General features: G+C 43.8%; 2 protein-coding genes across 4 annotated transcripts; both read left to right on the forward strand.

Moving 5' to 3' along the window:
• Window positions 1-6,119: 6,119 nt before the first annotated feature.
• Window positions 6,120-30,223, forward strand: dedd (death effector domain containing). Of its 3 annotated transcripts, XM_083920179.1 has the most exons (6): window positions 6,120-6,379; window positions 7,746-7,865; window positions 13,710-14,349; window positions 18,805-18,909; window positions 19,229-19,366; window positions 28,111-30,223. In XM_083920179.1, the coding sequence occupies exons 3-6, from the start codon at window positions 13,785-13,787 to the stop codon at window positions 28,515-28,517; spliced, it is 1,215 nt and encodes a 404-aa protein (XP_083776305.1). In that variant the 5' UTR covers window positions 6,120-6,379; window positions 7,746-7,865; window positions 13,710-13,784; the 3' UTR covers window positions 28,518-30,223. The 3 variants fall into 3 exon arrangements, with proteins under 3 accessions (XP_083776305.1, XP_083776304.1, XP_083776306.1); XM_083920178.1 differs by lacking the exon at window positions 7,746-7,865; XM_083920180.1 differs by lacking the exon at window positions 7,746-7,865 and having other exon boundaries at window positions 18,805-18,879.
• Window positions 30,224-43,122: 12,899 nt separating this feature from the next.
• On the forward strand, window positions 43,123-73,739 carry LOC310951879 (phospholipase A and acyltransferase 4-like). Its single transcript, XM_083920342.1, has 4 exons — window positions 43,123-43,211; window positions 44,044-44,164; window positions 66,573-66,871; window positions 67,360-73,739. The coding sequence occupies exons 1-4, from the start codon at window positions 43,194-43,196 to the stop codon at window positions 67,486-67,488; spliced, it is 567 nt and encodes a 188-aa protein (XP_083776468.1). The 5' UTR covers window positions 43,123-43,193; the 3' UTR covers window positions 67,489-73,739.
• The last annotated feature ends 46,037 nt before the right edge of the window (window positions 73,740-119,776 follow it).

The following is a 119,776-nucleotide window of genomic DNA, read 5'->3' on the forward strand; positions in this document are numbered from 1 at the left end:
GCATGACACCCCACCCCCCTTTTTTGTTATTAGGTGAACTTTGGCGACTGTTGGATGACGCCATAAACAGCAGCGGGAGCAGCTCAAGTGTGGTGGCAGATGCCGTGATTGAAGTGGATCGTTACTTGGCAGAGATGAATATTTCAAGGGATGAGGATCCACTCGTATATTGGCATGGACATAAAGCCATGTATCCACACCTTTACAAACTGGTAGTAACCTGGTTATGTTCGCCAGCGTCTTCAGTGCCATGTGAGAGGGTTTTTTCGAAGGCTGGAGAAGTGTTGTTTTTGTTTATCCAAAAACATTGGAAAAACTAGTGTTTTTGAATAAAAATACAAACTCTTGAAATGTTGTCATTGGTATTTTAATTAAGAACAGAGCTCCATGTCTGTGTTGTTGTCCACATACTTACACATGATCATACTATAGAAATATCCATTGTTTATTGTTCCTGCACACATAAGTAAATCATACATGTCAGCTCAAGTCGTGGTACAATGGCATTGACTGTAATTTAATTTGTCCAGCAGATGGCAGTATTCACTGTTTCATTGAGGCCTCGATGAGTGAACCTTTTGGTGGAGCAATGGGCTGGAAAGCCTCAGTGATTCACAGGGCTTCATTTGCCCATCACTACACACACACACACACACACACACACACACGCATACACACACGCTCACCTGCTGTTGCTGTAGAGGTCTGTCTCGGGTTCACGGCCGAACCGAGGCAGTGCCGGATCCTGAGTTAAATAGCGCTGGTTGGCGCGCTTCCATGGGTCAGCTGACCACGGACGTTATTAATATTATGATTTAAGATGAATGTATGGGGAATTGAGATGTTTTGTGTGAACAATGGCACAACTGTATGGAGGGTTGTTAGTGCCACACACTGACATGAAAGTTAATGGGTTTTTTTTTTTTTTTGTGGTTGGGTATTATATTTCCCTGTTTGTGTGGAAACCCCTGTGCTGGGATAATTGGTTTGCCCGGGGGAGGGGCCAAAGGGTATATATAAAGGAAGCTTTGCTCCCTTGAGGGAGAGCATTTTGGCTGAGAGGCATGTGGGTCCTAATTGCTTTTGTAAATCCTGTTGTAAATATTTATCCTCTCCTTCCTGTTGTAAATAATCCTGCTACTTTTTGCTTTGCTACCTCTGGATATTTTTGGGTTTTGGTGTCAATAAAAAAAGTCCCCACACTGAAGTTTGTCGACTGGGCCATCATCTATCAATCTCAAAGTCCGAACCCCAACATTTGGTGTCAGAAGTGGGATGGCCAGTGGACAGGGAGCACGCATCCGGTACAATGGAAGACGTACTGGACTGCGCTCACAGAAGCAGGAACCAGCTCGTGAGGAAGATTTCGAGGAGGGAGCCTGGTCCACAGACGAGCAAGGCGGAGGAGCTGCTGCAGCTCCAGTCCTGAAGGCCGGCCCCGGAGCTCCAAGTGCAGGAGAGGAGCTGGTGGCGGTCATGAGGACCTTCCTTGAGGGACAGCAGAAAAGAGAGGAGGGGTTTCTGGCAGAGTTAAGGGGACTCCGGGCTGCGTGGCCAGCCCCGCAACTGGTTCAGGCAGTGGCAGAGCGAAGGCCAGACGCACCTATCCAAGCACCACCCAGTGCCCCATCACTACCTGAGTCGCTTATGAGCCTGAGAATGGACTTGCCTACTCCTGCTGAGCCTCACCACAGTCCCCCCTTAAGGCCACCAAGGTTTGGGGTGAGCAGTGGGGCAGAACCTCCTAGGCCGGAGAGCAGACCCTTTGGCGACCCCAAGATCCCACAGTACCTAGCTGGAGAGGACATCGGAAATGACCTGCTCCGCTTCGAGCGTATTGCGAGAACGTGGGGTTGGCCAAATGGGGAGTGGGCGTGTCGCCTGGTGCCTCTGCTCACGGGGAAGGCGCTCGAGGCGTACACAGAAATGGACGAGGACAGGGCTCACTGGTACCCTGACCTGAAGGCAGCGCTCCTGACAAAGTTTGACGTCTCTCCGGAGACTTATCGCCAGCAGTTCTGGTCCCTGGCAGTTCCAGCGGGAGAGAACCCAACAGAGACTTACCACCGCTTAAAGGGTCTCTACCGTCGATGGATTCGGCCACAGCAACACACAAAGGAGCAGATCGGTGAGCAGGTCATTTTGGAGCAGCTGCTGCGTGTCTTCCCGCCAGACATCCGCACCTGGGTGAAGGAGAACGAGCCGACAGATGGGCTAGCTGCAGGCAAGCTAGCGCTGCAGTACCTCAACGCCCGGAGGGGAGGCCCAATTGCCTACCAGGGTGGTCCCAGTCGTCACGTTCCATCGCAGCGCCTCTGACGGCGAAGGACCAGAGAAACCCGATCATCTGGAACGACGACTGAGGCAGCATTCCGAGCTCTCAAGGCATGTTTGTGCTCTTCGCCAGTCCTGAGGAGCCCCGACTCCAGCCAGCGGTTCCTGGTCCAGACCGATGCCTCAGCTGTGGGACTGGGGGCAGTCCTGGCCCAAGGTGAGCCTGGTGACGAGCGACCGGTGCTGTACCTGAGCCGCAAGCTGCTGCCAAGTGAGACCAGGTACTCCACTGTGGAGAAGGAGGGCCTGGCCATCAAATGGGCCCTGGAGAGCTTGAGGTACTACCTGCTGGGGAGGGAGTTCGACTTAGAGACTGATCATCGGGCTCTGACATGGATTAACTCCATGAAAGAGCACAACAGTCGTCTCACCCGCTGGTACCTCTCTCCAGCCGTACCAGTTCCAGATCCGACATCGAGCTGGCAAGAACAATGTGGTAGCTGATTATCTCTCCAGGTTGCTGCACATCGTCAACCTCGGGGAGGAGAGGGATAATGTGACGGAGCGCCTTTGAACGCCCGTCACTCCCTGACCGGCGCGCTCTTTCTCTCAGAGAGTGCTGGTGCTGGGAGCGCACGCTGCGCTCTTATTGTTCCGGTGGAGCCATGCTCCATCCAAACTGTATGCTCACAGACAGCATCTCGCGGTCCAACAGTGACACAAACTTTCGCCCATTTCCATGAACTCTGTTTGCCCACCGTAGGTTGTCGAGGGTGCACACTGGGCGCCTACGCAACACACATACACACGCATACACACACGCTCACCTGCTGTTGCTGTAGAGGTCTGTCTCGGGTACACGGCCGAACCGAGGCAGTTCCGGATCCTGAGTTAAATAGCGCTGGTTGGCGCGCTTCCATGGGTCAGCTGACCACGGACGTTATTAATATTATGATTTAAGATGAATGTATGGGGAATTGAGATGTTTTGTGTGAACAATGGCACAACTGTATGGAGGGTTGTTAGTGCCACACACTGACATGAAAGTTAATGTTTTTTGTTTTTTTTGTGGTTGGGTATTATATTTCCCTGTTTGTGTGGAAACCCCTGTGCTGGGCTAATTGGTTTGCCCGGGGGAGGGGCCAAAGGGTATATATAAAGGAAGCTTTGCTCACTTGAGGGAGAGCATTTTGGCTGAGAGGCATGTGGGTCCTAATTGCTTTTGTAAGTCCTGTTGTAAATATTTATCCTCTCCTTCCTGTTGAAAATAATCCTGCTACTTTTTGCTTTGCTACCTCTGGATGTTTTGGTGTCAATAAAAAAAGTCCCCACACTGAAGTTTGTTGACTGGGCCATCATCTATCAATCTCAAAGTCCGAACCCCTACACATGCGTTTACAGATAATGTTGAGAAGAAACCATACAAGTCAAGTATATACAAACTAAGTAGACTAAATATTTACTGCAACCTGTAATTTTTCAGCAAAATATTAAGCATCAATGATATTTTCTTCAGAAATGATCTGCTAAACAGGTGAACAGCCGACACACAAGAAAACAGACTTACAATAAGATATTTTTTTTTATAGAAAACTGAAACTGAAAAGTGTCGGTGCAGTTTTTTAATGATGATAAAATGTTGCTTTATATATGCATATTGTTCTTCTTTAGTGGTGAGTAATCACAGAGTTTTACGTCCATTACTGCCACCTACCCATTGATGTATTCTCTTCCACCAAATTCATAACTACAATGCATTGTGGGTGATATCCACCTCTTGACTGACCATCGTCATTCCCTCGATCACTCACCTCCGAGGGTCCATCTCACCAAGTTCACTTCAGTTTATCAGACTATTGGAACGACAGATGATGGAGCTGGGAATTCCCCCTAGGGCAGTGCTGAGGGGAAGTGAACAAGGGCATGTTCAACCACTATTGAAACACAGCACTAGCCTCCTTCCATAGCCTTGGAAAAGACAAACCACTTTCAGCAGCGTCACTAACATGACACCGTATGAACATCTAGAGAGTGAATGTCTCCACAGACATTCACATTGGAATACTCTGCAAAACGACAACAAGTGCTTTCATTAGTCAGTCATATGATCAATCACCAACAGGGAAACCTACTGGCAGATTTTGGTTTTAAAAAGAAATCAAAAACGAATGACTGAAAAGCAGCAAGAGGCGAGTTCTTTGGCAGATGCTAGCCTGAGGACAACCAACACCACCGCTACACTTGTGGGGACTGCTGCCGGTGAAAGCCTGCCAACAGCCGACAGCTCAGAGGCCGCTGACAACGGTGACGCCACCTGCCTCTCTCTACCGGCTAACTGGACCAGCCAGCAGTGGAGAGAATAGAAGTCACGCAATACCTGTTTCTTAAGGATGGAAACTTGGGTGGGCAATTTGCAGAAACACAAAGACTCTTCTGCTTTCTGAAAAGGTAATTGGCATGCACTTATCAGAAGAGTGGATTAATGGAGATGTAAGCGGCAACGCACCAAAAGGATTGCGTAAGAACTCTTTTAACTCTGTATTGTCTTTAAAATGACATTCGCCTTTTTGACTGTGCAATAAAAAAAAAGAAAAACATCTATGGTAGTGTCCACTTCGACTGTGCGCTCTCCCGCGAGGGGCACGGACTTCTCCGCGAGCAAGACTAGTAGAAAGAGGCTGACTCACCAAAACAAATGCCTGAGCTTTGGGGTATGACACATGCGCAGTCTGCAATTGCCGTGAGGTGGTGCACTGCCACAGAAAGAGAAAAAGAAACTGGAAAGAAACTTCCTCATAGACATATAAACATAGACGCAGCTTCGACTGCTGTAGTCCACTAGAGCTAGGGCCACTCTCTCCTACAGTGCAAGCAGAGTTACTGAGTGATGTGATTTCTGATAGGGGCATCTTATTAAAAGTATTTTATTGTATAAAACAAATGTGTTTTGTTTGTATCTTTCTTTGACAATAGCTGATGGTATATTTAGACCTGTAGTTTCACTTTTACGGCGCTGTGTCAGACTGTGTCAGAATGAACGTCTATAATGAACTACAACAAATGTGCATTCATTCACAGAAAATTGTGTGTGCGTAATTATATTGTATTACTATTCTTATCATTATCATTGTGTGATTATATTATAATTCTATTATTTTTATTATTGCCCGTATTATTATTGTTGCTATTGCTATTATTATTATTATATTGATATTATGTTATCATTGTTATTATTATAATTATTATTATAAATACCTATCTTTTTTTTGTAGCCATAAGATCTGTTGTCTCTATGCCTTCTGTCAGAAGCTCCTCTGCAAATAACATTAAGTAGAATTTGTATTTGGGTAGTTAAACCAGCATTTTTAAAATATCCAAGCACCCTATATCATAGCTACATCTGTGTCGGTTTTAACAAATCAATACGTTTGTAATTGGGCCATAATTCAGTGAATAACCCTACTTAGAGATTGAGAAGTATCCCTTTCCTTCGTATGTTGATGCACCGCTGCCTCGCTAGACCTGTTCCATGATGGCTGCGCTTTAGGCACGTCCTTCCACAGTCGATGCGGCGTCTATGTTTATATGTCTATGAACTGCCCGAGCGCACCCAAAGATCACCTGAGCGGGAAACATCACTTTATTCGTAGCACCATCTGCTGTAGCCCTCAGCGCTTCTCCAGTTCCACTACGCGTGTATTGTATCCTAAAGCGCAGACATTTGTTTGGTGTCCCAGCCTCGTTCCACAGCCTTGTCGGTGAGGCGGCAGACAGAACTCTGTAACACCGGAACTGAATTCAACTGTGAACTGGAAGTTCTTTCATTTTAGCTGAAGAACGAAAATTGTCTGCCCCCCCCCATAATGTCTGTTTGACGACCAAAACCTCTGAACGAACTCTCATGTGTGGCCTTAAATAAGCCGTTCCCCACACCAAATAACTGGAAACATATCTCTTGAGCATTTATCGATAACGTTAGTCGATAAAAAATAATTAAACGGAACCGTTTTCGACCCTGGGAGAAGCTTTTTCTGTGTGAAGCTAACTTCGCGTTAGCTGCCTACCGAGCTGTGAGTGTCGGGACTCATCAAGAAAAAGACAGGAGGTAATGTAAAGTTATCATTGGGTAGTTATTTGTTATTATGTTTTGCTTTACTTGGCTTTATATAAGTTAGCTAGGTTGGGTATCGTTGACATGAAACGTGGACGCTAGCCGTCACAATAAACCAAGATGCAAATCAGGGAGATATGTGTGTTATGCGCAGATTCCCGGTAACGTTACTGTAGCAAATCCTTAGCTATTTAGTCACTAATAGATAGATCGATGTGTTCTATTCTATTCGATAGAATAGAACACTGACCAGAGACCAGTGTCCCGTCTGGTTGTGTAGCGACCACCCATAAACATTCTGGTTCTGTTTCTTATTTCCACATAACTAATGTTAGCTTGCTATCTAACTGCCATCGGGCCAGGGGCGTAGGAATGAGTCTACCGGGGGGGGGGGGGCACACATATAGGAAACATGTCAGATCCGTTAATGGTTACAGAAAAATGTAATAAATTAATTAAATAAATTTCTAATACAAAAGCAGTAAAGATGAATAAGGTATAGAAAAATACAAGGTTCGTATAGATGTTGGAAATGCTTGAATTTTAATGTTGTTTTATCAAGTACTAGAAAAGTGTTTACAGTTTTGAGAAAGTACTTGAAAATGCTTGAAACTGTATCCGTTATCCTGTTTATAAGCAGACGCACTGAGCAAAAACATAGCCGACGATGTCAAGCCCACGGACACCACAGAGCTCGTTTGTAAACAATGCTTTAAATAGATGCAGACCATGGGAGCAAACACGTCCAAGTTTTTGAAGTGTACAGCATAATACCATATATTTTAACGTGATTAAAAAAGTGAAATAATTTTCAATATGTATGTATTTGTAGAAATATGTAATTTACCACAGCTGTAAGCTGCTGGTAAAGCTTGAAAAAAGACCTGGAAAGTGCTTGAAAAGTGCTTGAATTTGATCTTGGTAAAGCTGTACAGACCCTGAAAATAATTCTGGGAAAGCTAGTGCAATATTAAAATCATGTTTATTATATTATTGTTTCACTACTTATTATGCTCAACAAACTAAAATCACCTCACCCTTAATATAGCACCTACCTGCAATAACTCTGCAGGGCTAGCTCTCCGTGCACCACCCTCACCACCGTTAGTTTCCAGCTCAGCCTCATCTCATCTCTAATATGAAAGCAGTGGAGATGAATAAGGTTTAGAAAAATACTTATGGGAATGTCAAGAACAAGTGAAAAACACACAGACACAATAACTCCTTCGCAACCTTCACAACCAAATCACATCATAAGCTTAACATCAACAAGTCTAACATTAGAAAAAAGAATGATCCTCTTGGATAAAATGATCACCAACTCACACTTTCTTTCTCTCTTTTCTTCCCTATGAGAAAGAAATCACTGAAACTGAGCTGCTGCTGTCTTTTCGTCTTAACCTCTGACCAGTCCGTGAGGGGGCGGGCCGGTTACAGGATGCTGTGTTGCGCTTTCAAGATAAAAGGATGATTTCAAAATGTAAGATTTTTCCCATCCACGGTATAATTTTTGGGGTGGGACAAATGCAACTGTCTTCAATATTGGAGGGGACACGTCCTATTGACAGAAACTCTGCTTCAATTGCTTCAGTTAGCTAAATTTTGCTTTAACTGACGTTATGGAAATTGTAGTCCAAACGGCCTTTTGATGATACTTATAATTAATATGGAGCTAGAACCATGACACCAAGATTTGGCATCAAACGGCATTGAAAAAGTAAACATTGGTATGAAAAAGTTTAACTGAAACATAAAATGTTTGCTTTTTTCATTCTTATGTCGTTTTTAAATGACATATTCTGATTTACTATCATGCCCCGGTTTTTAAATTTCTGTCTCTTCTATGGCATGGAGGAGAGGGGCAATGGGACAGCGATTTACATATTATTTGCATGCGGAGTAGAGATGGGACACCTAATGCTTATTCTCAATCAAAACAGTCACCGTTTACAAATTTATTTTTCACAACCACAACTTCGAAACATTGTTCCCATAGAAAAATGTAAGTCCCGCTGTAGAGAACAGGCACTCCGCTGGCACAGAGGTAGTAAGTATCAGCAGGTGCTGCTTTGCCAGAGCTCTCTGTCAGTGTGTGTCTATGCACGTCAGTAACCCGAAAACAGTCTTTCCCAGGAATAATCGGATTATTGAAGTTCCCCACGTATACATGAAAGGGGGTTGAATGGGAAAATGACGGAGTAACTCAATCTCCTGTACAGTAGGTGGCGCTCCACAAACATACAGCTGGTCCGAATACGACAGAATTACGACAGAAATGGGTCTTCTTGGTAGTGATTTACTTTCCATGGTAAAGTACTCAGTTTAAAAGTAAAGCTCTATTGTTGTTTTTTTCGTGGTGTTTTCAGCGTCGTTGCTTCCTGGTTTATTCTATTTCCAGATCAAAAGCCACTGCCATGGAGTGGGCAGGGGGAGTTTTAACCCAAGGAACATGCGCAGACGCAAAACCTGATAGTAACCCAGGAAGGCTGTTTACGTGCATTACAACGTGAAGGGTCAGAACATGTTGACGATCTGCCAAAGCAGAGTAGTATCGTCTATAGTGCACATTCTATCTACTGCTGATCTATGCTCTTGCACAGACGCATCAGGATTTTTTCTTCCATAGCCAAATCACACTTTTGGCTAGTCTCATGCACCGCCCTAAAGACGCGCCAATCAACCAATCCTAGTAAACTGCAGGCACTGACAAGGATTTCTCATCCCCCATCCTGTTTGAGTATGAGAGTAGCAGGAAGTCAGGACTAAAAATGTAAACATCGTGTACTAACAGCACATAGTGTAGTGAAATGAGGAGGTCTTGTTTAGATAATAATTAAAATCAATAAATAAATAATAATGTCAACTCCACTGCTGTTTTCTGTCCATCGCGACACTTTCAATGCACGCGACAGGAATAAAATAGAAACCAGGTAGTATGCTGAGAGTGCAACAGTGAGGAGACCAGCCACACCACAGCTAGCAGAGGCAACAGGTAGCTTTAGGCAGCGTTTGTTAAATGGCCATTGTATTCTGTTTGCAAAGTTGCACAAACTGATTCAAATCTGTTCAGAAAGGTTCTTTGGCCTAAATGTTATAAATAGGGCTATATTTTTACATAGGGAAATACTTTGGTTGCACTGTTCAGTAACTTGCAAAATAATTAAAAATGAATGTAGTGATAAAATCTTGATCCTGATTTCTATAATAATATCTATAGTAATGTGAATATGACTAATATGTTATGGCAGTTAATACAGCAGAATAGTAGAAACAAGTACAGCTAAGGTATAGATTATAATAGTAGCAGGAAGCGTCATGCAGGACCACGGCAGCAGGCACCACCATGATCAGCAGAGACATGCGCGACGACAAAGCACAAACAACTCTGGGGAATAAGTTGACTTAGTAACATGCATTGATGAGACATGAATGATACAGACAGAGAGGAGAGAAGCTCAGAGTATCTGGAAAAGTCTGTAAGTACAACATTGCTAAGGGCTCGTAAGTCCTAGCTGTAAGCTTTATCAAAAAGCAAAGTTTTAAGTTTACTCTCAAATATGGGGACAGTGGCCCTCATTTATCAATCTTGCGTGAAAACAGGCGCAGATCTGAGCGCAGAATTGGTCGTACAACGGGACACACGTTTGATTTATGAAACATTCGTATCTGACCGATCTCAGCGTACGAATGAGCGGGCCTTGATAAATGCGGCAGCTGAATTCGATCGTCATTAACATGTTACGCCCTTAAATATTCCTGGTTCGGAGGCCTTGCCCACTGTGGTCAAACATGCAGAGGAGAAACTTTTCCGACACACAGATCGGCATCCTGACATCCGAGATGGAGCAAAACAAAGATGTGCTTTTTGGCAGTATTAAGAGTGGAATAAAAGGGGCCCATAAAAACGCTTTATGGAAAAGAATAATGGAGGCAGTCAACCCAAAGCAGCGCTCCACTGTGACCCGTGTGCATGTGTGCGCACTGTTGAACCTGTGCTTCTGCTCTGTAGCGGGGTTTGCCAGCGAGGTTATTAGGTATTCCGTTAGAGGATAACCTTTGTCACATAGAAGAACCATACCAAAATGTTAATCATCTGATGCCTTGTTTGATTTAATGCAATTTATCGAGGGTAGCCACTTACCGAGGAGATGATTTTGGCTCTTCATTGTGCTTTACTGCAGCCGCGCGCCAACACATTCATTCATTCATTCATCTTCAACCGCTTGTCCCTGTCGGGGTCGCGGGGGTTGGAGCCGAGCTGTTTTGAAATATAAAAGAATCTGGCCACCTGGCCATAGTAGTAGAGCTCATAGTAACAAATGCATGGACTAGTTTTTCTGCATCTTTCCTTGGAGACATAATGCCAAGGAAACTTAGTGCAGCAGATGAAAACTACATCAAGCTTATTTCCCTTCAAAATTGGAAGATGTCCAGCAATGCCATCAGCTTAGAACTGGCAGAAACCAGGGGGACCCAGGAACATCTATCTACTTACCTGAGGGGTCTGGACAGAAGTTTTAGTCGCAGCCAAAAAGCAAAACTTCCGATGTGGAAACAAGACAGAGAGAGTCAACTATGCATGAAAAAATAGGAACTGGGTTACAGAAAAATGGCAGCAGGGTTTCTGGACTGATGAGTCAAAATTTGAAATATTTGGCTGTAGCAGAAGGCAGTTTGTTCGCCAAAAGGCTGAAGAGCTGTACAATCTTGAGTGTCTGCAGGCAACAGTGACGCATGATGGAGGTTCCTTGCAAGACAGAAGCGAATGGGCGTCTTAATAAACTGAACTGAATATTGGCCACATTTTATAAGCCAATCTAGGTTTTGGGTTAGCAGTAATTTTTTTTATAGGCCTGCATTGCAAGCCTCCTCTCTTGAGGAGTTATTCTTCAGATGGACCATCAGAAAATAATTGTTGTTTGTAGTTTATCTTTGCTAGGATATGGCTGGGAATCACCCCAAACATGGCACAACTGTTTTTCAGTTTTACAAGGATATTTAGCTGTGTGTAGTTTTATGTTATGTTCACATTTCATCTTAATTGAGTCTCCAGATTGCAACTCTGTCTTTAGTGGACATATTTTTATGCTATTTGTTCCCACTTTGTAGCCCATTGTTATTCCAGTCTGTGTTTCCTTCACCCGACTCAATATCATTCATCTATTTTATTTCCCTGGGGGCAAAGAACCCTTTCACTGGTCATTCCCTGTCTGTCCACCTCTTCGGCTGCCGTACTTGATTTGATTAAGTTCTTATCTTTGTTTACCTCTTATTTGTTTATTTTTCTCTAAGGATTTGCTAACTTTTGCAAGTACTGCACATTTTTTGGAGTTTTAGGACCTTCATAGTTCACTGTATCATGAAACGGTTGGACCCCATCTCTGAGGTTTTGAATTGGTCAAAAGCGCTGGTAGTATGTAAAATCATTCATGAAACATTGGTATTAGCAGAACTAAGAAGCAATGGAAGCAGTTTCTGAAAAAGAAACTGGCCTTCTGTGGGTTCCTCACCGCAAATTCCTTTCCGTCTCTTTCTTCCAACCAGCACATTGAGCTGGTGCCTTATGCAAACAGAGCAGGGGAGATCCTTGTGAGCTCAATAATTCCGTGCCAAAACGGCTTACAAAACAATTATAGCAATTCACAGATATATTTTTACACCTAGTCACTTACTTAGATGCAAATGCAATGTAATTATCCATCGTTTAATTACTAATTTAGTACAATTCCTAACTGTTTTTTGTTTTCCAATGATGAATAAAGAAGTAACTTGAGAACTCAGTCATACTTACAAGAATATACTGTATAGTTTAATAACACTTCAGATCAGGGAAACCTCTGGCACATGCACATGTGTGCAACTGAAGAAAAATAGCATTACAACTGTTTCTCTTCCAGACCAAATATTTAATATATACAATATTAACATAATGTGCATGTTTTTATGCTTAATATATTCAGCTGTTGATACACAGACCAATTCACACATTGCGCACAGAAGCACACTTTGGCCAATCTGGTCAGAATTACGCATCGTTTTTGTGAAACGAAAGACTTTAAAAGAAGTTTTGTCCCCTCAGCGATCACAGCGCTGAACATAAATATGTAGATCATTGCTATGTGCTGCCTATATGTTGTTCTGGGGATATGTGGGAAGAGGGTCTGTTTGTTATTTGTGAGGACAGGGTGTGTTATCTCTGTATATGATGTCTTTTTGTTGTGCCTTTTTTTCGCATGTATGCTGCCATGGAAAAAAGAACTGACTTGTGTGAAAACGATTATCCCCTTGGGGACAATAAAGAACCTAACCTAATACTCGTTGCGGCTTGGCCAAATCAGTTTCAGAACAGTGCTTGTGTTTTCCACTGTTGTGATCTGCTGCCAGTGTCAGGATGCACCAAAATGATCAGACTAGCATGCTGACGGTAGTGGGTGGGTCTTTAGTGATTTTCTGAGTGTCTATTGGTTAGTTTCACAGAAAATGGTGACGGACACCACGGTCCACCAACCACAAACTGAGAGGCAAATGATGCCAGACACAAGTGCTTCCTGTCTTCTAATTGGCCGTGTGAGTGACCTATGAGCTTGCAGTAAAAAGAATGCGGAAAAGGAGAGTCGGCCGTCTCCAGCAATATATACAGTAGATCACGTTTGTGCACTGTGTAATCGTTAAGATATTGATATAGACAGTGAAAAAACAGCAGTAGGATGTTTTAAAAAAGCTCACTAAAGATTACGAACATCACCTTGCTTGATTCCAACAGTTATTACAGAATATACTATTGTTATTTCAGCTATTTTAAATACATATATGACATATGCCAACTATGTATATGGACAACATTTAATCAATTTACTAACTACAGAGCCATACGATACTCATAAGCATACCGCTTTGTTCGAGACAGACTCGTGCTTGGTGCAAATGCAAAGATTTCTACATCCAGTAAGTCCTCCTGCGTTCACGAGAACCAAAAATGGCTGCATCCTTAAGGGCTTTCCATAGGAATGAACGGGTGCCATATTTTCATCCGCTTCTTTAATTTTTCATTCTTTTTTCTATGTCCACGGTTATTATTTGACAAATGTCACAACTGTTTTATGATGTCTCCCAACCCTAGTCTACACTTGCCGCCTCCTTTTTATGTTTAATTTCATACATGTATGGTGATGTGAGCAGAGGTAGCCCACCTCCACTGTGATACGCTGTGGGAAACCCTGCATGTGTTTGCACTTGTATCATGTTGTTGCCATTGATAAATGATGATGGCCACTGATGCTAAGATTGATCTAAAATGATGTTATCCCTCACTGTCCTTTCATAGGTCGTTAGTTTGCACAGAGGAAGACGGCAGGAATTGCTGGGATTCAAGCATCCCTTCTCATCATCGGCTCCTGAGATGACATCACAGCAGCCACAGCTTCCCAGTGCTGTTATTCCTCCCCAACTTGGCCAGAACTCCTCTGCTCAGCAGGCCAGGCCTCACATCCAGGCCAATCAGCTGGACTCAAGTCATAGTAGTGCATCCTCTGGAACTCTGGATCACAGAGCCCTGACAGGCAGACCGGGCTGCTCTGGTCTGGCAGCAGTCAATGGGGAGGGGACCAACAGGAACGTTTCTCCCTCGTGCACCAACTCTAGCTTGTCCAGAAGAGATGGGGGCATTGAGCCATGGCCTGAGGAAGCGGTGGACAACTCCCATGGGCTGTACTCTCTTCATCGCATGTTTGACATAGTTGGAGCCCAGCTAACTCATCGGGATGTCAGGGTACTGTCATTCCTGTTTGTTGATGTGATTGATGAGTACGAGCGTGGCGGCATCAGGAGTGGAAGGGATTTCCTGCTGGCCCTAGAGCGCCAGGGTCGATGTGATGAGACTAACTTCCGACACGTTCTCCAGCTTCTGAGGATTATCACCCGCCATGACCTATTGCCTTATGTCACACTCAGGAAACGTCATGCTGGTGAGTAATGCAGTTTCATCACTGTGTTTATGACAACATCCATTTTTTCGTGTCTATAAGGTTAAATTAAATTTAAAAATGTTAAAAGTTGAAGAAAAAAAACCTTACAAATGACTTGAGGCACTATTCTAAAGTTTTTGGGTTTAATCAATTTTGACAGAATATTTGGATGACGATAGCACAAATGTCAAAGCGGTGTTACTTTCAAAACATTGTCAAAATTTTGTTGTTAAAAAAATGTAACTTGTATTCTTAATAATACATGCTATAAACTACTATGACATAACCCTTAATTAGAAGTTATTATAAGCATAAAAAATATAATTATAATTAAAGCTGCAAGCAGCGATGAACGGGCCCTCGCACTCTGCGTGCGTCGGGGCATGGCCGTGCTTTTACACAACCTCAGGGTGCTGCATGGTATCACCATGCCACAACGACATGGAACAAAATCTAAAAAAAATTTCAGAGTATCTTTTGGTAACACATGTCTTTAGATGATGCTATCTGATTTTGAGGTTGATTGTGTTAAATCCCTAGGAGGAGTTTGTTAAAGTTAGACACAGGTAATGTGCGAAAAAGACCATACAATTTAAAATGGCCGGTATGGTTTGATGAGTTATGCCTACCGGTTTTCATAATTTTATGTCAGTCCTGGGGGAGGGGCTGTAAATTAGTGTTTGCCAATAGGGGGCGCTATTATTGTGGGTCAATATTGAGATGCAGGTGTGTTCAGGCCGGGACTCTTGCATGTATGCATCAGAATGTATCAGAAATTTGGTGAAAAATGGACAATGTATGGTCAGATTAAAACTTCTTCTTGTTTGGCAATATGGCTGACTTTTGCGCCACACCACTCCCACGCAGAGCATTGAAAACGCTGTGTATCGTTTGTTCACATGTCTTAAGATGGTACCAACCAATTTTGAAGTAAATCGTGTTAAATCTCTAGGAGGAGTTCGTCAAAGTATAAAGACGTAAATACATGTGATTTCCTGTCGCCAGCAGGGGGCGTTATGACTGTGAGACAATGTTGAGATGGGTTGTTTCAGGGCGAGGCTGTTATGAATCATGAGAGAGATTGGACAATTTATGGTGACTTCCTGTTTTCATGGCGAGAGGTGTAACTTTGGGGCCATGCCACAGCGTCAGGGAGCAAAAAAAAAGACGTGCAGAGTATCGTTTGATCAGACATGTCTTTAGATAATACTGGTCTATTTTGAAGTTGATTGTGTTAAAACCCTAGGAGGAGTTTAATGCAACGAAGATGCAAAGATCGACAAATATAATTGTGTATCATCAGCGTAACAATGAAAAGTGCTTCCTTATAATATTTCCTAAGGGAAGCATATATAAGGTGAATAGAATAGGTCCAAGAACAGAACCCTGTGGGACTCTGAGACTGACTTTGGTGTGCATGGAGGATTTGTCATTAACATTTACAAACTGAGATCTATCTGATAAATAAGACTTAAACCAGCTTAATGCGGTCCCTTTAATGCCAATTAGATGCGATGGTCAGTAGTGTCGAAGGCCGCACTAAGATCTAGTAAAACAAGTACAGAGACAAGTACTTTGTCTAAAGCTATTAGAAGGTCGTTAGTAATTACCAATTAGTTACCAGTGCTGTCTCAATGCTATGATTCATTCTAAATCGTGACTGGAAGTCCTCAAATAACTCATTATCATGTAAAAAGTCACACAGCTGATTGGCGACTAATTTCTTAAGGATCTTAGAGAGAAAAGGAAGGTTAGATATATGTCTATAGTTGGCTAGTACCTCAGGATCAAGACTGGGCTTCTTAAGAAGAGGTCTAATTACAGCTACTTTAAAAGACTGCGGTACATAACCTGCTGATAAAGACATATGAATCATATATAATACAGGAGTGCTAACTAAATGTAACACTTCTTTAAGTTATTTAGTTGGAATAGAGTCTAGGAGAAAATTAGAAGGCTTTGATGCTGAAATAGTAGTGGTCAATTTGTTAAGGTCAACTGTAGAAAAGCAGTCCAAGAATAATCAGGTCATACAGTTGTTTCTAAGGTTCCTTGGTTTGAAGAAAAATTGGTGCAAAGCGAGTTGATTTTGTCTGTAATAGTTCTAATTTTATCATTAAAGAAGGTCATGAAGTCATTACTACTGAGGGTTATAGGAATACATGGCTCAATAGAGCTGTGGCTCTCTGTCAGCCTGGCTACGGTGCTGAAAAGAATCTAGGATTGTTTTTATTCTCCTCTATTAAATATGAGTAATAGGCTGCTCTGGCATTACGGAGGGCCTTCCTATATGTTTTTAGACGTTTTTGCCAAACTAAGCGAGATTCCTCCAATTTAGTGGAACGCCATTTCATTTCCAATTTTCGCTTTATTTGTTTTAATTCACGGGTTTGTGAGTTATACCACGGAGCTAACTTCCTCTGTTTTATTATCTTCTTTTTTAAAGGAGCAACAGAGTTGAGTGTTGTTCGTAGTGAGCCTGCAACACTTTCAACGTTAGTTTCAGAGAAACTAACGTTAGTACAGGAATCTTGAATATTAGGATAAGGCATTAAATTAAATGCAGATGGAATCTATTCCTTACATTTAGTTAAAGCACTATCAGATAAATATCTAGTGTAGAAACCTTTGCCCAGGGGTGAGTAGTCCTGTCATACAAATTCAAAAGTTATTTAATAATGGTCTGATAAAATAGGATTCTGTGAAAAGACTATTAAGTAATTGATTTCCACACCATAAGCCGAAACAAGGTGATTAAAACAGTGAGGTCTATGTACACTCTGACTAAAACCAATTGAATCTTTTAGAGAGATAAACGCAATACTAAGGCTGTTATTATTATCAACGTCCATGTGAATATTAAAATCTCCTACAATGATAACTGTATCAGATTTAAGGACTAAATTTGATAGAAACTCTGAGAATTCAAATAGAAATTCAGAGTACGGACCATGAGCCCGGTACACTATAACAAGTATAATTGGCTACACGGTTTTCCAGGTTGAATGTGAAAGACAAAGAACAAGACTTTCAAATGAACTATAGTTTAGTTTAGATTTAGGGTTGATTAATAGGCCTGAGTCATAAATAGCTGCAATGCCTCCTCCTCGGCCACTGCCTTGAGGAATATGAGTATTAATATGACTGGGAGGAGTGGATTCATTTAGTTTAACATATTCTTCAGGACACAGCCAGGTTTCAGTCAGACAGAATAAATCAATATGATTATCTGATATCAGATCATTTACTAATACACATCTCTGATTTCTGATTTTGTTTCATTATCGCAGATTTAGTGTTGATTTGTATCAAGTTTTTCTGTATAGCTCCTCTTCTGTTAATTTTTGATTTAATTAATTTGGATGATCGTGAGGCACACAGCACTTGTATAGGATAATGAGCTGGAAAGTGATCCACAGGGAGCTTGGAGAGGTGTGTAATACTGCAACTATGCTTGCTGTGCGTCTGTGGTAGGGGCAGCGCAGAGAGGTGATTTAAACTGTGACTCTTCTTCCTGATCCCAACACTAGGTTGTTGTCAGGAGGTGGTGGTGGTGCAGGACCAGACAGTCAGGTCAATGTTGGCAGATAAAAGTCTTGACCCCTCCTGGTTAGGGTGCAGGCTGTCGTGTTTAAAAAGCTTGGGTCTGTTTAAGAAAGCCATAAAGTTTTCCACAAATGGAATACTTTTCCCCAGGCAGTATTCTTTAAGCCACAGCTGGCAAAGGCGGCTGTACATGACGTCACCCAAATGTGGCGGGGGAAGCGGGCCAGAAATAATGAGTGGAGTTGAGCTCACCAGAACCAGAGCCACCGCTCCGTCCTCCCTGATGAAGCACTGCCACTCCGCGGGGCGAAGGCAGGAGGTGGAAGGTGCCGATGACTTGGGCTTGGCTCCCTGGTGGTGCCAGCTGGAGTCGGTGAGTGCTGGTGCCGGAGATATGGTGGTGATGGAACCAGTCCACGGCAGGGTGGTGTTGTCGGGGCACACTCGCACACAGCCATCATATCGCAGCCTGTGTTTTGGATCAGTCATCCCGGGACACAGAACCACCTCAGGGAGGTGAGTTTAATTCCGGCCCTGGAGCCGAATGTCCAGGGAGACCTTCTTCATCCTGAAGATAACTTCAAAATCAAACTTAAAGCAGACTGACTTGCCGCTGCTTCGGTTTAACTCACTCTCTTCTTGTTCAACAAACAAAACGCCACTGACGCATTTACTCAAAACTATAAAGAATGATCAGGTAGGTAACGTAATGTTTAACATTATAATGAAAAAACTAAACATAGAGGCATTCACAAGGACAGCAAGACATTCTCACAAAAACAACCAACATGGTGGGAAATCTAGTAGTCAGGCTTTAGTAGTGCAAACTGACTGTTGCAACATCTGTCTACATTCTGTGGGATGGAATCCAATTTCAAAATAACATCAGAAACCAACTATTGTTTTCAGTGTGCCCAGACCCTGTTGACCAGTACCTGGAAGAGACATCCGTGCGCTACCTTTCACCAAGAGGAGCAGTGCTGAGTAAGGACACTGCGCTTCACAGAAGAACAGGTGTGTGTGTGTGTGTGTGTGTGTGTGTGTGTGTGTGTGTGTGTGTGTGTGTGTGTGTGTGTGTGTGTGTGTGTGTGTGTGTGTGTGTGTGTGTGTGTGTGTGTGTGTGTGTGTGTGTGTGTGTGTGTGTGTGTGTGTGTGTGTGTGTGTGTGTGTGTGTGTGTGTGTGTGTGTGTGCGTGTGTGCGTGCGCTCATTTCTTCAATGAGCAGGATAAGAGTAAGATTAGTAATAAATGCAGCCTATGGAACATCCTTATAAGTAAGTATGTGCTGTTATACAGAAGCTTGATTAATGTTGAAATTAATGTCACTTTTTAGGTCCTCAGCCAGTCATTTGCTGTTCTCCATCAGGACCCCATGTTGGCCCTCCCCGAACAAAGCCAGCTCCTCCTGCTGTACCAAACCGCAAACGGAGAAGTCACTCTTCAGCTGACTGCAGAGAGAAGCAAACATGTGGTAAAAAGAAATACGACATAACCATGGATTATCTGTTTCGTTTGCTCTCAAAAATCTCAGACATTGGTTGAGACCAACACAGGAACATGTTTACAGGCCTTAAGTTACCGGGTTACAGTGGTTGTTGTTGTGTTTGTTGTTGTTGTTTTCCAAAAAAACTTTCAAATTAAAAAGGAGTCTAATAATACCCAATATTTATTAAAGATTTATGACTATAACAACGTCACACCGTGCTGAGTTGCATCTCAAATTAATCTTCAGATTCTCAGCTTTCAGGTGATGTGTACCACTTCTATATGGTCTAAGGGTGGCTGTGGGTCAGAGGTAGTATGGGTCGACCTCCATTTAAAAGATCGGCGAAGTGCCCTTGGGCAAGACACTTAATTGTGTTTTGAGTTATTAGATAACATGAGGCCGGTAGCCTCTGCCGTGTGAATGAGTGAATATGACAAGTAGTGTAAAAGTGCCTTGAGTTGTCAGAAGACAAGAAAGGCGCTATATAAAAACAAGTCCAGTTAAAGCTGCGAGCAGCGATGAACGGGCCCTCGCACAGCCAGTCGACCCCGGCAGGCTTGGCCGTGCCTTTACGGGACTGCGGGATCCTGCACGGAGGGTGCGGCGCAGCAGGCTATCTATCGTGACTCTTGCAGCACTTCCCGCGTCCCCTCTGTGGCGCTATATAGCACGTTCTAAACACACGTTGTGTTCCTCTGTATCAAGTGAAGAAAGTACATTGACAATTTGATGTAAATTGGTCAATTAATGCCATATAAGGCTGTCTTCCTCTTGCCAGCAGGTGGCTCTGTGGAGGTCCTCAGGTGTGGACTCTTAGCATGGCTGGGATGTTTGGTGCAGTTTGGACAATGTATGTTGAAGTTAGAGCGACTTTCTGTTTCATGGTGAGAAGCACAAAATGGCCAGCATGCAATCATGTTATCGGCGCTAAAAAGATGCCTTATGTTTCCCTACATGCAATGCAGAACCCACAATGAAAATTACATATAAATTGAATGATGTTTGACATTTTTTTTTCCTGCCACTTTGAGTCAATATTGAGATGTCGGTGTGGTCAGGCCTTGAAAGGCTCGCCGTCTAAAAAGCGGCCCGCCCCGCGGCTGTCAACATACATGCACTGCTCCACAGAGAGTAAGATAAGAAGCGTTGGGACGACCGTCACCTGCTCATCTTACAGAACAGATACGTTTCCGTTTTATTAAGTAGATCAACTCACACCCGCGTTTTCTCATGCTGTATATGTTTTTTTAGACATATGAACAGTATCTAAGTAGTGTAAGAAGATGGTGCCGTCAGCACCATAACACGTCAGCTCCCACAGCTGACAGCACTATCTTCTTACACTGCTTACATATTATTTCTGTCTTATCTGTCACTCTGTTGCTGTTTAGCCTCTTACATGATTGATATGGAGAGACATCTGGGGGTGTATATTAGGGGTGTCAAACTCTATGTAAAAGCGGATTTGCAACAAAATCTTTGAAACTTACTATCCGATAATAAGTGTGAGCTTAACCTCCACCGTGAACGTGGAATTGTATCCCGTGGAAAACTAATGTCAACTGTGGTAGGAGCATGGTCAGAGGTGACTGTTGGGTCATATTCACATGCATTCACATCAAGGTGATTGTTATCGATTAGGAAAAAAATGGATTCGGGAGAATGTGTGGTGTACATGGGGGGAAAAAAAGGAGAAATCTTTACCATGGGGATTTCTAAACCTCCGAAATTCCCAACTGTGATGCATATGTTTTTACTAGTGGTGTGACACGATTAAAAAAATGAATCTAATTATTTAGAGGCTTTGTTATTAATGAATGAACATGTTCAGCGTTGGGGTGGAGCGGAGGCTGAAGAGCTCCGGTGGGAGGTGAATTTTTACATAGTCGTGCCCTTGTCCATGTTTCCACTTGGTCCTTTCTTAAGCCCAGTTCAGACCAAAGATTCGCAACGCAACTGTTTTCAAACGTTGCAGGTGAAAGTGGTGTGAACTGACCTGTCTTGTTGCAAATCTAACCAGCTGATGTCGCCGCCAGCGATTCACTTGTGAAATCGCCAGTGGCTGGATTAAGAATGTAACACACATCACCTGTTTCAACAGCCAATCAAGTCTGAGCAAAGTCCACCGGTCAAGTCACTGACAAACTCAGCTGGTTGAAAAGGCAGAGGCTCAACGTGTGTGTGTGTGTGTGTGTGTGTGTGTGTGCGTGCGTGCAAGACTGTACATTACTTACTGTATATCCGGCTATGAAAAAAGCCTGAAAAGTCAGAGGTCAGAACAGAAGTATAGAGAGCTATTGCTTTGGAGATAATACACCGTCTCGTCGTATTGGTCTGAAGGGGAAGGTTTCAGAACGTTGCAGACCTGCATGTTGCAAGTACTTGCGAGTTTCAACTTGTTGCGTTGTGAATCTTTGGTCTGAACTGAACTTAAGAACTTAAATGTCAGCCCACTGAACCCAGAAACAGCTCACATCGCTTCTCATCGGTTTAATTTCTCTCGTGTTGCATCCTGTGCATCAGTATTACAGGCGGGAACTCGTGCAATAAAAAATGAATTGCGATTAATTGGGGGTTTTTTGTCGCGTTATTTTTCTGTAATTAATTAATCCTAATTAAGGTGTTTAAGTCCCAGCCCTAGTTTTTACTGTGTGTGCTGATTTGGACAGTGTAATCTGTGTGCGAGAAGATCTATCGAGAGTCACATCCTTCACCCGATTGAAGTCCGGACCCATGATAATGCAGTAACCGTCAGCGTTTGGGATTTTGGCGAATAGCCTTGTAAAAAACTGTTAATTTTCCCAGGTGGGTCGCATAAACCGAAACTAAGACCACTGGTGTGTTCTGAAGTGTGCCCGGAGCTACGACATAATGGCCATCAGTATCTAGGATTACAAACAGGACCCTTTTATGAATGATGCTAGCTGCCCCTCTAACTCTAGCTTTACATTTTGAATAGAATAAGTGGCTCATCCACGCCCTCTTAATACGTGAGGTGTCAGCTGATTTGAGATGTGTTTCCTGCAGGAACATTACATCCCCCTTAAGGTGCTGTAACTTTCAAGACCTTAACTATTTTGATCGTGTTGTTCATTCCCTTAATATTCCAGGAAATAAGACGTACTCCAGTACCTGTCTTAACACTGCATGACCTTAAAGTATTCTCTAGTAGTGTAGGAAGAGATTTGGGAGGAAGGGTAAAACAGAACAAACGAAAAAAAAACAACCAGAGTAAAAAAAAGCAGGGGGCCGAAACACATTAAACAAAACAAAAGAACATATTAGCGAACTAAAACAATAAAATTTGTGACCAATCTGAGGGCTACTCCCATAGAGTAAAAACATCATCGGAGCTCTCCAGCTCGCAACTAACAGCTAAACTGAGCTTCCGGGCTCTCCTCCCTTAACTAACAGTGTTTGACCCTTTTAAGTCACCATAGGAAGAGAGAAAAGATAAATAAAAAGATAAATAAAAACCCAAACAGACAGCAAGCACAATGTCAAGTAAATAAGCCAATAGAGGGCACCAGGATGCTTTAGGGCAGGCAAACCATGAAGGTATTTTTCTACATCAGATAAGATAAAAAAAGAATGCCTGCCTATATGAAACCCTACCGTCCACCCTGGGTTAGAATGCATATGCTGTATCGATGCAAGTCACCTCTGTTGTGTTTTTTTTTAAATTTGATATTCCATATATATATTTATACAATATAGTTGTATATATTTGTATTCTTTTTTTCTTATATATGCTGTCTATATAATATTTTTGTTTGTATATCTGGAGTTCTGTCACGAAAATAATTTCCCCCTGGGATTATAAAAGTATTTCTGATTCTGATCTGATACATCATTCTGGTAAGTGTCAGGCTTCAGTAAAACCCTTTGGCCAAACAGGAAACAAGAATACTTCAGATAACCCTGTGGTGGTGGGTTATAAAATTTTTAAATAAAATAAAGATTTACAGGAAATGTATAGTAACTGAAATCCACATGTAGAAGAGCTTCCAGTACTTGGCACGAAGGTCAACTAAAGACAATCTGAATTCACATAACTGTGCAAACAGGCACAAAAAAAGAGTGAAAAAACGTGAATTCAAAAAACAAGGGATCTCTGTCCCATGTCCGCAGTGTGTTAAAATTTAGCGATCTTTTCAATACTCTTAACAGTCAGAATATCAGCAACCCATCAGGACTGTAACTACTAATGCTGCTCAAATCTTTCATTTTCCAGAAAGATGGATTTGCTGTTTTGCCGACCGGATATGGTAAACGTTTATGTTACCAGTTAGCCCTGCTAGTCGCTAAACGAATGGGGCTTAGTGAAAACTAGATACATCACCATATTCATTCCTCTGATTGGTAGAAATTGATCATGGTGCTATCAATCTGCATGCATTCATCCAATCGCTATTTTGAACTACATGCGTTGGTGTCACCACTTGAGTTGGGAAGCTCTATTGATCTTTCCAGGCTATGTACCCCCAGTTTTCTCCAAGTTAAATTTAAAACTTTTTAAAAGCTTTTTAATACCACTAAGGATGAAATCCATGCTAGCTTCACAGCCATATTTGCAAGGATATAATAGAAAAAAATTCTTTACCAAGTACTTGAATTTAATTGGAAATCATTATACCGTAGTATTCAGAGTCATACCTAATCATAGTTTTGTGAGGTGTGTGTACTGTAGATGTGTAGATGTGTATTTGTCGCATTAAGAGCTCTTGTGCTATGAAAGCTATGAAAATACATATAGTTTCAAAGTTAGTTTCACCTTGGCTATATGCCAATGAAAATGCCTTCAGTAATTATTTTATCCCGCTCTGCTTTTGCATCTTTAGGCTGCCTGAAAGCAGAGTTGGTTTGCTTTTTCCCCGATCAGCTCATATGGGCGATGCTGTTGAACGTTCATTAGCATGTGGGATGTGTTTCCATTCACATCTACTACAATGGCGGCAAAAAGCCGACACTCCATCCTCTTTTGTTCGTTGCTGTCCAGAACCTGCACATGGGTTTTCCAGCTAAATCGATTAATTTGAACTGGCCATGTTGGGACTGATTCGCACGCATAACCATTAGTACCACTGACCTCAGCCTTGTCCACCAGCTCATGTGCATCTCTGACCAGACCTTCAGACACTTGCCTAACGACAAGCCTGGCTTTAGCTTGTTAGTAGCAAGGTACAGGATGGTTCATTTTCTTTCCTGACCACTAACTCGCACCAGAGCACACAAATTCAAGAAGCTTTATTTATCCCGAGGGAAATTATTGTGCAAAAGTTTCAATGTTTCAAGGATCAGAGTAAAAATAAGCCAACTTAAAATAAATCAAACAATTATCTAGATGTGACAGAGTGCAACAGACATTGTGGTTAAACGTAGGTATATACAATATACAACAATACGCACTGTGCAGTTTAGCAGCATATCGAAATAAAATAAGTACAAACTAAATAAGTGATAGGGAAAGTGTAGCAGCATTTCTTACTGAACTAAGTTACAGTACAACTAAATAGTAAAACTAAATAAAGTCTCCACTGTTCCTCACCTGACCAGGGGTTGATGAATTATAGAGTTTGATGGCCACCGGAAGAAAAGACTTCCTCCGGCGTTCTGTGTTACACCGAGGAAGAATGAGTCTTGACTGAAGGTGCTTCTGCTCGAGGTCGGCAGCTGTTGGAGAGGGTGAGTGTTGGTGTCCAGGATACTGTGAAGTTTAGACAGCATCCTCTTCTCAGACAACACCTCCAAAGAGTCCAGTTGGACCCCCAGGACGGAGCCAGCCTTCCTGATGATCCTACTGATCTTCTTGGCGTCTGCTGCCCTCAGTCTGCTGCCTCAGCACACAACAGCAAAGAAGATGGAGCTGGCTACCACCGACTGCTAGAACATCCTCAGCATGGTGTTGCATACATTTAATGACCGGAGCCTCCTCAGGAAATAGAGACGACGCTGGCCCTTCTTGTAAACAGCCTCAGTGTTCTTGGACCAGTCCAGTTTATTATCCAGGTATATTCCAAGGTATTTGTAATCCTGGACAACATGAACAGTCACACCGTTGATGGAGATGGTTGCGGGGGCAGATTTCCTCCTTTGGAAATTCACCACTAGCTCCTTAGTCTTGGTGGGGTTGAGAATCAGGTGGTTAGCTGCGGAATCAGGTGATTAGCTGCACACCCCTGTACTACTCCTCCTTCCCCTCACTGACACAGCCAACAATTGTAGAGTCATCAGCAAACTTCTGCAGGTTGCAGGACTCAGAGAGGAGCTGAAAGTCTGAGGTGTACAGGGTGAACAGAAAGGGGCAGTCTGACATACTGTGGTCGACCCGTCAAGTAGTCCGTAATCCAGGAAACCAGGGGAGGGTCCACCTGCATTGCCGTCAGCTTACTCCCCAGCAGAGCAGGCCGGATGGTATTGAACGCACTGGAGAAGTCCATGAACAAGATTCCCACAGTGGTTCCCGGTCTGTCCAGGTGGGCGCAGACACGGTGGAGCAGGAAGATGATTGCGTCCTCCACACCTAGTCTCGGCTGGTAAGCAAACTGTAGCGGGTCCAGAGATAAACTGACCAGGGGCCGAAGAAGTGACAGGACCAGCCTCTCCAGGGACTTCATCAAGTGTGATGTCAGCGCCACCGGTCAGTAGTCTTCGGAGGTGCTGGGACGCACCTTCTTCGGTACTGGTACCAGGCAGGATGTCTTCCGAAACAGGGACCTTCTCTAGACCCTCGGGCTGACACCGTCGGAACCCGCTGCTTGCAGCTCATTCCAGTGAAGGTCTGTCTGCTGTGTGCGTTGATGGGGGTGGAGAGAGGTGATGGCGGGGGGAGGGGACAGGTAGGGCAAAGTCAGGAAGAAATTGGGGGGGGGGGGGTCCAGAGCCCTTTCATCAAATCTGTTGAAGAACAGATTCAGCTCGTTGGCTCATTCAGTACCACCTCCTACTGTCTGGCTACCAGATGGTTTGTAGCCAGTGATGCTCCTCATACCGCTCCACACGTCCTTTACATTGTTCTGCTGGAGTTTGTGCTCCGGCTTCCTCCTGTAGCTGAAAGCACTTATTTATGACGTTACAGTATCAAGCCTATGCTATCCCATGAAAGGACCATAAATGAACCTTTGTTAAGGCCTTTTTAAATTAGCTATACTGCTCTCAAGGCCTTATTTAAAAAAAAAAGAAATATATAAACTTCAATGTTTTTTTTAACTATTAAGACCCCTCATGCACCCTGGACATAACCTGCCGCCAGCAGGACGCTAATGTCTGTCACATTGGACGAACTTTTTTCTCCATGGTTTTAAAAAGTTTTCGGCCCACATGGCCTCGACTTAAGAAATATCTGCGTCCACAGGAAACCAGTGAAACCGACTCAAAACGCTGTAGTCCACATGCCATGCCTGGATGTGGCGCTGTAACTGCCACAGAAATACACCATCAATGGAGAAGAAGAGACGGGGAGACACTGTGTAGAATACAAACACTGGAGAGTTTCTCTCCAATTCTGGAGACTTCCCTAATCCTCCTCCATCCTAGAGAGAAATGTGTCACTGTTTCTTGTGTTAGTGGAGACTTTTGTGGTGTTTTGGACTCTGATGCACCAATCACTCTGCAGTTAGTATCCTCAACGAGCAGAGGGGGCTGCTTTGAGCCCCTTCCCCCGTCTTAGCAACTTTTTTTAGAACAAGAGACTAGACACCAATTTAGCTCCTTATTCAGAGCATCAGGGAAAAGGGAGAAATCTGTGGTCGGTCTTATTCTTTCCCATGCATGTGGCTTAGAGTCCAGTTCAGTAAACAGTCTATGGGTCCGTCTCTCTCCTCTTACGCAGCAGCACTGTTGATGTTATGTGGCGCCGCGGTCGGAGGGGGGAGATGACTGCATCGTTTAACAAAGTATGTGGTTTCGCTGTCCAGACAACAACGCCACTCTGGGACCCGGTTTCAAATTATACCCATTTCAGGCTCCGATAACGCCGGCTGCATGGTCGGCCAAGCGATACTTAAGTTGTGCAGTTACAGGAAAAGTAGTGTCTCTGTCTGTCTTTGTGTCTGTCCATGTCTCTCTCTGTCCATCTGTCTGTCTTTTCTCTCTTTCTCTCTCCTTTTCTTCCTCCCTAACTGGTGCAGACAGATGTCCGTCCTCCACAGAGCTGGGTCTGTCCAACGTTCCTGCCTGTTATAGGGAAGGTTTTCGTTGCCACCGTACTCTACAGGGGAATTGTTGGGTCTATGTAAATCATAAATAAGTCATAGAGTGTGGTCTTTACCTACTCTGTAAAGTGTCCTGAGATAACTTTTGTTAGGATTTGGCACTATAAATAAAATTGAGTTGAATTGAATTGACTATTGCACGTAATGTTTCTTTAAGTTATTAATAGTGACGGCAGGTCTTAATAAAGGCGCAACAGACCCACAACTAACAGAATCTGTAAAGATTGGCCTACGAAAGGCTTTGAGGAGATGCCTTCAAGTGTGACTGTTCTAAACAGCTGCAAACACTTTTGCCTTGAGACATAGTCAGACGACCGGCAGTCAGACGACCGGCAGTACAGACTAGTTAATTTCAAGCATACCCTGCCCTTGAGACTTGTACATAAATCAGGCATTCGTCTGGTCAGGCTGCTTGTTCAGCTTTGATTTGAGTCATTTCAGACATAGAAGTCTGGTATTCAGATTAGAGCTCTCCGTTGATTCTTTTGACTATTACCTTGTGCTCTCCTCTTTCAGATATTCGCCTCCGGGTTCGTGCTGAATACTGCCAGCATGAGTCTGCGCTTCAAGGAAACGTCTTCTCCAACAAGCAAGAAGCAGTGGAGCGACAATTTGAGCGCTTCAACCAGGCAAACACTATCCTCAAATCCCGAGACTTGGGCTCCATCATCTGTGACATCAAGTTCTCTGAGCTCACCTACTTAGATGCCTTCTGGAGGGACTACATCAATGGATCGTTACTAGAGGCCCTTAAAGGAGTCTTTATCACAGATTCCTTAAAACAGGCCGTTGGCCACGAAGCTATAAAACTGTTGGTCAATGTTGACGAAGAGGACTACCAGGCTGGTCGACGCAAATTGCTGCGCAATTTGGTCACAAGTGGCGGGAGTCCACCAGGAGCTAACAAAGACTCTGTATCTTAGCATACAGGAGGAATGCTGCTGAGTCTCCCCCACAGGGAATAGAGGGAGATGTGGTTGTGTCGTTTGAGGTGCCTGAAAGGAACTTAAGGCCTTCGAGCCACCACATTGATTCTCTGAGAGCTAAATCATAGGATATGGACTTGGCACCCCCAAGTGTAGCATGCGAGGTCATTGGGAACTATGTTAGCAAAAAGAAGTAGGTGCATACAGGTTGACATTATTTTGAATGTTAGGCTGTTCATTTTCTTTGAGGAGAATGCCGATTCATGCGTGCATTGAATTGAACTAATATCTTGTTTTTGATATGTTAGCTCATTGAAACACATTCGCTAACTCTAATGATAGAAGATCTTCACAACCTGTTAAAAATCAAGTTATTTTTCAATACAGGCTGACAAGAATAACTTCAGTTCTAAGCTGTACCTTAATCGTCAAACTGGTTCATCTTTTTTTCCCAGGTTTCTTAGGTACATTACAGATTGATTAGATTAACTCAGTGACAGAGTATTCTGTATGTCATAGGAAAGCACAGACCATAGGATTTACTATTTGTTTTTCTATTTCTTTCAGCTTATTATGCCACTTTCCCAGAGTTACCTTGTCTGTAAAGAGGAACCCCTGCAGAGCCGTAGTTCATTGGTTCATATATGCTCACTGTGGACGTCATTGTGTCTTTGTTTTAACAAGTTTTTAGTTTTACGACATGGCTTGTTACCAGCAGCTGGGATTCTGGCCTAATGTGAAATTTCAACTCCCCAGTCACTGCCTTTGTGGATAATTCTAATGTGTTGAATGTTTCCAATGAAACACTGAGTCATTCACTGGTGTTATTTGCTTAGATTTGCAAATCAGTGCCAGTTTCAATGTCAGCCTGTAATCTTCTTACTTATTGACTCACTGATGTTCACTCATGTTATAACACTTAACTTCTCAAATTTAGAATGACAACAAATCAGGTGAAAATCACAGCCAGTGTGTGCAGAGTCATCTCAGATGAACAAATTACAAATCATACACAGTGCTTGTTTTGGGAAATTAAAGATATTTTACCCAGCTCTACCTGAACTTACATGTCAAATCTTTAGAAGTCTTCTCTGTCAATTGTTGATATGTCATGGCTCCAGGAGTCCTCACTTCCTTCTCCATCAGGCTGTGGGGATTCTATTCTAAAGGTTTGGGAACAGAAAAAAATAGCACTGTGCTTACCAACAAAATAGAAAGGTATTTAGCATGTTAATCCTCATAACTGAGTGTATGGATGGAACAACGATATACTTCAAGTTTCAGAATAGCAGTTGTGGGATGGCCACCTGAAGAGGATTAGAGATTCTGCTTCTTTTTGACACGATAATTTCATGCAGTTGTTTGAGATTTTGTGGAAAATTCATGCTACAAAACTCCCACCCCGCCTTAGGTTCCCTAAGCTCTTCTCTCAGCTCAAGTGGATTTTCTTCTCCGCGCTGCAGGATTTCAACAAGAACCTCAACTGATGTTTAGCTGTGATCAAGTTTTCAGGAGATCAGTAGTGTATATTGACAGCTCACATTCGCCCCATACTAGAGATCGACTTTTTAAGTAACTTCCATATTTGGGTACATTATTATAGAGTATTCATAGAAAAAAGATTTAATCAAAGAATCTTGTCCAAAATGAGGTTTTGTTGATGTGGGATCATGAGCATGAAAATCTTTTCCTTTAGGAATATTGTTAAGTGACTAGCTACTGTATTAAAGGTTTACTTGCGTTATGTCATTTCATTCTAATGAAATAAAATAACTTTAGCTTGCAAACATCCATTGTCCAAACAATCACACTAAAAGTACCTTCATGAGTGCATTGTATAAGTTATTGAAGTTACAAAGCAAAAACAAACAAAGCAAGTACTCAGTGCTTAGAACGGATACTGATGTCCAAAGTGAGGACTCACACACATCCTTATCAACAAGCTGTATGAGACCCTTTCAGTTTATTAGCGGTGCCGTGTCATCAAGCTGCACATACAGAGGAATTGAAGTTACGACCCATGGTGCAATAGTTAAAAAATATATACAATAAAAAATAAAATAAATTCTAAATAGTTCAAGAGAAATGGGGAAAAAAAACTGAATATTGAGTAGATGCAATGGACATACTGTACAATATACAAACTATATGAATATAAATAAGATTTAAACCATAATGGCCCTTAACAACTAATATTGTATCATCAGATATTGATAACACATGGTGTTGGTGAGAGCGCTGCCCACCTGGCAGTTCAGTTTAGTCAATCACTGATGTCACCCATTTAGTTTTTGCCTGTGCCCTTTGTTTTCTTACAGAGGAAAAACACAGCGGGCTGACTATGACAGTGCAAAGCATAACTTCCAGTTGCAATTTATTCATCAAATTTATGTCCCTAGCACATGACAAAACCTGCTTAGTTGGATTGATATTGGTGTGAAAATGGCAGGCTTGTTTTCTATGTTCATCTTTCTGTGACACTTTGTGGATTAGGATTACAGACTGCTACTGCTGGGCTATTTCTTCTCATGCAGTTGCAGCGATTCCATGCATGTTGGCAGCCAACTGGCTGTAGACAGTAGTCTGCTCTGTTCACAAAAAACTTGGGTCAGCCAACCTTATCACCAGACAGGAGTGTCCGGCAAAATTCTGGATTATGTTGTACTTCATATCTTGGTTAAGTAACTAAGTATGCTATGGTTTTGAGCGATTGTGGTTACATTTGAAATGGGCAAATTTCAATCCAGTCTCCTGTACCAAGTCAGACACACACCTGTCCATCCCTCACACTCCACACTCATAATTATGAGTAGCTGCATAAAGCACACAACTACTTCCTGCATTGGCACTGAATGTTGACATTCAACGTAAGTGGTGAGGTGCACAATTACCAATATGGACACAATTCCGAGGGATACTGGACTGAAGTCGACACCGATGTCAAGGGCAATGTTTCCCATACATAGACCAAGACATGGTCTGCGCCACACAATAAACACTGAGCACCACAATTTGATTCCGGGTTTTTTCACAAGATTTTGAAATATAGATATTGTTCCGTTAATTCATCTCCGCATAGCACTCTTTCTCCTTGTCATTCTCGTTCACAAACATACACATACACACACGCTCAGTTTTGCTCTAACTTCTGGTTGGGGCTGAAATCTGAGCTAGGGATGAAATTTTATCGACTGTCTCAAGATGCGTCAACTAAAATGTGTGTGTGTATGTTCAAATAGGTTGAGATGAAAAATAAATCAAAATCTTTGTTTGTTGACGTTCTCCATCAGTCTCTCAAGATGGCGCAGCCGCAGCAAGACACGCTGGTCTGTTTTATCGGAGGTTCTAACTCAGTTTTGTCTTTTGGAAGTGAAAGAAGTTGTTTATCTTCATCCACTGATTTCCTGTCCTGTCAGTTACACAGACTGGCAGCGGTGCGGAGCAAGTTATTACGTAAATCATTTCAGGAATGCCTTAGTGCGCTACGGAGGCGTGTGTGTGTGTGTGTGTGTGTGTGTGTGTGTGTGTGTGTGTGTGTGTGTGTGTGTGTGTGTGTGTGTGTGTGTGTGTGTGTGTGTGTGTGTGTGTGTGTGTGTGTGTGTGTGTGTGTGTGTGTGCGCCGATGAAGAGATACAGAGGATGAACTCAGAGCAGACAGATGTAGCTGCTGATGGTCGGAGCAGATAAGAAATAAGCAGTTAAGTTGTTAAGTTTTAGTAAATTTTTCATATTTCTGCTAACAGAATGGTATTCATTATGTGTATGGAGAATATGAATAACCTTAGTTCTCTGTGTTCATGTAAACACCATATCCTGAATATGATCATAAGCCTCATAAACTGGAAATTCATTTCCATGTAAACACACTCATTTGTGAATGTGCAGAGATCTCAGCTTCTGAAAATAGATATGCTGATATTCTTTAAAACAACATGTCAATTCCTAACTACTGCAGGAACACAGGCAAAGCCTGAGTTTCTTTGTTTTTAATTCAATTATTGCTTTTGTTATTTAAAAAAATATAAATGTTCAGTTTAACTTTTACAAAGAGAAGGAATTGTGCACTGTTTTGCAGTTTATACCTCAGAAATTCATTCTTAAAATTGAAAAAAAAAAACAGAAGAGAATAGCCTATAGATTTGGTAGATTTTATAACTTTTCGTTAAAAACATTGAATTATGAACTCAGTATCGTGAATCGAATCTAAACGGGATTTCAGTCAGTGTATCCTTGCATTCCTACTGATCAGTCATGTTAAACTTTGTTTAATAACAGGCTTCTGGTCCAGCTGCAGTATTGTTATCGTCGTTTCTGTAACTGTTGTAAGGCACCTGGCCTGGTTAAAGATATTCCAAACAAACACAATAATAAAACGAAAAAAAGAAGGTCTGTCATTTCCGTCATGGTGCCAAAAATATATTTCAGTCAAATAAAAAGGTATTTCTGCAGATCAAAGGGACTGGGTGGCCCTAATGTGTCCCACATAAATATATACAAGTATAGCCTAATAGATGTCTTAATGACATAAATGTCAGCCCCATCACGCTCTAAACTTCAAATGGGATCCTGATTATTCAGTTCCAAGAAACATGGAAGTTTAAAAAAGACATATCTTTGTTATACCCACATACATATACATAGTTATGTATATTTGCATATTATGATTCAGTTAAAGCAGTTCATTTATCTGTTGTCAGAGCCTCTACATGGGAGAGGTCAGAGCCCCTGTCCCACAAAAGGTCTCGGTACGGCCCTGCACTACACATTGCTACCTGCTCTGTGGGAAACACTGAAGGGGGGGTGCCATAATCACATTTTCAAATTCTCCAAATTGTGGCCGGTTTAAAAAGGAAAATATTTGACATGTCGGAATATCGTTACTGTTGTACCAGGACTGTTTATGACTGATTGCAAACTCAAATTATAATTGTTCCATATCAGTGATCATATATCAAAAACAGAGCATAATACTGTTTTAGTAGGATTTTATATATATATATATATATATATATATATATATATATATATTGCAAGTTTCTTTGTAAGAATTGTCATTTAAAGTGCCAGTCTTGATTGCCAACTTTTTTTCTTTTACTTTTCTGTTATTCAGTGCACGTAGCCAAATAGTTGACCTAAAAATGTGTACCTTTTTAAAAGTTCAGTATATGTTGTTACCAAATATATTCTTCCTGCGAAAAATGCCCTATTTTATCTCTGCTACCACACCCTCCATGGGTACATATCAAAACACGCAAGTCATGATTGGAAGGCCACTATTACTGTGAATTATAAAGTAGGCCTACCTTTTAAAGGTTGCAAGTTAGTATCTATTATATAGGTTGGTATGTTAATTGTATGTTATGTTAATTGTCAAATGCAGTTTCTTACGCAAAATTGCATGTAATCGGTTCTCTCCAGCAATGTCGTAGAAACTCACAGTGCTAACATTTTGTAAATAACTTTATTGGATGTCAGTTTTCTTACTTCAATTTTGCATTACTTTCAGAATACAGAAAAGAACTGTTAATAAATGAACTTGATGGGTTTTGTTGAGTTCCAGTCCAATCAGTGATCGTTTTTTAATGTCACGTGGCATATAAAAATAACTATTTTGGTGGAACAAAGTGTACAATTTCCAGATAAGAAAATATAGAGGACATATTTATACCAAATGCTTCCTGGTTTTTTGATGGGCTACACCAACATTTTAGAAATTTGGCCCAAACCTTTTCCTGTTTGACACACAAACCCTTTGTATGATGTGGAATGTTTGAATAGATGTTCAAACTGTTTATGATGATTCACATTATTGGTCCTGGGTTTAACGCATTTCTCAAAGTTGTGTCCTTGTTCCCTTCACTCACCTCTTGGAAACAGATTTTGTCTGACAAACTAGGCAAACTGAGTGACAGTGTGAAGCATGCACTCTACTTATATGATACTTTCAACACATACACTAGATGAAATGATAAAGTATTTGGTAGGTAGTTGACTTGTTCACCAATAAAATTAATCTTTGCTGTTTCAATATGCCATGGATACTCTACAATCAGTTCATTTAAATTCAATGTATTGCTTATCAAACTGAGCTTTGATTAACCACTGCTGAAGCAGGTCTGCTGTCAGTCCGTATGATCCAACTTTGCACAAAGTAGATTAAATGATTTCATGAAAATGTTCTGGCTAGTCCTGTGTGCTATGGTGTTTCCGTGTTTTTTTTATAGACTTTGCTGTCCATTAATTTACTCAAACTATTTTATACATTTTACTTCCAAGTTGACAGTGGAGAGATGACAGGAAGTGAGGGGAGAGAAGCATTGCGGTTCCAAGTTGCCGCCTTAACCCCTAGGTCACCAGAGGGTTGTACTTAAACCAGTTAAACATAGCCAGACTTTGTGTAAGATGGTTCAACAAAAACCTAAACCCTCATCACAGACAATGGGTACTACTACTTTCTTTGTTAACCCATCAGCCTCTGTGTGCGTTCCCATAAAAGGGGGCATTTGGTGTCATGTGACTCTTGAGGAGCTGGTCACTATCATGGATCGTTGAGAAGGGTATTCCAGAAGAAGAAGTGCTGTTCCTGCAAATAAGGCAAGAGAGGAATACTAGGAGGAAAATTGATAAATTGTGTAATTCGTTAGTTAATATTTTTCTTTTACTGCTCAATGTGGCAGTTTTCAAGCCTTTTATTTTACAGAACAGACAGGAAATGGAGTGAGAGAGAGGGGGAGACTTGCAGCAAAGGGGCGACTGTTCTAACCACTGTTCCACCGGCCGCCCCATTCTGTTTATTTTTAACGTTATGTCATCACGTTGTTGTCCTCCATTTGGAGAAATCGAAGGTTCGATCTCAGCTCCTCCAGTCTGCATGTCCAAGTGTCCTTGGACAAGACCCTGTGCTGTGCGTGGGTGTGTGAAGGTGATTTGAATGATTAAATTAGATGATTGGCAGGTAGCCATCAGTGTGAATGTCGGTGTAAATGGGTGAATGTGATAAGTATTGTAAAGCGTCAGAAGATTAGAAAGGTGCTATATACAAGTCCATTTACCACATTCTACAGCTCTTAAAGCAGAAGGTTAAACTCAAGAATTGCTTTGCGGTCTGTCTCTGTCCCATTATTAGGCCATGTGCCGAAATCACTAGTTTTTGTCCCTGTCGAAGTTAAACATTTTTTTATTGATTGAATATTGTTTTTGATAAATACCAATAGGCCAGGGATTCCCCAACTTTTGTTTGATAGATTTGGTGTCTACCCAGGACCCAAATTTACAAAATACACCATGACTTGGCATCTACATGTATAAACCATGAATTTAAAATGTATATGATGTGTATTTTTTCTGTATAGAAGTACATCACAGCAATAATTCAGTGCGCTTACTGTCATGTTAGTTTGTCATAACAAAATTAATTTGCACTAAAAAAACAAGGTCATAGAAGCAGTGAGGCAACATAGTCACTATGTCAGCTGGAGGGAGGAGTGTGGCAGGCAGAGTGAACCAGCGTACCAAAAAAGAATGATCTACTACTTTAATTTGGAAAATGAATTCACATATCATAGCATTGTTATGCATTTTACACCAAAACAGGACAGTGACCCATTTTGGGGACCGACCCTAACTTTGGGAAAGACTGTATATTGCTGCATTTTACTTGATTTTAAACCAAACTTTCAATGTAGTTTAAAAATTGGCTATACAAACAGAAAATTAATCCCAGACAATAATCATGCTGTCATGAGCTCCCCTCTCTGCCTGGCAACTCACTAATTGTACTCATCAGCTTCACCTGTCTCTGCTCTGCTCCCGTTTACCTGCCAGCTGCAGTGCATTTCCCACTCACCACCTCCAGCATAAAGAGTCCTGCTTTTCAGCTCGGCCTTGTCAGACCGTCTGCGAAGTTGCTTCTGTATCGTGCTTCACTGGCTTTACTCCCTGACTCCTGTACAACCCGGACCTGCCTGTAAACCTGCCTGATCTTCTGCCCCGGAAAACCCGACCTGCCTTCGCCCCTGAACCTGCTTGATCTTCTGCCCTGGTAAACCCGACCTGTCTTCGCCCCTGAACCTGCCTGATCGTCTGCCCTGGAAAACCCGACCTGCCTTCTCCTCTGGACCTGTATGATCTTCTGCCCTGGTAAACCCGACCTGTCTTCGCCCCTGAACCTGCCTGATCGTCTGCCCTGGAAAACCCGACCTGCCTTCTCCTCTGGACCTGTATGATCTTCTGCCCCGGAATCCCAGCTCCTCTGCAGGCCAGCTTGGACGCTCCACCACCACCTGCACGAGACGTCTCTGGGGAACACACACACACACACACGCAGGCTCACGACATCGCACTCCCTTTCCCTCTCTGGAACCCTCAATAAAACTCTTAAAACGTGACGCACTCGTCACGTCACCCTCATCTGTCTGGTCCGTGACAGTACGGTCTGACCAGCATGAACCCAGCGCACGACACACCCAGCATGGAACCCACCGACTCTGAACCACCGACTGCCATGCAGCGCCTCGAACATGCAGAGGGAGCGATGCAACGGATGGCTGGAGACATCTCATCGTTGATTCAGCTCGGTCACCAACAACAACAGCGTGTCCAACAGCAGCAACAACAGCTAGCCCAGGTCCTGCAAATACTCACAAACCTGACCTCTCCGTCTGCTCATGACCCCTCCCCAGCTACACCTGCAACTCTGGCAAGGCGCAGCTCATGGAACGGGGCCGCACTAGTGGATGCCTTCCTTCACAGCCTGGCGGATTATGTGAAGGATGAACTCGTCTCGCATGACCAACCCTCAACACTCGATGAGGCCATCGCCCTTGCCGTTCGTATCGACCGTCGGATCCAGACACGTCGACGGGAGAAGGGACGCTCCACCCAGCCGTCTGTCCGCACTCTGAGTAACTCGGCTGCTCGGCCACCCTCTTCAGTCACTCCCCAGAGCAAGCTTGACCCGCCAGAACCCATGGAGATTGGCCGTGCCTCTCTCACTCCTGCAGAGCGCCAGCGTTGCCTCTCGTCCAACCTCTGCCTGTACTGTGGGGCCAATGGTCATCGTGTCGCCACCTGTCCAGTAAAAGCCGGAGCTCATCGGATGTAGGAGGGATCCGGTTGAGCTCGATGATCACCCAACCCTCCACCAGCCGTAAGCCCCTGTTTCAAGTTCGACTTGTCCTCTCCGAAACCACCCATACTTTAGCAGCCCTGGTGGACTCCGGTGCCGAGGCTAACATCATGGACATCGAGCTGGCCCATCAGTTGGGGCTGGAGAGTCAACATCTGCCCTGTCCTGTCCCAGCCCGAGCTCTGGATGGCCATCTCCTTGGCACAGTCACCAGCGTCACTGCCCCCATCTCAATGTTGCTCTCAGGTAACCACCATGAAACTATCCGTTTTCACCTGCTCCGCTCCCCAGGCCAACCCCTCATCCTGGGTTACCCATGGCTTCGCCAGCATAACCCCCACCTTGACTGGACGACTGGGACAATCACTGAGTGGGGAAACGACTGCCACCGGACCTGTTTGCGCTCTGCCATGCTACCCTCCTATTCGGTACCCACCGATTCTGTCCCTGACCTCTCTAACGTCCCCACATGCTATCACGGACTCCGGGAGGTATTCAACAAGGCCAAGGCCACTTCTCTGCCCCCACATTGGCCCTACGACTTTGCCATAGTCCTCCGTCCAGGAACCGCTCCACCCAAAGGTGGCCTCTACTCTCTTTCTGGCCCCGAAAGAAGAGCCATGGAGGACTACATCAACAACTCCCTGGCAGCCGGAATCATCCGTCCGTCTTCTTCCCCTGCTGGTGCTGGCTACTTCTTTGTGGGGAAGAAAGATGGGTCCCTCCGTCCCTGCATCGACTACCGGGGCTTAAACGACATCACCATCAAGAATCGGTATCCTCTTCCCCTGCTCACCTCTGCCTTCGAGTTGCTCCAGGGAGCCACGGTCTTCACCAAGCTTGACCTGAGGAATGCTTACCACCTCGTGCGGATAAGGGAGGGAGATGAGTGGAAGACGGCATTTAACACCCCCACTGGCCATTACGAGTACCTGGTGATGCCATTCGGTCTCTCCAATGCCCCAGCAGTGTTCCAGACTCTGGTCAATGATGTCTTACGGGACATGCTGAACAAGTTCGTCTTTGTGTACCTGGACGACATCTTGATCTTCTCCCGTACCCTGTCCGAACACACCCGCCATGTCCAGCTAGTCCTCAATCGCCTCCTGGAGAACTCCCTATATGTCAAGGCAGAGAAGTGTGAATTCCATGCTCGGTCTGTGGCCTTCCTGGGATACATTGTGGCAGAGGGGAGCATCCAAATGGATCCAGCCAAGGTCTCTGCTGTGACTTCATGGCCTTTACCAGAAAACAGGAAGAAGCTTCAGCAGTTCCACGGGTTTGCCAATTTATACCGCAAGTTCATCCGAAACTACAGCACCGTTGCCTCCCCTCTCACCGCCCTGACTAGTCCCAAAGCGTCATTCTTCTGGACCGCGGCAGCCAACGACGCCTTCAGTATCCTAAAGTCACGCTTCACTTCTGCCCCCATCCTTCAGATGCCTGACCCAGATCGGCAGTTCATTGTAGAGGTGGATGCCTCTGATGTCGGCGTTGGCGCTGTGCTCTCTCAACGAGCGGCAGAGGATGGCAAACTCCACCCTTGTGCATTCTTCTCTCGTCGACTTTCGCCATCTGAACAAAATTACGACATCGGCAACCGGGAGCTGCTGGCGGTCAAGCTCGCTCGGGAGGAGTGCCGCCACTGGCTGGAGGGCTCAATAGTTCCATTCCTGGTCTGGACCGACCATAAGAATCTTGAGTACATCCGCTCCGCCAAACGGCTGAACCCCAGACAATCCCGCTGGGCTCTGTTCTTCACCCGCTGCGACTTTACACTGTCTTACCGTCCGGGGTCACGCAATACCAAGCCTGACGCCCTGTCCCGTCAGTTTCAGAGAGACGATATGCACACCAAGGAACCCGTGCCCATCCTGCCTGGTCCCTGTGTTGTTGCTGCCCTAACCTGGGATGTTGAACAGCAAGAACAGGAGGCTCTCCGCAACCACCCTGGACCCAGTTCATGTCCTGCAGACCGTCTCTTTGTCCCCGAAGAGTTGAGATCCCAGGTCCTACAGTGGGGACACAACTCCCGTCTTGCTTGCCACCCTGGATCCACTCGGACCTGCCATCTACTCACCCAGCGGTTCTGGTGGCCGTCTCTAAAGAAGGACGTTCGAGAGTTTGTTCGTGCCTGTCCCACCTGTAAACAGAACAAGTCTTCCAACCAGCCCCCAGCTGGCCTACTCCAGCCACTACCTGTGCCCTCACGACCTTGGTCGCATGTCTCTCTGGACTTTGTTACTGGCCTACCCCCATCTGACGGCATGACTGTCATCCTCACCATAGTGGATCGTTTTAGCAAGATGGCACACTTCGTCCCCCTTCGGAAGCTGCCATCTGCCAAGGAGACCGCCCAGGTGGTCCTAGACCACGCCTTCCGGATACACGGGTTGCCAGGGGATGTCGTCTCGGACCGGGGCCCACAGTTCGCTTCCACCTTCTGGAAGGAGTTCTGCCATCTGCTGGGGGCCACAGTCAGTTTATCCTCTGGATTTCACCCCCAGTCCAATGGCCAGTCGGAGCGAGTAAACCAGGAGCTAGAGAAGGCACTCCGTTGCGTGGCATCTTCCAACCCCTGGGCCTGGGCAAAACAACTGACATGGGTGGAGTATGCACACAACTCTCTCACCTGCTCTGCAACTGGCATGTCACCCTTCCAGTGTGTGTATGGCTACCAACCTCCTCTCTTCGCCAGCATGGAGGGGGAGGTCACCTGTCCATCAGCCCTGGCCTATGCTCGACAATGTCGCCGTACCTGGTCTCAGGCCCGCGCCACACGGAGGACTCCGGCACCGACCTACCAGGTGGGCCAGAAGGTGTGGTTGTCGGCCAAGGACCTGCCACTCAGAGTTGAGTCACGAAAGCCTGCTCCATGGTTCCTTGGTCCATTCCCCATCCAGAGGATCATCAGTGCAACTGCAGTCCGGCTCCAACTACCCAGGTCCATGAGAGTGCACCCCACATTTCATGTCTCCAAGATAAAGCCAGTTCACGAGAGCCCGCTGGTTCCGGCTGCACCCCCTCCTCCTCCTCCGCGTCTCGTAGACGGAGGTCTGGTCTACTCCGTCCGGCGACTGCTTCGGTCCAGGCGACGGGGCAGAGGAATTCAGTAGCTGGTGGACTGGGCAGGTTACGGCCCAGAGGAGAGGACCTGGGTGCCTGCCAGACGGATTGTGGATCGGACTCTCATCTCCGAGTTCCATCGTCAGCATCCTGACCAACCCTCTGTCCGGCGTGGCCGCCCAAGGGGCCCCCAACATGTTACCTGCCCGACACCTGACGCTGGGCCGGACCCGGCACCTGACCTGGATTCTGACCAATCAGAGGAATTCTGACCCTCCTCCGGCTCCCCCTTCCGCCCGCCCGGCTTGGTGGTGCTTCTTGGGGACTTCTGGGGCCGTCCCTTAGGGGGGGGGGGTTCTGTCATGAGCTCTCTCTCTCTGCCTGGCAACTCACTAATTGTACTCATCAGCTTCACCTGTCTCTGCTCTGCTCCCGTTTACCTGCCAGCTGCAGTGCATTTCCCACTCACCACCTCCAGCATAAAGAGTCCTGCTTTTCAGCTCGGCCTTGTCAGACCGTCTGCGAAGTTGCTTCTGTATCGTGCTTCACTGGCTTTACTCCCTGACTCCTGTACAACCCGGACCTGCCTGTAAACCTGCCTGATCTTCTGCCCCGGAAAACCCGACCTGCCTTCGCCCCTGAACCTGCCTGATCTTCTGCCCTGGTAAACCCGACCTGTCTTCGCCCCTGAACCTGCCTGATCGTCTGCCCTGGAAAACCCGACCTGCCTTCTCCTCTGGACCTGTATGATCTTCTGCCCTGGTAAACCCGACCTGTCTTCGCCCCTGAACCTGCCTGATTGTCTGCCCTGGAAAACCCGACCTGCCTTCTCCTCTGGACCTGTATGATCTTCTGCCCCGGAATCCCAGCTCCTCTGCAGGCCAGCTTGGACGCTCCACCACCACCTGCACGAGACGTCTCTGGGGAACACACACACGCAGGCTCACGACATCGCACTCCCTTTCCCTCTCTGGAACCCTCAATAAAACTCTTAAAACGTGACGCACTTGTGGTCCTCATCGGTCTGGTCCGTGACACATGCAACATAATCGTAAAGAAAAAATGCCACTAAGCCATCATTTGGTGATTTGGAGGTCAAAATACATCAAAACCTGTATACATTTGGCTAAAGTGAGAGTTTATCAGACGTCTAGATTACACAACTGTTGTTTCCGCAACATTCTAATGAGGATATTTCATCAATACAATAACCCCGATTCTTTGCCAGGGTTATTAATAACTATGCTAATTGTTACGCCCCTGGTCTAGGGGAACCAGAGACAGAACATGATGTTGCTTCTCCCCATTCTTCCCACTCCCAAGAAGGCCAGTGTCACCAGGAATTTATATTTAATGTAGCCATTTATTTATCTTCAGAGGGAGATGAAGCAAAACAACAAACAAAAGAATCTGTCTCCCTACCTTCCCTATGCAAATAAAAATATTAACAAAAGGACAAAACCTTACCTAACTCCTACATGGGGTAAAACAGGAGAAAAACGGGTTAAAGAAAATGCCTCTCCCTCCTACTGGGCTACCAAAACCAATTTTCCATACTCACAAATTTTCAACAGCATACACGAACACAGACACAAACACAAACACAAAAACTTGATCAAGCTAGACACTAGTCCCAGTTGGTCGGGGGTGAATGGTTGGAGAGAGGAAGACTGCAGCCAGCCGAAGGTTCAAAAAGGCTCCTCTCCTGCCTCTGGCCAATCCTGGAGCAGTAATCAGGCAGCTCCAGCCAATGAGCAGGTCCAACCTGCTATCAATCATTCTCACACACACACACACACTCAGAGCAAACTGCTCACAGACTAGGAGGAGGAGGAGGGACAGAGCAGCATCAAACAATACACAAACTAATGACCCAGGGTCATAACACTAATATGTTAAATATGATGTGAAACTGCACCTTCCGTTCCCCCCTCTGGGGATGTTTTATGCCTCCTTCACTGGAGAGTCTTACTGGATTTGACTTGGTTGTAAAGAACTTGTAGTTTAGAAATGGGCTATACAAACAGAAATAAATCGTCAACAACAATCAAAACTCGTACATACTCATTTTCAGCTCTGTCTCCTGTCTATGAAAGGAATGTCTCTCTAAAAATCATTTTGAGAAAAACTATTATAAACTGTATAACTATGGTTATTTTCCCAGAACAGCTGAGCAAAAGTTATGCAGTTAGAAAAGAGCAAACCAGTTAGGTGCAAATCAAAAGATTGATAAGTTTACAATTATTCATAAACCTTCCTATAGTGTAGCTTGTTGTTTAATTATTTTTTGTGGCACTGTTTTTATATAACTGTTGAGGTAATATTTTACTATATCAGCCAATCAGCTGTCTTTCTTTCCTTTTAAATAACTTTGAAGCAACAAACAGTCCAAACCAGATTCTCACACAACACACCCTGTGACAGTTAACTGCCGTACAACAGCTTTCACAATCCTCACACTAATTTACCAGGAGTCAGCCATGGATTATCTTGAGCAGGTAAGAACCAACAACACAAAGACCAATGGAACAGTAACAACTGAAATAAACATTGTTCAGTATGATCAGCCATCTTAGAATGTTATAGCATGAGCACCCGCATTCTTAAATCCGACTTTGTTACTCTCTCAGTCAGTGATACTCAGCTCAGCCTGTGGGACAATGTAGCATTTGACAAAAGGGTGCTAATAATGAAAATGAATTATTTCACACTGGGTATTTCTTTTTTTTTTTACTTTGCATGTGCTCTAAATAGAGCTTGTTTGTAAATTAAAAAAAAGCCCCTGGCCTCTTGTCATTTTGTAAAGTATCTCCGAGCTCCATGAAAAGTAATGTGAAGTTAGTCAGTGTAATGTAATAGAATGTGCTAGCAAGGCAATATGACTTTAATACAATTTTATATATAGTGCCAAATCAAAAGTTATCCCAAGACACTTTACATATAAAGTAGGTCTAGACCACACTCTTTAGTCAGTGCAACTGTGAAAGAAATGAATATATAAAGAACCCTGTTAAACACATCCTGCACATTCTATTTCATTGCATTCATGAAGGAAAATACTTTTTTCCAGACGAAGAATACGAGCAAAGTCCTAAGGAACAAGAGCTGTCATCCAAATTGTTCTTACTAGCAAACCAGGGTTATCAGTTTTACTTATGATGACAACATATTTTCCATTGCTTAAGAACTTGTGACAGCAACTCTCCCTGAACTCAATGTAATGTAGCTAAACCTGCTTTCAGGCTGGATAGGGAGTGGAGCAGGGTGGGGACGTGTCAGGAATGTATTCTTTTATGATTACTATTTACTGTCATGAGTTTTGTAACGCAGGTTGAAGAAATTGCATCCACTGCCAAATTTGGGGACTTGATAGAATTTTCCTACCCCATCGGATATTCACACTGGGGAGTGTATGATGAAGATGGCCATGTAATCCATTTTGCTGTTGCAGGTGAGGATGACATACATTACATAGATTAGATAACATAGATTTTGTTTGTTTTTGTTGTTGAAAAAGAAGACTATGCAAAACAATACAAAACCACCTTCTTAAAGACCCCCTTCAATAAAAATCTAGTATATATGGTCCCAAGCAAAAAAAGGTATACTAAAATATACTAAATATTAGTATGCTAAAGAATACTAGCAGCCAGACTAATAATTAGTATATTTAAAGTGTTAAAATTAAACATCTAATTTTGTACTAAGGTATGTTTTAGTTGTACAGAAAATGTATGAAAGCTCAACTTGAGTGAGTGTGCTTAGTGTACTTGACCATACTGACATGGGACTACTTTAAGTATAAGTATACTATAAACATACTGCTGCAATGCATTTTCAGACATGCTTTAATGTAATTACAGTGACATTAAAATACACTTCATGAGTACAATAGCATTACGATTGCACCTTGAGTATATTCTAAATGTGCTAGAAATAGACATATTAATAGGTTTTATATTTGAGTAATAGTATACTAGTATACTAAGTTTTAACAAAATACACTTTAAATATTTTAAAAATACACTTTAAAATGTAATTTATGCTATTTTACTATTACTGGTTTATAATTACTATGACTGTACTTTATGTACATAAAAGTACTCAAAACTGAACTCTTGAAAATATGGAAAGAATATCTATAGGCTTTCTTTCAGCATTTACCAATTCTGTTAGGGCAAATTATTTTACCCGGGTTGGGTCAATTTATCTACTATAGTTGGGTCCAACTTAATTGTATAGGGTTTGTCCAACATTAGGAAAGTGACTTGGACAAACAGAAATTCTAATTCAGAATCAGAAATACTTTAATAATCCCAGGGGGAAATTATTTTTGTTACAAAACTCCAGATATACAAACAACAAATATTATACAGACAACATATATTAGAAAAACTAAAATTTAAATTTACAGAAATGAATATTTACAGTAGTGAAATGTATACAAGATCAAAAATACCAGACTAATGTGCAAAAGAACAGATTGTCTGTGGTTGAGTCTGAATTACAGAGAGGAGGTGACAGGCTCTCCAAGGGTTGCATTGTATAATTTAATGACCACAGGCAGGAAAGATTTCCTGTGGCAGTCTGTGGTGCATCAGGTTGCAGGGAGTCTTCTGCTGAAGGTGCTCCTCTGCTGGGCCAGTGTGTCGTAGAGAGGGTGGGAGACATTGTCCAGGGTAGACCGGGGCCTGGAGAGCATCCTCCTCTCTGCCACGGTCGTCAGGGTGTCCAGCTCCTCCCCCACGACATCACCGGCCCTCCTGATCAGTTTGTTCAGTCTGTTGGTATCTGCAACCTTCAGCCCACTTCCCCAGCATATGACAGCGAAGAAGATCGCACTGGTCACAACAGACTCATAAAACATCCACAGCATCGTCCCCCAGATGTTAAAGGACCTCAGCCTTCTCAGGAAGAGGAGTTTACTTTGGCCCTTTTTGTAGACATCTTCTGTGTTTGTAGTCCAGTTCAACTTACTATTGAAGTACACCCTCTACAGTGTCTACAGGGACCTCCTGGATTGAGACAGGTGTTTTTATCCTCCTCAGATCCACTACAAGCTCCTTTGTTTTAGTCACGTTGAGCTGCAGATGATTCAGCTCACTCGAAGTGACCAAGTTGCCCACAACAGTTCTGTATTAACTTTCATCCCCCTTTCCAATGCAGCCAACTATTGCTGAGTCATCAGAATACTTCTGAAGGTTCAATAGTTGAAGGCTGAGGTAAAGAGGGTGAAGAGAACGGCAGGGAGGACAGTCCCAGTGTTGCTTACCACCCTGTCAGACACACAGTTCTGTAGGCGTAAAAACTGTGGTCTGCCCATCAGGTAATCCACAATCGAGGACACGATGGGGGCCTAGTAGGTTGGTAGCAGACTTTAGTGGATCAGTGAAGGGCCTGACCATAGGCCTTAGCTGCTCCAGGACGAGTCTCTCCATGATGTTTGACATCAGGGTCACCGGTCTGTAGTCCTAAGGGCAGCTGGGACACGGCGTCTTTGGCACAGGCACGAGGCAGGACGTCTTCCACAGCCCAGGGACTCTTTGGAGATGCAGGCTCAGGCTGAAGACTTGACTCAGTACTCCGCACAGCTGGGCGGCACATGCTTTAAGCACCCTGGGAAATACGCCATCGGGCCTGCAGCTTTGCCAGAGTGGAGTCTCGTCAAATGTCTTCTCACCAGGTCAGGCGTGATGGACACTGTAGAGGTGTCCGTTGGGGGAGGGCTGAGATCGATCCGGTTGTGGAGGACATGATGTATAGCAGGGGGAGGAGTAGGTAGGTGTGAAGTGAGGTGGTGAAGGCCAGACAAGGGCTCTGTAAGGAGGAGGAGTGGGGGGAGCCAAAGGGGCATTAGTTGAGGGGCCAGAGCAGCAGAGTCATGTGGGGGATGGGCCGCAGTATCAAACCTATTGAAAAATAGATTCAGTTCATTGGCTTGGTCCACACGATCCTCCAACCCTGTGCTAACAGTCTTCTGGAACCTGGTGATGGTTCTCATGCCACTCCACACATCCCTCATGTTGTTACGCTGGAGTTTATTCTCCAGCTTTCTCCTATAATTGTCTTTAGCCTCCCGGATTTTCAGTATCCCCTGCACTCTCCTCACCTCATCACGGTTGCCATCTCTGAATGCTCTCTTCTTTTCATTCAGGATGACCTTAATGTCCTTGGTGATCCAAGGTTTATTTTTGGCGTAGCAGGTTACAGTCCGAGCTGGGACATTGCAGTCCACACAAAAATTGATGTAGTCTGTGACGCACTCAGTGAGCCCATCGATTTCCTCCCCATGCGGCTCACAAAGTGCAGGCCAGTAAGACACTTCAAAGCAGCCCTGCAGTGTCTCATAAGCCTCCTCAGACCACCTCCTCACAGTCCTAGTGGTCATAGGCTTACTCTTCACCAGAGGAACATAGCAGGGTTTGAGATGAACCAGGTTATGATCTGACCTGCCCATAGGGGGGAGAGAAGAGGAGATGTATGCATCCTTAATGTTAGCATACATCAGATCCAGAGTCCTCTTCTCTCTGGTAGGACAGCTCACGTAGAGTTGGAAGGTCTGCAGAACTCTATCCAAAGTAACGTGGCTAAAGTCTCCCGACATGATGATGAGGGCACTAGGGTATTGAGTCTGGAGTCTGGAGATAGTGGTGTGTATGTTGCTGCAGGCAGAGGGAGACATGCAGGATCTCTCTAAGCAGATGGTATGGACGGAGTCCAATGGCCAGCAGTTCAACATCCGGGCTACAGAGCTGTTCTTTAATGGTGATATGACCAGGATAACACCATCTGCTGTTTACTAGAACGGCAACCTCCCCTCCTTTACGCTTACTGCTCTCGGTGCAATCCCGGTCAGCCCAAATGGTGTGGAAGCCATCCACAGAGATGTTCTGGTCTGTGATGTCCCTGTGCAGCCATGTCTCCGTGAAACACATCAGACTGCACTCATGCTGCTCCGGATGGCTCCGCGTTAGCACCGTAAGTTGATCTGTTTTGTTGTACAGAGACCGTACATTTCCCATAACAACAGAGGGGAGACACGGGTTAAATCTTCTCCTCTCCATAAGCCCATCCCGTCTCGACCCTCCTCTATTGCCCCGACGTTGCTTACCACCTCTGCATCTCCGTGTTTTTCTCCAGAGTTCGGATGAAATATCAGCTGATCTGGCCAGTATGCCGGCATTTGTGCGATCAGTTGTTCTCCGGAGTAAACAAAGGCAGCATGTCCCGGTGGAAGCAACATTGATAAAAACAGCATGAAAAGATACTAGCAAAATTAACCTCATTCTAGAGGGCAGAACTTTACAGAAATAGAACGAACCAAAGGAGAATAGAAGTTAAGAAAGTTTTAAAAAAGCGAACTCAAAGACCGGAGCAGTAAACGTTTGCGCATGCGCACTTGACAAGAAGAAATGCTGAAAGAAAGAAATTTAATTCAGTTATGTTAAATAATAACTTTGTATAACCTACATAAAACATTATAAAACATATATAAAAAACACTTTTACATGTACTTCCACATCTGGCATTACCAACAGATGCCTGCTTGGGATTCAGACAAATACTTCAGGACATCTATACAACTTCAACCAGTCTTTAACAAGCTCACTCAAGTGAGCAGATTTGCTGGACAAGGAACATCCTTGAAGATGGATGTTCTTGCCTTACCCTTTTTCCTGCGTCGAGTTTGGAGATTCTCTGCTCTCCGCAGTCTTCCCAGGCTCTGCTCTGCTTGCAGGGGGTCAATACCTTTTCTCTCTTCCAGTGACGATATCTTTCATTGTTTCCTTAAGTTCCTCCTCTTTGATAAGGTGCATGATTTCCTGTTGCCTACAGGACATGGGAAGGGTTGGTGTTTTCTTCCTTTGTTCTTTTGTTTTGAACCTCTCTACCCCATAGAAGTAGATCAGGTCACTAATTCGCTCCAATTTCTTCTCCACTGTTGCTCGGATTCCCTCCAGGATCAATCTGGACTTTGGCCACTTGACTTGGGGTCTGTGGCCTTGGATTTTCTTCTCTATAGCAGGCTGCGACTAGTTTCATCCCAGATTTCATCCCAGATGGGCAAAGACACCTTTTGGGCAAAGACACCTACAGGAGGAAGCTGGAGCACAAACTCTTTGGCGGCTGTGGCTTGGTGGAAGAGTGGGTCGTCCTCTGTTCGAGAGATTGGTGGTTCGATCCCCATCTCCCCCGGTCCACATGTCGAAGTGTCCTTGAGCAAGACACTGAACCCCAAATTGCTCCCCGTGCTGCGCATGGGTGTGTGAATGTGGTGTGAATGGTTAGATCAGATTAGATGGTATGTAGATGTCCACTGCCATCAGCGTGGATGTTTGTGTGAATGGGTGAATGTGACAAACACTGTGAAGCGCCTTGAGTAGTCAGATGACTAGAAAGGCGCTATATAAGTACAAGTCCATTTACTCCAGCAGAACAATTTAAAGGACGTGTGGAGTGGCATGAGGAGCATCACTGGCTACAAACCATCTGGTAGCCAGACATTAGGAGGTGGTACTGAACGTGCCAATGAGCTGAATCTGTTCTTCAACAGATTTGATGAAAGGGTTCTGGACCATCCCCCGACGGCTCCTCGACAACCTCCACCTCAAAACCTCCAGCCCTGTTGACACCCCCCCCCCTCAATTCCTTCCTGACTTTGCCCTACCTGTCCCCTCCCCCCCGCCACCACCTTTCTCCACCCCCACCAACGCACACAGCAGACAGTCCTTCACTGCAGAGCAGGTGAGGAAGGAGCTGTGCAGACTCCGCCCAGGCAAGGCAGCAGGTCCCGACGGTGTCAGTCCGAGGGTCCTCAAAGCATGTGCGACCCAGCTGAGTGGAGTCCTGCAGCACATCTATAACCTCAGCCTGAGTCTTGAGAAGGTCCCTGTACTGTGGAAGACATCGTGCCTGGTACCAGTACCGAAGAAGGTGCGTCCCACCGCCTCCGAACACTACAGACCGGTGGCGCTGACGTCGCACCTGATGAAGTCCCTGGAGAGGCTGATCCTGTCACTTCTTCGGCCCCTGGTCAGCTCATCACTGGACCCGCTACAGTTTGCCTACCAGCTGAGACTAGGTGTGGAGGACGCTATCATCTTCCTGCTCCACCGTGCCTGCGCCCACCTGGACAGACCGGGAACCACAGTGAGAATCTTGTTCATGGACTTCTCCAGTGCGTTCAATACCATCCGGCCTGCTCTGCTGGGACGTAAGCTGACGGCGATGCTGACCGGCCAAGTATCGCACACTATCTGACTTTGAACAGAGACTCAGTGAACAGTTGTGAGGGGCTGAAAACGTACAGTATCGGAGCAGTTCAAGGGAGATGACGACTTCTCTCTCTCAACTGTTCTCAGTCCAAAACCAAACGAAAGGTCACATACAGTCATGTTACTTCTTAGCTATCTGCATATTGAGAGAAAATGTCCAATTGCAGTTTTGTGCATGAGAGCAGGGAACAGTGTACACGCCTTATTTTACTTCTGCTTTCAGCTTATCCTGTTGGTGTGGATTTTTTTTCTCCAAATGTATTATTTGTTTTGTGTCATGTTTAGCTATCCAGCTACCCTGGTTTCCTGGATTACGGATTACTTTACGGGTCGACCACAGTATGTCAGACTGCAGGATGGAGTGTCTGACACTGTGGTCAGCAGTACTGGGGCTCCACAGGGAACTGTTCTTTCCCCCTTTCTGTTCACCCTGTACACCTCAGACTTTCAGCTCCTCTCTGAGTCCTGCCACCTACAGAAGTTTGCTGACGATTCTGCAATTGTTGCCTGTGTTAGTGAGGGGAAGGAGGAGGAGTACAGGGGCATTGTGGACTCCTTCGTCGACTGGTGTGCAGCTAATGACCCGATTCTAAACGCCACCAAGACTAAGGAGCTAGTGGTGGATTTCCGCAGGAGTAAATCTGCCCCCACACCCATCTCCATCAACGGCGTGGCTGTGGATGTTGTCAAGGATTACAAATACCTTGGAGTATAGCTGGATAACAAACTGGACTGGTCCAAGAACACTGAGGCTGTCTACAAGAAGGGCCAGAGTCGTCTCTATTTCCTGAGGAGGCTCCGGTCATTCAATGTATTAACACCATGCTGAGGATGTTCTACCAGTCGATGGTAGCCAGTGCCATCTTCTTTGCTTTTGTGTGCTGGGGCAGCAGACTGAGGGCAGCAGACGCAAAGAGAATCAGTAAGATCATCAGGAAGGCTGGCTCCGTCCTGGGGGTCAAACTGGACTGTTTGGTGGCGGTGTCTGAGAGGAGCATGCTGTCTCAACTGCCCAGCATCCTTGACAACAACTCTCACCCTCTCCACCAGCTGCTGACCTCCAGCAGAAGCACCTTCAGCCACAGACTAATTCTCCCCCGGTGTAACACTGAACGCCGGAGGAAGTCCTTTCTTCCAGTGGCCATCAAACTGTATAATTCATCTCCCCCGGTCAGGTAAGGAACAGTGGAGACACTGTATCCTGAGAAAATGTCACTTTGTCACTTTACAACACCACTGCATCACTTTATTTAGTTGTATTGTAACTTACTTCAGTCAGAATGCTGCTACACTTCACTGCACTTTACTGTAACTAACTTACTTCAGTAAGAAATGCTGCTACACTTCACTGTACTTTACTGTAACTAACTTACTTCAGTAAGAAAGGCTGCTACACTTCACTGTACTTTACTGTAACTAACTTACTTCAGTAAGAAAGGCTGCTACACTTCACTGTACTTTACTGTAACTTAGTTCTGTAGGAAATGCTGCTACATTTTTTAAGGAAATGCTGCTACATTTTTAACACTGTTTCAATTATCGCTCCTTATCACTTATTTAGTTTGTACTTATTTTATTTCAATATGCTGCTAAACTGCACACTGCGTATTGTTGTATATTGTATATACCTACGCTTAACCACAATGTCTGTTGTACTCTGTCACACTTAGTTATTGTCTGATTTATTTGATGTTAGCTTTATTTTATTTGATTATGTTAGCTTATTGTCACTCTGATCCTTTCCCACCTTTGTATTGAAACTGTTGCACAATAATTTCCCTCAGGATAAATAAAGCTTCTTGAATCTTGAATCTTGAATCGTGATTCTCAGCCGTGGGGTACTGATGCTCATTGGACTGTGAGTTGAATCCAGCCGCTGAGCTTCACTAGCCTGATTTGACCTTTCTCTTAATGAACGAGGTCCCGACCGTGCCTCCTTCAAACACTTTATTCACCCATGCTGTATTCTAAGGCCTCCGGTAGATGTTACTTTTGACCAGCCGCAGCTGCATGTTTGGAGTTCTTGTCCTAGTTATGTTAGTGCCGTGCTGACTTAGAGCGTACTCACACTGTCCTTCCGCACCGCGACCAGGGCTTTAGGGTACTTGTCCCCCCTCCCTCTCCCCCCGCGCCCCAGGCCCGTTTGTACTCACACTGCCAGGGCCGGCCAATGCTTCTTGCTGTCCATATGCCATCACGCCGTAACACGTCACACGCATTGATCGCGTGTGTGTGGCTTTGTTTACAAATCTTTCCACAGACCTCAGAGTTTTTGTGTGTCTTGTCGACTGTTTTTGAATATTTTCATCTGACCAAATCTGCAGTAAACACTCCACCTCCGCATCACATCAACGTGAACCTTTCATCGCCATTGTTGTTGTTGTTAAATGTCCGCGCATGGTCCTTCCTTCTATTTACATGTCCGAGCAGGCGGACATAACGCTACTGCCGTAGGGCTCGTGCTCATGCTCGTACACGTGCGCACGCTCGTGCTCGTACATGTGCAAACGGCTCCGCTAAAGCCCACCTCTTTCAAGCGGGCCGTGCGCGGAACGGGTGCACTCACACTGCTTAAAGGTACTAGGCTTTAGCTGAAAAAACGGTTTTGGCGCCGGCCAGAAGGACAGTGTGAGTACGCCCTTATTTGCTTTGTTGTCATCATGTTCTTTCCAGGGTCTGTTACTGTGTATTCAGGTGATGAGCCCCAGCTCTCGCTAAGTCAGGGGGTATTTTTAAGACAGCTGTCAAAAAGATGTGTCCATGATTAAAAGATTCGTCCGTGATTCTAACTATTCATATTCGTAAATAAAATGGTTGTACACAAAATTGTGCTGTAATACACAAGTCAGAGAAATTTTTCGGGTTAGGATTGTTTTTATGAGTATGAATTTAAAAGCTGTGAGTACAACTCTAAACTAAAAAGTCTCCCCTGTAAACACGAATTCAGTTTGTGGGTGAGAGTAGAAAAAGTGTTGAAATGACGTCACATAGGTCACAGGCAGGTCACAGGGGAAAGTAATCGAACCCCGGATGATGCGCTGAAGCTGAGGATGGCTGACAACAGAGCACCCACTGACACCGCCGGTAACTCAGGGGGAAGCATCATCACAGCTGAAGTCAATAACACATACAACATTTTTTATTTTTTATTAGTTATTTATTTCATGAAATTGTACTGTTTTAAATAATATACAGTTAATATACAATATACTGCTTTTTACTCTGAAGCAGTTTAATCAAGGTAAAAAAAAGAACCATAAGGAAAATATCCTGCATAGTTCCTCCGTAGCCTCTTTGATTAGAGCTGCGTCCCAAGCAGCGGTCCAACAAACAGAAACAACAGACCAACATGGATAACACTCAATAAAGCCCTATAAGAGTAATTATTATTTGCCTGCAGTCATTTTCTTGAGATCAGGTGCTCAAGTGTGGTTTGCATGGGTCCAGACTGTAGTAACAGTAATAGTAATAATAATTAATAATCATATAATAATTGATATTTGTTGTATTAACTTGCATGCTAATGATTGGCATATATAGCTCTGGAAAGCTATATAAGAGACCACTCCCAAAATGATCAATTTCTCTGGTTTTACTATTTATAGGTATGTGTTTGAGTCACTACCAATTTTCTCCCAAAATTGAAAAAAACAAAAAACATTGGCATTTGCTTATGACTAAACTAGTCTAAATAACAAAAATATTAAGTCTTTTCAGACCTTGAATAATAATATCCCCAAAGCAGTTTCAGTCAAAAGCAACTGGACTTGGTTATCTCAGGTGCTTGTGTTCTTCCCCTTGGGCCTGTGAGCTCGTGGGTACGTTATCAGCTCTGTGTTGCAGGATTCTGATTACTATTATTTAAAACACTACAATTTCATGGTTGCTACTGTCTTTTCCAAATTGGATGGGGGTTAAGGAGGGGGATGGATGGAAGACCACCTTTAATACTCCACTCGGCCACTTCGAGTACCTGGTAATGCCCTATGGGTTAACTAATGACCCAGATGTCTTCCAGGCACTAATTAAGGACGTTCTCCGTGATATGCTGAATAGATCAGGGTTCGTCTACCTGGATGACATTTTGATTTTTTCAAGAGACTTGTCAGAACATGTTATACACGTCCACCAGGTTCTCCAGCGCCTACAGGGGAATCGATTGTTCGTCAAAGCTGAAAAATGTGAATTCCACGTCTCATCAGTGACTTTTTTGGGGTACATTGTTGAGAGCGGACAGGTGAGTGCGGATCGTGCAAAGGTTAAAGCGGTGACAGAGTGGCCAACGCCTTCTTCCAGAAAGCAAATACAGCGTTTTCTGGGTTTTGCCAATTTCTACCGTCGCTTTATCCCTAACTACAGCCAGGTTGTGATGCCGATGACCAGATTGACGTCCCCCACAACTCCCTTTGTTTGGTCTTAAGCCGCTGATGACGCGTTTCTGGCTCTTAAGAAACGCTTCTCGTCCGCTCCTGTGTTGGTTCAGCCCAATCCTGCTTGTCAGTTCATTGTGGAGGTGGATGCCTCGGATCTGGGAGTGGGTGCGGTTCTGTCACAGTGATCAGCTACTGATAACACGGTTCATCCGTGCGCGCTTTTCTCCAAGAAGCTGTCCCCCATTGAGAGAAACTACGACGTAGAGAACCGTGAGTTACTAGCAGTCAAACTAGCTTTGGAAGAGTGGCGACACTGGTTGGAGGGGGCAGAGATTCCGTTTGTGGTTTGGACTGATCACAAGAACCTGTCATACATCCAGACGGCTAAGAGACTGAATTCCCGGCAAGGGGAATTTCTCGCTGACTTACGTTCCAGCAGCAAGAATATTAAACCGGACGCCCTCTCTCGTCTGCTGAGGAGGAGGAGACCGGTCGAGTCACATCATTCCCGCATCTTGCGACATCTCGCAGTCGCATCCCAGCTCCCAAGTACCCCAAGGACCGGGTCAGAAGGTATGGCTGAACTCCCACAAGGTTGGCTCCCGTTTCTCATTCGTATTGCATTCTCGCTTTGTGTTGTTTGTTTATAAATGATTGTTTCTTTGTTCTTTCCCTCCGTAGTTTCCCGAGATCCCGTTCCCTTGTCCAGATCCCCGACTGTCCATTTGTTACCCGTTCCTGTTACCCTCGACCGTCTCGTCCGTGTTGTACTTTTCCCCTGTAATTGGTACCCTTTTGTTTTTGTAAATATTTGTTTAGTTCCTTATCTTGTGTCCTTGTCTGCATTTGGGTCCGGTTCCATTGTGTTATTTCCCCACACCGTTCATGACAGCACTTCTGTATGCTAAAGTTGTTGTTGTGCGTCGAAAGCTATATCGTTGTACTTAAGCTTTTTTTGGTTCATACTATATAGCTCCACAATGAACAGGGACTTATGTGAGATTGACCACAAAATAAGATCCAGCCTGAGTTTGGTGTTCAAGACCTCAGGTGGAAACTTAAGTTCCTGATTAAGATCAACCAGCATTTTTCAGTCACTTGTGACATCTAAGAGGGTGCTATCCAGTCTTGCTGCTGGTTCCACTAGGCCCTATGTCCTGTGGATGGGTGTCTGGATGTTGGGTGAGGGAGGGCATTGATGGAAGTACGCCTTTCTTCCAGAATGATTGCTAGTTGGCGTAGGACTTAGTAATGCCTCCAGGTGTAACGGCCTTGGGACAGGCTGGTTTTGCAGCTGATAAGGATGTGCCTGAGAGTTGCTGGGGTTTGGCAGAGAGGGCATGCTGGATCTTCTCACAACCACTGGTTAAGATTCTTGGGTGTAGGAAGAACATCGTAGGTGGCCCTAATAATGAATTTGATTTGGCTCCCCTCCATTTCGCACAGGTCTCCCCAAGTGAGCGTATGGTGCTCCAGGTTTTCCCAGGCAGTCCACTGACCCTGCTTGGCTTGTGACACAGCCTTTAGACATCTCTTTGATTCCTGTTCCTGTCCTGCAGGACTCACACAGCACATAAGCGCTCAGACACTACGGCGTGGCGGAGCTGCAAGCCTTCTGCAATCGCTTTGGCAGAGGAAAGAGAAAGACTAAACGACCGGGGGGGTATATAAACCGTCCCGCATTAGCGGGTGAGGACACAGCTGCACTACAGGTGCCGGTAAGGGGAGTGCTGAATATGGCAGAACAATGTATTATAAAAATAGAAAGGTCTACAAAAAGGAGTCAGCAGAGAGGTTTCACAGCAATCAAGGAGTCCAAATCCAAATACACTTCCCTGTCCTCCATTAGTCTTCTTCTCATTCGTGTCTTGCATTATCTACTTCCATGATCCACCCACACAACGCCTCTCGCACTTCCCTGTCCTCCATTAGACTTCTTCTCATTCGTGTCTTGCATTATCTACTTCCATGATCCATCCACACAACGCCTCTCTCCCACACCGACACTCCTAACTTATCTGACATCCACTCACATATAACTTGACTACTTTCATCTTTGAGGATTTCTGAAATCGTCACCTCTCTTCTTTCTACCGAAGTCTTAATCTCCCTCCTGTTACCACCTCTGTCCTAAGTAGTTTGTTCTCTTCTAACTTCTCTGATACCTCTGCGTCGGTCACCCTTTCTAGATTTATGTCTCCCAATATAGCACTCATTTTGGTTTGTTCAGTTATTTTTATATAGACTTTGTGATCATAATTTGGGTGCCATTGTCTACCCAACTTCACTTGTATTGTCAGTTCCTGCCCTTTTTTATCTGCTTTTGTCCCGAGAATCCTATTGTCTCAACAAATCTGTCTAACATGGGGAGGTGCGTCGCAAACTTTGGATCCACACATGTGTGAGTGGCTCCAGTGTCCACTAGTATTGGTACTTGTACTTACAATTTGAACCTGCAGCATAGGTTCTTCATCAGCCTCCACCGTTATCACTGGAAGCTGACCCTTTAGGATTCTCTGGGCACCCTAGTATCCAAAATTAGGTCTTCCCCAGGGGCCTGCAGAGCCTCTAGCTCCACGTTGCATTGTCCTGCCTCTGCCCCCTCTGAATGACCTGGCATGCCGCACTCCAAGCATTCACCACTGGTTCGCCGTGGTCCTTGTCCTCTGTAGGGACCTCCCCTTGAACGATATGAGTTTCCATATCCATCCCGTGCACCACAAGATTGTTGGTATACATTGACAGCTTCCGGTGATTGTTGCGCAGGTGGTTGTGGGATCTAATTTTCTTGTATCTCCTATACCACCATCACGAAAAAAGGTTCTTCATTGCTGCCGCCCCAAAACATCTTGCCCATATCGCTTTTATGTCACCGAGGGCCAGCATTTTCCCCACAGTTTCCTCTTCAAATGATCTTATCCATTTGCTGGCTCCTTCGTGAATGTCAGGCAGCCTTGAGACGAGACCTGCAAGGTTGATTGTTTGCCATGGCACATAATGCCCCTGAGTGCCCTTTATTAGAATTGGATACTGGCCAGCCTCATATCTGTCTGGTTTACGTATGTTTGCCCATTTTTTTGATAGTCTTGGGATATCCTTAATGTATTCTGGGTATTTGGCCCCCATTATCTCAATTGGTTGTGCAGTAATTGTTGTGTTGCTAGGTTATTATGGCAATGCTAATCTTTGATAGCACTTTTGCAGAGGTGAATGCTATTTCTATGTTTTACTGGTGGTAAGTTTAGGCTTAGCTTACCTTGGTTATGCTAAGCTCGTCTATGGTTACACCCAAAGTCTAATATAATGTGCTAGGTTTTTAGCTCAATGCTAATTAGCTTAGCCTTAGCTATGCTAGTTATGCTAAGCTAATCTATGGTTATACCCAAAGTTCAATTTAATATGCTAGTTTTCTAGCTCAATGCTAGTTAGCTTAGCCTAAGCTATGCTAGTTTATGCTAAGCTAGGCTATGGTAATTGCTGTAATCAATTTTAAATGCTAACACTTAGATTAGCCTTTCAGGTAGCTATGCTATTTGGGCCTATAGCTAACTGCTAGGTCCTCTCAGCTGGTGTTATCTCCCCCGCCTGTCTGGCAGTCCTCCAAGCCACTCCTGGCAAAAATGACGTCTACCAAGAATTTAAACTGCACAAATGTTTGATTCAAAATGGCGATCAGGTTCTAAGATGGCGGCTCTCCAAGCCACACCTAACTCCTAAATTTCCACTGTGCCACAACTCCAAAATGGCGATTGATAACACAACCACACCTATTTCTGATTTTCTTCTGCGCCACTGTTCCAAAATGGCGGTTGGCCTTTATAGCCACACCCAACTTCTGAATTACAAATGCGCCACAACCTAAAAATGACAATGCTCGCGAAACCTCATTTGTTTAATTCACAGTATGTATTTACACAATTTTATTTTGCTGTTTTTCCTCTGATCACAGCTGAGTCACTTGAACTTTTCTACTTGGAACCATGAAAGCAAGCTGCTCAACATGCAGATAGCAGTTTCTCAAAACACATGCAGTATATCGATACTCCACGCTCAGTCAAAACAGATCTCAGACACACAAGAACATCCTTGTGGAAAGAGAGTCAGTGAGGGATTAACCTGTTCCGTCAAAGATTCTCTAGAGTCCAGTTTATGGATCTACATATATATTTATAGGTTATAGATAGATTTTTACAGATCTATATATATAGATTTTATTAATCATTTATTTATTTATTTTCGATGTTAACTTTCCCTTATTAATTGGTGCTTTACATATCATACATGCAGTGTTTATATGAGTTTATATATATTTCTATGGGAGTTTTCATAAGCAGTGTATTCTTTACAGACTGAATAACTTTATTTGTGAGCCTTTCAATAGACCTCTTTAGACACGTTTTCCTGTTTGCTGTGTGTGTGTGTGTGTGTTCATATCTTTTATCCAGTGCTCAAATAGATCCTGCTCAGTTTATAGTGAATTTCCTTTCACGTATATATAAATGATTTAGTTGACTCTGTATTAACACAGTGATCAGCCCGTGGCGGTAGCGGGTCAGCATGTGCGTGTGACCTACATAGACAGACTCTAAAGCGCACGCCCCTCCATATTATATTTCCAAACTCTTTGGAAATATTCTCTAAAGTCAATACCAAAAATCCAGTCCGGTTTTTTATTGAAACACTCCCTTTATCCCAATCACAATGACCAGTTATCCACACACGCACAAATTCACCCTTTTTCTGGCCGGTGTTCTTTTTCTTTTTGAATCATAGCTGCTGACACAGTCCAATGTTTAAAATTCTTGTATATCATAACAAATTTTAAAGAATTACAGCAGCTTTCCTGCATGCAGGAACACGCAAGACAGCCAAAGGCCTCCCAGCTGACTCAGCCTGTTCAACTTGGAATGAACCTCAAAAACGCTACCCTGAGTCGAGGCTGAGCCTCAACCGGCATACAACTGTGCGAGATAGGATAAAAGTTCCTACCTTTTTGGCTCCTTATGCACAGCTCCTGCAATGGTGAGCTCAGCCGTCGTCCCAGCGAACAGGTCCAAACCAATCGAACGTCCGGGGTCACCAATTTATGGTAGAACAATGTATTATAAAAATAGAAAGGTCTACAAGAAGGAGTCAGCAGAGAGGTCACAGCAATCAAGGAGAATTTATTGAATCAAGGTTTGACACACTAATTCACAGAGTTCCAAGATCCACAATACCAAATTCCTCATTCCTAAATTCCAAATTCCTCTTAACAGAACTTCCCTTCTTATACAGAGGTTCGTGTGCTGCCAACATTTACACGCACCATTAGGTCTTTCCAATACACAATCAGTACATTTACAATCAGTGGCGTCTACTTTGTGTCCAGACATCATCGTGCCCAAATACAGTTGTATTGTTTTTTAAACAGAATTTATCAATCTTGCGTGAAAACGGGCGCAGATCTGATTGCAGAATTGGTTGTATGACAGGACCCACGTGTGATTTATGAAACATTTGTATCTGACCAATCTCAGCGTACGAATGAGCGGGCCTTGATAAATGCGGCGGCTGAATTTGATCGTCATTAACATGTTACGCCCTTAAATATTCCTGGTTTGGAGGCCTCGCACACTGAGGTCAAACATGGAGAGACGAAAAACTTGTAAGAAAAGAAACTTTTCCGACACACATATCGGCTCCTGACATCCGACATGGAGCAAAATAAAGATGTGCTTTTTGGTAGTCTTAAGAGTGGAATAAAAGGGGCCCATAAAAACGCTGTATGGAAAAGAATAACGGAGGCAGTCAATCCGAAACAGCGCTCCACTGAGACCCGTGTGCGAATTGTTGGACAGGTGTTGTGCCGTATTCAGCACCCCTGCCGTGAAATGCACCCCCTCGCATTATAGGTGATTTTCTGGATTAGAAGGCTGTTGTTTCGACCTATAGTAGTAGCTTATATACAGGTAACCCAATTAAAAGCACACACTTTTGAACCTATCAATTGCAAGAAAAGCTGGGATTATATTTAGGAAACACTAAGTCAAATACATTCAACTTGCTCAAAAGATCCATTTAATTCATTTTGTAATTATGGCTGCAGCATATTTCCACAGAACATACAAAAAGGTGTTGTTTTGTGTTCGCTATTACCCAAGTTTGTGATTTTAAACTCTTTAAAATAGTTTAAAGATTGTAAGTAACTGTTCTGACCGTTGTGGGTTACCTGTATATAAACTACTCTTATAGGTCGAAACAACAGCCTTCTGATCCAGAAAATCACCTATAATGCGAGGGGGTGCATTTCACGGCAGGGGTACTGAATACAGCACAACACCGGCGCTCTTGCTCTGTAGCGGGGTTTGTCAGCGGGGTTATTAGGTATTCCGTTAGAGGATACCTTTGTCACCTAGAAGAACCATACAAAGATGTTAATCATCTGATACCTTGTTTGATTTAATGCAATTTATCGAGGGTAGCCACTAACTGAGGAGATGACTTTGGCTCTGCAGTGCGTCTTGCTGCAGTGCGTCTTGCTGCAGCCGCGCGCCAACACATTCATTCATTAATTCATCTTCAACCGCTTGTCCCTGTCGGGGTCACGGGGGGCTGGAGCCGAGCTGTTTTGAAATATAAAAGAATCGTGTGCCCCCCCCCCCCTGGCCAGCTGGCCACCACGTTTAAAAGCGATAGCTTGGCATCACAAATCACCTGTACATTTATCGAGTGGTAGTTTTTGCAATTGATGAATGAGTAATCATTCATGGATGGTGCCTTCAGACGCACATGAGTACAATCAATTGCTCCAACCACAATTTTTTTTTTTTTAAATTCGTTTTAAGAATCCGTTTTGATCTGTTCTTAATATGTGACTGCTTATGCTTAATGACAACTGAGGTTTGTTAATTATTTTCAGCCAGATTTTGCTGTGCTGCACCGCAAATACACAGGCTGAAATTTGCGTACACAATCTCAGACCTAACGCGAGATTTGATCGTAGCTCCCGCTCACGTCCAAATTGATAAATGCCGAAGTTTGCCAGGAAATGGTCGTACGCACGTCTTTCTGCCGTACGTTCGTTTGATAAATGAGGGCCAATGTGCTTATCGGGCCCATGTCCCCAGTAAACGTTGACCTAGCCCTGTTATTCACTTTCTCAATCATGTTTTCTTCCACATAAACACCTGCTGCGATCGCCATGCCTGCTGTAAAATAAACAGACTGAGGGACACCAGATAACTAAAATGCATACAGAACATAAACCATCTGGTTACACTATCTTTAGTTAACTCTCTTCCTATCTCCCCCTCCATCTCTTTCGTACCGTGGCCCTGAGGAGCAAATCACAACGACAAATCCGAAAACACAACGGCAAATCCAAAATCACAACGACAAATCCAAAATCACGACAAATCCAAAATCACAACGACAAATCCAAAACGACAACGACAAATCCAAAACGACAACGACAAATCCAAAATCACAACGACAAATCCAAAATCACAACGACAAATCCAAAACGAATAATCCAAACGATTATTTTTGATGCAGGGCATCCGTACGGCGTGACAGATGATATGTTGTCAACCAACCTAAACATCAGGATGAGTATATCGGACTATGTGGGAAGTACTTCAGCAAAAACACCAGCTGCGTGTTAAACGCAACCTTTGCTAACGGCAGATAGCCGAGTGGCTGCCCTGGTCCACGCATCTCCATGAGGACGGCACGTCTCCCCTCAAACAGCAGGAGAGTGAGGACAGAGAGAGAACTAATTTATTATTTTATGTTTTATATGAAATGTTGACTTATCTCTGAACTTGCAAATACGACTAAATAGATGAATAGTAATATCAAAAAAGGGTATCCTATAAATAAAACAGTAAATTTAAGACCATTTTAAAACAATCTGGGTTATTTTCTGTACTATTTTTTAAGTATGAGATCATCATTACCTATATCTACCTTTGAAATGTTTCTCTCATTAACTGTAGATATTGTGTCCATATAACAACGCACTATTATTACACAGCTAGGATGCAGGTCGTCTGCTCGGCCTGTGGCCGGCACAGAAAGCCCTTACCTTCACTAGGTCCATCATCAGGAGACAGTTTCCAGAAGGAGAAGGACTTTAGATTATGAAATGTCCCGTTTAGGTGACAGTCTACAAAAATACTCAGTGTCATACTGTATAAAAACATTTTATGCAGTTAAGATCAGTTATAGCATTAATGTTAGGTCTGCATACAGAAGTGAAACTATTTACCAACATCCCAAAATATAAAATCTATTCATGTACTTTTATATTCAGGAACTACAGTTAAAACAATAAGAAACATTCTGCAATACAAATGTAAAATAAGTATAACTGCACCAGCAAAACTTAAAACACAAGACTGGAACTTTTTGAAATATGAATGTGGATGTGCCAAGTGGTCAAAAGTATAAGAAAAAAAAAAAGATGTATCCATTTAAAACTAGAAAGCACTCATTAGATTTGTACGATCCTGAATTAACTATTTTATTATTAGAAAATATTTTAATTGATCAAAATACATAGACAATCATGAGTTATATGGAACATTTTTTTCTCAACGTAGTAAAATATGCAAACGTGAATAGTGACAAAGGTAAAAACAAACATCTTGCAATGTTTTAGTAAACATTTTTTTTTATTCATATTAATTTTAGACTTTGGTCTGACTTTTTCTTGACAAATAATAATCTTAAGCTTAAAACTTTCACACTGATGTCCTGTGTTAAACTGCAAATGTTGTGTGAGAGACAGGCTGTCCAGCTGTCCCCGGTGATGTTCTGGCAGGATGTGGAAAGGGCAGGCAGCACGGCTCTCTGGTACAGCAGTCTTTGATGAGGTGATGATGTGATGAAGACCTCTCTGTTACTCTGTTAGGGTCGACGTGAAGGCTGAGGAAGCAAACACATGCTTTTAGATCACATTCAGGGATTCAGCTTCTCCTTGATAGGGCGATCAGACCTCACCATCACTGGTCCATCAACCTCTCAGCTGCCATCATGGTTTAAAAGCAGGACTGCCAAGAGAAGCCTGGAGAAAAAGCACATAATGCAGTTCACAATGTGATCATTTGTGAAGAAATACAGAAGTAAAGAAAATATAGTATACAAATAAAATCTAGTATGTAGAACAAAACACATTTTTTTAAGGTCACTTCTGTTTTTGCACTATTTGGTCATATTTACTCATATTAATTTATTCAATACTATATTATTACAAAACAAGAACAACTGCACTATATCATGTGGGTATGTAAATATGTCTATTTCTATTTCTTCCCTTTTTAAATTTAACTATTGCTTATTTTTGGTATTTTTTTATCTTATTTTGTATTATGTTTCTGCTTGTTATATTCTGTTGCTGCTGTGACAAACAAATTTCCCCGTCTGCGGGACATTAAAGGTTTTCTGATTCTGATTCTGATTAGGGGATCACTACCACTCTGATAAAACTGTTGTATTAAACACTGACAATAAATAAATAATGTAGTCAAACACAAAGGCCCTGCAATGAATTCAATATGCATGACGTTTATAATGTGTTTGTTCAAACTCTTATAGAGATGCTTTAACTTTATTGTTTTTTATGAGTCTGCAGTTGAATCGTATTTGAGGTGTTTATAAGTCCAGCTTTACTGAGATGAGGTCATCACATTATGTCATTAAGATTATCATATAATATTATCCTTGAGGTCAGAGGGACTAGTAGAGTTGTGCCTGACTGCATTATACTCAGTGGTGTTATTTTACACAGCATCATGTCAGTGGAGTGGCTATATCTGTTTACTATAGAACATGTACAGTCAACAGTTCATGCTTGATAGCAGAGTAAATGCACATGAATCTACAACACTAACAGCTCTGTAACTGTAGGTGCATCTGTCCCTACATGAACGTTACCGACAGTCTCTCCATTAAACTTAGAAACTGACGCTAACACACCAACATCGCTGTTAACGTTACGTGCCAGATAGCTCCGTTTAACTGTCTGTGGGCTGTCTGGGCCAAGGCAATAACAGTCCTTACAACCGTAAATTATAACTACATTAGCTGTGCAAACATACTCTCAAACTAACGCTCTGTAACTACACTTCGGGGTTTTAACATTAGCGAACTGATGTTACAGATTTCGCCAGGTTAACCTGTAACGTTAGGTTTGATAAAATCCGATGCTAACCGCTAATGCGGGCTAACAATGACGTTAGCTTGTTAGCTGGTGTGTTTTGGCTGCTTTACAGCAAGAGTACTAACCACACTTCGGTTCTTATGACTGAAACACTTATGCTGGTTTATGTGGACGCTGACAAACGAATTTAAGCTTACAATGCACAGTTCATGTTTTCGTCCAGCTGAATCTTCACGGCCATTGCCATCCCTCCCACTGGGGCGTCGACAGCATCGGAGGAGCTGTTCAGTGAAGGAGGTGCAACAGCTGTCTGCCTCACATGTTTGTCGGTGTCGGCTTCGGCTTCAATATCTCACTCTTAAACCCGTCATATCACCGGGGAAATCAGAGCGCCCTAACGTTACACGGCCATGTAGAGCTGCAGCGGGTTCTCCACCTCTCTCTTCCTGTTATACGAAAGACAGTCCGTCTGTCCAATCAGGAGCGTCCATCCTCTGATCAGAGAGACCTACCCTTTCCGGTCTAAGTTAATGTTGTTGTGATTTTGGATTTGTCGTTTTGGATTTGTCGTTGTGTTTTTGGGATTTGTCGTTGTCGTTTTGGATTTGTCGTTGACGTTTTGGATATGTCGTTGTCGTTTTGGATTTTTCGTTGTGATTTTGGATTTGTCGTTGTCGTTTTGGGTTTGTCGTTGTCATTTTCGATTTGTCGTTGTGATTTTGGATTTGTCGTTGTGTTTTCGGATTTGTCGTTGTGATTTGCCCCTCAGGGCCACGGTACTTTCGACTACACCTTGGCTAAGAAGATTAAGGATTATTCAAATAAAATAAACATGTTAAATAAGTAGAAAAATCCATCCATCCATCATCTTCAACCAGGAGGGGGCTGGGGGCTGGAGCTGATCCCAGCTAACATTGAGTGTGAGGAGGGGTGCAGGGCATCAGTCTACAGCAGGGCACATAGAGACAGACAGAGACAGACAACCATTCAAACTCACATGGAGAAGATGGAGAACCCTGAGAGAACCAGGAACCCTCTTGCTATGAGGAGACAGTGCTAACCATCACACCACTGTGTCGTCCCTAAACAGAAAAATGAATAGAAAAAAAGTTGCACTTACATCCTGCACTAATATGTAGCACTCTGTAGTTTGAGACTAATTTAAAGGTAACACTTCTTGCTGTTCTTGGTTTGTACCCTCATGGTTGAGTGCACTTACTGAGTCTAATGAGCCCTTAGTAAGTCTAACGAGCCCTTAGTAAAGGCTATTAAGGCTAATATGCAATTACTATCAAATTCAGACTGTCCTCACCCAAAAAACAACCTCATACTTGCGATTGTCAAAAGCAAAGGTATTTATGTTTGTTGTTAGGCAGCAGCCTCTAGTGGCCATAGTAATTGTCCTAGGACCAAACTAGGAAGTAAGGTGATGTAGTTATAAGAACTCCAAACTCTTTGTAAGGAGCCGGTTATGGGTGGTGGATGGGTCAATCGAAACACAGGACCTAACCCAGCAGAATTTGAGTCCTGTGTGACACGTATGAAACCAAAAGTCATTTTTTAGCTTAATTAACTTCTTTTCACCTTCACACATGATGCATGATCCTTTTTTCTTTTTTCAACCCTATCCAAGGGTTTCTGTTGCCTAAACTTCAGTAGTTCCATTTCACAACTTTAAAACAAACAGTCATGTGTAACGGTCACATCACCATGATCACATGTTTCAAACAGTCACCATGTGGCCATGTTTAATAGAACATTCTTAAATACTTTTTCATTGGCACCTGTTTCCTTATTCTGTTGTTTAGGTATGAGGATGTTTTGATCAAATTAGTGATGAGAACATTTTTAGGTAATCAGACAAGTTAGAGACATATCCCTGCTGTCACTACTATAAATGATGCCCATGGCAGCAGATCAAGAACACTATTTTGAGCGCATGACGGTTTTGGTGTATAATGGTAATATTTGACAGTGGTATATAAGCTAAAGGATATTATTGAAATTGGAACCTGAGATTGATTCAAATTATCACACATCTTGAAAGTAAACTGTCTCATTCTGTAGATGAAGGGGAACTGATGAGCAGAATACGTACTTCTGTACAAGCGATCTTCCCTCTATGTGGTGACCTTCTTCTGGGAGAGACCAGGATCCGTAGAGTGCCTCTCTGTGAAGTGAATGTCCCGAAAGGAGCCCATGTTTTGATAAGTAACAACCGCCATGCCTTCACACCATCAGCACCTGAGGAAATGAGGCTACGGTGCAATGCCCTTGTTGATCAGAACTTTACATATAAACTTTTCACTCTCAACTGCGAGCACTTTGCCACTTTTGTACGCTATGGGAAAGCTGTGTGCAACCAGGTACTGTATACATTTGGCAGTGCAATAATAACATCTTTCCATGTTTCTGATTGATTGTTCCCAATCAAATTATGATACTAGCATAGTGTGAGTTTTGATAGTGTGATAATTTCCCTGTTTGGACTGAACTTAACCTGCATTTTGGCCATATCAGACCAATAAAACTGTTGATTGTTTTATGTATTATTGTTGATACCCAGTGATGTAGTGGTAAAAGAAATAAAAATAAATTATCCATAAGGCTTGCATCCATCTTTACAACTTAATAAAATTCAATACATCACATTGGTGTTAGCTATATTAGGGGAGACATTTGCCAATTGCTCATTAGCATTCTATGACACTTGTCTGATACATACAGATTCAGTTTTTGATATATATAATATTTGTAGTGTGTTGGTTTAACTTTACATTACATCCTGTATATTTAGGACCTTGCTGACCATTAACAACCACTAAGGGATTGTTATTCTGTTTTCCTCCTATAGATTCCTACAAGACCCAAAAACGTAGAGTGTCTGGAGGCAACTGCTGTTTTCAAAGATGTTGTCAGCTCCAAAGAAACTGCTCAAGACCATGTTGACTCATCTACGGATTTTTTTGTTACCTTTAACTAACAGTCACTAACTAAGAATAAGTATTGGCAAATACATATTTTAGGTTTCAAAGCAATCCCATCTGCAGCATCAGGGCTCAGCCATGGGCTCACCAGTGGCTCTCAACTTTGCCAACTGATTTATGGGGTTTCATTTTATTTACAACTACAATCCCTATTCTATGTTTATTAAAAATTACTGAGGTATATAGATGACTTATTTTAATTTGGAATAGGAACGCTGACGACTTAAAGGATTAACCCATCAATTTCACATTGTGCTATGATCTGAAACACATTTCTCTTGTGGATGTTTTGGTGAATTATTGGACAATCATCTTAGTAAGGTATGCCAAATTCAGTGGTCAATTATAGTCAAATTGTGAGTAGATATTGGAACATATTGATATATATATATATATATATATATATATATATATATATATATATATATTCATACTTTCCCTAATTACTTTCCCTAAGTCTTCCCACTTACACATGATTATCTAATGAAGTCCGATTTGCCTAAGAGGCCCACTCATTTTCTTTCTCAGATTCCTACTGGAAATGTTCCTTTATTAAATGTGTAAACTGTTATTTTATGGTTAAGGTGGATAATTTCAACCACACAAAGTCTGGTGTTGACATTAAAGTTAAAGATAGGATGACGTCACAGCGCTCAATTTGTGGTTTCCCTGTTAAAATGTCAACCCGAATTTGTGAACTTAAGTGGTCCATTAGCAATCACAAAGACAAATCAGTGACCAAACACTTTAACAGTCTGAACCACAGCTTGAGTGAATTACAGTACATTACATGGGTATTGAGGCAGTTAAGTTGCCACAGAGAGGTGGCAACAAAGATAGAATCATTCTCCAAAGGGATTCGTATTCTTTCTAGTGTAGGTACTTTAAGTTAATTGGATCAAAAATGTGACTATCAAATGAAATATTTGAAAAAGAAAATTACTAAAAATGAATAACTTAAATTTATTAAAAACTTCACACGGAGAACCAATTAAATGTAGGGCCTTGACTCACATTCAGATTATGAATATGTGATATATATGATTATTGTTAATCAAGTAAATATTAGCTATCACCAATAATTATCTAAGATAATAATAAAAATTACTCTAGTTAAACCAGAGTTCCTCGGGGCACCACCATCATAGACGGAGTGCCAACTAATATAAAAGTCTCATTAAATATATTAAACTACTAATTAAGGGTTGAACATCGATAAATGTAATAGTTTAATCAGTTGAAGGATTTAAAAGTTATTTTCTTAGTAGAGGCTGGCTCATTCATCTTTGTGTAATATTAAATAAACAGACATATAGTAAACACAAACAAATTAATACATTCGCAAACACAATAAACTAACTAAAGCTGAACAACTAATTCATTGTGTGTGTGTGTGTGTGTGTGTGTGTGTGTGTGTGTGTGTGTGTGTGTGTGTGTGTGTGCGCGCGCGCGCGCGCGCGCGAGCTTGGACCCCTGCAGAAAAGGTGTGAATGTTTCAATCACACAAAAGCAACAGCTGGAGAGATCTAAAAAGGGTCTAATTCAGGTTATGTGTGTGTAGTCTGTTCAAATACAGTTATAGGTAACAGAGTGTTAGTGCGTGCAATAACTATGTAGAGCAGTGGTTCCCAACCTTTTTCTTAAGGGACCCATATTTTTACCATTGTAAACTTTCGTGTTTAGTTGATTTTGTCACATATATGAATTAAATGCTTAGCCTACTCATTTATTTAACATTTTAATTACATTAAAATTATTCAACCCCTTAAAATCAAGAGGGCTTCGCGACCCCCCCTGGATCTTTGACGACCCCTTTGGGGGGTCGGGACCCCCAGGTTGGGAACCACTGGGTAGAGCATTGCAAACAAAACATCCTCAACTTAACTGAATCAACACAGTCACACATAATCATCATTAAACATCAGTCGTAAAACAACTAAATTAAATTAAATTAAATTAAATTTATAGTGCCAAATCATAACAAAAGTTATCTCAGGACACTTTACAGAGTAGGTAAAGACCACACTCCATGACTTATTTATGATTTACATAGAACCAACAATTCCTACATAAAATACGGTAGCAACGAAAACCTTCCCAATAACAGGCAGGAACGTCGGACAGACCCAGCTCAATGGACACATACACATACATATTATTATAGCTATTGAGTTTCGGAGGCCTTCAGGGCCAAGTACAATAACTTCAGTTTTATCTGAGTTTAACATCATCAAATTGCAGGTCATCCAGCTTTTTATTTCCTTAATGCACATTTGAAGTTTATCTAACTGATCGGTCTCTTCTGGTTTGATCGACAAATATAATTGTATATCATCAGCATAACAATGAAACTTTATGGAGTGCTTCCTATAATATTTCCTAAGGGAAGCATATATAAGGTGAATACAATCAGTCCAAGGACAGAACCCTGTGGGACTCCATGAAGTCCTTTGTCTGAAGCTATTAGAAGGTAGTTAGTCATTACCAGTGCTGTCTCAGTGCTATGATTCATTCTAAATCCTGACTGGAAGTCCTCAAATAACTCATTATTATGTAAAAAGTCACACAGCTGATTGGCGACTAATTTCTCGAGGATTTTAGAGAGAAATGGAAGGTTAGATATGGGTCAATAGTTGGTTAGTACCTAAGGATTAAGACTGGGCTTTTTAAAAAGAGGTTTTATTACAGCTACTTTAAAAGACTGGTACATGCCGATAAAGACATATTAATCATATCTAATACAGGAGTGCTAACTAAAGGTAACACTTCTTGAAGTAACCTAGTTAGAAAAGAGTCTAGGAGACAAGTAGAAGGCTTTGATGCCAGAATAGTAGAGGTTAATTTGTTAAGGTCAACTGTAGAAAAGCAGTTGTTTCTAAGGTTCCTTGGTTTGAAGAAAAATTGGTGCCAAGCGAGATGATTTTCTCTCTAATAATTAAAATTTTGTCATTAAAGAAGTTCATGAAGTCGTTACTACTGAGGGTTATAGGAATACATGGCTCAATAGAGCTGTGGCTCTCTGTCAGCCTGGCTACAGTGCTGAAAAGGAATCCAGGATTGTTCCCTTTCTCCTCTATTAAAGATAAATAATAAGGCTGCTCTGGCATTATGGAGGGCCTTCCTATATATTTTTAGACTTTCTTGCCAAACTAAGCGAAATTCTTCCAATTTAGTGGAACGCCATTTACTTTCCAATTTTCGCGACATTTGTTTTAATTCACCGGTTTGTGAGTTATACCATGGTGCTAACTTCCTCTGTTTCATTATGTTCTTTTTTTAAGGAGCAACAGAGTCGTGTGTTGTTCGTAGTGAGCCTGCAACACTGGCAACAAGGTGATCAATTTAAGAGAAACTGACGTTTGTACAGAAATCTGGAATTTTAGGATCAGGCATTAAATTAAATGCAGATGGAATCGCTTCCTTAAATTTAGTTACGGCACTATCAGATAAACTTCTAGTTTAGAAACCTTTGCCCAGAGGTGAGTAGTCCTGTAATATGAATTCAAAAGTTATTAAATAATGCTCTGATAAAATAGGATTCTGTGGAAAGACTATTAAGTCATTGATTTCCACACCATAAGCCCAAACAAGGTCGAGGGTGTGATTAAAACAGTGAGTAGGTTTAGGTACACTTTGACTAAAACCAATCAATTCAATTGAATTCAATTAAATTTTATTTATAGTGCCAAATTATAACAAAAGTTATCTCAGGACACTTGTATTACGGTGGCAACGAAAACCTTCCCTATAACAGGCAGGAACATCGGACAGACCCATCTCTGTGGAGGACGGCCATCTATCTTGACTGGTTGGGGAGGAAGAAAGGGAGAGAGAAAGAGAGAAAAGACGGACAGATGGACAGAGAGAGACAAGGACAGACACGAAGACAGAGAGATAGGTACTGGTCTCAGATCTACCCACTAAACAGTCCTTTACATCCTCATTTAGGCCCTTAAAGAAAATGCTTTGTAGTGCTCTATCATCCCATCTTAACTCTTCCGCCAGGGTATGAAAGTCCACAGAGTAATCAGCTGAACTGGCGGAGCCCTGGCGCAGGTTGAGCAAATGATTGCTGGTATCACAGTCAGACACAGGATGATCAAAAACTGAAAGCATCTCACGGGAAAATTGCTAAAAGGTATCATATTGTGTCTGAGGGTTATGTGTAGGAGATTAAGCCTACTTTTATTATGGCTAGAATATAGTAGTCGCTGAATTAATTATGAATTAACACGACTCGTTAAAATTTAGGATTTATTTTACCTTGAAGTAAGGGCACCACACCAAAATAAGACAGGATATTTATTAAACTTTGGTGAAGGTTTAATACCTGTTAGTTATTTAACGTAATTGATGGTTTAAATTTTGAGTTTTAAGTTCAGTTGAACGCGTTAATTCGTACCACAGCCTTATCAGTGACCAACACTTTCTGCACAGAACGGACGACTCTTACAACGACGTAAGGTTATAAACATTTATTTGACTACCTAACAAGGAGAATACAGGATAGTGCAACACTGAATAGACAAGTGAAAAAAAAGGTTAAATGTGGATATAAGAAGCTTGAGACTAGAGTGATTCAGACCTACGGGCTTGTTTATAATATCACTGGCGGATAAAAAAAAAACGTGCTCTAATCAGCCGGCCAACAGAACTCGGATCAGAATCTAACTGTCACCAACGTTTAACCAAGAGTTGCATTAAAAGGCCAACCTTACTTTGCCGTTGATATTACAGTCGCCCTGGAGTAAGAGCAGGTTCCGTGGGTCCGCGTCCCGGTGTTTGGCGGACCTTAGTTCTGGTTCTGTAGACTGGGTCAGCTGCACGGTTGGATCGGCGGGCTCGTCTGCTCCCGTCCCTGCTCTTCAGGTGGCTGTGGCTCTGGAGGTTGTTTTGGGTTGACAAAAATGTTCTACCGGTTCTGAACTAGAGTTTGATGCAATTTGTCGACCGGATAAAAGGGAAAAGACGGCACGAGGGGTTTTACTATACTTAGGAAAAATAAAAACGTGTCGTAGAAACTTATAAAGTTGCACGGTAAAAATAGATTAATAAACGAAATTACTTAAGTAAGAAAACAACCTCTCTTTGGGTTAACAAAGTTAGACAAAAGAAAAAAGGGAACGAAGAGGGGAGAAGAGATAAGTGCAGGAGGTGAAGTAACAGAGGGGGGTCAGAGGTGCAGAGGGAAGTTGCAGAGTGAGAGAGACCCCTCTGTCTGTTCCTTTATCTCACAGTTGAACTAAAAAGGGGGGGGGGGGGGTTTACGATACTTAACCCTTTGGCTCTGAGCGAAACAACTGCTTTTCATGCCGGAATTCTAATTCTAAGATTAAACTATCTTTGGTTGGTTTTCCATTATTAAGCTTTCTGATATCTAATTTAACCAAAATCTTTAGGCAGACAGTTTTAACAGATACAGATACTACACATCATCACATTCTCCTAGATATAGTGACGAGCCTATTATTAAAACACAAATTATTTCAGGAATTGGACAGAGACTTTGCACTTCTGAAACCACATAAACATAATCACAACAAGATTCAAAATAATGCATATACTGTTACACACTTGCAAGAATGTCTTTGAACAGCCAGTTGCGATGAAACATTGAACTTTAACTGTTTTCCAAACTTCTACACAAAGTTCTGTTGTGTAGATTTTATTACTGAAAGGCCCGTGCCTGGGGTGCAGCTTTCTGGCATAACCCCGTGCCCTACCTGTAAGCAAACCAAACACATAGGCTAAGGGCGCACTCACACTGTCGTTCTGTACCGGGCCAAAACCGTTTTTTCAGCTAAAGCCTAGTACGTTTAAGAAGTGTGAGTGCACCCGTTCCGTGCATAACAGCCGACAGCGGGCCGCCAACGGCCCGCTTGAAAGAGGTGGGCTTTAGCGGAGCTGTTCGCACATGTACGAGCACGAGCGTGCGCACGTGTACGAGCACAAGCACGAGCCCTACGGCGGTAGCGTTATGTGTGCCTGTTCGGACATAGTAAATAGAAGGACGGACCATGCTCGGACATTTAACAACAACAACAATGGCGGTGAAAGGTTCACGTTGATGGGATGCGGAGGTGGAGTGTTTACTGCAGATTTGGTCGGATGAAAATATTCAAAAACAGTCGACAAGACGTACAAAAACGTGTAGCTTGTAAACAAAGCCACACACACGCGATCAATGCGTGTGACGTGTTACGGCATGGTGGTGTATGGACAGCAAGAAGTATTGGCCGAGGCCCAGGCAGTGTGAGTACAAACGGGGCTGGGGCGCGGGGGGAGAGGGACGGGGGACAAGTACCCTAAAGCCCGGGTCGTGGTGCGGAAGGACAGTGTGAGTGCGCTATCGTAAGGGGCTGTTGACTGAACACTAGTGAGCACTGAAACAGGAAATCTCTGCACTCACCCAACTTTCCATCATAACGCTGGGGTAGCGAGTGACTCAGTGCTAGCAGAGGAAGCTAGTGCAGGCCTAACCTGACTACTCTCAATACGGGAAACACAGGCGGAGAGCTTACTCAGGTTTTCCAGGATACATTGTAGTGTCTGGGAATGTTGACTGAGTAAGACAACCTGAGCGGAAACCACTTGGCGAAGGGAAAATCCCGGAGGATCAGTCACCGTGTCCGCGGGTTCCATGTTATGGCCAGACCGTACTGTCATGAACGGTGCAGGGAATAACTCTGAGGAGTGGGACCCAAATGCAGACAAGGACACCGAGAAAGGTTTAAACAAATATCATTCATTCATTCATCTTCAACCGCTTATCCCGGGGTCGGGGTCGCGGGGGTGCTGGAGCCGATCCCAGCTGACATAGGGCGTGAGGCGGGGTACACCCTGGATAGGATGCCAGTCTATCACAGGGCACATAGAGACGTACAGAGACAGACAACCATTCACACCCACGGGCAATTTTAGACTCATCAATTAACCTATCACGTGCATGTCTTTGGACTGTGGGAGGAAACCAGAGTACCCGGAGGAAACCCACGCCGACACGGGGAGAACACGCAAACTCCGCACAGAAAGGCCGAGGCCGGGATGCGAACCTGTGACCTTCTTGCTGTGAGGCGACAGTGCTAACCACTACACCACCGTGTAGCCCCCGGTTTAAACAAATATTTAATGAAAAAACGAGAAACAAACAAAAAACAGGGAACGGGGAAAACAGGTGTGGATCCGGGTGAAGACGAGGGGGAACCTACACGGGAGACAAAACACGAATGGGTGGTTGTAAACAGGAACTCAGGAAACTATAACAAAGGAAACAAAGAAACGATTAACAAAGAACAACGCAACACGGATAGAGAACACGATCATAAGTAAAAGAAGAATGTTGCGTCTGGTGAGCAGGGTGGTAAAGGCCTTCACACGCTGTGTAGTAATGGACAGATCTTTATACAGAGGGAGCCCAAAAAGAGCAGTCAGGGGATTGGGTTCCAAATGTGTGTTCAGAGCCTGTTTGGGAGTTTTAAATAATATGGGACCAAAAATCAGCACACTTCAGGCACGTCTAGAACATGTGTGCATGTTCGGCTGGGGACTTCTTACAACGGTTATAAGCATCACTGTGACTAGGGTATATCTTAGCCAATTTAGCATTGGTGAAATGGGCTCTATGAAGCACCTTTCACTGTAATATGCCGTGTCTGGCACAAATTGAGGATGAGTGGACCAGTTTTAGAATGTCCCTCCACTGGACCTCAGAATGTCTACCCCCAAATCACTTTCCCATGCATTTTTAGGTGAGGGACTGGGCCTGGATCCAACTTATAATGGTATTAATGACAAGGGGATTAGGTGAGACCTTATGAGCATTTATGGGGAGCTGTGAGCAAATCGTAGCATGCAAAGAGCAGGAAGAAGATGTTATCTCGGTATAAGCCCAGGGTGGGCAGACGCCTGCAAATTCCCTGTGGAGCACATTTATATGTTTATTGATGTTGCAGGCCCAGAAGCATTGACAAATTACTGCATGGGCAAAGTGGGCGTGTGCCCAGGGTCCCAGAGCCAATAGGGGCCTTGGGCATTCAGAGGTTTTTTGTTTTTTTTCCCGGTACAATTAATAAAAAAAAAATATTGGAATGAATGTTGTTTTGAAAATGTACTATGCTAATAAAATCATTTAAAGTTTTAGAAATTATAAGATTAAATCAGTAATGTGTGATGACTCAATGACGCACAGGCTTGAGGCATTTCGAGTGTCTGAGGTTCGGTTTTGTTTGGAGCTCTTTAGACCGGCACTGCCTCCGTGTCCGTGTCTGCTGCTGTGGTGGTTGCTTCCGCTGCTGCCCATTTTATGCCGACTGCCGTGGCCGCTTTCCCCGAGCTCTCCTGCTGCCGGTGCTCCTTGAATAAGATGCGGGCATTTATCCAAGGCAGGCCGAGGAGGATGTTATAAAAGGCCGGCCGTCTTCCGTACCGTCTTTGACAGAGTAGCCTACCCCTTTCGCATCTTGTCCGGGTTTTCCTCGTCGTACTTGGTGTTATTATAGCACATCACAGTTTCTGGTGTTGCCTTCACCCCACTAAAGGTGCCCACACCAGCGTGCAAGGTGCTCAGGATGCAGACAGTCTTCCCTGCTACACAGAGTCGCATTATTTCAGCACCGAACTGTTCCACTCGCTGTTTCACGGAGGGGAACTTCCGTTTTTGTTTGCCCATGGTGCCAACCAGGCGATATAATACAGCTATATAATAACTGACTTACAAGTAAATTCACAAAGAGGCACAGCTGGAGACCGCTAACAAAGTTAGAGACAAGAGAGACAATGAAAGCAGAAAACCGCATAAAAAATGTAACAATGAAACCGAAGTGAAGTGATGTGCACTCAGTTTGACCGCTTATGGCCGAAATATGGGAAACATCTCATATTTTCTTTACCCTTTGTGTAATTTATATAAAAACAATTCTCAATTAAAATAGAGACACTTTTAGAAAAATGGTTAGAAGCCTTTATTGTTTGCATTTTGTTATTTACATCACAGACTGATAACTTAATTGTGATAATATTCAAAGTTATTATTATTGTTGTTTCACAAAAACAAACACACAGCAAGTATAACGGTACTGTGCTCTTTTCTTCGTGCTTTAGCAATATTGTTGTTGTGGCAACAACACAACCGCTCCGCTGTCACACAACGGAGCGGTTGTGTTGTTGCCAGCAGGGTCAGCAGCTGGATTTTGCATGCATGGTCAGTATTATTAGTGTGTGTCTGTGGTTTATTACGTTTTCTGACATTATTACATTTGCTGGCGTTACAGCGCATTTGCGTGCATGCGCACTGTTTGCATGTGTTGGCAGGGGGCCTTGGTGAGTTTGTGTCCAGGGCCTGTAGTCATGATAATCCGTCTATGCCCAGAAGTAGTGGCAGAAATTAGGGAGTGCTAGTCCCCCTTCAGGTTTTAGTAGTTGAAGATTATGTTATTTGATACGAGCTAGTTTATTCTGCCAGATAAAGGCGTTAAGGTGTTGGTCTAGATTAGTAAAAAACAATTTGTTCAGACAAGTTGGGAGAACGAGGCTTGTGAAGAACTGCATATTGGGAAAAGAGTGGATGTCTGCTCATGTGTTTTTCCCCTCTGTTTGTTTATCTGGTAGACGTGGTACCGCCCGGCTGTGGCTGATTCCCTAATCAGCGGTTGCAGCCTAAAGAGCCGGATGTGTCTTCATTTACGTGGTAACTTCTCGTCAGTGGGCTCCCATACTTTGTTTGATGCTATTTTTGCTGTTTTTAGAATTGTTTGTTAATTATTGTTTCTTTGTTCCCTTTCGTTTTAGTTTCCCGAGATCCTGTTCCTGCCTACCCTTGACCGCCCCGTAACGTTTTGTCCCTGTTCCCCTGTTTTTGGATTCCCTTGTTTTCTTTGTTAATTAAATATTTGTTTAAACCGTTCTCTGTGTCCTTGTCTGCATCTGGGTCAGATTCACTGTGTTATTCCCTGAACCGTTCATGACATGGACACCCAATCGCCTGTGCTTCGCCATTGTCTTCTCTCTCAATATGTTCCATCAGTATGTGTACGGGGTGCAGGTTAATGTACAGTCAGACCACAAACCGCTTGAAAATATCCTGAGAAAGCCGCTCGGAGCAGCTCCTTCCAGACTTCAACGAATGCTACTCCATCTGCAGCGATATGATTGAATGTCAACTACACACCAGGTCCAGACCTGCTGATCTCAGACACACTCTCAAGAGCTTTCACACAAGACAGTCACATGACAGATGACATCCCAGATGAGAAAGTGATCTACGCTATGAAGCCGACAGGCGCTTTGGGTACAGAGTCTGTATAGCAGCTCAAGAGAGAAACACAGACAGATTGCAGTTGCTGCAGGAGACACATGGACGTGGTTGGCCCCGGCACAGGAAATATGTTCACACTAACCTGATCGGTGCTGGCCAATCAGACAGAGTGAGAGAGGATATTATGTTTGCAGGTGACGGAATAATAATCCCAAGCACCATGAGAAAATGCAAGCTGAACAAAACACATGTAGTGCATCAAGGGGTCATAGAAATGAATGGACAGAGCGACCGGGTCTGAAAAAGGAAACCAACACGGAAGTGCCTTAAGCCTGTATTCTAGCCAGTGGCCGGCAGGGGGCGATACGTGGGTTGCAGGAAATATCCGGTTGCATTCAAGTCAACGGTGAATATTACCGACTTCTAACTTGCTCTGTGGCTACAATAAGCCAGTTGTAGAGGTTTTTATTGTCTCTATTGTTAGTTGACTGCCTTTTACATGCCTTATACTCACTGGTGTTAATTTTTTCAAAATTGGTCCCAGTTTGGTTCAAATAGATGATAAAGCAGGGGATGAATTGGGGGCGTGGTTTACTTATGATTGACAGGTCTCAGAGAGCTTGACTCTCAAACCTAACATTACATCAGCTGAGGAAACCTACAGCCGTGATGTTTTTCTTAGGTGTTTGCAGTCTGTTTTCAGTTTAACTGCTTGAACTAAAGACACTCCAAGCAGTTGGCTGTTTAGTTTATCCAGTAAGTTACGTTACATATTATTTTAAGCCTTAACTCTTTCTAACCAAACTTAGCATGTCAGCTGGTAACCTGATATTAGCTTTGTCTTTTATGTGCTAATAGCTGCTTGTTGTCGGTAACTCTTGCATAGGACAGTAAATATTCTCATTTGTCCAGGTCATCATTATCCTCAAAGCAATTTTAGTCAAAATCAACTGGACTTGGTTATTTGTCTAGGAAGACGTTTCACCTCTCATCCAAGAGGCTTCATCAGTTCATGTACGCATCTGATCAGGCTGGGACTGGTCCAACTAACTGGTGTGGAGATCCCGGTATTTAACCTCTCACAAGGCCAATGATGTCACTGGGACCCTTTGTGCTCCAAAGTGCCAACGACCGTCATTAGAGTGGCAGTCGTTGGTGGGAAGTTGGTTCCGACTTCGTTAGTGCTCTATTGAGTCTTGACGACAGTCGTTGGAGTCACAGGAGGCCCTTTGTGGAAAGTTGTTCTTTGAGGTTAGATTGTTGAATCTCCTGGGAAGGGATGAGAGGGCCGCATTGTAAATTGGAGATAAGTGGTGTCTCAGAGCGTGATCACACTATCCTTTTGGCCGCGGCCAAAACCGTTTTTTCAGCTAAAGTCTAGTACCTTTAAGTAGTGTGAGCGCACCCGCTCCGCGCTCAACCGGGGCCAGCTGGCCCTCCACGGCCCGCTTGAAATAGGTGGGCTTTAGCGGAGCCGTTTGCACATGTACGAGCACGAGCGTGCGCACGTGTACGAGCACGAGCCCTACGGCAGTAGCGTTATGTCCGCCTGTTCGGACATGTAAATAGAAGGACGGACCATGCGCGGATATTTAACAACAACAACAATGGTGGTGAAAGGTTCACGTTGTGTTTACTGCAGATTTGGTCGGATGAAAATATTCAAAAACAGACACACAAAAACTCTGAGGTCTATGGAAAGATTTGTAAACAAAGCACACACGGGGGCGGCAGTAGCTCAGTCCATAGGTGACTTGGCTGGGAACCGAAGGGTCGCGGGTTCAAGTCCCTGTGTGGACCAAGTATGGAGCGTGGACTGGTGGCTGGAGAGGTGCCAGTTCATCTCCTGGGCACTGCCGAGGTGCTGTTGAGCAAGGCACCGAACCCCCAACTGCTCGGGGCGCTGGTCACTGGCAGCCCCCTCGCTCTAACATCTCTCCCTAATTGCATGTATAGGCCCTGTTTGTGCATGTGTGTATTTCGGGCCTGTGTGTGTATGTATGTATAATAATAAGAGTGAAAAAATTCAATTTCCCCGTGCGGGATAAATAAAGTATTTCTTCTTCTTCTTCTTCTTACACACGCGATCAATGCGTGTGACGTGTTACGGCGTGATGGCGTATCGACAGCAAGAAGCATCGGCCGTGGCCCAGGCAGTGTGAGTACAAACGGGGCTGGGGCGCGGGGGGGAGAGGGAGGGGGGACAAGTACCCTAAAGTCCGGGTCGTGGTCCGGGAGGACAGTGTGATCACGCCCTCAGAGCGTACTCACACTGTCCTTCTGGCCGGGGCCAAAACCGTTTTTTCAGCTAAAGCCTAGTACCTTTAAGCAGTGTGAGTGCACCCGCTCCGCGCACAACTGCGGCCAGCGGACCGTCCACGGCCCGCTTGAAAGAGGTGGGCTTTAGCGGAGCCGTTTGCACATGTACGAGCACGAGCGTGCGCACGTGTACGAGCACGAGCCCTACGGCAGTAGCGTTATGTCCGCCTGTTCGGACATGTAAATAGAAGGACGGACCATGCGCGGACATTTAACAACAACAACAATGGCGGTGAAAGGTTCACGTTGATGTGATGCGGAGGTGGAGCGTTTAATGCAGGTTTGGTCGGATGAAAATATTCAAAAACAGTCGACCAGACGCACAAAAACTCTGAGGTCTGTGGAAAGATTTGTAAACAAAGCCACACACACGCGATCAATGCGTATGACGTGTTACGGCGTGATGGCGTATGGACAGCAAGAAGAATGGGCCGGCCCTGGCAGTGTGAGTACAAACGGGCTGGGGCGCGGGGGGAGAGGGAGGGGGGACAAGTACCCTAAAGCCCGGGTCGCGGTCCGGAAGGACAGTGTGAGTACGCCCTCAGACCTCCTCCTCTGTTTAGCAATGGTTTCTCTACTTTTACATAGATGGCTTCTTTTACTCCTCTTTCAAACCATCTGTCCTCTCTGTCCAGGATCTGGACATTGTTGTCATCAAAGGAGTGGGCTTTCTCCTTGAGATGTAAGTAGACAGCGGAGTCCAGGCCTGAAGTGTTAGCTCTCCTGTGTTGGGCCATGTGTTTATGCAGTGGTTGTTTTGTTTCCCCAATGTAGAGATCTTTGCATTCCTCGTTGCATTGGATAGCATAAACCAGATTGCTTTTGTGGGTGTGTAGTGTTCTGTCCTTGGGGTGTACAAGTCTCTGTTTGAGTGTGTTACTGGGTTTGAAATACACAGGGATGCAGTGTTTGTTGAAGACCCTCCTGAGTTTCTCTGATACCCCAGCCACATACGGAATGACTATGTTGTTTCTCTTGTTTTCTTTTTCTTTCTCAACTACTTTGGTTTTCTTTCTGATACTGTATGTACTTTTATGCTCAGCAATCCTTCACATGGGGCGAAACGATCCACAGAGGATGCAATTTGCTTTGCCCTCCACCCGGCCCTCACCCATCTGAAACAGAAAGACTGATATGAGAGAATGCTGTTCATAGACTTCAGTTCAGCATTCAATACCATAATACCACAACAGCTCATCTGCAAACTGGACAAGCTGGCCCTCAGCACTTCACTCTGCAACTGGCTGCTCAACTTCCTCAGCGAGAGGCCACAAGCAGTACGTGTTGGGAACAACACCTCCAGCGCCATCACCCTGAGCACGGGGGCATAAGGCTGCATGCTCAGTCCTCTGCTCTTCACCCTATTGACGCAAGACTGCACACCAACTTACAGCACCAATCACCTCATAAAGTTTGCGGACGAAACAACTCTGGTGGGTCTCATCACCAAGGGTGACCACCCACCACTAACCATCGACAGTGCTGCTTTGGAGAGAGTGAGTAGCACTAAATTCCTGGGGACTTCCACTATTTTGCCTAAATCTGCACACTATTATTATTTTTATTATTATTATTACTATTGTATTGTTTTGTTGTTTCTATAGCAGTTAGATCATTTATGTTGTGTCACCATTGTGTCTTGCCACTTGTTTCTTGTCTTTACTTGTCTAGTCTACGCATCGGATAGTGATAAACACAATTTTGATTCCTTGTATGTCTTGTTGATGTGAGGAATTGACAATAAAGCTGACTTTGACTCGGATAGTTCCATCGTCTTTTCAGTCTGTGTAAAAACCCTTGACCTTTGCTGTGCTATATTTATGGAGTGTACGTGCGCACGTCATTCTGTTGAGTTATTTTAACTAATGATGGGTGCCTAAACTCCACCAAGCTGCTGATTTACAAATTCGGTCAAATTAACTGGGTTGCAATAACCCAGGCACTGATTTACTTTAACTTAATCACTGGGCTGATAAGTAAATGAAAACGTTTGACTCCTGGACTCACTGGCAAAGGGGCCACATCCCGTGGAACATTTTATTAAGGTTTCTTTCCTTTGTTTAATTATTACTGTATTTTATATGAAGGAAATTTGTTGTAGAAAATTCTGTATAACTGCATGGCAATACTGTGTATATGGAAATGAAGGCTAGTTTTGGCACACTATGACCGTTCACATTATATTGTCAAAATAGTCACTGTGCAGTCTAAAAACCGCTAAAGATAGAGACAAGATAGACCGAGATGGAGTTATCTGATATATGACATTGCGTTAGCATCCAAGGCTAGTTGGCAAGCTTGAACCCAGCTGTACCGAACAGTCATTGTCGGTCCTCACTAAAGCCTAAGACAAGCCACTGGATTGCACCAAAGCAACGTGTATAACAAACCACAATATTAATATTAACTATTATTTAATTATAATAATAATTATAATTAACAAAAAAAAACAAAGAAAAGTCCACTTACTCTGACGTGGCTTCTGTGAACCAAAGGAAAGACCACTCACTCTGACGTGACCTCTGTGAACCAAAGGAAAGACCACTCACTCTGACGTGACCTCTGTGAACCAAAGAACACACATTCCCTAGACCTGCTTAACCATTAACCCATGAGCCCCGACTTAACCCCTTAACCCCCAAAGACAGCACACTCCCCGCTTGATATGACTTAATCATATCACTCCAGATACACATACATTTAAAGGGGAATGCCTTTTGGAAACAATACACATTAGGTCTCTGAAAGAAGGACTATGATCTCTGAGACCGGCCTTACAAACACTTTAGCTGTCCCATCCTTTACGATCCACACCTCTACTTTGCAGACTCTGCTGTCACTGCTTGGGAAAGGTTTTTTTTTTATAACTTAAATTTTTATTGATTTTTCACATTTATATACACAAAAACAATACAACAAACAAGTTGCAAGTAAACATAACAATAATAAAACTAACAAGCTGTCTGGAGATATCACTATTCAGTCCACTTATCTATTCGGCATTCGTTCAGTTGGTGTCATGTCTCATATAAATGTTCCATTTTTCCCAGTTCTTTTCAAATACATTCCCCCTGAGTCTCAAGAGATATGTCAATTTTTCCATAACTAGGATTTCCTGAACAATTTCCAGCCACTGCTCCTGATTTGGAGCGTTCACATTGAGCCAGTTTCTTGTGACCACTTTCTTGCTTGCTGCGAGTAAGACTTTAGTCAAGTACAGATCTTCTTTCATTACAACCTTCTCAATATTCCCAAGATACATCACTGGGCAAGTATTAGGGATTTCATATCCCAACACATTTTTTATAACTGCATTAACATTTTGCCAATATATCCTTATTTTTGTACAATTCCAGAAGACATGTGCGTGATCTGCCTCAACACTCCCACATAATCTCCAGCAGTCTTGTTGTATAGCGAGTTGCCTAGATTTTATCTTTGGTGTTATAAAATAGCGAGTTAGGTTCTTCCAGCAGAACTCCCTCCATATTAATGAATTTGTTGATGTACATTGTGTCTCACACATGTAGTAGCACTCCTCCTCTTGTATTTGGATTTTTAGTTCTGCTTCCCATTTTGCTTTTATATAAAGTGTTGATTCCTTCCTGCTCTCTCCCAAAGCCCGGTAGAAAGCAGAGATGGGCCGAGACCCCTTCTGTTTGTATGATTCGATAATAACTCCAATCACCTTATTTATTGTTTCATTTGACCTTATCTCTTTTGTAAAATAGTCTCTTAACTGCAAGTATCTATAAAAGTCTTTGTTTTCAAGGTTGTATTTTGTCTTCAGATCTTGGAAACTTAGAAAACGTCCACCTTCTGATACTGTGCATATTGTTGTCGCACCCTTTTGCGTCCATTCTTTGAATGCTGGGTCGTACGTCCCTGGCTTAAACGTTGAATCATACGCAAACCACCTCAGAGTGCCTATATCCCTCTTAAGTTTGTATTTTCTTACAACGGTGCTCCAAATTTCAAGTGTTAATGCTACTATTGGGTTCACAGTAAGTCTCAAAGCATCTATCAAATTTTTATCCCCCACCAATATCTGGGTTTGAAAGCCCTGAACTTTTCTTTCTATTTCTTTCCATTTAGACTCATAGTCAGGTCTACACCAACAGGCCAGATACCGAAGTTGTGCTGCATAAAAATATTCTGATAGGTTGGGTACAGTCATCCCCCCCTTGCTTTTAGGTAGTTGAAGTGTCGTGAATTTTATTCTTGGTTTTTTACTGTTCCAAATGAATCTAGAAATCATCTTGTCCCAGGTTATGAATTTGTTTTGGGGGATCATGATTGGAAGAGCTTGAAATAGATATAACAATTTAGGTAAAATATTCATTTTGACTGCCCGTATTCTAGCACTGAAGTCTAATGGGAGGGTAGACCACCTTTCAAAATCTTTTAGGATATTTTTTTCAATTTCACTATAATTGTTTTCAAACATGTCAGAAAGGGCTCTACTCACAGTTACACCAAGATACTTCATTGTTTTAGAATTCCATTTCAAATTATATGCATCTCTTATTTGTCGGGATGGAGAATAGTTTAACGGGAGAATTTGTGTTTTTGATAGATTCAGTTTATACCCTGAGTAGTATTCATACTTTTCCAGAAGAGACATTAGGTTTGGGAAACATATATCTGGTTGTTCAAGGAAAATAATGACATCATCTGCGAAAAGACCAATGCGATGTTCAGTCTCCCCTACAGTGACACCCTGCAGCTCCCCACTCTGTCTTATTGCCTGTGCTAAAGGCTCAACATATAAAGCAAAAAGAGTAGGAGACAAACAACAACCTTGTCTTGTCCCCCTCTCCAACTGAATTGAATTGGACAGGCTTCCGTTTACTCTGATCCTAGCTGTGGGCTCTTGATACATAGTTTTAATACACTGGATTACCTTTTCATTGAAGCCAAATCTCTTTAGTACCTCATACAAGAATAACCAACTAACACTATCAAATGCTTTTTCTGCATCTAAACTAATCAGAATTGTACTTTTACCACATTTTTGGGCATTGTCTAGAAAATGGAGGGTTCTTCTAATATTATCGTGTGTTTGACGTCCTTTAATAAAACCCGTTTGATCTTCATCGATCAAATCTGGTATGAAGGCCTCGAGTCTTTTACAGATAATAGATGTAAATCATTTGTAGTCTACATTTAATAGGGAAATCGGCCTATAGTTTTTGCAGTCTTCTTTATCTTTGCCTTCTTTAGGTAGAACTGTGATGATCGCTTCCTTCCACGATGGGGGGCCACCAACCTTTTCAAGGATCCATTTAAAACAGGACAAAAGCAAAGGTGTTAGCTCCTTCTGAAAGGCCTTATACCATTCTGAGGGGTACCCATCGCTACCTGGTGATTTGCTAGTCTTTAACCTACTAATTGCAGCTTCCAGCTCCTTAGCTGTGAATTGTGACGTAATAGTGTCATTCTGTGTCTCACCAATAGATGGCAGGTCAAGTGTGTCAAGAAAACTTCTTACTGTTTTTTCATCAGCTGATAATGGTTTAGAATAGAGTTTCTTGTATTATTCTTCAAATATTCTTTCTATTTTGTCTGGTTCGTGTGATAGTTGGTTGGTTTGAGGGTTCCTTATTTTATGGATTGTGTTAATGGCCTGCTGTTTCCGCAATCGTCTAGCTAAGAGCCTTGTTGCTTTTGGGCCTGCTTCATAGTATGTTTGCTTTACAAATCTTGCCCTCTTTTCTATATCTGTCCTGAGTAACTCATTTATCTCTTCCCTTGCTGTCTTTATTTGTTGTAAAACAGACTGATTTTCTGAATTCTTATGTTTCTTTTCCAATTCTTGCAAATTTTCTACTTTGTGTTTATATATAGCTATCCGAGCCTTTTTTTGTGATGTTGTCAGAGCAATTAATTTCCCTCAAATGACTGCCTTCATACCGTCCCACAGAATTGCAGGGTTTACTTCCCCATTATCCTTCTCTACTATATACCTTTTTATTTCTTCTCTTATCTGTTCCACATTAGTCTGGTTGTTCAAAATGCCCACATTTAGCCTCCATACAGTATTTATTTCCCTTTTATTCAAGTGTATTGTCAAGCTGATCCCACAGTGATCTGATATATCTGCCACCCCGATTTTACATTCTGTGACCCTATGAATTTCACCTGCGTTAATCAAAAAGTAATCAATTCTAGAGTAGACAGAGTGAGGCACCGAGTAGTGTGTATAGTCCCTTTCTAGTGGGTGGAGTTCTCTCCACACATCAATTAGTCCCATTTCCTGCACTGATGTATTAATAAACTTGGTTAGATGCTTCTTGCTTCTTTTGGGGCTTGTTGTATCCAGGTTATAGTTCATGACCACATTATAGTCTCCCCCACATATCAAAATACCTTCAGTTTCCATAGCAATAGTGTCAAACAGTGTTTTGAAAAAACATTTAGTGCTTTCTGGTGGGGCATAAACGTTGATCATCGTCACCATTGTGTGTTCTAGCTTTCCTTTGATTAACACAAATCTCCCTTCTTTGTCCCTAACTTCTTTAAAACATTCAAATTGAACTGCATTTGTGATAAGGATAGCCACTCCCCTCTTCTGACTGGGTCTGTAGCTGCTGTAAAATGTATTCCTAAAACCAAAGCGTTTTAACTTTTCATGCTCTTGTTGAGGCAGGTGAGTTTCCTGCAAAAATAGTACTTGAGCTTTTTCTTTTTTCAATTTAGCCAGGACCTTGCTCCTCTTGACTGGATTATTCATCCCATTTACATTAAGTGACACCAGTTTTATATTATTATGTGACATTAATATGATATAATCTCGTGATACATTCTTTGACCTCCAGACAACTTAAAACTGCACAGACCTGAACATCTGGACAACGTGTGCTAACTGAAAAAAACAAAGGAAAAACATTTAACTCCCAAGTTGGGGTTATTCTTCGCCACCCTGGGTCCCCGTTGGTAGGGTGAGGGGAGAGCCTCCTCCTGGAGGGCCCCTCACTAGAAGTGAAACGCGCAATTTCACACATCCTAGACGTCATCCGATAGCTTGCATTTTGTATTTCACATGAAGTCTTTAACATTAGTCTTATTTTGGCCCCATATACCAGCGTTGAAGAGAAAAAAAAAAAAAAAATATATATATATATATATATATATATTATGTTTATATATATTTGGAAACATCGTAAAAATAATAAAGCAGCTGCCCTACCAAACCATCCTATTGAATGAAAAGAAGATATCCCTTAAAATTAAAACAATCTCGTGTTGATTGTCTGTCTCTACTTATAATATGGGTGGAATAATAATAATAAAAACATATAATAATAAAGAATGACGTGCGGATATATTTTCCCCCTTAAAAGTTTAGGGCTCACACCACGGGCAGACGTGATATATCCATCAAAACATTAACTTCTCCCCGCTGGTTCTATAAGGGGCCAACCTAGTTTTACATACCGTGACAAGGTAAGGAACCAAGATTAGTTAGAAGGAGTCCGCTCAAACTCCTGTAATCTTTCCCTGGCACGGCGCACAGTGTCTGTGCTCCTCTGCCCGGCTCGATGCCACGTCGGGTCCCGAAGGAGCCGCTCCATCTCCCGGCTCGGGTCCGCGGCGCTGCTGCCTGGTATTTCCACTGTGTAACCTCTCTTCTTCAGCTCCTGAGCTGCGTCTGATGCACTCTCGTAAGTACGTGTTCCCGAGTCCCAGTGAATGCGCATCTTGTCCAGGGGAGTCTGGAAACGGATTCCTTTCTCTTTCAGGAGCCTCTTTATCCCTGTGTATGTCTTGCGCTTCTGAACAACTTCCGTGGCATAATCGTGATCAAATGACAGGCGTTGCCCTTCAATCAGTATTTTCTTTCCCCAGGCTTTTTTCAATAATTCTTCTTTGGTATTAAACTCCAGAAAATTTACCACGATAGATCTGGGTGGTTGGTTTACGAGCTAAAGCTCTATGTGCACGCTGAATGTGCAGGTCGATGTCCGCTGTCAGAAGTTCCCTTTGCAGAAGTTGCGCCACAAAATCAGGCACGGAGTTGCCTTCTTTTCCTTCGGGTACGCCGTAAATGTGAATGTTATTCCGCCTTGACCTTCCCTCTATATATGTCAACTTTTACTGCATTGTTTTCTGTCTTTGCATGGATTTAATGAGCGCCTCCTTCATGGCCATGTTAGCCGACTCGGTCTCATTGATCCGTGTCTCTGCTTCTTTCAGCCTAGTTTCGTTAGCCTGGATCTGAGCGGAGTTAGCAGAAAGTTTTTGGTAAATTTCCTGTTTGAGATCCTTGAGTTCATTTTTCATGTCTTCCTTAAGTTCTTCTTTGAGAGTGTGTAGATCCACTTTATGCTCCGTTCTAAAGTCGCGTATTTCCTTACTGATACTTTGAAGCACCGAGCACATGTCTTCCACGGGGTTATTGTTAGCATGTTGAGCGTCGTCCATCTCCGCTGTATTTTCCCCTTCTTTAATGTCACGATTCTTTTGACTTCTAGTTATTACTCCCCTATTCATTCCAAAGTGAAATTATGTATGAATTACTCAACATTCGAGTATTTGAGGGGGCTAATTCTGACTTGCTATCGGGAGCTCAAGCTCATGCAGCCATCTTGTAGTCTTGCTCCACCGGAAGTCCTGTTTGGGAAAGTCTTAACAACCGGTCCAGTTGGCCATTCATTTCTGTGGGCTTGACTGTCTTTCAGCAAGACGACATCTCCTTCTTTGACATTCAGTTTGTCTTTGTCCACTTCCTGCGGCTCTGCAGCGTAGACAGATACTCTATCTTCCAAAACGTGTCAGCAAGACACTGGACTTGCGTCCACTGCTTGCCATACAACTGAGCTGTGTCAGAGTTTCCACAAGGGGCTGAAACGGCACTCATCTTTTGAGTAAGCAGCATCGCTGGGGTGAGCACCATAGGCATATCTGGGTCAGTGGATATGGTCACAAGAGGTCTTGCGTTCATGATTGCCATGACTTCTGCCATGAAAGTGCTCAGGACTTCATGTGTAAGACGTGTTGGTCCCATCTGAAGTAACATTGCATCCAGGATGCGCCTGGCAACTCCGATGAGCCTTTCCCAGGAGCCACCCATTTGGGAAGCATAAGGGGGATTAAACACCCAGGAGCAGCCTTTCTCCCAGAGTTACGTCCTGAGTGTTGTGTCTTCTGTGTTCATTTTCACATTTTTACAAGCTCCCACAAAATCGGTCCCTCTGTCAGACCACAGAAGTTTGGCTGGACCACGGACCGTGAAAAAACCTCAGAAGAGCGTTGATAAAGCTATCTGTTGACATGGTCTCTATCAGCTCGATATGCACTGCCCTGGTTGACATGCACGTAAACAACACAGCCCAGTGTTTGCTGTCTGCATATCCTCCTCTTGTCCGACATGTCATGACCGACCACGGGCCAAAAACATCAAGGCCGACAGTGGTGAACGGGGGCTCAGGAGTAAGTTGGTCGGCTTGAAGGTCAGCCATCTTCTGGTCTTTCAACCTCCCTTGCAGTCTGCGGCAGGTAACACACTCGTGAATGACAGAAGACACCAGATGCTTGCTCCCAATTATCCAGTACCCGGCTGACCTGATAGCTCCTTCTGTAATGTGTTGTCCTTGGTGAGCTACTTGTAGTGTAGCATCGTGATGTGTGTGTGGAATGATCAGTGGGTGTTTTTCTGCCTTTGTCAGATCAGCACAAGAAAGACGACCTCCACGTAGCAAACCGTCTTCGTCCACAGTTGGATTGAGCTTTCTAAGTGTGCTTTGCTTGGGGATGGTCTGTCTGCCTTCGAGACATTTGAATTCCTTCTTAAAGGCACTGCGCTGCACAGAACGGAAAATTACAGCTTTGGCTTTAAAAGGTCATTTATGCTGGATGGATCTCCGAAACACTTCCAACCTTTCGTTTCAGCCTTGTCTTACTTTCCCTTGAAGGATGCCGCAACATGAATGAGTTTGGCTATGGTATGATAGAGTGTTCTCCAGCTTGTGCATCACTCGAAGTGTTGGGAGCTCAACTGAGACTCTGATGCCTTGGTTGCCAAAATAGTAACCTCTGGCCGAATCTCCTCATCTGTTTCAGGCTCACTAAGGGTGAAGATATTAGATATGGATATCTCTGCTTCCTTATCCTGATAAAGAAAAGCTGGACCTGACAACCAGCTGCCATGTTGCCGTTGGCATGCTGGCGTAAACCTGGTTGCATAATTCAGGTCTGTCAGCACATAGTACCACTGGTTGGGGTGTGTGAGTTATCCAGTTGGAGACATAGAGGTAAAACCTTCTTGGAGAGTTATGAATGTAGCCAAGGACGATCTTACTGTCAATGAAGAACTTCACAGTGTCTATCTCATCACTTATCAGCTCGTATAGCTCAACAGCCAGCCCTGCTGCACAGAGCTCCAAAACGCGGAATGATGTGAGCGGGGCGAGGAGCTAATTTTGACTTCCCCATGACAAATCCGCCGTGATACTGTCCCTCAGTGTCTGCAGCTCTCAGGTAGGCCACTGCTCCTATTGCTGCTGTGGAAGCATCTGATTTGATATAACGTTCCTTTGTCTGTGTTGAAGACAGCAAAACTGGTATGTAGCACCTCTTTATATGCAAGTCTTCCAGAGCCTTTAAAGAGTCTCCCCATGAGTTCCTCCTTTTGTGGGAGGAGAGGAGCATCCTACTCGCTCTGTTCATATGACAACTCCTGGAGAAGTGCTTTCCCTTGTATTGTTATAGGAGCTACAAAGCCCAAGGGGTCGTACAAGCTGTTGACCGGTGACAACACACCTCTCTTTGTGTACTTTTCTTCACAAGACACCAGGTAAGTAAAGCTGTCTGTTTCCAAGTTCCAGGAGAGACCCAGACTCCTCTTAACGGGGAGAGGATCCACTCCGAGGTCAAGACCCTTCAGAACATTGGCACGGTCCTCTACTGGAAACGCTTCCATTACCTGACTACTGTTTGATGCCGAGGCGCAGGTTGGATTCTGCCAACATATCTCTGGTTCGTGAGAGGAGATTTATTGCCTCTTCAGGTGTAGCCACTGAGGTGAGACCGTCGTCTACGTAAAACTGCCTCTCAACAAACTGTTTTGCATCTGAACCGTGTTCTTGTTTACCTTTCTGTGCTGCTCGTCTCATGCAGTAAATGGCCACCAAATATGAAGGGCTGTTTCCAAAAACATAGACCTTCATCCTGTCATTTTTCTCATACCAGAGGTACCGAAGATAATCCCTGTCCTCTTATCAGACAACAAAGCAATAAAACATTTGCTCCACTTCTGCTGTAAGGGTTACAGATTCTTTATGGAACTGCAAAAGGACTCTCAGCAGTGTAGGTGCAACCGGCGCCCAAAGATGATTGTTCATTTTCTGGATTAACTCGAACTGTCAGTTTGATTAAACGTAGAACCCACAGCCTGCTGGAACAAAGACCTCAAAATGCCTTCACCCCCACAACAGGTCACACCCAGGTGTGAATCCTCCAAGGCACCCAAACTGTTCATTGCCTGAATTGACCCCCAGGTGATGACATCATCCGGGCCTATATAAAGTGAAGCACACAATCTCTCGCCCTTTTTCTACTGACTCCTTCTACTGGATCTTGCTCCCGGATCTTCCTCCCGCTCTCTCTCCCGGATCACTCAACTCCAGGAGACCAGCTTCCAGCTGTCCCCTCGGCCCTGGACCTGGCCTATGGCGTGGGATCACCACGAAGGTTAACCAACCGGTTATCCTCAACTGAGCACAGCACAGACGATCCGAATCCTCTTTTGCCTAAGAGCCACAAATAAGACAAGAACCTCTTCACCACGAAGCTTCCTTTCTTCACCCAGCCGCTGGCATCAAGCAACGCAAAACATCTCCCATCTCATGGACTGGTAACTAATCACCAACTGGGCATTACTACATGTTATAGGACTGTATCAACGGCTAGATACCATTGTAACTTTGTTATAAGAACTGAGAGATCAGGCTTCCGGCCTTTGTGTAACAAAGAGAATGTTCACACCTTCTCCGAGCCCCCACCTCTTCTCTTTGTCTCTCTCTCTCACACACACACGCACGCACACACACACACATACACACAAACATACGTTTGCTGTTAGCTTTAGTTAGTTTATTGTGTCTTGTTTGTTGCATTTATTAATCTGTTAATAAATGTTTGTGTTTACCATATGTCTGTTTATTTAATATTACACAAAGATGAATGAGCCAGCTTCTACTAAGAAAAGAACTTCTGAGATCCTTCAACTTATTAAACTATTATATTTATCGGTGTTTAACCCTTAATTATTAGTTTAATATATTTTATGAGACTTTAATATTAGTTATCACTCCGTCTATGACGGTGGTGCCCCGAGGAACTCTGGTTTGACTAGAGTCATTTTTATTATTATCTTTGATAATTATTGGTGATAACTAATATTTCCTTGATTAACGGTAAGTTTATTGAGAATACTCAATCTCATAATCTGAACGTGAGTCAAGGCACTATATTTGATTGGTTCTCCGTGTGACGTTTTTAATAAATTGAAGTTATTAATTTTTAGTAATTTTTCTTTATTAATTTTCCTTATCAAATATTTCATTTGATAGTCACTATTGATCCAATTAAACCCAAAGTACCTACAGCAGAGTGTTATTCAAATCCGGACCACTAAGGAGGACATCATTGAGTGAGGTTTCATCACATTCAGCACTTGAGTCAAAAACGACACGTATCTGGTTGGCTTTTTTAGGGTGATACACACCAAAGGTTGGCAAATACCAGTGCTCTGTCCCTTTGTCCAAAGACGGAGCAGGCTCAGCTTGGTCACTGTCCACCATCTTCTGCATGAACTTGATGTAATGTTCTCTCATTTCTGGCTTTTTCTCCAGGGTTCTCAGAAGTGAGCAGAGGCGTTTCAAAGCTTGCTCCCTGTTGCTTGGAAGGCGTCATCTAGGAGCCCGAAAAGGTAAAGGAACCACCCAGCTATTGTCTTCATTTTGGTAGACTCCTGAATCCATGAGAGCCAGGAAGACTTTGTCTTTGATGGACAGTGCTATTCTGTTGTAGTCCTTGGATGTGTCAAACACATAACACCCTAGATTGTCTGTACTCACATGGAGACTTGTGTTCACGTCACATGCAGGAACGGTTGTACTGGTGTAGCCCAGTGTAAATCGATGATATTAAAAAAGGCATATGTCCAAGATAATAAATTAATTGCATAATAAATAGCAGTTAAGAGAGACAAATAAGTTCATGGTAAATAAATGTCCTTTAAGATTAAAAACATAAGTTAAAAATCATTCAGTTAAAAAAGTGAATGTTGGTTAATGTTATTGATGTATTGAAGTATGCATTTGAAATGTTAAGTATTTGTTGTTTATAAATGTCTGTAACTATGCCTGAGAGTACAGGAAGACATAGACACACAAATGGTTGTGAATGTATTTTATTTTGAAAGGGGGGAAGTTAGCGGAAGAACGGGAGAGAGAGAGAACTAGCGAAGCGAAGAACGGGAGAGAAGAAGATCGAGCGGAGCCTGGTGTAAGAGTGTAGGAAAATAGACTGTAGCGAAAATGTTTGTCAGCAGGGTCGTGGAGGTGTTCGACTAGGACACTTCAAAGGACTTTGTGATGATTTCACTGTCTGTTTGAGTGGACAACTCAACCTAATATCCGTGAAATAAGTTAAGCTAGCGGCTAACCAAGTGGCTAGTAGCTTACACCGACGTTGCTAACGAGCTAGCGGCTAGCGACTCGGACGGCAGAGCCTGTGTGAAAGTGTGAGTGGAGCTGCGGACAACGGAGCCGAGCCACAGCGTTATCAACAGCCACGTGTGACTTCCTTTCCTGTGTGGATCATCTCTTCACCTATCTTCCTGTTTCATCGGTTCTTCAGCTCAGGTGTGTGTGGCTACAATACCTGTGGAGTAAGGTATCTCTTCTTTTTTCTTCTGCCCAGTGGAGGCGGAGCAGCCATTTGCTGGCGGCTACAACATATCCGAATTGCATCGGGCCTGCATCGGATGAACAGTATTTTTGAAATATTGACTTTTTATTTCTTTGCCGGCTATTTTATTTTCATGGGGCTCATTTAAGGGTTACGGTGATATTATTGTTTGAAAAGGTTTTGAAAAAGTGTGTGTAACTGTTTAATATAATTTGTGAGTAAACATTTTATTTTCTTATTTACACTAAACAGTTGTGTCACTAAGTGTAGTATTTTTAAGTTCATTAAGGTCAATAAGAATAATCCTAAGTTTAAAAAAGGTGATTGAAAGTACTATTATTACAAGAGTATTTAAATTCATAAGAGAGTAAAATTGATGGTTAAAAACTTGATTTAAAGGTGAAGTTAAGACAACATTTAAAAAGATTACTCTTCAAACATATGGTTTTTGTGTACTTTAAAATTAATTGCAGAGACCCCACCTTATTGTTGGATAGTTAAAAAGAGCTCAGGTTAGCCACCTCTCACTAATAGTTAAATACACTAGAGAGGCGCTACATAAAATGGAGGCACCGCTGGGATATTAGTGTGGGTTTCTTGTGTTTTCTATGTATTCTGGGAAAGTTTGAAGTTTAAATAGTGCTAACTGCTAAGCTAAAATGGCAACTCAAGCTGAGCTAGTGTCAGAATTAAAGGGATGGTGCCGTGGCGAAGCATTAGATGAGGCTCATGCAGTTATGGTTATCATTCAAGAAGAAGTAAACACTGATGCAGTGGAAGAGACAATGCAAACAGTGAAGAGTTTGGGACGTGTGCGAGTCAGAGGTCGAACCTTCAACCTACGGCACAACCAGTACTATATTCTGTGTGAATGCAGAGAAACTGTTAAAGGTGACACGGTTCCCTCTGAAGTGTTTCCCATTCAGGGTGGAGGGCCGTGGTCTGTCATCTTAGCAGATACACCAGACCGTGCACAAGTGTCTGGGCCATCACAAGCAGGCGGTCAGCAAGAGGAAGAACACCGAACATTGTTTCCTGGCGACGAGGCTGCAGCCAAGTCAACAGAGGCTATCCTTCGGGCAGTGTGTGACTTGCTTGACAAGACCTCCAAGTCATCAAATGAACCTGGAAGCTATCGCCGCCTAAGAACTTTATCTGGGATATCTCCTACGCCAGCTGGAGAAGAACAGTTTGACCACTGGCTAGGTCAAGCACGGCTCATGGTGGAAGAGTGCGACTGCTCGCCAAAAGAGAAAAGGCGGAGATTGATGGAAAGTGTTAGAGGTCCTGCTCTTGACATCTTAAAAGCTGCACGAGCTAGTGATCCCGAAGTGAGCCCTGAAGACTGTTTAGAGGCGCTTGAGCATGCATTTGGGACAGCAGAGTCAGGTGAAGAGTTATATTTTGCTTTCCGTTTACTGCAGCAACAACCAGATGAAAAGCTGTCTGACTTCCTTAGACGGTTAGAACAATCGTTGGGCAGGGTGGTGCAGAGAGGTGGTCTTTCCTCTGGTAATGCAGATAGAGCAAGGCTTGAACAGTTGTTGCGTGGGGCTATAGCCTCTGATCTGATGCTTGTCAATCTTCGTCTGAGAGAGAGGAAAGAAAAGCCACCAACCTTTCTCCAGCTGTTAAAAGAAATACGCACAGAAGAGGAATACGAGACATCAAGAAAGCAGATTACACCTGCCGTGCATAGTTCATATAAGCGAAAATGTTTATGCAAAGCAAATTGAAATACAGAACTTGAAGTCTGAGATCAAAGAACTTAAGACACTCGTTGCTGCTGTTGTGTCTAAACCAACTCAAGATGGGCCAGTTAGCAATGAGAAAACTCCCCTAAGCATTGCACCCAGTGAGTGTAGTTCTGATAGTGAGATAGCAGTTTTAAAAAAGCAGTTAAAGCACCTACAGCAGAAGTTCACCAAGAAAGTAGCTGAACCTCAAGCCTCTGTTTCAGCTGTGAATGCTTTAAAGCCAGTTGCCAGCTCTCCCCAAAGGTCCTTTAAAGTTCCGGAGGAACATTTTTGTTATCGATGTGGAGAGAATGGGCATTATGCTGGGAAGTGCCAAAACCCAGAAAACCAGGCTAAAGTTATCAAGAGGCTTATTCAGGCCCTGAGGCTGTCAAAAAACAACAAGCCGTCGAGTGATGCCACAGTTAGTAGAGTTAACTGCTTTGTGAAGCAAAGTACTGCTGACAAGGCAGACACAGTGTGTATTCCAGATGGTTTGGTTGGTCCGCCTAGCCTGGTGCCATTGAAGGTAAATGGACAACCCTGCACTGCTTTGTTAGATAGTGGCTCACAGGTGACGATCATATTTGAGCCCTGGTACCAAAAACACCTACCTGATATCCCTATTCAGCCAGTGTCCGGTCTTTCGCTGTGGGGTTTGAGTGAGTCTGGAGTCAGCTATCCTTACCGTGGTTATGTGGTGGTTGACTTGGAGTACCCAGCTGAGGTGTTAGGGACCAGTCAGACTGTAACTGTCCTTGCCCTCATTTGTCCTAATCCTACAACCGGACATGAGACATCTGTTGTGGTGGGCACCAATGCTAGCCATGTCAGACGCTTGGTGGACCAATGTAAGGAAAATGGTGTTGATGTCACGAAAACCATTGGATTTCGAGTTGGTGTCGGTCAGCCTGCCCTAGATGGGACTGCTGTCCCCACCTATGATGATGAGGCTGGCTGGGTCAGATGGATGGGTCCAGGCCCGTTGATCTTACCATCAGAGGGTGGCACTCATGTGGTGTGCAAGGTTGAGTTGAAAAACCCAGTTGGACAAGAAATTCTGATGGTAGATTCAACATCAGCAGCTGCCTTGCCCGCTGATGTGTTTCTCCATCCCATGGTTGTGCCCAGTGGGGCTTTAGATGTCAACAATCTGAGAGTATTAGTCAAGAATGAATCTTCGAGAGAGACTTCCATACCTCCAGGAACAGTGATTGGAGGTATGTACCATATCGATTCTGTTGCTACTATTCCCCCCAAAGAGACTGTTTCACCACAGTTTGATGAAAATGTGATAAACTTTGGAGACTCTCCGATCTCTGAACAATGGAAAAACAGACTACGGAGGAAATTGGCTCAGAAGTCTCAGGTGTTCTCTATGTGTGAGTGGAACGTGGGATTGGCCAAAGGAGTGGAGCACAAAATCCGGCTCTCTGATTCCCGGCCTTTCCGTCAACGGTCACGCCGGTTGGCCCCTGCAGACATCGAAGATGTTCGTAAGCATTTACAAGAGTTGCTGCAAGCAGGGATCATAACCGAGTCACAAAGCCCCTATGCCTCCCCAATAGTTGTCGTCCGAAAAAAGACTGGAGCTATTAGGATGTGCATAGATTACAGGCTGTTAAATAGCAGAACCATACCTGACCAATATACCACACCATGCATTGAGGATGCACTGAATGCTCTAACAGGGAGTCAGTGGTTCTCTGTGTTGGATTTGCGTTCAGGCTATTACCAGATAGCTATGTCCGAAGAGGATAAAGAAAAGACTGCATTTATTTGCCCGTTAGGATTTTTCCAGTTCGAGCGCATGCCGCAAGGCATTACAGGAGCTCCAGCAACCTTTCAGAGGTTGATGGAGAAGGCGGTAGGAGACATGAACCTCTTGCAAGTGCTGGTGTATCTTGACGATTTGATTGTGTTCGGAAAGACGCTTGAGGAACATGAGGAGAGACTACTCAAGGTCTTAGATCGTCTTGGGGAAGTCGGGCTGAAACTTTCAGTGGACAAGTGTCAGATCTGTTTGCGGAAGGTCAAATACCTAGGGCATATTGTGTCTGCCGAAGGTGTCGCTCCTGATCCAGACAAGATTGAGGCTGTATCACCTGGCCTAAGCCAACAAACCTGAAGACGTTGCAGTCTTTTCTTGGATTTTGCGGTTATTACCGTAGATTCATACAGAACTATTCTGCGATCGTTAGACCGCTGACGGAACTTACCAAGGGCTATGCTCCAACTCAGAAGAGAAGCAAGCATGCCCCAGATAGGGACAAAGTCTACTTGAAGGAATCAGAACCCTTTGGAGATAGATGGGACGAATCCTGTACAGATGCGTTTCACCAGATCATCTACTGTCTGACCCATGCACCTGTTCTGGCATTCGCTAATCCCCAAAAGCCATACATTCTGCATGTCGACGCAAGCTTAAAGGGTCTAGGAGCTGTATTGTACCAAGAGTACCCTGAAGGCCTGAGACCAGTTGCTTTTGCAAGCCGAAAACTGAGCTCTGCTGAGAAAAATTACCCCATACATCAGCTGGAATTCTTGTCACTGAAGTGGGCTGTAGTCGACAAGTACCACGACTACTTGTATGGGGCAAGATTTACAGTACGTACAGATAACAATCCGCTGACGTACGTGCTCAGTACAGCCAAGCTCAATGCAGTAGGGCATCGCTGGCTAGCTGCTCTATCGACATATGAGTTTAATGTTCAGTATCGTCCTGGACGACAGAACATTGACGCTGACCTGTTGTCAAGAAACATGCCAAGTGCAGATGGTGATGATTGGGTGACTATCCCGCAGTCTGGGGTCAAGACAATCTGCCAGAAGGTCTGCGCCTCATTAGCTGACTACCATACGCCTGTTTATGTTGCACAGCTTGGGGTGTCCTCCTCCTGTGTTCCTGACATGTATGCATTTCCTACACATATGGAGTTAAAGTCATTGGAACTCATGAGTAAGCAAAGTCTAAAGAATGCTCAAGAAAATGATGAGGCCATTGGACCAGCCATCAAGGCTCATAAGGATGGAGGCTGGCCAGAGGAGGCAAACATGAGTCCAGAGTTGTCGAGGTTGAAAAGAGAGTCTGGAAAGCTGTCTATGAAAGATGGACTCCTGTACCGTTACAGTAAAAGACCCTCTGGGGAAGTGGTGGGTCAGTTGGTCCTACCAAAGGAGTTCCGTGAGATCGTCTTGAAGGCAATGCATGACGACCTTGGGCACCTTGGGCAAGAGAGAACGGTTGACCTGCTTCACAATAGATTCTTTTGGCCTAGGATGTCTTTGGATGTAGAAGAGTACATTAGGAATTGTGTAGAATGCATCACTCACAAGACACCAGTACAGAGAGCTGCTCCATTGCACCAGATTATAAGCCATGGGCCTATGGATTTAGTGTGCATGGATTTCCTTTCCATGGAGCCTGACTCCAAAGGCATAAGCAATGTGTTGGTGGTCACCGACCATTTTACAAGGTACGCGCAGGCTTTTCCAACAAGAAGTCAGAAGGCACCAGTTGTGGCAAGGGTCCTAATGGTGAAATACTTTGTACACTATGGACTGCCCTCAAGGATCCATTCGGATCAAGGAAGGGATTTCGAGAGTCGGTTGATCAGGCAACTGTTGACCTTGATGGGAATACGCAAGTCGCGGACAACACCTTATCATCCGCAGGGAGACCCTCAGCCGGAGAGATTTAACCGGACGTTACTCTCTATGCTGGGTACGCTGGGCAGGGAGAAGAAGCGTTCATGGAGCCAACATGTGCCATACTTGGTCCATGCGTACAATAGTACAAAGTGTGACGCCACGGGGTACTCTCCATACCACCTCATGTTTGGCCGAAAAGCAAGACTCCCAGCGGATGTATGCTTTGGGACGTCCCCAGATGGCATTGAAGAGGTAGGCCATACCCAATATGTCACAAAACTGAAAGAAGACTTGAAGCAGGCCTACCAGTTAGCCTCAGAGGCTGCAAACAAAAGGCATCAGAGAAACTGGAGGTTGTATGACAGCAAAGTTACCTTTCAGTCTATAGAGATTGGCGACAGAGTTCTGCTCCGGAACTTGGGCCTAAAAGGCAAGCACAAGCTGGAGAGTAAGTGGAATCCTGCCCCCTATGTTGTCATGGGAAAAATGCCCAACCTACCTGTGTTCAAGATCAAAAGGGAGGATGAAACGCCAGGGACAAAGACCATCCACAGGGACCACCTTCTCCCTATAGGGCAGCTTGTGAGAATACCACCCTCTAATCAGGTTGAAGATCCACCTGCTAGGCCCAAGACCCGAGCAGTCACTCGTAGGCAAAGTCAAAGAGAAACAAGACCAGAGACTCAGGAGTTTCAGGAATTTTCTGACTCGTCCTCTGACATGGAGTATTATGTCACTCATCCTGCAAGACTTAGTCCCGAGACTTAGTCCCGAGAGTAACATCTGCCTCCAAGTCAGTAGTTGACACAGAACCTGACCTTGAACCAGAACCGGACAATGATTTGGAAAACGATAATGACCAGGAATCTGAATCTGCTAATGAGAATATGTATGACCCTGAAGAGGAGGATCACCAATCTGAACTCGAACCTGAGGGTGAGAAGAATGAGAGGTGTGAAAGAGAAATAACATTGGAAGAGATCAGTGAAACTGGATCTGGGTCTGACCAGGAAGAGGAAGTGATTGAGGATCAGAACAGAAGAGTGAGAACCAAACCTGAGCCTAGACCTAGATCAAAGAGAACTGCTAAGCCGACTATTAGACTTACATATGATGAGCCTGGTAAATCCAGAGATCAGCCACTGACTATTGTTCACGGGGGCATAGTCATCAAAATAGGAAAACACTAGTCATACTGAGTTGTTACACTCTTAGGACTCTTTAAGTTCATTTAAGTCTGATGAGGACACTCAGACATTTAAAAAGGGGGAGAGTGTAGCCCAGTGTAAATCGATGATATTAAAAAAGGCATATGTCCAAGATAATAAATTAATTGCATAATAAATAGCAGTTAAGAGAGACAAATAAGTTCATGGTAAATAAATGTCCTTTAAGATTAAAAACATAAGTTAAAAATCATTCAGTTAAAAAAGTGAATGTTGGTTAATGTTATTGATGTATTGAAGTATGCATTTGAAATGTTAAGTATTTGTTGTTTATAAATGTCTGTAACTATGCCTGAGAGTACAGGAAGACATAGACACACAAATGGTTGTGAATGTATTTTATTTTGAAAGGGGGGGAAGTTAGCGGAAGAACGGGAGAGAGAGAGAACTAGCGAAGCGAAGAACGGGAGAGAAGAAGATCGAGCGGAGCCTGGTGTAAGAGTGTAGGAAAATAGACTGTAGCGAAAATGTTTGTCAGCAGGGTCGTGGAGGTGTTCGACTAGGACACTTCAAAGGACTTTGTAATGATTTCACTGTCTGTTTGAGTGGACAACTCAACCTAATATCCGTGAAATAAGTGAAGCTAGCGGCTAACCAAGTGGCTAGTAGCTTACACCGACGTTGCTAACGAGCTAGCGGCTAGCGACTCGGACGGCAGAGCCTGTGTGAAAGCGTGAGTGGAGCTGCGGACAACGGAGCCGAGCCACAGCGTTATCAACAGCCACGTGTGACTTCCTTTCCTGTGTGGATCATCTCTTCACCTATCTTCCTGTTTCATCGGTTCTTCAGCTCAGGTGTGTGTGGCTACAACACCTGTGGAGTAAGGTATCTCTTCTTTTTTCTTCTGCCCAGTGGAGGCGGAGCAGCCATTTGCTGGCGGCTACAACATATCCGAATTGCATCGGGCCTGCATCGGATGAACAGTATTTTTGAAATATTGACTTTTTATTTCTTTGCCGGCTATTTTATTTTCATGGGGCTCATTTAAGGGTTACGGTGATATTATTGTTTGAAAAGGTTTTGAAAAAGTGTGTGTAACTGTTTAATATAATTTGTGAGTAAACATTTTATTTTCTTATTTACACTAAACAGTTGTGTCACTAAGTGTAGTATTTTTAAGTTCATTAAGGTCAATAAGAATAATCCTAAGTTTAAAAAAGGTGATTGAAAGTACTATTATTACAAGAGTATTTAAATTCATAAGAGAGTAAAATTGATGGTTAAAAACTTGATTTAAAGGTGAAGTTAAGACAACATTTAAAAAGATTACTCTTCAAACATATGGTTTTTGTGTACTTTAAAATGTATTGCAGAGACCCCACCTTATTGTTGGATAGTTAAAAAGAGCTCAGGTTAGCCACCTCTCACTAATAGTTAAATACACTAGAGAGGCGCTACACTGGGATGCTGTGTCACACCACCGTAGTCTTCCCTCATGCGGATGTTGTTTGGACATGGCCTAAGGAAAGATACTCGGCCGTTGTTCAGGACATTGGCTTTGTAAACGTTCACCTCGGATGACTTATAAACTGTGCCCAAGCACACATCTCCCACAATGACCCACCCTAGGTCTAACCGCTGTGCATAAGGCGCGTTGTGGGGCCCAACTCATTCTCTGGGAAAAGAGGCGGCTGATAGCCAAAAGCACAGTGAAAAGGGGAAAAACCTGTAGCTGATGTAGGCAATGAATTATGTGCATACCCAGACCAGGTGCCTGCTCCATGTTGAGGGATTCTATGAGACCAGGCACCGGAGGCCGGTTTCCAGTTGTTGGTTGAGGCGCTCGGTCTGGCTGTTGGCTTCTGGGTGGTAACCTGAAGTCAGGCTGGCCTTGGCGCCGATGAGCCGGCAAAACTCCCTCCAGGTCAGGGACACGAACTGGGGCCCCCGGTCTGAAACAATGTCTTTGGGGAACCCATGGAGCCTGAAGACGTTAGTCATCATGTCCTTCACCGTTTCCTAGGCGGAGGGTAGCTTAGGCAAGGCAATGAATCTGACTATCTTGGAAAATCTGTCTACTACGGTAATGACTGGTGTTTCCTTGGGAGACCGGGAGCCCTGTGACAAATTCGATGGAAATTGGAAGCGGTTGTAGAAGGCCCATGTGGGACCTGGAAGATGTCTTGTTCCGTGCGCAGACCGAACATGCCTCCACATACTCCCGGACCTCCGGCTCCATGGATGGCAACCAGAACCGCCGGGAGATGACGGACATAGTCCTTTTGACTCCCGGATGACATGAAAGCAGCGAGGTGTGAGCCCAATGAATCACCTGTGGACGCAGCTCGGTGGGGACAAACAGGCGATTAACGTGGCATCCTCTAGGTGATGGGGCTCCACCATTATCTTGCTTTACCTCGGTTTCTATAAGCCAAGTCAGCGCTCCAACCACACTGTTCAGTGGAAGGATGGTTTCTGGTTCCTTGGCTTCAGGCTCGGGGTCGAAAACTCGTGACAGGGCGTCGGGCTTGACGTTGCGGGACCCCGGCCTGTAAGAGAGGGAAAAAGAGAAGGGGTTAAAGAAGAGAGCCCACCTGGCCTGGCAAGAGTTTAGTCTTTTGGCTTTCTTGATATAGTCTAAATTTTCTATGATCAGTCCAGACTATGAATGGGTGGTCGGCCCCCTCCAGCCAATGCCTCCATTTCTCCAATGCAATCTTTACAGCCAGCAGCTCCTGGTTGCCGACATCATTATTCTACTCCGCCTTGGACAGCCTTCTTGACAGGAAGGCGCAGAGGTGCATCTTGCCATCCTGCTCAGAACGCTATGAGAGGACTGCTCCCACCCCTTCGTTGGAGGCGTCCACCTCCACCACGAATTGGCGGCACGGGTCTGGCATGGTGAGGATGGGGGCTGAGGTGAAGCGTCTCTTGAGGGTCTGCCAGGCCTTCTCTGCTTCCGGTGACCAGCGGAACTGCACCTGGGTGGAAGTAAGAGCATGGAGAGGGGCTGCTATTGCGCTGAAGCCTCTGACAAAACGGCTGTAAAAGTTAGCAAATCCCAAGAATTGCTGAACCACTCAGGTGTAGGCCGATCTGGCACAGCGCTAACTTTAGCCGGGTCCATCTGTACCTTTCCAGGATCTACAATGAAGCCCAGAAAAGATACGGTGTCAGCATGAAACACACTTTTCTCTGCTTTGACGTAAAGGTGATTGTCTAGTAGCCTTTCTAGAACCTGAGTCACGTGAACCTGGTGTGTGTCTAGGTCGGGAGAATAGATTAGAATATCATCTAGATAAACATATACAAAGTGGAGGCGAGGAAGTCTCTAAGGACGTCATTTATCATGGCCTGAAAAACCGCCAGAGCATTGGTGAGTCCAAAGGGAATGACTCAGTACTCATAGTGTCCACTAGGAGTGTCAAACCCGGTCTTCCACTCATCGCCGTCCTTTATCCAAACCAGGTGATATGCATTGCGGAGATCCAGTTTGGTGAACACCTTGGCTTGCTGAAGCTGATCAAAAACGGAGGACATGAGGGGAAGAGGATAACGGTTCTTTATAGTGATGTCATTAAGGGGACTATAGTCAATACAGGGTCTGAGGGAACTGTCCTTCTTCTTTACAAAGAAAACCCCTGCTCCTGCCGATGACGATGAGGGACGGATGAGTCCCGCTTCTAGAGAAGCCGAGATGGAGTACTTCATGGCCTCCTTCTCTGGTCCAGAATCGGAATAAAGGCGACTCTCCCGGTTTTCCAGTCTATGTGTGGGTTATGGCGCAAAAGCCATGGTTGTCCTAAAATCAGTGAGTGAAGAGGGGATGTGAATAAATGAAAACGGATGTGTTCCTCATGGTTGTCTATTCGCATTCTAACAGGCTCGCTGATGTGGGTAATAGAGAATAGTTCCTTGCCATTTGGTGACCTGGCCCGGATGGGTTTAGCTAAAAAAACAAAAACAAAGACAGGACAGACCTCACACACATAGCCTCTTTAATCCATTGCATGCCTGAAGGAACTTTCGTGGATTATAGTATAGTATATAGAGTATAGTTTTGAGATTAAAGACCTTTGTGAAGGATTAAATTGCAAGAGTTCGCCCCACAGCGTTTTAGGTGGAAGGTGAGGGAAGTTGGAGAATAATGACTTTGCACAGTTCCTCACCTGGAAATATCTAAAAAGATGAGCAGGCGGGAGATTGAATTCAGTAGCCAGGTCTGCGAAAGAACGAAAGACACCTTCTTTATAGAAATCCTCAAAACAATTCAGTCCCTTATCCTGCCATAGGGAGAAAGTGGAATCGGTGAATGTGGGTTTAAACACAGGATTTCTTAGAAGCGGGGTTAGAACAGTGGGGGTAGTGAACCTAAACTGTTTCCTAAATTGGAACCATATCTTAAGCGTAGAGTCAACCACAGGGTTGCGGTTAAGGCCGGAGGGGCTTACAGGGACCGGGCCAGTTACTAAAGCGGAAAGAGAGAGTGGGTGGCATGACTGTGCTTCCAGTTGGTACCAAGGTATCTTAGTCAGCTTGGACCAAAATATAATTTTAGTAAGCTGAAAATTTGGCAGGGAGAGGCTGCCATAGAATTTACAATTCGGGAGTAATTTTTGTCAAAAAAGGACAAATTTGGCTTTGGACCAAACAGTCATCTTACCTTGCTCCAACTCGCGAGCCATAAGAGTCATAACCAAAGACAGGGCGGATATACTAACAACACAAAACTCGGAACCATCTAAGAAACCTGTGCATACATAAGCATATTGAGTTATTAGAACAGTGGGAGTCATGGTGCCATTTTTATCAACATTAACAGAACTTATCTGCAGTAACGGTATAATATCCATAAGTATTTCGTAGACAGTATTGATAAAGGAAACATTAGCACCACTTTTTTTTTAAAGTGAGTGTTTTCACAAAAGCTGTGGCTTCTTCAAGTGATGTGAATTCCCCCGTGACATCCCCTCTGGTGATCCGAAAGCGCGCTGGGTGTAGCAGCCCGAGTCGCGCCCCTGAGTCAGCGCCGGATGTCATTGAAGGCTGCGCGGGCTTTAGCCGTCCGTGCAGTTAAATCTCAGAAAACGGAGATTGTTGAATCGTTCACCTTAATCCGCCTCTGGGCTGTGGCACGTCGTAAGATATCAGCAAATTCCGCATAATAGTGTAAACATGCTATTACAGGACAGGGACGTTTGCCGGGTTTCGGCTTGGGCTGTAGGGATCGATGGGCACAGTCCACAACTGGCTCCTTCCCTAAGCCAATGGCGTCTTTCAGCAAGGCGGAAACTGTGGTCGTGTCGACCGTGCCATGCTCCTTGGGAAGTCCTATTATCCTGATATTGTTGCGGTGAGACCTTGCCTCCAGATCTCCACATCTACTGTTAAGAGTGACAAGTTAGGGCTGAAAGTTTGTCCACAGTACTTTTGAGTGAAACCACATCGTCACTATATGTTGACGACGAGTCCTCCATGTCGTGCACAGTCACCTTTAGCACGTCCACCTCCAACCAGATGGCTGCCATGTTAGCTCATAGCTCCCTCATCACACTTTGCAGCTCGGACTTTAACTGAGTAAAGTTGTTTGTCATTGCCGTATCTAATTCCGTCTTTAAAAAATTCCGTGAGTACCCTCCTGCCTCGTGAGCCTTATGTCCCGGCACTCAAGCGTTATAATGGGAAATTAGGAGAATGTAAGATTTTCTTATTTCAGTGCTCTCTTGTGGTTGGTCAGCAGCCTCTCACCTACGCTAGTGATAGCTCCAAGATAGCTTACGTGCTAGGTTTACTATCCGGTAGAGTCTGGGAGCTGCTTTTTGGAACAATCCCCTCACACAACATGCTACGTTCCAACAGTTGTCTGTGTTTGACCATCCAGTCTCAAATTGTGACACCAGCAATCGGTTGCTTAACCTGCGTCAGGGCTCCGTGGAGCTCAGTGGAGTTTCATATTCTAGGGGTTAAACGAGGAGGTTAAGGACTGCTTAGGGGATAGATCTGAGACTACAAACCTTCAGGAGCTTATTGGCCCCGCCATAAAGATAGATAACTGTCTACGTGAAAGGCGCCGTGAGAGGTGGTCTCCACCCTTCAGGGTAGACTTTGTATTTACTGTGGATGTCCCAATCACCAGTAGGCAAACTGTCCGATCTGGTTAAATGATCAGACTCACCAGTCGCAGACGGGGTTCTGGTGAGTCGATCTTTTGTTCCTGCTATTCCTCGTAAGCGTGTTAATTCAGACATTGTTTTGAGCTGTGAGGGTAGAGATTTCTCCCTCCAAGCTCTAATTGACTCAGGGACATACACTAACATAATCGACTCGGAGTTGGTGGAAACCAGTCTGTCCCCAACTATTCAGCTAGACACTCCATTAGTGGTTAATGGCCTCAGTGGTGGGGAACTTGCAAAGATCTCCGCGGAGACTTTACCTTTAACCATATCCCTTGCTGGTAACCATTCAGATTCTATTGCCTTTCACATTATGCCGTCCACTAATGCTCCCGTGGTTCTTGGTTTTCCCTGCCTTATCACTCACAACCCGGTTATTGACTGGTTAACAGGCAGCGTTGTGAGTTGGAGCAGCAATTGCCATTCCTCCTATGTGCTCCAGTGACCCCAGACCCTCGTTGCCAGAACCTCCAGATTTGTCTTCCGTGCCGCCAGTTTACCATGATCTCGCCGAGGTATTTAGCAAGGCTAAGGCGTTATCCCTACCACCTCACCGTCCCTATGATTGCCCCATTGAGTTGTTGCCAGGGTCTACTTTTCCTACTAGTCGTCTCTATAACCTGTCAGGGCGAATGTAAGGCTATGGAGTCATACATTAACGACTCAATTAGATCAGGGATCATTCGTCCTTCTTCTTCCCCTCTGGGTGTGGGTTTTTTCTTCGTGGCCAAGAAAGGACAAGTCGTTACGTCCGTGTATTGATTACCGCGGTCTTAACAATATTACGGTCAAGAACAAGTACCCCGTTCTTTTGATTAATTCCGCGTTCGAACCATTGCATGGGGCAGCGGTTATTTCCAAATTAGATCTCCGCAATGCGTATCATCTTGTGAGGGTAAAGGAGGGGGACGAATGGAAGACCGCCTTCAACACTCCACTCGGTGGCCGGTCACGTGATGACGCCGAGTAAGATGGCTGCTTAGGCTGAGAGCTGCGACACCACCCTTTGACATTTTGTGTGAATATATCGGCTTTTGTTTTTTTTTCCACATTTTTCTCTCACAAATTGCCGATTGTAACTTTTTCTCACCACCGATATGCCGAATAACCGGAAAAATGATGCAAGTGCATCTCAACAACAACAGAGCACCAGGGCTAACGTTAGCTCTAGAGCTAACCCGCCCTCTCCTGATGCGCCTGCCCCGCAGCCCGTGGATGAGTCAACTTCCATTGCTAAAATACATGAGCTTCTTCAAGAACTATCAGAGTCTCAAACGAAAATCCACAACGACCAAACCAAACACTTTGCAGACATCTGTAAAGACGTGTCAGAAACGAGAAGAGCTGTCGAGGCGGTCGAAGCTATATTAGGTGACGTGCTAACCAGGATGACTAGCGCCGAGGCTCGTTTGGACATGCTAGAAGAAGCAGAGAGGCAGCGGCGCGACTCGCCCCCGGCTGCGGCTTCTGAGGTTGAAAGGCTGAGCGCCAAGCTAACTGAGTATGAGGACCGGGAAAGGCGAGTTAATCTACGCATTTATGGATTCCCAGAACGGGTTGAAGATAAAGATGCTATATCGTTTTTGAGAGCTACCCTCCCTGAAATCCTCCGAGATGACTTCCAAGGGGGTCTGGATTTGGAGCGTGCCCATCGGTTGCTATTGCCAGCTAAGCCCGGAGCCCCCCCAAGGCCTTTCATCGTGCGCTTCCTGAGATTTCAACAGAAGGAGCGGGTGAGACAACTGGCGAGAGAAATCGGAGACGTCCGTTGGCAGAATCACAAAATAAGCTTCTATCAAGATTTCTCCAAGGCCACGCAGGAGCGACGACACTCCTTTCTGGAGTGTAAACGTCTGCTTCACTCAGCTAAAATCCCGTTTGGCATCGGGTATCCAGCTGTGCTTTCATTCACAACGGCAAGCGGGGTAAAGCATCGTTTTGATGACCCTAAGAAGGCTCTGAAATGCATCAAAACCTGTAAGTGACACTGACCTCAAATGACCCCCCCCCCCCCACACCGTCAGAGTGACCTGGGTGAGTCAACATGATTTATGTTTATCTTCATATCTTCAGCCCCCTCTCTGATGGACATTTTGATGAACATTTTTTTAGTTTCATTATATTGAAGATGGGAATGTTTTGTTTTGCTCTTTCATCCCGGCGTCATTACTATTGTTTTTATTGGCATACATTGTATTATGATCTATAGGCCATATGTGCACTATCAGTAGGTGTGCATTCATACTGTATCTGTGCCTAGGCTGCAAGTGATGTGGATCCACGGGGTGTGTGTGTGGGATGGGGAGCTTGTCCAAAGATGTCACAGACTGCTAAAGGTGTCACATAACTGTTACAAACCAGATGTTTTATTGCTAGAAGAGGGGGGGGGGAATGGAATGGAAAGAATGGAAATAAAGAAAAAAAAAAAAAAAAATTCACACTGTTGCTATTTTTGATATTTGATAATTGGTGGTGTTGCTGCCTTACTTGGGTGGCCAGAAAGTCATAGTTCTTTGAGTTAGTTGTCCGGTTGTGGATTTATCAGGAAGGTTTGAAAGTCCTTTTCTTCTTCACCTTCCTTTGTTCTTTTTGGTGTTTTTGATGTTTTTTGTCCTTTCTTGTTTTGGGGTGCTTTTCTTTTTTGGATCCAGACTTCTCTCTTACCACTATGGAGGCACAACTTCTTTTATCGTATGACTGCTCTTAATCTCATTTCAGTCAATGCCAGGGGTCTTAACATTCCACATAAAAGAACTACTGTACTAGATTTTCTCCGTAAGAAAAATATAGATTTTGCTATGATTCAGGAATCACATCTATTATCCAAAGATGCGGGTCGCTTAGCTAATAAGTTTTATCACCCCATTGCAACTTCTTCTGCATCTACTAAATGTAGAGGAGTAATGGTACTGTGTAAACGAAAACTGAAATTTGATATGATTGACTCTTGGGCAGACGATGCGGGTCGGATGGCCATTGCTAAAATCCGTATGGATGGGAAAAACATTGCACTTATTTCTGCTTATGCCCCTAACGCATTTGATGCCGCTTTTTATGGACTATTAACTAAAGCTTTGCTTGATCTCACAGGATTTCATTTAGTTCTAGGGGCAGATTTCAATGCGGTGTGGGACAGCAGTATGGACAAAACGGGCGGCATTGAGACCAGAGACCAACGTCTTGCATCCGAGGCGCTGCGCCAGTGGGCAGCTGATACGGGCATGGTTGATATTTGGCGTATGTTAAACCCTTCTCTAAAAGACTTTTCATTTTATTCAGGAAGGCATAAATCCTTTTCGAGGTTAGATTTTATCTTCGCCTCCCAAGATTTATTTCAAAATATTCAAAATGCGCATTATATTCCAGTTACCTGGTCTGACCACAAACCAATACATTGTTCGGTTACTGTTCGTCCAACTTCTACTAAAGCCCCTAGGTGGCGCTTTAACTCATCCTTACTTCGAGATGAAAAATTTAAAACTCAGTTTGAAAGCAATTTTAGCGAATTTCTGGAGTTTAATGTCGGCTCTGTTTTTGATCCTAGAATACTTTGGGAGGCAGTGAAGGGCTTTATAAGAAGCAATGCCACCTTATATGCCTCAACACGAAATAAGGAGCGCTCGGCCAAATTGGAGGATTTAGAATTAAAATATGCAACTCTTGATGCCACCTTGCAACATAATTTTAATGACCACACAGCCCTACAGAAGGAAATGATTAAAAAAGAGATTAATTCTCTTTTGAAACGCCGTTCAGAATTCCTCATGCACAAAATGAGGCAAACTTACTATTTTAACTCCTCTAAACCCAGTCACCTCTTAGCAATGAAGCTTCGAAATGATGAGCACTTTGCTGATATTTTTTGCATTAAAGATAAAGATGACATCATACAATCTGACCCAAAAAAAGTAAATGCTTCTCTTGCCTCCTTTTATCAGGAGCTGTATAGTTCGGAAAATCATTTTGATAAACATGCCTGCAATAATTTCTTAAATGACATTAAATTATCTCGCCTTAGCGAAGATGACTCTGTAAAACTAGATGCCTCTGTTACTTTACAGGAGTGTGAAGCAGCAGTCAGAGAAATGCGTAAAGGTAGATCACCAGGGCCGGACGGAATCCCACCCGAATTCTATCTTACTTTCTGGCCTTTGATTGGTCCACTGCTAGTGGACATGATCCAATATTCAATAGAAGTGGGTTCATTTTCGAGAGATGTTAATTCGGCTTTAATCTCACTCCTTCTTAAAAAGGGAAAGGATCCGGTCGAGTGCTCCAGTTACAGGCCTCTTTCACTTTTAAATGCAGATTTAAAGGTTTTTGCTAAATTACTGGCCCGGCGGCTTCAAGGCTATATGACAGTATTGGTTCACAGTGACCAAACAGGGTTTATAAAGTCTAGATTGGCAACGGATAACGTTAGACGATTATTGCATGTTATAGATGGTGTTCAAACCTTGAGTTCCCCTGCTGCTGTTCTTTCACTAGATGCGATGAAGGCCTTCGACCGCCTGGAGTGGCCCTTTCTATGGTCAGTGCTAGAGTCTATGGGATTTGGCATGCCGTTCATTAATATGATTAAGGTGCTGTATAAAAACCCAACAGCCGTGGTGCTAACAGGCAAAACTAGCTCTCCTCCCTTTGCTATATCGAGAGGGTCAAGGCAGGGCTGTCCTCTCAGCCCTCTGTTATTCGCCCTTTCTCTTGAACCACTGGCGCAGGCCATCCGTATGTCTCCCACAATTTCTCCAATTACCATTAGAGGAACACACCATCACATTTCGCTTTATGCCGATGATGTTTTATTGTATTTAAACAACCAAGTGCAATGTATACCACATGTTTTGTCAACCTTTGAAGATTATGGCAAGCTTTCCGGTTTTAAAATAAATTGGCAGAAATCAGCCTTGCTCCCTTTGAATCTGGCCATGAATGATGTACCTATCCCTGCATCCATTCCAGTTTGTAAAAACTTTATTTATCTCGGGATTGATATTTACTCTTCTGTACAGACGATAGCTAAAAACAATTTTGGTAATACACTTAATAAAATCATTGCAGATCTAGACAGGTGGTCTAACCTGCCAAATTCACTCCGTGGCAGGGTAGCTATAATTAAAATGAATATTCTGCCCAGAGTCAATTTTGTGAGCTCAATGCTTCCCCTTCCTCCGCCCCCTCAATATTGGTGCAAATTACAATCAGCTATAACAAAATTTATTTGGCGTGGTAAACGACCCCGCATTAATCTCACCACAATGCAGCGAGAAAGACAAGCTGGCGGTTTGTCTCTCCCAAACTTTAAAATGTATAAGTGGGCCTTTACACTTAGGCCTTTATTAACTTGGTTTCAACCTAATGCTCAGGTATCATGGCGTGCCCTAGAGGAGCAGATACTAGCCCCATATTCGTATGCTAGCTTTTTGCATTCTAACATCTCAGTCCACCAATGTCGTTTAAGATTTGGATCCATGATTTCATATTTATTACTCGTATGGAGGAGGGTGGAGAAGTTAGTTGGTTGCTCTTCTGGATGGGGCCCACATTCTCCAATATTTAACAATGATAGATTGTTGATCGGAGGTCAACACATTCATTTTCCTGACTGGGAAAGAAAAAACATTTGTACACTTAACGATATCTTTGGGGAAAAGGGGTTACTTACTTTTCAGGACATTTGTATTAAATATGGTATAACGCGTACCTCCTTTTTCTTTTATTTGCAACTGAGATCCACCTTAAAAAGCAATGGTATTTCATTACAGAGCCCTCTTGTTACACACCCAATCCGCAAATTGTTTGAATCTGCTGGAAATACAAGTGGTTTTGTTTCAAGACTTTATTGGTTCGTGTTGCGACACTCTTACAGACCTCTGGCATTAGATAAAACATGGAGGAAAGATATCCCAAATTTGAAAGCTACATTTAATTGGGATAGAGTATGGGTTGATGTAAGTTTAGCATCCAGAAATCCTGACCATCAACAAATACACTATAATTATATACATAGAGTATACTTTACTCCTAGGAAGCTTCATTTGATGAAAGTTATAAATGATCCTACATGTACGTTATGTTCTTCCAAAGTGATCGGCAGTTATTTTCACATGTTCTGGGAGTGCACACCAGTGGCGGAATTTTGGAAAATGGTTGCCTTGAATCTGTCTCAGTTGTTCAAGATCAGTTTGCCTTGTTTGCCTGCCACACTAATTTTAAATGACTTGTCAGGGCTGGGTCTGACACTGGACGAGAGGAGAGCTTTGCTGGCGGGAATCACAGCTGCAAAAAAACTAATTGCCACACGCTGGAAACCTCCTCACTCACTTTCCTTCCGAGCATGGATTTTAACGTACCTGGACATTGTCTATTTAGAGTTGTCAACAGCTCGAGTACACGGAGCCAAAGAATCCGCAATAGAGGCTTGGAACTCGCTCCTAACTGTCCTCCGTGCGCTTCAACTGTAGTGTGTGATTAAGACTATTGGAATCTGGATCCAGGGGGTGGGTGGTTTGTGTTGGGGTAGTCATTTTATTTATGTATTTTTGTTTGTTTTTTTTGTTATTTTTGTTATTTATTTATTTTTCTTTGACCTTACTACATGCACATGTAATTTATTATTATTTTATTATTTTATTTGTATTATTATTTTAGTTTTATTGTTCACTTTCATGTATCTATACAGTACGTTTATAGGTATGGGTATATATGAATACATGGCTTATGATTTATTGTTGTATTATTGACTTGTACCTTTCTAAGTTTTTCAGTATAAAAAAAAGAAAATAAAAATTTGATCACAAAAAAAAAAACACTCCACTCGGTCACTTACCTCGAGTACCTCGTTATGCCATTTGGTTTAACTAACCATTAGCCTAACTAACAGCCCCGGCTGTCTTTCAGGCTTTAGTTAACGACGTTCTCCGTGATATGCTGAATCGATCCGTCTTCGTGTACCTGGATGACATTTCCAGTTTGGTTGGGACACAAGTAGGAGTGAGCCATCTTCGTAGTATGGTCTGTGATGACAAGTTCATCCAAAGACCTGTTGTCAGAGTCTTCAGCCATCCAGAAATCTTTGCATACCAGCTCGAGAGGCTCTGATATCCTGATACTCTCCAAAGGTGCCCTGGCTTCAGGTTAAGGCGACTTGCTCACAACACACTGTCTGCAGCACCTCACACATTCTGCAAAATCCTTACACAGTCCAAGCCAATGAAATCTCTGTCTCACAAGATACAATTTTTGCTGTTGCCCATGGGCTTCCTGCAGCGCCCTGGAGCGCAGTGATGATGGAACAACGTACAGGTAAGTTTTCTTCTTCATAACAGCATTCCTTGCCATAAGAAACAGCACTCGATCCCTTAGTATCAACTTATCCCAACTTCTCAGTAGCTTGATTGCACCAGCTGGTTCCTTTGTGCGCTCTCTCCAACCCCTCTCAATAAAGAAGATAACCGCTCTGTGGTTAGCACAGTCTGGGAGAACTGAGGCAGTGAGAATGCAGTTGGACAGACCCTGGAGTCCTGCAGATCTTGTGTATCCAAAACAGCTGCCACCTCATGGGACGTCAGGGTACCGGCCTGAGCAACTGCTGCGCACTGAGAAGCAATGACCTGGCTGCCACTTGAGGGCTTATCAAATGGGTGAGCAGACCAGTGAAAAACATCTTGCACTCCATGTGCACACACTGCTGCCGCCTCTGCCAGCAGTTCCTCGTAAGGCACTCTAATCAGCCGATGGGATGAACTGAGTTGCACAACGGGCTCCCTGCGCAAGGCGTCAGCCACCACATTCCTGGGACCAGGAATATACTTAATGTCAAACTGGAAGGATGCCAGCTTCGCAATCCACCTCTGCTCACACGCATACGGTTGAGCCTTGGACAGGATGTAGTTCAACGGATTATTGTCAGTCCATATGGTGAACTGATGACCCCTCAATTAGTGGTGGAACTTGTCACACACTGCCCATTTCAAGGCAAAAAAAGTCTGTGTGTAGGGTATTTGGAGTGAGCATAACTAAGCGACTTACTCCAAATGCAATGGGCCTCGCAGCTGACTCACCAGCAGGGACCTGTGATAGCACAGCACCAAGTCCATTGCACGAGGCATCCACTGACAGCAGAAAAGGGTTGTTAAAGTTTGGGTGGGACAGAGGGACTTGGTCCAAAAGAGCTTTCTTCAGCAAGTGAAAAGCCTGCCTGCACTCATTCGTCCAGTCCTCAGCACTTAGCTTTCTGTAAACCTGCTTGCGCCTCTTACCACTTCCTCTGGGGCCTTTACTGCCTGTTGTGAGTCCAAACAGTGTCTTGGCTATCGCAAAACAGTTTTCAATAAACTACAGGTAAAAGACTACGATCCCCAGGAATGATCTTATTTTGCACTGTGATGGAACAGACTCATGGATTAACCTTATCAGGGTCAGTTCTGATGCCATCAGCCTGTGACAACATGTCCCAGAAATTTCACTGACCTTTGCAGGGAATGGCATTTTTATGGGGCAAGTTTGAGGTTGTTAGTCTTGAGCCGCTGTAAGACCATCTCCAGCCGTTCCAATGCCTAATCCTCTGTGTGGGCAAACACCAAGATGCCATCTAAATAACACAGCAGACTGAGGAAGTTTTGGTCTCCAAAGATTCCCAGTATCATCCTCATAAACGTTGCGGGGTTATTACACAGTCCCTGAGGCATTCGATTGTACTCGTACAACCTGAACGGCAAGGTAAATACTGTGTACGTCCTGTCTTCCTGGTGGGCCTCCACGTTATAATACTCAGAAGTGAGGTCAATTGTGGAGAAATAGGCATTACCCCCTAGAGCGGCCAAAGCATCAGCTGGATGAGAGAGGTAGTGAGCATCTTTCACTGTCCAAACATTGAGCAAGCGAAAATCATTGCAAATCCTCACATCACCTGACTTCTTCCAAGCTAACACCATTGGTGATGCAAACTCACTGCTTGACTTTCTGATTATTTCCCGCTCCTCTATGTCATCCAAAACTTGCCTCACTTTTTTGTACTGAATAGGTGGTATGAGTCAGCATGGAAGACGGAAGGGGGTCACATCAACAACTCTTAGCCAATGGAGGAAACCTTTGGCCTTGCCACATCCATCTTGTCTCTGGAAAAGATAGACTGATACTCAGTTATGAGATTAACAAGTTTCTCCTTACAAACAGAGGAGACTTAACAAGAGTAAATGTTGATATCTGACAATCCAATGTCATACAATACTGAGTGTGGTGAATTGGTGTGACTTGGACGCTTTTAGCAGGGATGGCTGGAGAGCTCTTATGTCCGACTGTGCAGATCGTGGCTACAGACGGTTCTGGCTGATGAAAGCTGCACATGTTGCTGCACACTAGACTAAGGCACACTGACAACACCCAGACTGTTGCAACTCTTTATTGCCACACACCAATGCACATCAGCCAGTTTAGCATTTCTTTTTTTTTTTTTTGAACCGTCTGTTTATTGAGTTTTACATATTACAAAAACAAAAGTGTTCTGATTACAGATCTAAATACAATATACCCCAGAACAGATCCATTTTTGCAATATCAACCTCCTGGCCAGCAGAGTTGTGAATGCTTTTAAATCCTTTTTAGCTGGGGAAAGAGTAGGAGGGAAAGGCCATACACCAAATAGGGCAGTTAAGGCATTGGGAGTCACATCCCTTTCAGTTATTTTGGATAAAGTACTAAAGATTTCAGACCAAAATCTAGTCAGAGAAGAGCAGCTCCAAAACATGTGAGAGTAATTTGCTGTGGCTTGTTGGCATCGATCACATAGTGGAGACACTGTATCGAACATTTTTGCGAGCCGGGCTTTAGTGTAGTGAGCTCGATGAAGGATTCGACATTGCATAAAGCTGTGACCAGCACATATTGAAGACTTATGTACTCAACTTATGTACTTATGTACGCAAAATCTCTTCCCAAACATCATCAACAATCACCTCTCCCAAATCTGTCTCCAAAACTGTTTTAAGTACAACGGAAGAGCCTGGACAAAGACTATAAATATTTGAATAAATAGAGGAGATTGCCCCCTTTAATGAAGAGAGAGGCTTCAGAAAAGTCTCAAAGTCTGAAGACTTGGGAAGAGTGGGGAATCCTGGGAATCATCAGAATCAGAATCAGAATACTTTATTGATCCCCGGGGGGAAATTCTTTCGTTCCAATGCTCCGTGCACAGTAGAAACAAGCCATAAAGATGAATAAAGTAGAAATAAAATAAAGTAAAGATTCAAATAAAATACAATTAAGATAATCTAGAGTAGCTAATAAATAGCCAATAAAATACAGTACAAATAAATAATAAACAATCAAGTAAACAATCTGAAGTGAGTGTGAAAATACAATCTGAGATATATACACTGTACAATTAGGTTGTTATGGCAAATGAAATGAAATGAGAACAGATATTTATATTTTGTTTTGTTTTGTTTTGAAGTAGTCAAGAGTCCGATAATTAAAGAGATGAGTTGTACAGTTTAATGGCCACAGGTAAGAATGACCTCCTGTGGCGCTCAGTGGTGCATTTAGGAGCAATCAGTCTCTGGCTGAAGGTGCTCCTCTGTTCAGCCAGAGTGTTGTGGAGAGGGTGAGAGCCATGCTGCAGTATCGCCCGCACCTTCGACAGCATCCTCCTGTCTGACACTGCAGCCAAGGTGTCCAGCTCCAACCCCACAATGTCACTGGCCTTTCTGATCAGTTTATTGAGTCTGTTGGCATCTGCAACCTTCAGTCTGCTGCCCCAGCACACTACAGCAAACATAAAAGCACTAGCCACCACAGACTCATAAAACATCCTCAGCATGGTCCGACAGATGTTGAAGGAGCGGAGCCTCCTCAGAAAATAGAGGCGGCTCTGTCCCTTCTTGTAAAGGACTTCAGTGTTCTTAGTCCAGTCCAGTTTATTGTCAATGAACACCCCCAGATATTTGTAGTGTTCTACAATGTCCAAGTTATTCCCCCGGATGGAAACCGGGGTCACTGGTGTCTTTGTCCTCCTCAGATCCACCACCAGCTCTTTGGTTTTTGCTGTGTTGAGCTGCAGGTGGTTCAGCTCACACCATGTGACAAAGTTGTAAACCACAGCCCTGTATTCAGCCTCCTCACCCTTACTGATACATCCCACTACAGCAGAGTCATCAGAAAACTTCTGAAGATGGCAAGACTCTGTCTGGTAGCTGAAGTCCGTGGTGTAAAGGGTGAAGAGGAAAGGAGAGAGAACAGTCCCTTGTGGTGCGCCAGTGCTGCTAACCACTGTATCTGACACACAGTGACGCAGGCGCACGTACTGTGGTCGACCAGTGAGGTAGTCCACAATCCAGGAAACAAGGGGGGGATCCACCAGCATCGCCGTCATCTTGTCACCCAGTAGAGCAGGCCTGATGGTGTTGAATGCGCTGGAGAAGTCAAAGAAAGTGACCCTCACAGTGCTCCTCGGCTTGTCCAGGTGGGTGTAGGCACGGTTTAGCAGGTAGATGATGGCATCTTCAACTCCAATCCGGGGCTGATAGGCGAACTGCAGGGGGTCCAGGTGTGGCCTGACCATAGGCCTGAGCTGCTCCAGGACGAGTCTCTCCAGGGTCTTCATGATATGAGACGTCAGTGCCACCGGTCGGTAGTCTGAGAGACCGCTGGGCTGCGGCGTCTTTGGCACTGGAACGAGGCAGGACGTCTTCCATATCACAGGGACCCTCTGGAGGCTCAGGCTCATCTCGAAGACGCGGTGTAGAACTCCACATAGCTGTTCGGCGCAGGCTCTGAGAACCCGTGGACTGACACCATCAGGGCCTGCAGCCCTACCGGCGTGGAGTTTGCTCAGTTGTCTCCGTACCTGAAGCGGTGTAAACTGTGCAGGTTGAGCAGGGGGAGGTTCAAAGTCCAGAGTGAGAGGAGGGCAGGTAGCAGGGGAGCCAGGAGAGGTGTGAAGAGAGGGGGATGGGTGTAAGGGTCTCATGGCGTTGAATGAGGTGCTATCAGGAGGAGGAGGGGGGGTCAGAAGCAGTGATGGCTGGAGACAGTCAGCAGGAGAGACAGCAGGGGCCTGGGCTGCAGTGTCAAACCTGTTGAAGAACAGATTCAACTCATTAGCCCCAGCCACACTGCCATCAGATCCACCGCTAGCTGGTCTGAAGCCTGTGATGGTCTTCATGCCACTCCAGACCTCCCTCATGTTGTTTTGCTGGAGTTTCATCTCCAGCTTCCTCCTGTAGCTGTCCTTAGCCTCTCTGATCTTGTTGTTAAGCTCCCTCTGAACGTCCCGAAGCTCCTCCCTGTTGCCACCTCTGAAGGCCCTCTTCTTCTGGTTCAGAGTGGCTTTGATGTCTTTGGTTACCCAGGGCTTGTTGTTTGGGTAACAACGCACAGTCCAAGCTGGGACAATGCCGTCCACACAGAAATTTATGTAGTCTGTGATGCATTCAGTAAGCCCATCAATGTCCTCTCCATGCGGCTCACAGAGTGCATTCCAGTCTGTCACCTCAAAACAGCCCTGCAGTGCCTCATAGCAGTCCTCTGACCATGTCCTCACTGTCTTTGTGGTCACAGGCAGCCTCTTCACTAGAGGCACATAGCAGGGGGTGAGAAGCACCAGGTTGTGATCTGATCTCCCCAGGGGGGGAAGGGACGTGGAGGTGTATGCGTCCTTCACATTAGCATACAACAGGTCCAGGGTCCTTTCCTCTCTTGTTGTACAGGTCACATACTGGGTGAATTTCGGCAGTGTCTTTTTAATGCAGACATGGTTGAAGTCACCCGAGATTATAATCAGAGCAGTCGGGTGTGCGGTCTGTAGTCTGGCTATTGTGGAGTGGATGACGTCACATGCCGACGTTGGGTTAGCGGACGGGGGAATGTAAACAGCCACAACGATAGCATGTGAGAATTCACGGGGTAAATAGTAAGGACGGAGGCCCACAGATAACAGTTCAATATCCGGACTGCAGATGCGGTCTTTGATGGTAACGTGACCAGGATTGCACCACCTGTTGTTCACGTAAACAGCAAGCCCCCCTCCTTTACGCTTGCCGCTCGTAGTGCAGTCCCTGTCAGCCCGGACAGTG

This window comes from Echiichthys vipera (assembly GCF_963691815.1).
Source record: "Echiichthys vipera genome assembly, chromosome: 9".
Lineage (NCBI taxonomy): Eukaryota > Metazoa > Chordata > Actinopteri > Perciformes > Trachinidae > Echiichthys > Echiichthys vipera.

Bases quoted from the DNA above. Each gene is read 5' to 3' on its own strand.
- dedd (XM_083920179.1), top strand. From the start codon at position 13,785: ATGACATCACAGCAGCCACAGCTTCCCAGTGCTGTTATTCCTCCCCAA. The intron at 14,350-18,804 runs GTGAGTAATGCA...TATTGTTTTCAG, and splicing joins ACTCAGGAAACGTCATGCTG to TGTGCCCAGACCCTGTTGAC. The intron at 19,367-28,110 runs GTAAAAAGAAAT...CTCCTCTTTCAG, and splicing joins CAGAGAGAAGCAAACATGTG to ATATTCGCCTCCGGGTTCGT.
- LOC310951879 (XM_083920342.1), top strand. The intron at 44,165-66,572 runs GTGAGGATGACA...CTCATTCTGTAG, and splicing joins AATCCATTTTGCTGTTGCAG to ATGAAGGGGAACTGATGAGC. The intron at 66,872-67,359 runs GTACTGTATACA...TTCCTCCTATAG, and splicing joins GGAAAGCTGTGTGCAACCAG to ATTCCTACAAGACCCAAAAA.